Genomic DNA, 115,972 nt, shown 5'->3' with positions numbered 1-115,972 from the left:
GTAACATTGAAACCTGAGTCAGTTTTTCTCCTTTTAAAAAGGCCAAAGAGGGATGTAATCTGTTTACCATCAGTGTGTCCCGGGATTCCCCAAGTCTGCGCAAACTGGACAGACAGCCAGGTTTGTGGCTACAACCAAAACAAGCATGGCGTCAATAGAAGAGATCAGTAACTGATTAATTCTGAGATCACACAGAAAAAAAGACAGTAGCAGTACCATAGACAGTGGCGGATTTAGCAATTTGGGGTCCCAAGGGGAACACAGACAAGGGGCCCCTTACACTAAATTTTTGACAATCTTACCTTTAACTGGATTTACAAAACTCTCCCCTCTTCTGACATGAGTTATTTTCCCTTTGTATTAGTTCTCCTCTTTTTTCCTGTATTTCCCTCCCTTTGAGCTCTTTCAATATTTGCTCTGCTTTCTTTTTTCTGTCAGTGCTCCTGTGCTTTTGCCTTTGTTTTTTTTTCATTTTGGTCCACGTTTTCCTCCCTTTAAACATTTTCCATTGTCTTTCCTTTCTGCTTCCTTTTGATGTTTACATCGAAAAACAACTTCACTTTCAGAAGTGAAAATAAAAGCTTTTATGAAGCAAGCTGCTTCTTTCTCTTATTGGAGCCACTAGGATAACTCTATTTCATGCTTAATGTTTTGACTATCGCTTTGAGTTTGTTACGAACGCTCCCGCCTCTCTTCTTATTTTTCTGCATTCTCTTCTTTTTATTTGTGGTCTTACTTGGCAAACAACAATTTGGTGCATTACTGCCACCAACTGGATTGGAGTGAAATGGCTTCCTGTTTGTGCATCGCCATCTTAATAACCCTTTTATGACCATAATTATAACAGGGCCGCCTGGTATTTTTTTTTATCTCATGGCTGTAAAATTGTAATAAAAAGTGCAAAGTGTGTGTAACTCTTCTCCTTTTTTTCAGAACAACCTCAACTTTCAGTGCATGGTTTGCATTTAGGATTTATTTCTATTAAAGCCTTTAACAATCAGCTTAAAAGTGAAAACAGCAAAAAAACAGATTTGAATTTTTTTACATTTATTACTGAACAGGAACTTCAAAATTACTGGGCAAACAATTTGGAATGAACAATTTAAACTTTGAACTGAAATGCATCTATTCTTAAAACAGTTTGAACCTTGGTATCTTTTTTATAGCAGTTTTAAGACCATTTATTTTTGTAAACTTTCAGATGTTTTTATTTGATGTGGTAGACCTTGAAGCAGTTTCTCTCCAGCTGCAGGCAGAGTGCTGCACACCTCACGCTGCCATGGGGTGCTTCTCTTGCACACCGTGCACTGCTATACCCAGGGCCAGATTAAGACTTTGTTGTACCCTGGGCAACAATATTCAAGGGCCCCATCATCACGACTCAAGGATCACCATAATATGGTCACATACAGAATATTTTACTGTAATATGCAGTAAATTTACTCAATACTTGAATGCCTGACATCACGTAACCCACTCAGGGTAACCTTTGACACACCTCGTGTGGACTGACCAATGAGGAGAGGGTCTTAACTTGAGGCCCTCTCTTCATTGGTCAGTCTGCATGAGACTGACTCTGAACTGACGTTCAGTCGTAGGCAGCGAAGCGTCTCTGTGCAGCGCAAAAGCTCGGGTGGACAGTTTTTGTAGTATAGGGTGACCATATTTCCATTTCCAAAAAAGAGGACAGGGTATCTGTGCCTATGACATCACACTATGGCAACGCCACACAAACCATGTTGGGACCCATTTTTTTTGTAAGAACTAAATTAATATCAGATTCTGCCAATAAAAGGTCTCCAAAACAATTCATATGTAAATGTTTAGCATATGCACTGCAAAATCTAATTGTTCTGCTTTAATGCTGCAACAAGGTTTTATTAATAATAAATTATTATACCTTTTGTTTTACGACAGCATCGGTAAGCCTCCTGTGCTCAGATTATTAAGGATGCTTATTTCAGCTGTGAGATTAGACGATAGGATCAATGAAAAAATAAGTTGTCACACACTCCATGGAAACTTTCGGAGAATCCACAAATAGTGGCTTTCAAATGGTTTTGTTACTTTTTGCAAGTTTAGAAAAGCAGCAGATGAGACAGCATGTCTGATCATTTAGTTTTTCATCTGATAACATGTCAGCGATGTCTGAGGAGCTTTTATAAACACTGTATAACTAATACTCCTGGAGAGGGTATGAATTACACAAAGGCTTCGGGGAGCCCAGTTATGGGGGGTGGGGGGTATGGGAGGGGGTAATTTAGCCTTGGACCCCAGAATGTCTTGAAACGGCCCTGGGTGTGTGACTGAGCTTTGAAGGTGATCTGAACTGCATCAGATGTATAATTATTACATGTGTATAACTTATTGTTTTGTACAGACAAAAACGTGTAGTGGAGATAAATCTACCTACATTTTACTTTTCAACACTTAGTTTTGTTTTCTTGTTTTTATTTAACTATTTTCCTGTCCTGTCGGTCTCTCATCTTCCTGCATCTCCTCTAAACTCTCCAGAAAAACTGCTTCCTGGATTCTTACTTTTTCACCTCATCAGTTACTTTGAGCAGATCAAAGGGATCTCCTGACCGCAAAGCGGAGTGCGCGTTTCGATGCTGCGTCAGTGAGGTGAAATCACTGCAGCACAGGTGATGAGCTCCGCAGTAGCAGAGCGCTTCAGGCACAAATAAGACAGAAAGTAGAGAACATGTGCGGACATGAACGATCGTGTGTTAATTATAGTTTATTTGGCTGCGCCACTTTGAGAATGGACCGTGTGCTGGAAGCAGCTGCCTGCGCTGCGCAACAACGCAGCGCTGTGCCGCTCTCTGTGCTCTCTGCTCAAAAGAGTCCATAAATGAAGTAATATAGGTAGAAAACTTTTTTCCGGCTCCCCTGGATGTGTAGGATATCCAGCTCCCCCATAATTCGATCCCTGCTCCTGGATGAAAAGCCGAACATTTTCATCATTACAAGAACCCGAAGCCCGGACGCCCGGACAGAGAGTGAAAAGTGGACATGTCCGGGGGAAACAGGACGGTCACACTAGTTTACTATAAAGCGGGAGATTACAGTTACAGTACTTTGCTCGTGCCCTTGCTGCCCTGGGCCCTTTAGAGTTCGTGGGCCCTGAGCAATTGCCCAGTTGCCCATATGGTTAATCCGGCCTTGGCTATACCAAAAACTTTTGTTTTAGCAAAAGTTATTTATTGTAAATACTGGAATGAAGCTGAATATTACAGTTAGCAAATAGTTTAGGGTTGTTCAAATAAAAAAAATAAATAAAGACTGAACAAACATTCATACCCTGGTTCACTGGAGATCTGTCCTTCTTTCTGGTCACTGTCTTCCGATATACAGTGGGGCAAAAAAGTATTTAGTCAGCCACCTATTGTGCAAGTTCTCCCACTTAAAATGATGACAGAGGTCAGTAACTGTGAGAGACAGAATGTGAAAAATAATCCATGAATTCACATGGCAGGATTTTTAAAAAAATTATTTGTATATCAGGGTGGAAAATAAGTATTTGGTCAATAACAAAAATTCAACTCAATACTTTGTAACATAACCTTTGTTGGCAATTACAGAGGTCAAACGATTACTATAGGTCTTTACCAGGTTTGCACACACAGTAGCTGGTATTTTGGCCCATTCCTCCATGCAGATCTTCTCGAGAGCAGTGATGTTTTGGGGCTGTCGCCGAGCAACACGGACTTTCAACTCCCTCCACAGATTTTCTATGGGGTTGAGGGCTGGAGACTGGCTAGGCCACTCCAGGACTTTCAAATGCTTCTTACGGAGTCACTCCTTTGTTGCCCGGGCGGTGTGTTTGGGGTCATTGTCGTGTTGGAAGACCCAGCCACGTTTCATCTTCAAAGCTCTCACTGATGGAAGGAGGTTTTGGCTCAGAATCTCACGATACATGGCCCCATTCATTCTGTCCCTAACATGGATCAGTCGTCCTGTCCCCTTAGCAGAAAAACAGCCCCAAAGCATGATGTTCCCACCCCCCATGCTTCACAGTAGGTATGGTGCTCTTGGGATGCAACTCAGTATTCTTCTTCCTCCAAACACGACAAGTTGAGTTTATACCAAAAAGTTCTACTTTGGTTTCATCTGACCACATGACATTCTCCCAATCCTCTGCTGTATCATCCATGTGCTCTCTGGCAAACTTCAGAAGGGCCTGGACATGCACTGGCTTCAGCAGCGGAACACGTCTGGCACTGCAGGATTTGAGTCCCTGCCGTTGTAGTGTGATACTGATGGTGACCTTTGTTACTGTGGTCCCAGCTCTCTGCAGGTCATTCACCAGGTCCCCCCGTGTGGTTCTGGGATTCTTGCTCACCGTTCTCATGATCATTTTGACCCCACGGGATGAGATCTTGCGTGGAGCCCCAGATCGAGGGAGATTATCAGTGGTCCTGTATGTCTTCCATTTTCTGATAATTGCTCCCACAGTTGATTTTTTCACACCAAGCTGCTTGCCTATTGTAGATGCACTCTTCCCAGTCTGGTGCAGGTCTACAATTCTTTTCCTGGTGTCCTTCGAAAGCTCTTTGGTCTTGGCCATAGTGGAGTTTGGAGTCTGACTGTTTGAGGCTGTGGACAGGTGTCTTTTACACAGATAATGAGTTCAAACAGGTGCCATTAATACAGGTAACGAGTGGAGGACAGAAAAGCTTCTTAAAGAAGACGTTACAGGTCTGTGAGAGCCAGAGATTTTCCTTGTTTGAAGTGACCAAATACTTATTTTCCACCCTGATTTACAAATAAATTCTTTAAAAATCCTGCCATGTGAATTCATGGACTATTTTTCACATTCTGTCTCTCACAGTTGAAGTGTACCCATGATGTAAATTACTGACCTCTGTCATCATTTTAAGTGGGAGAACTTGCACAATCGGTGGCTGCCTAAATACTTTTTTGCCCCACTGTAAGCCTTCTGGGACACCTAATAGATCGTGTTGATTTTCTTTGAGGCATTTCCATAATTTCATGCCGGTTTTTTATGCTAATTAGCTTCCCCATTCCGTTATCCGCTTTCACCGTGGCGCTGCGCTCCACTGTGCTCCGTTTCAATCAGGCTGTACAGCCGGTGTCGTTGTCGGTGTATTTCCCTCGTAACAATATTTTCCATAACTCTGATTGCTTCATGCTATGGATCTTTGGAAAGCTGTTTTTATGTACATTTAGGAACCGTTGCAATTTTTTTATCTGGTCAGCCATTCAAAAGTTATAAAACGGAGCAGTTTGGATGACAAACTCAGCACGTCTCTGAATCTGTGTTGTGATTTGTTGTGCTCAAGACAGGGAATCCCGGTGGCTAGTAATGTATTGTATATGCACGAAAAGTCCCATTTCTAATCTTTTCAGCACTTTTGGAATTTTAATGATATCTTGAACGGTTCAGGAATTATGGTAATGAGAAGTGTGCATGTCCAATCCCGTCTAGAGTGACAGGTTGGTAATAAGAATATTGTGGCATTAACAGAGGGGTGCCGGCGGTCAGGGGGCCCCCCAACACAAGGGGGCCCCAGGCAGCCGCTGACCTATGCCTAATGGTAAAACCGCCACTGACCGTCGATAGTATGAAAGACCTCTAAACCAGAGAAGGAGTCACCGTGGTGAGTGTGCCTCGCTCGTTTAACTTCACCTATTAGCTACTCGTACACGTTTGGACGCATCACATTAACTTCAGGGGACGCGCACAAACAACATTTCAAATCAGCAAAAAGTTATGCATTATGCATGGCAGCCATTTTAAACATGCATATGTGTTCGTGGCAAGTGAGAGTTAGTAATATAAATAAACTAAGGATAAATTGCAACAACGCCACCCGGCCCTCATTTCCCCACCTTGCCACATCAACTTGAATCTTCTGGTGCAGACCCGTAACTGGCAACAGCCATGAAACCCATGACCAGGAGGTGGGTGACTTTCTTGTTTTGAAACATGGACTGTAGTATGTAAATTTGACCACAGGGTGTCGTTCATACTTCGTGCACATTTTATTCAACTAATTCTTTGATTAATCCTGTAGTTGATTTCATTTGAAGTTGTTTTAATTCAAAATGGCCACCACAGCTATTCAACATTCAAAAGGATAGGCCTGAATTCAAATTTGATGTCTAGACTCATCCCCAAAATACGAGGGCTTTGATGTATGCAGATTTTTAACAGCTTGTTAGCTTGTTTTACTGTTTTCAAAATATCCTGAGCCCACGGACGGAATTCTGTTAAACTCACTAATTCAAGATGTCTACTGCAGCTAAGCAACATTAGCAATGGCAAAAATGGCCGCTCAATAATTCAATAATCCCTACATAGTATGGCCACTAAATCAACAATGGCTAACAAAAAATTGCTACAACTTTAGCAAGTTAGCTTAGGAAACAGTGTATCATCCTTTATTGATCCTAAAATTGTTTACAACTGATGTTCATAAATATTGAAAAGAAGGATAAAACTGGATGTTAATCCCATTCTTCCTTTTCAAATTAAACATCCTTTTATGCAATAAGTGATATGATAAGGATGCATTAGTGAAGGCATGTTCTTTCCGTTTAAAATGTTTTAATCAACATAGTTTCAGATTTAAACCACAAAAGAAGTGTTAGAGTAGGCCAACTTGGTTTGAAGTTTCTGCATTTTTCACTAACCTTCCCTTAATGAGGTAACGTAAAAATAAGTTCTTTAATATTCTGACCTTAGTGCCAGTTACACGTATAGTTTATGCAAGCCTGCAGTGCAGCCCTAAGGCCATTATGACAAAGATTATGTTAATCAAGTCAATAAAGCTGGTTTTATTTTCCACTGAAAGCTTCATACCAAAGATGAGACAGGCTAATTTTTGCTTCACATAGATAGTGACTTTCTCCTGGGGCAGTTTTCCATTGCAACTATTAGGCAAGGCATTGCTTTGTGGTCAAACAACTGGTAAATCAGCAAAGTATTGTAAATCATCCAGACGATGGGATGAAACCACTTAAAAGTAAAAAAAAAAAAAAAAAAAGGTTGAGATTTTTTGAAAACAAAGGCTGCAAACCACAATGTCTTACTGTTATAGAGTTGTTTGAAATACCTTAATTTGTAGGAATACAGATTTATGAGCTAATGGCTAACTGGCTAAGGCCAAGATGAACTGCTCACAAATTAAAGTAACACCAAGCAGTTTCCTACTCCTCTACCCTACTGGTTGAAAGCGGATTTAGAACTGGCGTAAACAACCCTTGCTGCCGCCTGCTGTTGCTAGTGCTAACAAAGAACTAAAACTAACATGAGCCAACTAATAATAAAAAAAAGCACAAAGTAAAAAGATCAACAATGTTGGACAAAAATACTTACATGTCCAGTAGCAACAAAGCCAGGTCACCATCAGTTTGTGATTTTAGCTTCCTTTAGCTCCCTCAAACTAGTGTAGGCCGTTTCATTGTTAACTCCGGTTTTAGCTCTTTGCTTTGCCTCCAAAGACATTACTCTCTTACTTTTACTTTCAGGCTCCACAATGATGCCAACAGAAAATTCTTACTTCTTCTTGTTCTTGTGTCTTTTGATTGATGATCATTGAACTAAAAATGCTAACTGGGGCGACGGTGGCACAGGAGTTATGTGCTCGCCCCGTAATCGGAAGGTTGCATGTTCGAGCCCCACTCAGTCTGTCGCTGTCGTTGTGTCCTTGGGCAAGACACTTAACTCATGTTGCCTGCTGGTGGTGGTCGGAGGGACTGGTGGTGCCAGTGCTCGGCAGCCTCGCCTCTGTCAGTGCACCCCAGGGCAGCTGTGGCCACATTGTAACTCATCACCACCAGTGTGTGAATGTGTGTGTGAATGTGTGTGTGAATGGGTGAATGACTGGTTGTGTTGTAAAGCGCCTTGGGGGGTTCCAGGACTCTAGAAGGCGCTATATCAAATATAGGCCATTTATAACTGCTAGCAGAACAGCTAACAGCTGTAATTCAGTTAGCGTGTTGTCCCTAGGACACCTACCCGCTTCACAAAACTATCAAGTGTGGTTTTTACTCAGCAGGGGTCTGCAGAGTGGTGTCAAATGTGAAACTGGTCAAGTTTCTGACCCAAAAATCACTGAGATCAATGTTAAAGCTCTAGCAAAGTTTTAAAAAACTATTTGTTGTTACTTTAAAACTACTCATATATCAAGACTGCAAATGTTGTGTTATAAATAAACCTTTACATAGCTGTCAAATTTTAGATTTCACTATTATTTACATAAAAGTATTTTCAAATGCATAAGCAGCTGCAGCTCTTTCAGTGCAGGCTGGGAAGGGTTCCAGCAGGAATATCATATTTCTACAAAAATAACTTTTAATGCAAAATTGTAGGTGAAGTAAAGATGTAAAAGATGGCATTTGCATGAACTGCCATGACATTTTCTAACCTAACTTTTTTTCTTAAGTGACAGTAATTCATGCTCAGACTAGACCAACTTGTCAAACTGGTCAAAACTAACCTAAATACTCTGCTAACTGAGGTCATTGAAAGCACTTACAACAGGTAACATGCTAATTGTTTCCAGCCTTAACATAAAACCCCACCTTTAAAGATCTGAAGTCTCCAATGAACATTTTTCACCTGAATGTCTTTACATCAGAACTGAGCCTGTTTTATTAAACTTCAAAGCATCACATCACAAATTAGCACCTAATTTTCAACTGACTCCCTGCTGCTTGAATGTTATCTGCTGTGTGAATGCTACTAGCGACAAAGCAAACAAAGATAATGTGTCAGAGGAGGAAAAGTGATGCAACCATGTGGTGGCTCGTACATTTGTTGGCTGAACTAATTGTCACAATCTGTTGCAAAACACAGATGCAGAACTAATACAATGCTGGCCATGTATTCTCCACCTTCTATCATTTAATTAATCCATCATGCAACCTTCTCCTACAAGTAATTGAAAAACAAAAATAAGTTGAAAGTAATGCAGACATTAAAGTTGCATACACACAAAGTTCCCACAACTACGAGTTCACGTTTGCAAGACTTTACCCATTTACAACCGCAAAAAAATTCTATTCGATCGCAATCAAAATTCAGGCAGTGAAATCCGCAGTGTGGGGCAAAAATGAATGCAAATTTACATTCAAGAAACGTGTCGGCATGCCGTCCTTTCAACTGTGAAGTGAACTGCTTTTTAAGCTGCACAGAAGGAGCTAAACAGAATATCTCAATGGCAGAGGAAAGAATCAAACGTAGCAATGTGGGCCATTAGACGATAAGTATAAAATGTTCAATATATCTGAACACTTGAATGGCAGTGAGGTATAAACATGTAAATCTCTTGGTAAAAGATAACACTTTTTATATTGCCTCCCAACGGAAACCCTTGTTTAAAAAAACTTCATTAAAGGCGTAGAGCACTGAAAACTCTTTTTTCAATGATTGTTTCTGATTATAATCGGTCACTCTGAGTTTTTCCACACAGGCTGAACATGTAAATAGTCTCCTACACCTATCTCCTGCATTAGCTTCTGATAGAAAATACAGTAGACAGTGTCACTTAACATTCTTAGACTCACCTGTTGGGTATTTTTATTTATTCAATCCAGACGTACCTCAAAGAAAGTCCAACACACGCAAAGGGGTTAGAAATATTAGGTTATCAATACCATTTATCAATAAACAACCAATAATCAACAACCAGATTTTGCAAAACCGGAGAGAAAATAAAGACACGCACCAATGGGAGGTCTGTTTAGTCTCTCTCATAGAGCCGAAGCTCTCAGAAGGTTTTATTCACAAGTAACATAGCACACACATTAAAGATCAGCTCACCCACTTTTTGTGATAACAGAACTGTAGACTTACACGGCTGAACTTCCCTGCCGGAGCCAAAGGAGAATAACAAAATATAAACAAGGATGGAACCTTCGTTTGACTTCAAGAACACCAGATGGTACCCAGACAAAATCATTTTCCATGCATCTAATACTGTATTTACCACTTTAAATGTGAATAAGGCTAATGAACTCTGTTTGAAAGAACAACATTATTAACAAGAGAAGGTGAAAATCAGTTTTTATCTAACAACCCATCTTGACTTGCAAAGGGAAAAACTTGTTTTAGAGTCCAGGAAACCGCAGAGAATGCTTTGGCCGAGTAGAAGCTAACTGTTAGCATTAGCAACACCACCACATGGCAGAAGCTCCTCCAGGATTGTGTTATTTGTTGAGATAAAACATCAGTGTTGCAAGTCAGAGGTAGTCGTGTTGCTGTTAGCCAATCCGGGGCGGGATATCTAAATATCAGTAAAAAAGACTTCAGAACCTACCATCTGAAGCTCAGCTGTGATGTGGCTCACTTCTAGTTCCTAGAAAAGGTGTACCGGTATTACACCCCCTACCCCCAGCCCCAAGAACAACTTAGAAGGCATTCATTCCTTCTAGAAACCATTGCAAATGTTTTAAATAAACACGTGAACCACTACTTTAATATTTTACACCCTCTCTCCAAGCCTTACCTTACTAGGAAATTTGCAACTTTATCAAAGTCTAAGAATCCATCTTACCAACATTTAAACACATTTTAGGACCAGAAAACTAAACAAATTCTGACTAATTAGCATCTTTCTCTGAGGCACAAGTAGAGGCAAGATGGTGTGATGACCAACAGCATGCAAAAGTTCGACTTCCCCTCCAACTGCTTTCATCATAAACATGGCGACCCATTTATACTACATCATAATTTTTGGCGATTATGCCATCCACACAGGTCGGTGATTAAAAAAAATGGCTTTTTATGGAGCACAACAAAAAACAATTGATGACATGGTTCTCCATGCTGTGAGCTTCACACACTTGGACGTTGCTAAACATCTTCATTGCTGACTCTAACAACCTTTCAGGCAATGTGCTCTGGTGCATTGCAGAAGGAAGAAGCCCAAGGCCTCGCTACAAGTGCACAAATATACAGTACTACTTTGCATATCATTTACTGAGACACTGTTGAGGTTTGAGCTTCCTGGGAAAAAAAATGCAGTTTCTTTAAAACTCTCGAGGTTGGATGTGAAAGACACCTGTCTCACCCTGAACCAGTGATGCTTTCTAAAGATAAAGTGTCTCCAATGCTTAACATCTGAGCATAAGACTTCTGCAGAAATACATCAGCTGGGGAATTCAGCAGATTCATTTTGGACTGAGTGAAGAGTCGTTCTGCTGCTCTAGATTTTCCTTCCCTTACTGCAGCACAGTCTCCCCTTCGTATGCAGACTTTAAATTGGGTCTACCGTTGAAGCTCTTAGTGTTGGACCCAAGGAACAGCATGCTCCAGATCTGCCCCTGTTCACAGCTGGCCTCTTCTCTTGCAGCAGGTAAAAAAGAGTTTAATACTTTAATCTGATGCTTCTAGAAGATCTACAGGCTCTTGTGTGCTAAATGGCTATAAGTGCCCCATCACTTCAGCGGTTCTGCACTGACACTCAACAGCAGACGTCATACCAGCTAACCATAGACTTCTCACGGATAATTTAGCCCATTTTCCACTAATGTTGCATGATGTCTTCTCACATGCGTGGTCTGTGAAATGATGGTTAGCAGTGATGCTTTGGGTGTGAGGTGCTTTTTAAGCTTTAGTGTGTGAGCTGAATTTTTTGCATCAGACATAACAATGACATAAATGTCAAGAGAACCCCTCCAACTTATAAAAAGGAACCCACACAGACACACCCGCCACCCCCTTCTTTGGCTCTTGGCTCTCTCCCACCATCCTGTCAGTGGTACACACTGGGGGGACTGTGCTGGTCTCAGCACCAGTCACACAACATTTTCCACACCGCCGATAGCATTTGCCTTCCTCTTTTGCTTGCAGCACTCATTTGCATGAGGAAAATGAGCCGTTGCCTCTCAAAGACCTTGTCTCAACGTATGTCATGTTTCACAAACACACCCATCCGCTGTCTCGGCCTGGTTTTTTTTGTTTTTGTTTTTTTGGTTTTTTTGCTGTGAGATATGAAAAGAGGAATGATTCGAATTTAGCTCTAAATGAAAAAAGCAGACATCTTTCCAGCAGATCTCTGCTGCAGACAGGAAGACAAAACAGCAGCTGCTGCCGTTGACTTTGACTCAAGGAGAGGTTGGTGTCGCCCAAGTCTGGAGCAGCTGTACCTGACAAGCAGCTCAAATGGAGAGTCATCCCCACTGAGCCGCCTCGCCATTACCACACGTCTCCCCTCTCCTCTCGTCTTTGCCTTCATCTCCTCCCCCATTTGGGAGGTGCTCCGCACAGCTGTGAGGAAGTCATCATTTCACAGTCTGGCCCAGCAGGGTGCCATGCTGCTCGTAGGAGAAGGGAAACTTTTTCTGTCAGGGGAAATCTGAGTTGATGTAGTCATCATATCTGCTCGGCGTATTTAATCATAATTCTCAAATGGTGTTTTATTATCTGTCAGAAAAGGACTAAAGAGACACTTTTGGATCATCAGAAAGAATTAGCAGCGTGCGTCTGAGTAATTGGTATGAAGCTTTTATTGCATTACTTCCCTTTTCAGGAGCGTGAATGACTCCAGTTTTGGTTTCAGGTCAAAACAAAGGTTTTCAGCGGAAACTTCAGTGTTTTTTATGTGATTATTATAAAAGTGGAGCTGAGCTGTAGAGAGGTTGTGTAGGAGAAACCACTAGCAGATGCAGCTCAGTCATGTTCATACATCAACACAGCAGTACTGTTACTTTCCTGATATGGTGTCTGTTTTGCACGATTACAAATGCTAGTCATTGAGCATGTAGTTATGCTGACTTCCTTGTTTTCTTTCCTACATTGTTCAGATCTAATAATAAATGCTTCTGCACATATCTATCTGTGTGTGTGCACGTGTGTGTTTTACAAAGCATCCATCCATCCAAGTCCTGAAAGCTGAGATGCGTAGTTTAAAATATTTAAACTAACATTTAAAATACTTGAAGTATAGCAAAGGATCTTTTTCTTCCGGGTGGATCATCTGAACCATTGGTCCACTTAACTGTCAATCATTCTGGTGAACCATTCACACAAGGCCGTCGTCGTAGGTCGACGTACGTTGCTGGGCAGATTTCACTCCCTGCGCATGTGCAAAGCGAAGGTTGGGCTCCCCATAAACGCCTCTGTCGCCAGATTTCTGCTAGACAGGTAAGCTAAAGTTCGGCGTACTATTTGGAGAAATTCATTTCATATTACTGCTTGAAGAAGAAGTTGGCTGCAAGGCCGGCAGCTACTTGAAACGAGGACAACTGGGAGTTCTTTCTCATGCACATTTTGTTTAATTTCAAAACGAGGATTCAGAAACATCCTCCGCTCTACCCTTAACGTTGACTATCTGATCCCGTTCAGTGACATAAAGTAGGTACCGTATTTTCCGGACTATAAGTCGCTCCGGAGTATAAGTTGCACCAGCCATAAAATGTATAATGAAGAAGAAAAAAAAAACATATATAAGTCGCACTGGACTATAAGTTGCATTTTGGGGTAAAATTTTATTATTTTTCTTATAATGTCTGAGACCAAGCATTTCACATTGCAAGACAAGTACCAGTAACAATAACAGAATAAACAACCAGCTGTTGAATCGCGGTATGCAGCAGAGCACCACGTTCTCCAGCAGAGGATGGCGGTGTTTCAAACCCTCCCAGCGGGCGGGGAGAGCTCATTCCTGGGCCGGAGCCGGCCCGCAGCAGCGCGGTATATACATCACTTGGTATATAAGTCACTTTGGTATATAAGTCGCAGGACCAGCCAGATTATGAAAAAAGTGCGACTTATAGTTCGGAAAATACGGTAATCGTTCATAATTTTTCTTTCCCCTAAGTCTGTCCCCTGGCCTCTACAGCAAAAAAGGTCATTTCGGTGAGTCTAGAGGGTGTGACAGAGACACCTCAGTCAGCTTAGCACACCAACCTAGCTTGAACGCTAACTCTACCTGGCCTGCATTGATTTAAAACCATATCATGCAACTTTTTCATATTTGTAAATCATTTTCTTGAGCCAGTATGTGCTAAAATTACCCTTTACAGGGTAAATGAAATGTCACACAGACGACCCCCCACCCGGCCTCTGTGGCCAGAATAACACCTGATTAAGGTGTTCAAAAGACAAACTCACAGTAAGGAGATAAGTTTCGTTTTCAGTTTGACTGCAAATAATTAATAAAAAGCATTAGAGGGTGCTAAAAGCAAGCTAAACTGCCAATGAGCCCTTAGTGTGAGTCTGTAAACTTCAAGCTTACTGTGGAACAGGAGGGAGGGGAAGGAAAAGAGATTTCTCTTGTGTGTATTGACGCTAAGTGATTAGCATAGCATTCAACCTTGCACTACACATCAAACAAATGTTTTAGCTTGTTGTAGCATTAGCAGGTCTGCTTTTAGATGTTTCCCTGCTTGAACACTGCAAATTTGATTCAAACAAGTAGCTCCTGCAGAGCCCGATGAAGGCTGCAATTCAGCAGTTAGAATCAGGTGTCTGAGCAGACATGTATCAAAAACCTGTTGCCCTCCATTAGCACTACACGGCTATTTGTGTCACGTGTGGTATGAGGCGTGGCCTTCAGCTCCTTACGAACCCTAGATTTAATCAGCGGGTCGTTATCAGGCTTCAGCTGAATGTGATGACCTGCTGAACAGGTGATCACCTATTGGATGAGATGTGTCTGAGCAGGAGAACAGCAAACTCATTTGCATATTTAAATTAACTGTAATTTAGTTTGAATCTAAGAGGTTCAAGGTGGGTGATAATGTTTTTGCCTATATGTGTTTTTTAGGATGTCCCATAGAAAGCTATTTAATGAACCACTGAAATTATTTCAGTGAAACCCTTGGAAAGGTTTCTTTGGAAAAACATCTGCAGTCAGTTAACTTTTAGAGTCACTCTAATTCAAGATGGCTGCCACAGCTAACTCTGTCCATTTCTTTTAGATACTGAGCTAAGATTGAGAGTGGTTGGTGTGGTGGGGAGCAAGGTTCACCAACACATCCTCTAACCACTGACTGATCTGCATGATTTCCTTAAACGCCTCTAATTCTACCATTTTTCTACAGAAGAAGTTGTGAGTTGAGAACTGGCATGAACGAAAGAGAGCAATATCCATACTTCCAATGAAGGCCAGCTTATCTAAACATTTGGATCTAATTAAAGCATTATTCAGACCATGATTAATGACGATACATATGTGTGATGACACTGAGTCGCACAGTATTTGACAGCCCCCTTTTTACACTTGTCACCACTCATTTCTCATTTTCTCCCAAAGCCAGTATTTGGTTTTGGAACGCACACACATCCCAATCATCATCACCAGGCATGGTATTTGCCACTCAGTCATTTTGGACAGGATGAGTCACCAAGCGATGACGTGGCTCATCCAATCAGTCAGTAGGTCCATCTGTGGTGGAATCAAACGTGACATGTGAGGCGAGAAGCCAAGTCACTGATGTTTGTTTATCACACAGATCTCTGCAGGATTTTGTGCTACTTTATTATTTTTTTTTTTGCCTCTTTAAAAAAACTAAGCAGAAGTATGAAGAATGGCAAAGGATGAAAACTCTTTCACAGCTTATCACCAGGATTAGATCACTCAATGGGCTTGTGTTAGATCCTTATCTTCTTAATCTTTATCCTCTATAGTGAAAACATACTGTATATTATTGTGTAATTAATTAGCATTCTAATAGTACAGCTATACATTTTTGTGGAGATAAAAAAACTAAAAAAAAAATACAAAAAACAACTGAAGTGTTTCTTTTCGCATTTGTTTAAAAACCTCCACCAATAACACGTTTAGACCAAAATCAACAATTGGACCATCTGGTTGTCGGTCTTGCTGAACCGTCTCACTTCCCTGGGTCCTCCATTCATTACTCACTCACGTCTTTAGCAACAGAACTCCACTGGGGTGAAAAGTTCTCCGCTCAACAATATCAGAGAAGGAGAAGCAGCCGGCTGCTACCACTTCAACTTTACAAACTACAGACTCCCAAAAAGAAAAACACCATTTGAAATCAACAAAAGATGTTTGAACCTAGAAAACGGTGACTGGTGTTCAGCACTTTCTCATTTCCTCTGGAAATGGGGGTTCCCGGTTCCTGTGGTTGTAATTCCAGGGAAGATACCTGAGGTGAGGGGTGACTGTTCCATGACAGTGTTTGTTTTCAAGACCTAGCATGTTCTGTAGATTATGGCAGCTTTAAATATTATGGGAAATGATCATTTTGTCCCTTTAGACAATAAAAATACTCATCCTATTGAACTTGCTCATAAATTACTTGGTTCCCTGTCATTTTAAATGTTTTAAAAATGTATTATTATTATTTAATTATTTAACCAGGAAGGCCCCATTGAGATTAAAAATCTCATTTTCAAGGGAGTCCTGGCCAAGAGGCAGTAAAAGGTACAGTTACAAATTTTTCTGTACACAGAAATGTTATGCACAAAATTACAGAAGGCACTTACAACACAGGGAATCTATCTCAAGGGGTCTCACTGGTTTTAAATGTAGTCAAGGAGATAAACTCGGTTAATTTCCAGTTTCCCTGCAGCCTGTTTTATGCAGAGTGAGCAAACGGACCGGGCAGAGGCTGTTTTTTTGAAACTCAAAATAAGACATTGCCAATTTCATAACAATAAACTATAGCAGATCAAAACAAATTTGACTATTTAACATCTGTATTTTATATATTTTTTATAAACTTGACTTTAGAGTGATCTTGGTAAAAACAAATAGAAGGAATTGTTGTCTTTAAAAAGTGTTTTTAAAAACCAAATGTTTCCACCTATGTCCCCTAAATCCTCCTCTATATGCTGCATTGAGACATCCATGTTGTATATCAACTATAACTCTGACCAGCAAACAGCCAGGAAAGGTGATGGAAGCCTCTAAATTCGCTCTCTGGCGCCTTTTCAATTCCTCTAATGCTATTAAAAGCAGCAATGACCTAACTCAGATGGCTCCTCCTCTTCAGCTCATTGGCATGGATTTGTGAACCGACATGTCCTCTACTTCAGTCAACTTCCAGTTTCTGCAGAGATTTTAGAAGTTTGGCTGATTGAATCCACATCAGAGCTGCTGGTGTTCGTGTCTTCAGATTCTGTCCTCCAAAAATTGATTGGTGCTTGCGAGGAATAATGTTATGTATAAATGAAAGCAGCCTCTGACTATGAGAAAATTACACAAGCTCATCTGCAGTAAGATGTTGTGAATATTAGTCAACAAATAATTTGTAAGCTTTTACTTACTTTTTGGATTCTTCAATAAAATTCGTAAATATGGAAATAATTACCGATTTTATTACGTAATTAGGATATCCGGAGATATGCCTCGGGGCACCACCCTTTTTAACAAGGGAAAATGAATCCAAACCTCTTATCAGTCTGTCTTAAAGTTAGTAAAATTTGTTTACGAGCAGCAGTCATAAATTCATATCACACAAACAAATTCACTTGAGACAAATGCTTACTTGGCAATAACATTTATTAACTAATATACCCACTTCAGCTCCTTCCAAAGTGTTAGCTAATTAATATCCACCAACTTATTTTATCAAATGAATAACAAGTAATTAAACAATGGAATGATAACGTGAAATGACAATCTGAGGTGATGTAACTCAAGATGGAGGTAGTTTTGAAACAAAATGGCTGGTCCCTTTTTCTGAGGGAGCAAGGACCCGACCGTGTATGTGGGATGTGTGTGTCCTCCCAAACACTGAAAACCAGAATGTGTGTGTGTGTGTGTGTGTGTGTGTGTGTGTGTGTGCGTGCGTGTGTGTGTGTGTGTGTGTGTGTGTGTGTGTGCGTGCGTGTGTGTGTGTGCGTGTGTGTGTGTGCGTGGGAAACTTTCACTTTAAACTTCCAAAGCAGTTCAATCACAGTAAAACTTAACTTTCAACAGTGATGTGGCAAGTTTCCATGCACAGTAACTTAAACAACTTCAAAACCGCTTCACAAAGATCAATAAACAAAACAAAAGATCAATCATAAATGAAATATCTAATAGTTTGTCAGCCTGGCCACAGCATAAAACGTCAGATATTAGACAATGACAAAAACAAAACAGCTTACTCTTAAGATGATCCGATGGCGTATTTTGGTACGGGAAATAGAAAGACCGTTTTTCTATTTTGAAGCGATCACGCGGTCGACAGCTCCTTCTGAACTATAGGAGAACGGGAGAGGAAGATAGATAAAGGAGGAAACAAGTGACGGGAATGCTGGGAAATGGAGTGCTGCGCCAACCCGGAGTGCAGAGGAGGTCAGGAGGAGGAAGAGTTTGTGACAGTTTTCCGCTGCTTTTCAGCGGCTCTCCTCCGCACGCTGTCCGGTGCGGTAGCAAACGAGTGCGTTCACGCCAGTTGAACTGGAACAAAAGACGAGTTAAGTTTCGTTCTGCTGGCTTTTTCATAGCTTTCCAGCGGGCGGACCGTGGATCTGGGGTTCGACGTTGCTTTGGTGACGTCATCACGTTGCTTCCGGGCAGAGAATCATAGGAAAAGGAGTCTGCTGGAGCTGGAATTTATTATCTGCTTTTTCAGAGCGCAGATGACACAGTCTTTTGGAGAAATTACCGCATAGTAATTTTCTCATGAGGGCAGACCCTCAACAAAGAGTTCTAGAGATGTGAATTTTGACCTTTGCTAATGTAGCTTTTTTTCCATACTGTAAATGTTTGTTTACTTACAAAAAAATTGGATTCTGTCATTCCACTAAGGGAAGGATTTTCAAATCCTTGTTGTTGACTAACATTGCACATTTGCATCAAACCATTTCTGACTAAAGTTTTCTCCTCTTCCACCCTACTGGTTGAAAGAGGCATTACAACTAGCATAAACAACTCTGCTGCACCCTGCTGTAGCTAACACTAACAATGAGCTAACACTAGCATGAGCCAACTAATACTAAAATAAACCATGATATAAAAAGATCCACACAGATGGGAAAAAATTATATATATTTACAAGTCCAGTAGCAACAAAGCCAGGTCACCATCTGTGATTTTGTAGCTTCATGTAGCTCCCTCAAACTAGTGTAGGCCACGCCAATATTCCCTTTGGGTTTAGCTCTTTGTGTCATCTCCAAAGACATTACTCTCTTATTTTTACTTCCAGGCTCTGCCATGACCCAACCAGTAAGAGACAACTTTAACACATGAAATAGTTTATTTGCTAAAGAAAAGAACATGAAAGTGAGAAAGGCAAACCTTACTTTGAGTCCATAGGGAGCCTAAGACTCCTCCCTCTCTGGCCGGCTCATGGGTCCCTGGAAGAATGAAAAAATGAATGCAAGTCAATGAGGCTAAAAGAGATATTCTCTAATCGGCTTTGCCTTACGCCTTGGATCGCACATATGTTGTACTGCAATTTAAATGAAAACTAATGATGGGTGTTTCGACCATGACTGCAACGTTCTTTGAGATTTATCAGCTTGTAAAAGTTCATAATTAGCATGACTACAAATTAGATATCAGCACGTCGCATAGCATAGCTGCTACTTAACAAGTGGCCAGATTTATGGTGGTTCTTTCCTGCTGAAGGAAGGATTTTAAGCTCGCTGAACTTACAGCCATCTTACCTTTGTTTTTCTCCCTGTCTGGTTCGATGGCGTCACTTTTGTGATGCACATTTGTAGTCCTGGACTTATTTTCACACAAAACCTAAAATAGCGTTTCCCCCCCGTTTGAAAATAAGCAAATTCTTGGTATCAAAATGTGTCTTTAAAATTCACGGACATCATATGTGAAATCCATGGCACATAACAAGCAGAATTAGAAAACTGCATTTTTAGACCATTGACTTGCATTAATTTTTTCGTTCTTCCGGGGACCCATGGTCCATAAGTAGACTTATGGACTCGACACACGGGAGGCGACATCGCCTCTCCTCCATTCATTTTCAATGAGACATGCGCGACAAAGTGATAATCGCGGGTCTCCCTCCTACTAAGCAAAACGCGAAAAATGTGCGTGTGAAATTTTGCGCTGGTTCACGTGTCGTGCACAAGCGACCCAGTGTCGCAATCCCAGAAAGTTGAAATATTTTCAACTTTTCATCGCTGTCGCTCGGACGAGGACCAATCAACGGAGGTTTCATTCACTGACCAATGAGCGGGCAGGATGCTCCGTACACCTCCGAGCAAACATGAAGGAGAAGTTGATTGTTATTATGTTTTATATAGTAAAATCAGAAGTAAGATTTCACATAACTCTAGCAGCACCTTGTGAAACATCAGATCTACCACTTTTTTAACTCTGAACCACTTAAATAACCTTAATTCCCTCCAACCTGACACAGCCAAACAAAACAATGGAAGTTTCGATTTCGCCATGGAACAGAACGCGCAGACGGCTTTGCCGCTGGCCGCTGCCGCGGATCGCCTCCCGTGTGTCAGGTAATGAAAGCGACAGCGGCGAATTTCGCTGATCGCGGTCGTTTGTCTCCCGTGTGTCGAGCCCCTATTCCCTATTGTTTGCCTGAAAATATTTTTGTGAAACAGCAGCTTCTACTTCCTTTTGCTCCCCTCTGTTGTATTTATGGATTACAACAAATGACTTGAAGTGTCTTAAATGTCATAAAATGTGGATAAATGTACTACAGATTAAAAAAAAAAAGAAAAATTAAACCCTGGCTAATAAATCCTGATCTACTCTCACGTCCACACTCTGACTCTTCTAATTATTTCTCCACGCTGATCACCGTCAACAACGGGCTAGCTCATGAGGGGAATTCAAGTGCCAGGTCGCCCGTTTTCCCCCAAAGGCCTTTTATGTAAATAGATATTGAAAACTCTTCTTCACATCAAATTCACATCATAACACATGGAGTAGCACAACAGAGGTTGTCACTTCCTGTCAGACTGCTCCAATTACCAATCAGTGACCTGGGAAATTGAAGGCACGGTGAAGGGAAAAAAGAGGAGCCGGGGAGGGGGAGCTGGTGAAGCTGTAGAATACAATAAGGTGAAATTCAAGAGAAGGAGTGCACAGACAATACACCGACATCCGATACTTTTCAGGTATTTAGGCAAAGGTTTACAAAACTTGTAGCAAAGTAAAGCAGCTTTTGTGCATATGCATGTGTTTTGTGTTACTAGTGACTCAACACCAATGCACACAGCTACATGCACACTTCTCTTTTCACCCTTAGTGGGGGGTGGGGGTGTTATTCATCTTAGTTTGCTGGGTGTTGATAATGGCTGTTGTCATTCTCAATACAGAGTTATATTTATAGCCAGATGCTCCAGCAGCTGTGTGCCAGTTAGCATTACGGCAATGTTGTTCAGGGATTCCAGTAAGCGGAGGGCTTGCAGTGTTGGATTTCAGATGGTAAAACCCTGTTAAACAGCATGCTCAACAAGTATAAAGAGGATACAGTGCTGCACATTAATAATTCAATGTACAGAAGAGGTGCAACATGTTAAAATCACACTGAAAGGCCCCGGCTGAAGGCCAGGCCAGGGAAACTCTTAATTCTCAACCTGTTTTGGACATATAAACATATTTTTTAAGTACCAGAATCACAGTGTTGGTGTCAGCTGCATCTCTTTGTTATTTTCAAAATAGGTAATTTTTGTATGCTTATGTTTATTTATTTGGCAGATGCTTTTGTCCAAAGGGATGTACAATTTTTAACCTAGGGCATGTTGTGATCTGTGGGGGAAACCGGAGTACCTGGAGGAAACGTGCATGGGTGGAACATGCAACTCCACACAGAAAGGTTGCAGCCGAGTTTTGAATCTGCAATCTTCTTGCTGTGCTAACAACTGCGCCACCATGCAGCCCATTTATAATTGACAAAATATATTAAGAAAGACGCCATGAACATTTTGGCACATGAGGCCTGTTTCCACTACCAGAACTGTCTCGTTATTTTTACTGGATGTTCACAGTTTACTCGTCTCTCCATTTCACTGTTCTGGTCCAAAAGGACAATTTTCTGAGCTATTTCAGAAACCAAACGAGTTCCTACCTCAAGGTATACTTGGAAAAGGCCAGTTTGAGTTGCTGAGCGAAACTTGTGGATGACTCATATTCCAGGATATGATATCGGCAAACATTGCCTAGCATTTGTAACATTGGAAGAGTTGATGGTGAAGCAGGATGGAAGAAGATGATAAAAAGCAGCATTGGTGCTGCTTTAGAATTGCTATTTCGAAACACCCAATGCGCAAAAATTGGGGTGTAAATCCCTCCTAGGTTCTGTGCTGGGGCCTCTATTCTTCCTCCTCTATCTGCTCCCTCTTCAGCACATACTGAGCTCCTTCAAAGGAATCTCCTACCATCTTTATGCAGATGACATCCAACTGTACATCTCCTTTAAGCCCCATGAGATGTCTAAGCTGCAGCTGTTACACACCTGCTTAGACTCTATCAACACCTGGATGGCTGGGAGCTTTCTACAGCTGAATGAAGATAAGACTGAGATCCTCATCTGTGCCCCAGACAAGCTGGTTCCCAAAGTCAGAGACTCTCTTGGTCAGCTTGCTTCTCACACCAAACCTTCTGTCAGGAATCTTAGCGTGACCTTTGACCCAGCTCTCACCCTGGATTCTCATGTCAGTTCTCTTGTTCGCTCTTCCTTATTCCATCTCAGGAACGTTGCTAAGCTGAGTCCCATTCTGTCCCACTCTGAACTTGAGACAGTTATCCACACCTTCATCTCCTCACGCTTAGACTACTGTAACTCTCTTTTCACGTGTCTGAGCAGAACCTCCCTGAACCGTCTACAGGTGATTCAGAATGCCTGTGCTCGGCTTCTGACCAAGTCCTCCAAACACACCCACATCACCCCGTTTCTCCTCCAGCTTCACTGGCTGCCAGTCAACTCTAGGGTTCATTTCAAGATCCTGGTTCTGGTCTATAGGGCCTTACATGGATAAGCACCATCTTACATTGGTGATCTTCTTAGTCCCTACACCCCCAGCAGGTCCCTGAGGTCCAGTGATCAAAGCCTACTGGTTGTGCAGCACCAGGCTAAAGACCAGAGGTGACAGATCATTTGTTGCTGTGGCCCCCAGACTCTGGAAATCTCTCCCCCTCAGCCTGAGATCAGTGGACTCAGTGAACTCCTTTAAAAAACAGCTGAAGACTCATTTGTTCAAAGTGGCTTTTGTATGACCTTCTTCACCACTCTCTCTTTATTCTGCTCACCCCACCTAATCTAGAGCCCTGCACTGAAGCCCTAGGCCCACGGGTCGGCCCGGGTCGGCCCGGGTCGGCCCAGCCCGACGACCCTCGGGCCGGGCTTCGGGCCAACGACTGTGAAATTACCTCGGACACGGGCCGGGCGCCTTTATTTTTAATCGAATTCATTAAAAAAATTTAAACACTTAAACCAGGGGTCGGCAACCTGTTCCCATCAAAGAGCCATTATTACCCGTTTCCCACAGTAAAGAAAACACTGGGAGCCGCATTGTGGGGGCTTGCTTCACACATGCGTTTCAGGCAGAGACTGTAGAAGAAGCCAGCTGCTGAAGGGCTTCTTCAGTGGTGGAGGCTCAGGCAGGCTGTATGCAAACTACTGCCAGCTGCTCCCTCTCTGTTGGACTTTGGTACTGCATGTACTTCCGCGTTTTAGATCTGGGCCTTTTCATAAAACATTCGGGGCTTGAGCCCAAGTAGCCGGGCCTAACGCCACCCCTGGGTGTAGGGACTAAGAAGATCGCAAATGTAAGATGGTGCGTGTCCATGTAAGGCCCTATAGACCAGAACCAGGATCTTGAAATGAACCCTGAAGTTGACTGGCAGCCAGTGAAGCTGGAGGAGAAGCGGGGTGATGTGGGTGTGTTTGGAGGACTTGGTCTGAAGCTGAGCACAGGCATTCTGAACCACCTGTAGACGTTCAGGGAGGTTCTGCTCAGACACGTGAAAAGAGAGTTACAGTAGTCTAAGCGTGAGGAGATGAAGGTGTGGAGAACTGTCTCAAGTTCAGAGCGGGACAGAATGGGACTCAGCTTAGCAACGTTCCTGAGATGGAAGAAGGAAGAGCGAACAAGAGAACTGACATGAGAATCCAGGGTGAGAACTGGGTCACAGGTCACGCCAAGATTCCTGACGGAAGGTTTGGTGTGAGAAGCAAGCTGATGTGCATACAGGAGCCTTCCTGCCTGGATTTGTTGATGTGCTGATGTGCAAGCTGATGGCTGTGAATACACAGAGACTTGCACTGATCATTTCCTGACATGCCTGCCCTCTTTTTGATGAGGCAGCAGTTCGGTGGGTGGCTATTTTCTCTCATTTCTTCCCCAGAGATAAAAATACCAACATTTCCCAGCTCTTTGAGAATTAGACCTTCTGTGCAATAGCAGTAATTTATGAAAGAAAACATTTTTCCCCCTAAATGCACGCATAACACTTCATTTTAATGTGGGGAATTTGTACCAGTGCATACCATATATTCTCAAAAGACGTCTATTAAACCTAGGTCGCAGGTCGATGATAGACTTTGTATTCGTATCATCTGACCTGCGGCCGTATGTTTTGGACACCCGAGTGAAGAGAGGAGCGGAGCTGTCAACTGATCACCACCTGGTGGTGAGTTGGATCAGATGGCAGGGGAAGATGCCGCATAGACCTGGCAGACCCAGACGCATAGTGAGGGTCTGCTGGGAACGCCTGGCAGAAGAACCTGTCAAGACGGTCTTCAAATCCCACCTCCGGCAGAGCTTTTACCGTGTCCCGAGAGCAGTGGGGGACATCGACTCCGAGTGGGCCTTGTTCCACTCTGATTGCTGAGGCAGCTGTTGCTAGCTGTGGTCGTAAGGTGGCCGGTGCCAGTCGTGGTGGCAACCCCCGTACCCGCTGGTGGACACCAGAGGTTCGGGGAGCCGTCAAGCTGAAGAAGGAGGCCTACAGGGCGTGGCTGGTCTGTGGGTCTCCGGAGGCAGCAGACGGGTACCGGATAGCCAAGCGGTGTGCAGCAGTGGCAGTTGCCGAGGCAAAATCTCGGGCGTGGGAGGAGTTTGGTGAGGCCATGGAGAGAGACTATCGATCTGTGCCAAAGAGATTCTGGCAAACTGTCCGGCGCCTCAGGAGAGGAAGGCAGCAACTCGCTCACACTGTTTACAGTGGGGATGGGGAGCTGCTGACGTCCACTGGGGCTATAGTCGGGCGGTGGAAGGAATACTTTGAGGAGCTCCTCAATCCCACCTACGTGCATTCCGAGGAGGAGCCAGAGCCAGGAGATCTGGGGATGGACTGTTCAATCTCTGGGGGAAAAGTTGCTGAGGTAGTCAAAAAACTACGCAGCAGCGGAGCCCCGGGGGCGGATGAGATTCATCCTGGGTATCTCAAGGCTATGGATGTTGTAGGGCTGTAATGGTTGACATGTCTCTGCAACACTGCGTGGTCATCGAGGGCAGTTCCTGTGGAGTGGCAGATGGGGGTGGCGGTCCCCATCTTTAAGAAGGGTGACCTGAGGGTGTGTTCCAACTATAGGGGGATCACACTCCTCAGCCTCCCTGGAAAGGTCTACTCCAAGGTACTGGAGAGGAGGGTCCGATCGATAGTTGAATCTCAGATAGAGGAGGAGCAATGTGGTTTTCGTCCTGGCCGTGGAACTGTGGACCAGCTCTATACCCTTGCAAGGGTGATGGAGGGGGCATGGGAGTCTGCCCAACCAATCCACATGTGTTTTGTGGATTTGGAGAAGGCTTATGACCGTGTCCCCAGGGGCGATCTGTGGGGGACGCTCCAGGAGTATGGGGTGGGGGGCTTTCTTTTAAGGGCCATTCAGTCCCTTTACCAGAGGAGCGTGAGTTTGGCCCGCATAGCCGGTAGTAAGTCGGACCTGTTCCCGATGAAGGTTGGACTCCACCAGGGCTGCCCTTTGTCACCGGTTCTGTTCATAAATTTTATGGACAGAATTTCTAGGCGCAGCCGTGGTGTGGAGTGTGTCGAGTTTGGTGGCAGGAAAATCTCGTCTCTGCTTTTTGCGGATGATGTGGTCCTCCTAGCTTCATCCAGCTCTGACCTTCAGCTCTTGCTGGGTAGGTTCACGGCCGAGTGGGAAGCGGCTGGGATGAGGATCAGCACCTTCAAATCTGAGACCATGGTTCTCGACTGGGAAAGAGTGGCTTGCCAACTACGGGTCGGGGGAGAGGTCCTACCTCAAGTGGAGGAGTTTAAGTATCTCGGGGTCTTGTTCACGAGTGAGGGTAGGAGGGATCGGGAGATCGACAGGCGGATTGGTTCAGCGTCTGCAGTGATGCGGACGCTGAGCCCATCTGTCGTGGTGAAGAGGGAGCTGAGCCAGAAAGCCAGGCTCTCGATTTACCGGTCGATCTACGTCCCAATCCTCACCTATGGTCATGAGCTTTGGGTAATGACCGAAAGAACGAGATCGTGAATACAAGCGGCCGAAATGAGTTTCCTCCGTAGGGTGGCCGGGCTCAGCCTTAGAGATAGGGTGAGGAGCTCGGACATTCGGGAGGGACTCGGAGTAGAACCGCTGCTCCTCCGGATCGAAATGATTCAGTTGAGGTGGTTTGGGCATCTGGTCAGGATGCCTCCTGGAAAACACCCTGGGGAGGTGTTTCGGGCATGTCCTGCCAGCAGGAGGCCCCCGGGTCGACGCAGGACACGTTGGAGAGGTCAGTTTGTAGAAACAGACTTTTCATGACCAGATTGACATGCTAATGGTTAGGCACAAAGTAAGCTGTAAAAACTAATTTTCAAGAAAGTAAAAAAAAAGGCTTGCTTAAAGACATTTTATCTTATTCTTTTGTCTAAAAAGAAAATAATATCTTATTAAATATAAACTATGGTAAATGTTCTTAAATAAATATAAAATTATCTTGTTTTGAGTAAAAAGTAGCCAATGGGGTGAGAAAAACTAGCAAATCTAATAGATTAATTTCCAAGTAAATTTTTTTTGTTTACCAAAAAGAAGAAATTTGTTCAAATTTCTGGATATTTACCATATTTCAAGTAATGCTGTTTTGTTAATATGTTTTTTCCCTTTTAGACTAAAAGATAATATCTTAAAACAAGGCTTATCACATTCTTGAAAATCAGTTTTTGCAGTGTCAGCATCAGCTCTGAGGAAGTTTTGCAGTCGGCAAACGAAACTATTAGCAAGGTAAAAAAAAACACTTTTCTGTGTTTTAAAAAATAACTAAAATGGAATTAGAAACACAGTAAGAACATACCAAAGATGTTTTGCAGTGTATTTTGTAGCTGATTTCGAACTTTTAATCTAGATGTTTTCATATATGTTTTACACAGCTGGAAGAGTTTTACCATACAACCAAACAGATGTTTACAATTCCAACTGGAACACTGATCTGGAATTGCTACAGCTAGCTGCTAACAGCTAGTTTGCTCTGTAAATCCCCATAGATTTATTTTTCATTGTTTAAAAACGTTGTGAATGTTGAAATAATGAAATGAAACATTGAAATACATGTAATAATCAATCAATAATGAAAAACAATTAAATGATTTCAAAATCTTAGTAGATCAGATTTCAAAGTAGCAGAAATATAATTTGGTCTTGGCTTCAGCATGACTAGTAGGGCTGGGGGTAAACGATTATTTTTAAAACAATTGTTCTGACGATTATTTTATCGAATAGTCGACTATTCTAATGACTATTTAGACGGTTAATCTAGTGATTATTTTTTTATTGCACAATTAATAAAAGCAGGAAAATCTCAAATAATTTCTTCCAAAAAATTGATAAATTGTTACTGTAAGAGAATAAACACTACAGGCCTTCCATTTTATATAACACTGCTTGTGTTGCCGTTGGTTATGTTCTGGTGACGTGTAGAAATTGGGAGTGCTGGCTGCTGCCTGAGAGGTGGTTGGAGACGGAGTGTCTCCCTGCTGCTTTGTTTTGGTCACTTCTGTGCGTGAGGCGAGTGGTGTAACGACTCTTCCTGGGGATTTTGGCTCGTGTGCAAAAAGGAAGGGGCAATAACATGGGTTTTCAAAGTTAAAATGATGATCAGGTTTATTTACAACTACAAAAAAACAAATTTTTCCATCCACAGGTTGGGAATAATAAAACTAATTCTGCCTGTGGGGAATTACAACAAATGTACAAATAACTAGGGATGTCTCACCGGGCAAAGATTACAGGGTTCTGGAAAAAAATAAGGATCTCCAAAGGTCCAAACTCTAAACTGGGCAGTTAAACCAAACTCAAGGTGATATTTTAAACTACCGTAAATCCTCTAATACAGGCCCGGGCCTGTATTTGACTCAAGCTCATCAAGCTCCAGGCCTTTATTGGAAGGAGGGCCAGTATTAGAGTCAGGCCTCTATTTGAGCAAAATGAACCAATGGTTCGCTGGAGTTTTTGACAATTAAAATTGCGCCCACATTTTCAAAGTTAAACACATTTCTTTTAACAATGGTAGTTTCTGCTTCAGCCCTCTCCCCCCTCCCCCTGCGCAGCAGCCGCAAACTCACTGATGCGCCTGCAGCCTCTCGGAGTTCCTGCTGCTCTAAACATTAAAATAATTATTTCATTTTCTGTTCCTCACTTCTGATTACCTTCAATGGTGTCTGTTTGTTGCAACACCAGGTACAAAAACTAACTTGTTTTATTTGACTATTTTTCTGTCCTGTCTGTTTATTATCTTCCTGCATCTCCTCTCAATCCTAAAGAAAAACTGCTACCTGGGTTCATATCTATTCACCTCATGAGTTACCTTTGAACTGCAGTTCTAAAAGATCTACCGACCGCAAAAACAGCGGAGCGCTCGCTGTTTGGCGGCCGTATCAGTGATCAGTGCGTCGGAGGACAAGGTGATGCGCGCAGCGCCCCGCTCCACAGCATGCAGCGAAACGCATCAGGCGCAAATAAAAGACAGAAAACATTAAAGGAAATGAACTGACATGAACGATCGCGTGTTAAATTAGTTTTTGAGGTGGCGACACCTGATTGTTACTCTGGCCGTGCTCAGGAGGCAGATCTACCGACCGCGAAAACAGCGGAGCGCTCCCTGCTTGGAGGCCGCATCAGTGATCTGTGCGTCAGGACAAGTTGATGCGCCCCGCTCCACAGCAGCGATACACATCAGGCGCAAATAAAAGACAGAAAACATTAAAGGAAATGAACCGACATGAACGATCGCGTGTCAGTACCTAAGGTCTGGCACAGCACGTTGCCCAACCCCACCCCCACCCCCACCCCCCACCCCACCCACCCCACCCCACCCCCCGAGCGCAGGAGCTTGTCACCTGCTGATAGCAGGCTGCTGTCTTTTCCGAGGGCTGCATCTTGCCGGTCATTATCACATGACAGCGACTAGTCGACGACAGGCATAAAAAGTCACTATAGTGAAGTCGACTAGTTCATACACCCCCTACTGCTGCTCTCCAGAGTGTTCTGCAGCATAATCAGCACGTTCTCTTTGAACTTGATAGTGTAATGACCTGGCTGGGGTTGTAAGCCAGGTGCATTCTGGGTATTGTGTTATATGTGTTTCCTATCGTTCTGCTAGTTCCTATGTGCTGATTTGCGTGTTGTGTGAGTGTTATGTAAGCCACAGGGAAGGTGATGTGTGTTCTGTGGAGCGGGTTGAATTAGCATGGTTAACTGACACCGTGACTCTGTGTGGTAGGAGCGTGATAGAGGATCATGTCTGTAGCTACAAAGCGTTGAAGAAAAAGCCTAATAAAGGTCTGAGTGAACCTCTACTGTCTCCTGCTGGTTGATTTGGGGGCTATAACCCCGCCGCTGGGACGCTCATACTTGCTTGTTACCACATTCAGCCCGGCCACAATAAGAGACCCGACACCGGCCAGAATTGGAGACCCGGCCTTTACTTGAATACTGGCCTGTATTAGAGGATTTACGGTAAACTGAAAACCCACAACACTCTAAATGTAATAAAAGGGAGATCTACGCCACAAAAAAGGTGAACTCTAAACCAAAACCTAACAGCTTATCCAAACGCAAGAAGCTGTTAGCGAAAATGCTAACAGTAGCTTTACCAACGTTAAAGGGGCATTATGGAAGTTTGACAGCCAAAACATGTATAAAAATAATAATTTTCTTCTTCATACATTCTCCTGCAATGCTCTTGTCCTGTAGAATGAGCCCTGGCATTTTGTGATTGCCTGTTTTTCTGTAAAATCACAGAAAAAGAGAGCTGCTCGGGTCGAGCAGGCTGCTTCATGCGCATTCACGCTCAGGCATCGCCCTCCGAACTGTTCTTTGAACGTTGTTTCAGCTATCATCAAGGATATAAATGTTACAGATACACATAACATCACTGGTGCTTTAGCTCACATAGTAAAATGTCGGACTTACATGCAGAAGACCAGGGTTTGATTCTGGATGTGAACATAGTTTATTTAGTTTCTTTTTAGGTGATGGTGGACAAGATGGCCGTTGGACAGGTGTGCCTGTGAGAGATTCTCCAAACAATTAAAGAAGATTCTAATTAAAAGTGCTTGGAATGGTGAAAATGTGTGTGGAAATCCTCTGAAAACAAGATCTTTAACTGCAAGTTGATAAATTTATGGCTGGAGCTGTGGAATATGCCAAAACAAAGACAAAAGCAATCCTCTAAACAAATGGAAGAAGGTGCTCACAAACAAATGGAGAACAATCAACAGGAATCAGCTGATGACCTGACACGACAAAATCTTCAGTTATGGCTGAAATAGTCAAAGAATTGAGAGAATTTCGAACTGAAACATCAGCCAGCTTTGGAGCATTAAAAACAGAATTGAATGAGCTTCGAGCAGAGTTCACAAACATCAAAAAAAGAATGGAGGAAGCTGAACAGAGAATTGTTGAGAGTGAAGACTATGCAATGAAACCCTCCAATGTGTTAATACAAGTGGTTCAGATGCAAAAACAGCTAGAAATGAAATGTGAGGCACTTGAGAGCCAAGCTCGCAAAAAATATATAAGAATCTTAAGGAGTGTGCACGTACAGCATGCACGCCTCGTGCACGAACCTACTATTGAAGCTGCCGTTACGCTTTTGGCCTGAGGGGGCAATCGCAAGCATTAAAATTCAAAACTCCGTAAAGTCCCTTTAAGTTCAAGTTACAAAGTTTAAATAAACCAAAATACCCAGCAAACAGACCAGCATGGAGGGGAGACTGCTACCACAAAAACAGCTCTAATGTCTGAAAGAAGCTCCTTTATGAAGGGAGAAACGCTCCCGGTGATTTTCTACATCTGCGGTAGAGACGAAGCAGCGCATCTGACCCCGGAAGTTGTTGTCCGTTGCCGGGAGACGAAGGCGGGAAAAACAAGAAAGGAATCTAGTAGCGGACTGGCATTGTTCCGGTTCTTCTGTATTTGGCGGGGATGTTAGTGAAGGCGGAGAAGAGGGCGAACTAGAGGAAAAACAGACAGATTCCTCCTCCATTTACAAACTCCTGGGGATGCAACAAGTGGGCGTGGTGCGTCAACTACCGGATCTGACGTCGACGAATTTTTAGAATCGAGCCATCGACGCTTCGCTACAGCTCTAGTGACTAGCCATTAGCATGTCATTCAGGGCATTTAAAAATCGAAGTTGGTCAAACGGCCATTTTAAATGAGGTCAGTTCTTCATTACCTTTCTTTTGTGATACACCTTCCTAGACCTTCACTTACAAGTTGCTTTCTACTGCAGTTTTTGGTTATTTACATATTTTGATCTTCTCAGCCCCTTTCTGTCTGCTGGCTGTTTACATGTTGTGTGGGGGGTGCCCATTTAATAAAGTATGTTTTCGAGTTCAGCGCAGCACAACGTGAAAATGGGAAAAGACTAGACACAACTGTTGGAAAATAGAAATAAACACTAAAACAATTTATTTTTCATGCCTTGAGGACGGTTTATTATTCCCCGTCTACGCAGCGTCCTTCAGCAATGATGATGTTCAACAACAATGATGGAGATTCCACTCTAGCAAGTTCACAAGCCTTGGTGGAGGCCTTCCATCCTGTCTTTAAGATCAGAAGAGTCTCCATGCATCATATCCAGTGGGTCACTAACCCTCTGACTAAATGATGGTCCAACCCCATCTGGATCATCTCTCAGTTGGAATCATCTACACATACTCAGCTGGGCTGGTCAGACAGGTGGAGCTCTTCGTGTCCTGGATTGTGAAGACCACAGCATGGTACTGTGTGTTTGACAGAACCACCACTGGGGCCCCTCTGGGGCCTCCAAAAGTTTTCTGGTGGTAGTTTTAAGATGGGGTGGAGAACAGGACAACGATGGAGGACGTTGTCTGGTAGTGTGAGCTAAATGTGACTGATGGAGGTTTGAGAGGACTCCACAAAGTTTTATATAACTTTGTTTAAACTGTGGTTTGAAGCAGGAAGCTTTTAGAGCCTTCTTACTAAACACAGATGCATTTAACTCCTGAGACTGTTCTCCAGTCAAAACAGGCCCAGCAATGAGAATATTTCAAAAGCTACGTCTCAGGTAAAAGTACAACACAGCAGAGTTTTTATTTATTTATTTATTTATTTATGCTTTGACCCCACTCTTGGCCAGTGACTTTTACAGTAAAGGAAAGAAAAACAGGAAAGGGATGGTCCAAGGTGACCGGTTGGTCTTTGACTCACACAGCGTGGATGGAAATGTGCTCAGGATGCAAATTATGATTGAGAATCTCCTTTAATGCATGCATGAAAACCAAAGCATGGATTTGGATCCAACAGGCGTTAGTTCATCATGTTGTAAAGGATTGTTTTTCTTCAAATCAAGTCCGGTGAGACAAGAAGCAGCCTCGTGACTCTTAACCCTCTGGAGGCAGGTGTTGCAGATTGGCAACAGTTAAAACCTACCTACCTGGTTACTCCACATACGTGTTTCACGAGCATTTTTTAACTCAGAAGAACCCCCGAAGGACTTAGTTGTTTGTCCTTTTATCAAAACTTATCTTGAGCCTGAGAGGGTTAATGAAGGAAAAACAAAGCAAAGTGAGGTCACTGCAGTTAGAAAAAACAAAACCCCCGCTGATGTGAAGATACTATTCCTCTCATAAAAGTCGAGTTTTCCATTAACTGGGAACGCATCCATCTGCTTGTCGCAGCCGTAACAACTTGAAATGGCTCAGAGCAAAAGAAAGTGTTTTGCTTTGGTGGATGGTGAATATGCACACACAGGTTTTATTGTGGGCATGAATTATGACTCTTTCTTCCACACAAGTTTCTCACCTCAGTCTATTATATTGTCAAGTCCAGGTCACTCAAGTCACAAATGATATAAACAGAATTAGTAAACAGCAGGAATGTCAGCAGAAGACGAGTTGAACCTAAACCAGAGTCTCCAGGATGCTTCCTGCATGATCATGATCATTTTTATTCAAATTTTGTGCCAAAAAAAAAACATGTCCACAAGCTTGGGTTTATTTTTTTTATTTTTTTCTGCTCTACCTATCCAGTCATGCAGGGTGGATCAATGGAGTCGTCGTGTCCACCTTCTGATCTCTGGTTCACCAGACGTGCTTCAGAGAGAAAAGTGAGATTTCTTTGTTAAAAAATAAATAAATAAAAATACACCTTCAAAATTGGAGATTTTCTGAAAATCTGTTGTGGTTCCAAGATTTTAAAAAAATGCAAACATTTTGGTGATCTGGTGGAGATATTCAGATATTTTTGACTGAATAATGCAGATGATGAAAGTGTTAAAGTATTATAAAAGGGGAAAAGGTATCGTGCAGACAGGACGGAGGACTTGCAAGCCTGAGTCTTTGTGCACCTTTATCACATTTCAGACTCAAATCCTCATCTGATTTCTTCTCATCCCTTTAATGTTGCTGCACGTTAACCACTTTTGTGACCTCTCTGGTGTTTAAATTTGAAATAAAACAGTAATTATTTTTTTCCCACAGTGATCTGATTCTTTTCAACCTGATAGAAGGGCTCTTTACATCTTGTTTATTTCTCCACCACAGAGAGGAGCCTTCCTGCCTGGATTTGTTGAGTATCGAGACACCGGCGCAAGCCCAGTCACGAAAGCCGGTTTCTACCTGCATAGCTTCATGACTGGACCTGTCTAGTCCTGCTCAGCTCATCTTCTCAGGGACGTGTCCTCCTTAACAGAGGCCCTGCTGCAGCAGCTGAATTTTAACGGGGGTGGGGGGGTTATACAACCTTGTGATGCCTTAATGAGCTGCCATGCCGTCAGACTCAGACAGATAATTAACCTTGATCATTTGTCATAACAACACTAGAAGGAACTTCTGTGTGGCTCTGTGGACTCAGAACAGCTCTCCAGCTGACATCTAACTGGCTGCAGGTATGAAGGGGAAACAGTAGAAGTGGGGTGCTGGTGATGGAGGTCAGATGTTGCTACATCAGGGAGAGCAGGTCCTCCGGGAACTTTTATCGTTTTTTTTTTAAATAGCCTCAGCGGTTAGGCCTCTGACATTCCATCTAGCCACACTGACACCTTATTCCTTTTAATATTCTTCCTCTGTTTTTTCTCTCTCCCTCTCAAGAAAAGCTAAAAGCTAATATTTGTATTCAACGTGCTGAACTCCTCCCTCGACTTCCCCTGCAGCCGCTGGGAAGAACGTTCGAACAAACACCGTGCACATTCCCTGGAGGAGGAGGGAGACGGGGAGAGTCGCTGCTTTAAAAAAAAAAAAAAAAAAAAGCTATTCTTATCCGACATCGAAGGCATTTGTGACGCAACTACGGGGAATTATGCAGCAAAGGGGGAGGAGAGGGATGTGCTGACACGGGATGTGTTGGGAAATTTGCTAATGATTGAAAAAAGAAGTAAACATCTGCAAAGTCATCCCCAGAGGCACCTATGTGAGTAGTGTGAGAAAACAACACACAGATGGAGAACTCGAGTCATGTATGAGGGACTTGTGACTTGATACGAGGAGAGCGCCAATTACTTACAGTTGGAGCCAGACTTGCAAAGTCAGGCCTTACTACTTGGACTCAGACTCCGATGTGTACATGTGGCATGCCATCGTTTGACATATGACAGATTTTTTCCCTCAAAGTCAGGAAAAGGCACCACCAGATGTATGATATGCAGGAGGACAGCATGCTCCCACACTATCACCAAGCTAACACATTAGCATGCAGAACGATAATAAAACGTGCTTAGGATAAACTTGAAAAACAGTTAATTATCAACATGGAACCAGAAGTCCTTCACAGGCAAATGAGGAAGTTTTGTATTTTCCATTTTTCCAGTAATCTGGCCAAATATAACAAGCTAACATTAGCATTGGCTAGACACTAATTCAGAAATTAGCAATACTACTTAATTTTCTGGGAGCAAAATCAATGAGTGGTTATAAAATGAACATTGGACTGGAAGATTCTTTGTGGAACTTGGACTCAGACTCGGCTTGCAGCACCCAGGGACACGACTTGGGCTAATTCTGAGTGACTTGGACTTGACCTTGGGCTCAAACACTAAGGATTTGTGCGACTTAGACTCAAGAGATGAACTTGACGATAACACACACACACACACACACACACACACACACACACACACACACACAGTGTGGAACAGATGCAGCCAGTCTGGAATCCATGCCACTTCAGGATGGACTGCCATATTCGCCAGCTGACTGATGGTGTGTGGTTGCTCAAGAGTTCACATGATAACAGCTACGTGTGTAGAGAGGAGCTTGTAAACAAAAGCCACACTCGTCCCCTTCTACTATCACTGTGAACCGATATCCTTGTCATTAATAACAGAAGAAGCCACCGGAATGACGCAACACAGGTTTTATTTTGAAAGAAACCAGATGCACCTCACTTAAACATATCACTTCCTGTCTGGCTCGTGCTATTTCTTCAACTGCAGGACTTTCCACCTCTGTTGTTTGCACTTTTGGGTTCACTAACATTCACCTTGTGACAAGATCATGGTTAAAGAAGCAAAGAAGAGATCTGCTGCTGTTAATAATTTCCCTGGTGGTTAATATGATATGCTGATGACATCAGAAGGCACTAGAGCGAATCAAAGCGCAGACGTTTTTAAATGATCTGATTCTCAGCCCCTATGCAAATATCACTCCCCAATGTTGAGACATCAAAGGTTTCAGGTTTCCACGCGAGTTTTTAGTTCCATAACGGATCCAATCTGGTTGTAGAACTGGTTATGGTGTCGCAGATCATTCCTGTGTATGCATGCATGAGTTACACGTGCAAGAGACACTCCTTCAGTGCTTTGTGTTGTGTGCGTGAGCGCGCACGGGACAGCCTCAACATCCAGCTGCAGACACAATAGGCTCAGCACAAACAGGAGAGAGGAGAAACTTTATCTAGGGCAGAACTTCACTTCTGAGGGTATGATGCTGAGAAAAGGCCAGCAGAAAGTCAACACGTGTGCATACACACGCACACACACACACCTAAATAGACCAACGTATTAAAAATAAGGCCTAAAATCATGCTTTCATAGTTTTAGATATCAAACAAGCACCATATAGTTTTGGTTTGGGGTTTTTCTGGTGGTCCTCCATGTCCTGTCGGACTAACGGGTGGAAATCACGTCGTCCAAAAACCTAGCCTGGCCTGCCAGACTCCTCCTCTGTTTAATCCTGCACAGGGAGAGGGTCTGGTAACTCTTCTATTCAAATAACCCCACCCTGTGAGGGTTCTGACCGAGCCAATCAGCGCTGAGCAACATACGTCACTCACCACAACGCCGAGTTTGTCATAAACATGGCGACTGAAGCAGAGTTCGCTGCGGCTCTCTCCTCTGTTCCAAATGACTTGGACACGTGTTTAAAACCACAACAAGTAGAAGCGCTAAAAGCCTTTCTTCTAAAGACAGATGTTTGCGCTGTCGCCAGACGCCATTTTTGACACCTACAGCGTTGCGTACGTCACACACAGCGACGCTCAGTTTCTCATAAATAACAATGACAGCTACGGAGTTTGCTGCGGCTCTTTCTTCTGTTCTAAATGACTTGAATGTCTTTAAAACCACAAGTAGCGCTGAAAGCCTTTCTTCTAAAAAAAATAAAAGATGTTTGCACCGTTGCCAGACGCCTTTTTTTTTCCTACTATAGCTAAAAAACGACAGCGTCGCACGGTACAGTCTGCATTTCCGTCTTTTTTCTGATTGGTTATTTTTGAGCTGCCTAGTCCCGCCCCTCTAGTGCCTCTCTGCCTGTGAGTTGCCAGACTCTTTGTGCAGAATTAAACAGAGGACGAGTCTGGCAGGCCAGGCTACCGAAAACCAGATTCAAAGCAGAAAAATGAATAAAATCCAGAAATCTGGATGTTAGGTAGGAAAACTCCAACAAAACTAAAGAAATGTTCCAGTGTTTTGTTTGCTTATTTGTTTCATATGTTCTGCAGCATGGTTCGCCCGCATGGCGCATCGGCATGTCACTGAATTCAAACAGAAACGTTGTGCAGCAAAAACACGGCTGCAGAGACGTTTCCTGACCAACAGTCTCATTCTGCTGCTCTTTCTGTTCATTATTGTCAGAATAAATCTTTATTGCTCCAAACTGAGGCTGTTTCTATAAGTTCATGTGCTACTATTAAAACTTTAGTTTGATTAGGACCTTCTGACTCAGCAACAACTTTGCTTTTGTTTAATCTAATTGCTTATTTTAAAAATAAAAATTCCTCCTTTTGGCCGTTTAGTTTGACGTTTGAGTCCCCTTCCTCCATTGACTGCAGAACGTGACATTCTCAACAGATTATTTCAAATCTCTCATGTTTCCATCACTCTCCTCATTATTTTGTGTCTGTCTGCTTAACACCTATTTGAATGTGTGATGCTGGAAACTGGAAGCATTAAAATGCCTTCATGTACTCCCCGGCCACTCCCGTTCCACCACATCCCACAGGTTCTGGACTGAGATCTGGTGACTATGGAGATCGTTGGAGTCCAGTGAACCTCGTGGTCGTGTTCTAGAAACCAGTTAGAGATGATACAGCTGGAAGTGGGTCCATGTGGTCATAAAAGATGGACATGGTCATTACATCAACAGCATCCTGAAGCGTTGATACAAGGGTGGATCCATGCTTTCATGTTTTTAACCAACTAAATCAGCGGAGTCGTGTTTTCATCTCCTGATGATATAATCGGCTGTTTTGGTTCATCTTTTGTGTTGTTTTGATGTTGATATTTTAATTGCCGGGCCTTTTTCACCCACTAAAAGCATTGAAAACAAACGGCTCCCACCATTAACTCACCTGCTTTTACAGGTGCATCAGCAAATGTCCACCTCTGTGTTTGCAGCTCCGATTAATTTCATATAAACAAAACCTTCATCTGATTTAGTCCTTGTGTTGTTTTGTGTTTTGTGTTCAGCCTCCAATCAGACCGCCATTCCTTCCGCTCTCATTTTTCTCACCAATGTGAAGTTTGGGTGAGAAAAGGGCTGAGGTGGTAAAAGTTAGAACGAGGTCTGATCACCTCGGCGAGAGCTGGGCTGTGAAGTATCAAACCCCCTGAGGAACGCTGCTGCCCACGTTTCTGCCTTTAAATAAAACACTGGCCTGATTAAACTGCAGTCTTCAGGCACAGAGCTCAGTTTCAGACACATGCGGCAGAAGGCAGAGTGCCCACATGGCCTAGATGCAGATCGCCCTGCGCAGAGCGGTAAACGGCGTGTGCATCAACACTAATGGTCGCTGGGATCGTTTCTCTGGCTCTTTCAGTTAAAGCGAATTAGACCTTCAGTTAGGTCACAGCTGGGTAAAACGAAAAATAACTTCAAGTAGTTTTCTGACTCTTGCTTTCAGAAAAGGAATGAGGTCATTTATGATTTGGTGGCAGTCTGTAGGGAGGGTTAGCTGGTAGCTGGTCAGCCTGAAGCTTGTGCAGAATTTGCCTAACAAATATTGACGAGCAGTGGCGGACACCGGATGCAAACAAGGCCAAGATAATGGAGGCCGGGGCTGACGTCGTTGTAGCACACACCCAGTTAGTGTGCATGTCGCAGCTGTTAGCTACAACAGAGCCAACTACGTCACACAAAGTCTAATGGATCCAATGCAGCTTACGTTCAAAAATACAAAAAATAATCTTCAATATGACCTAGATAAAAAAAATGAAATGTTAAAGCTGCTGCCAGTGGGTTATTAGGGTCTCTATGGTAACAGCCCACCTGTGTCTCATAAATAGAAACTCAGAATAGAAATTTAACCTCAACTAAACAATCATTGTTAGAAAACTACGAGTTACACTAAATCAAACTCTAAATGACAGTCGAGTCTAGTTGTCAGAAATCAGGTGTGTGTGTGTGTGTGTGTGTGTGTGTGTGTGTGTGTGTGTGCGTGTGTGTGTGTGTGTGTGTGTGTGTGTGTGTGTGTGTGCGTGTGTGTGCGTGTGTGTGTGTGTGTGTGTGTGTGTGTGTGTGTGTGTGTGTGTGTGTGTAAAGTGTTTTATGTTGGAGATGTGAAAAGATCCTTCACTTGAATGAGGGCTTTGAAAGATCTTCTGACCGACTGAGGAATGTTTTTAGCAGCAGTAGCCGTGTTGCCAGGATTTGTGGGAAATTTTCGGAAGAGGGAATGTTACAGAGCTCTGTCCTCTCAGCTGTTGTCTCTCCGTCAAAAATCAGCCCTTTAAGACGTCAGCACACCGCAATCATTCCAGCAGTGAGTGATGTCACTGATCAGCTCCAAAAAACTTCCACGAGCATTAATACCAATAAAACTTTTATTCTGTTGAATTAAGTTGTAATTTAATTATTGGGGGGGGGGGGGGGGAGTGCGGTTCGATGACCACAAGAAACAATTTTTTACAAAGCTCTGTAGGAGGCCACAAAATACCACGAATCACAGCATTGTGGGGCAGATTTCCGACGCTATTTTGGCATTGGGAGTTTAGAAACAGCGATGTTAAAGCAGCGACTCTACCAATCTTACAAATGCCCGTTGTTTGCTGGGATTCAAACCTGCAACCTTCTCACTGTGAGGCAGTGTTACCAACTGCTCCAGAATGCAATCCTGGAGGCCAAACAGGAGGCAAAACTGAAGAAGGGCAGTCTCAGAGATGGGTCTTGAAGCGTTTGCTGTGAGAAGGGAACCAAACCCACCGCTCAAGTGGAACCAGGTTGAAGATATTCTAGAGCTGCATTTTTTCCAGTATCAGTCACAAATCTGATTCCCTGGTGGATTGGTGCTGCATCTCCAGTGATGTGGGCATTGTACCGGTCTGTCGTGAGAGATGCTTGGTCATCCGGGAGGGGCTCAGAGTAGATCTGCTGCTCCACATCAAGAGGAGTCAGTTGAGGCGGCTCAAGCATCTGGTTTGGACGCCTCTCTGGTGAGGTTTTCCGGGCATGTCCAACCAGGAGAAGACCCAGGACACGCTGGAGGGACTAAGTCTCTCTGCTGGCCAGGGAACATCCTGGGATTCTCCCGGAGGACATGGCCCAAATGGCTACGGAGAGGGAAGTCTGGGACTCTCTGCTTAGGCTGCAGCCCCTGCAACCCAACACCAAAAAAGCAGACGGTAATGGACGGATGCAAAGATGGATAAAGCTGGAAAATTCAGGATATGTTTGGATCATCTGAATCAAAAAGGAAGAGGATGTTCATAAGATAAAAATGTTTTTGAGCTAGCTGGTGTTAAAGACCTTTTTGCAACATTTTCGTGGACTCCGCTTTGCTCTCACACAGGTGTCTGAGACACCTGGCTCTTAAAGGAGGTGACAAACCATCTGCTGCTGTCAGCGAGTCACAAAGCCTGCCTCCTGCGACGCGAGTCATCGCCATCTCTGCGGCAACAAGGAGGAGGATTCACAAGAAGGAAATCCCAAAGAAAAAAATTACCCAGTTTTCCTTTATTTTTGAGGATTTTCCAGTTATTCCTGCAGGATATTGTCATTCTCACCAAAATGAAAAGTTCTCCTCCAAATGTGTTTATTTTCTTCCACAAACAGGTTGAAGTAACAACAGAAACGGCCATTAACTATTAACCAGCTCTTGTTCATTCAAGCAGAGGCTTCATTGTCTGTTGGGGTCATCTGGTGAGTGAGGATACTGAGCTAGGGCGGGCGAGCGCGCGCGGGGGTGGGGGGGTGGTGGGGGGGTGGGGGGCAGTAAAATGAGAGGGAATTAAAATATCATCTTTCATGGCCGTGACTCCACTGAACCGTCTAGTCGGGCTAAATGAGTTCTAGTGCAGAACGTTGTGCTGCGAGTTAATGACACCGCTACGAGCGGACCTCTGCAGCTCGAGCATTTAAGTGTGACCCGAATGTGGGGCCAATCGGACCAATTAGGTTCTGAAATCTTTAGCGAAATTAAAGAAATATATTTAAATAAATGCAAGACTGATTCTTATGACTGCAGCAGTCAGAAACAGTGATTGTCTGCACCTCTTACCTACACAGCCACCTTAACTCACCCCTTCCTCCTGATTTGTCCTATCGGACTGAAACAAACTGCAGTGTGTGGATTTGTCAAGCAGGGAGAATCCTGCCAATCCCTTTGGGCTCTGCTGAATAAGCTTTGTCCCTGTAGGAAGTAAATCTCTAGCAGAACATTTACCCAAAGGTTTTGGTTCCCCTGCAAGAACAACCATGTTCAGGTGTGCCAGCTGCAAAAGTTGCTGCACACGTAAACGCAAGAGCAGGTTATTTTGATGCCATCAGGAGAGGGAAATAAACAGAAAAAATGTTGATAATGGGTCATTAGAGCTGAAGCTTGTTTGTAATTAGTTAGATAATAAACACTTGGTTCGATTACAGTTGGGTGAAATAACTGCAGTGAATCCCTTTTATTTGCTAGAGCTGTATGTTATTTATATTTCTCAAGCATCCTCTTGGATTTCCTAGAATTATGCGGTCAGGTTCTGCAGCAAAACACCCTCAAACCATGGCCTTTCCACCTCCATGCTTCACACTTGAGCGTCTTTCCCTAAAGTGCTTTTCTTTACGCCAAACACGCCCTCTGCTGTGGAGTCAAAGCAAGTCAATCTGGCCCGGGCCTTCCACTGAATGCCTCCCTTACCAGCGGGAGCATTTCAGATGCAAATCTGCAGCAAATGAATCTCATGTAGCTGGTCTTGCGAGGTCACAAAATCACTGCAAAATCACGTGTGACCTCTGCAGTTCAAGTGACAACAAGCAAGGAGAAAGATGGCAGCACGTCCTACGATGCGCCCGTTTCAGCACTGAGAATTGGAGGAGAAAGTAGCATCTGATGACATGATTTAGAGTCTTATTTCCTTACATTTGGACGTCTTGCGTCTGATTTGATAACAGCAACACGTCTCTACCGCTGACTCTGTTTTCTCTGCAGCATTGATGTTTTTGTCTCCACAAATAACACGAGCCTGAAGGAGTTCTGCCATGTTGTGGAGTTGATAATGCTAACAGACAGCTCTACCATCTGAGATGTTGTCTGCGGCTTCCTGGATGCAAAAACAACCAGTCACGAGTTAAGGTGGGTGAGTGCATGAACATTATTAAGACAGTGGGACGTAGATCTGTCAGGTCTTTAAAATCCTAGAGTTTCACCGTCTATTTTCTATCAGGAGCTAATGCAGGAGATGTAGGAGACTATTTTCATGTTCAGCCTGCATGAAACACTCAGAGTGACCGATCATTAGAAAAAAGGGTTTCTCAGCAAATGACCTCTTTAGAGTCATGCAGTCTGACCTCAGAGGCATGGATGTTCCCCTCAACAGTAGCACGAGCACGCCGTAGGCCCTGTGATGATGTTTTAGGGGTTTTGTAAACTTCTTTTAGCATCTTGGAACTTCTAAGCGCAAACTAGGACTAATAGACAAGATCAGACTAAAAAGCACGTGAGAAAAATGGACAAGTAGAAAACAAAATAAAACTTTATTACGAAGGCGTGTGTGTGTGTCTCAGGGAGACGAACGCAGGTTTTGTGCAGCATTCAGCCATCTCTCAGTGCCTGAAAAACCTCCGACAGGAAACGCCGTGACAACAAGCAGGCCTCCTGTGTCACAGACGAGCGCCGGAGGAGACGTACAGCTGAACGCAACACGAACATTGAGACATTTTCCACGAGAAAAGGAGGAAGCATAAATACACAAACTACCTCTCTGACTGACGTGTTTGGAAAACAAAAGGCGAAGCCAGTGATGGCCTACTTGAACTTCAAGTAACTGATTCCTTCTGAATGAGTGTTTATCCTTCAGCTGGACTCAAACTCAACACAGCAGGAACTTGTGGGTTGTCTTCATCAGTTAAAACACTCACGAAAGTTTCTCTTTTTACTTTTGGACTAAAATAAAGTTGTTTTTTTCCCCACTGCGGCTGTTTTTTTACGTCTACTTTTTGCTCTCTATGTCTGACGATTGATTGGAATCCTGCCAAGGACAAAAATACGCAAGTGTGTGGTTACCACGGTGATCCTAATGGGCCACTGGCAGCAGTGCTAACATTTGTTTTGATCTTGATTCTTTTTACTCTTCTTCTGCATATGCACCCTTGAATTTTATTTTATTTTTTTTTGTAACTAGCTCTACATAAATTTATGAGGTCAGCCATTCCAGATCTTGTTTCTCATACTTGCCATAAAATCATAACTATTATTTGCAGGAAGTTCCTTAAATTTTAAAGTTTAAAACCGTTGTTTCTAAATTTATCACATTGCTTCACACAGATGCTGGTTTGAAATGCTTCCGACTGAACTAAACATAAAGAGTTGAATCTGAAGTGGACTGCCAGCCTAAAACCTTCAGACCAGATCCGACCCAAAATCAGTGAGTCCGTTCATCATCTGATGTCCTCCAGCTAATTTGCCAGTTAGCGGCCAGCTGGGAGCCGGGTTCAGGGATAAACATATACGACCTTCCATTTGACACAGGCTCGACACAGCGGGGAAATCCATCTCTCCTCATCACATCACAGCTACTGCCTCCTTTTAGTTGTACACAACTCTCACCCTAATGATCCTGATTAGCTGACATGCTTGGCACTGGGGCCGTCATGCTGAAAGCCTCGGCTATCCGTTTTCTCTCCACTTTTCTCCCGGAGCCACAGGTGGCTGCTCCAATAACAGCCCGCCTCTAACCCAGATAGAGGAGAGGCCAGAAATGAGATCAAAACCAGAAAGCTTCTCTCTCCCAGTGCAATCAGACAATAGGACGAGCTAAATCTGGGAGTGGGCCTTTGCCACGTCTTATTCTCACCGGTTTTTCTTTTTATTTTAGTACCCAATTATCCCCACGCCTCGTGAGATGCGATCCATGATGGCCTCATGTCCCAGGAGGGCGGGAAGAAGTAGGTCTCATTATGACGCCGTCAGGAGGCCGGGGGGGGGGGGGGGGCTTTATCATCTGGGTTTTGGGTTTAGATGAAGTCAAAGGTGAATGAGGTGGCCAGTGAAGTCAAACATTCAGATGATGCAGGGCATCAAAGCTGGATAGTTTAAAGCCGGGGTAAAGTTAAAAAACCTTTTAGGTCACTTAAAAATCCCTAAAGCTACACTTTGAAAACAAGCTAGCTTAAAGGGACTATAAGGAAGTTTGACAGCCAAAACATGTATAGAAATAATAAATGTCTTCTTCATACATTCTCCTGCAATGCCCTGGTCATGTACAATGAGCCCTGGCATTTTTACTGTGATTGCCTGTTTTTCTGTAAAATCACAGAAAAAGAGAGCTGCTCGGGTTGAGCAGGCTGCTTCATGCGCGTTCACGCTCAGGCATAGCCCGTAGCATTTGCTCTCAGTAGCTTTAGCAGCAGAGAGAGAGGTAGTGCCTTCTCAGCGACTTTATCGCTGTTCCTAACGCCTAGTGATGAACCTAGCTACATTTCTGAGGACCCTTAGCTACTTTCTGTACAACTTTCTTCTAGATATTTCCTGCAAATTAGCAACAAAATAGCCATTTTTGCTTCGAACCGTTCTTTGGTTTGACGTTGTTTCAGCTGTCATCAAGGATATAAAAGTTATAGATACTGTAAATGTTACTAGAGTGTAGCTCACCTTGTAAGATGTCTGACTCTCATGCAGAAGACCTGGGTTTGATTCTCGATGTGAACATAGTCATTTATAGTTTCTTTTGTACATTAATGATATATTTCTTTACAGTAAGATGCCCAAATTTTTATTTGAGACTCGCCGAACAGCATTGAATTCACAGATATAAAAGATGTGGGTTCAACTTTCATTTTGGAACAATTTTTCAAGCAAGAGAAGGGAATGATCTGAGCATGCAAGATTGACCCATCTTAAACCGTTGTCGGCTGTGCTGAAGAGAAAGGTACAGAACCAAATTATTTAATTAATTAGCTGCGTGTTCTCCTTTCCTCTGTCCTCCCACCCACACACACACACAAGGGACTGTCTCAGCTGTTATTTTCCTTAAGGAGTGTGCACGTAAAGCATGCGCGCCTCGTGCACGAGCCTCCTATTGAAGCTGCCATTACGCTTTTGGCTTGAGGGGGCAATCGCGAGTATAAAAATTAAAAAGTCCGTAAAGTCCCTTTAAAAATGTTTTCCTCTTAACAATGTTCTAACATAATAAATTTAAAAAGAAAGTAAAAAATGTAATAAAGTGGTTGTCCCACATTTGTCTGAAAAGTCTCAGCCATGAACACGGCTCGGACCGACAGCAGCGATTGGACCATCCAGTTGTTGGTCTCTATGTACAGTCTATGGTCTCAACAAACTACCACACTTCCCTGGGTCCTCCATTCATCACGCACTGGCGTACTTACGGAACACCACTGGTGCGGAAGTTCTCTGCTCAATAATATCAGAGAAGGAGCAACAGCCACTACTTCTACTTTAGGACAAAGTCCCAAAAGAAAACACCATTTGAAGTCGCAGACAAAAAAAATGTTTGGACCTAGAAGCAGCGACTGGTGGTGTGTAAATTAGCGCTATCTTGTTTCCTTTGCCAGTGCAGGTTTCCAGTTGCAGCGGACACGACCCAGATAAAATACCCAATGGAAGGAGAGTTCCAAGACCTTTTTTGCGTTTAAAAGCTAGCTTGTTGTGTAAAATTGACTGTGTGGCTCTGTTCTATAAAATATGTAATATTTCTGAATATAAATTTCCCCAAAGCCCCTTCCCCGGTCTCTGCAGCAGAACAAACCCTTTCATGAGCCATTGACCGATACAACTGCATATCCACGAGAGAATGCGCTCCAGTTCCATGCATGCACTGCAGGGTGATGCAGACACCTGTCAGCTTTGCACAAAAACCTAGCTTGAATGCTAACTCGACATGCATTGAACTAATGTCAGTCAGTAAACATCAAGCTAACTGTGGAAGAGGAGGGAAGGAAAGGAAAAGGGATTTCTCTTTAGTGCATTGGAGTTAAGTGGTTAGCATAGCGCTCAACCTCATGCTACATTAGGGCTGAGCGACATGGCCTAAAATCAACATCACAATGTATTTCACCAATGGAGTTCAACTTGATAAAGATAAATGGGCGATAACTACATGTATGTACACAGACATAGATGGGGCTGTCACATGTATTACTGAGTTAAGATGTCACGTGACTCGAGGTGGAACAGCTTCTTAAAAGCGACATGAAGGTCCTCAACCTACACACATATTTCATGCTTTTTATTATCAAATGTTTTTAACATGGGCAAAATGATATTGGATAAAGTCAGAAATTTCTATTTATTGCCCAGCCCTACGCTACATATTGTTTTAGCCTATAACGTTAGCAGGGGTAGGCCAAAATCTTGTTGGTTTTAGATGTTTCCCTGCTTGACCACTGCAGATTTTATTAAAGGCGTTGAACACTTTTAATCAATATGTTTGCAGTGGTCTCTAGTAGGAATGAATGCCTTGTTGGTTGAGGGGAAAAAAATACACTGGTGCACCATTTCTAGGAACTAGAAAGGATGCACATCACAGATGAGCTTCAGAGGTTTTGGAGTCTTATTTCCTGATATTTGGACATCTTGCCATGGATTGGATAAGAGCAACACAACTCTACCGCTGACTTGCAATGTGGTTGTTTATTCTTTCCACAAATAACACAAGCCTGGAGGAGCCATGCCATGTGGTGACGTTGCTAATGGTTACCTCATCGACATATAGGGTTACCTTCTGCTAGTCGAGATGTTTTCTTTGGTTTCCTGGAGGCTAAAACAACAACAGCATTCCCTGTCGTAAGTCAAGATGGGTGAGTCCATGGATGTTAAGTGACAGTGTGACGTAGATCTGTCAGGACTTTCAAATCCTAGAGTTTCACCGCCTATTTTCTATCAGAAGCTAATGCAGGAAATAGGTGTAGGAGACTATTTTCATGTTCAGCCTGCATGGAAAACTCAGTGACCGAATAATCAATAATCAATCATCAGGAATCATCATTAAAAAGAAGTAAGTTCCCTTTTCAGAAAGGGAGGGGGAGCAGGGGCGGGCAATAATACCATTCTAATTTCAAAATCATCTCCTCCTCCTCTTGATGATGTCACGCAACAGACCCCAGCTTTTAAAAACGATCACTTTTCCACACGTTATACTTAAACTGGATCAAAAATGTTGGAAAGGGGAAAAACAAATCATTCCAGAATTGCAATTGATGGCCGCACAAAATCACTCAGCATTTGGACATGCCTGCTTTAGATTTTAGTTTAACAAAATCTTGTAGTTCGAGAACAGAAGTCTAAACACCAGCGTGTTTATCTTTTAGCGCTGTAAGAAGATATGTTGATTTTCTGTCAGAATCACAGTAAACTGGTGCTGGACTGAATACAGATCTGGTGACTGTGGAGGTTGTTGGGAGTCCTCTGGACATGATGCATTATCCTGTTGGAAGTAACCAACAGAAGGCAAATCCAGATCCATCTTGAGTTGCTGCCGTGTGATTGGCTCATTAGGGTTTAGCACGTACTTGAATGCCTACGCCTAATAAACTGGCTGGGAAAAACCTGAAACACAACATGAAATGAACACATCAGATGCGTGTGGATGCGGGCATCACCTCGGCTAAATCAGACGCCAAGAACGAATTGGAAGAAGCAGGAACCGAGAGGAGGAGTGAGGAAGAGGAGGAGAGCTGAGTCACTGTGATGTGGGGGCTTCAGTGACACAGAGGGCCACTGAATCATCTGGAGCCTTATTGAGCGTTTTCTCCATTTGAGGTCATTATCGCCCCGGCGGATCGTCACTCTCATCATCGGGAGAGTCGGTATTACAGGCAAGGGAGTGATAAGAGGAGCCTGGTGGGGGGAGGGGCTTACATCTGACTGTACCAAAGCATAAAACCTGGGAAAATGTCTTATTGCAGAAGAAACTCCCTGAAATGAAAGAGCACAGTCATCGTCACGCTGAAGTCATTTTAGGTTTTATTAGAAACGCTTCATTTTACAACCCGAGTGTCTAGGTGTTGCCTCTGAGAGCCGTGTATAAAAAAATCAGATTCAAAGTGTCCAACTGATCGTGCTTGATAAAGTTCTTTATTCATTTAAGGGGTTGATATCAAAGTCTTTAACCTGTGCAACTGATATTCACAGATATTTACATTCAAATTAGGCCGCCTTGAATCAAGCATCACTGCAAAATAAGCAAAAGAACCTAAAAAGTTACAAAAGACATTAAACGATATATTTCTCTTTTAAAATAGAACATGAGATAAATCACCATTGCTTCGGTTTAAACTATAGGCACGTCGTAGATATGTGAGGCGTCATGGAAGCCAAGTGGAGGCCATGCATTTCTTCTTCTCTGCAGCCGATGTCTGTAAACAAAAACCACGAGCTGTCCTGCACGGGGGCGGGGGCGCTTTAAAATTGATTTTTTTACCTAAACATGGGAAAGAAACTTTTTCTCATCTGTCGAGATGTTTTATGGCTCACAAAGGTTGGTTTCTTTGGTATAAAACTATCTGGTGACTAAAAAAAACTAAAAACCTTTTTGGGGAGTAAAAGGTGGATGAAAGGTTGTGCGGCGTTCCTCTGGATGCCGTTCACATCCGCGTTCGTTGGGTTCGAGGGAGCAGAATGTTTTGACTCTGACCAGCTGCTATGAAAACAAACCAGGAGATCAATTTTAATATTAAACTAAGAAATGTGCGGATAAGAGAAAGGGACTTTAAGACGTTCAGTATTTGTCTGGAGTTATTTTCTTTTCCGTGACGTGAGGTCATGCTGAGCCTCTTCCTGTTTGTCTGGTAAACAGGGTGGACAGAAGATGGATGAGAAGAGAGGAGGAGTGGAGCGGGTTTTTGGGTTGTATCGTTCACTCGGCGGTGACTAATGACACGCCTACGTCCTGGACAGTATTCTTAGGATGCTCTACGTGTCTGCTGAGACTCGACTGTTGCAAAGGCGACCCGTTTTCACCCAGATGAACCGGGTACTCCAGAGCGACTGCTGTTCAGGAAAAGCACAGGAACATTAAAAACAAAAAAAGGGGGGACAGATTTTCCTTGAAGGTTGCTAGTTTTGGCACGCGTCATGTCCCTTTAGCCTTCAGCCCGGCGTCTTTAAGTAAAAAAAAAAAAAAAAAACTTCAACCCAACAACCGCCCTTATTTCTGTGAAAGCACATGCTGATAAACTGGATTCACCTAAGGCAACGAGGGATGGTGTAGAAGTGTGGAAAGTGCTCCGAGTGTGCTCCCCCACCTCCTCCACAGCGGATGTCCACGGTGCTGAGGAGTTTTGGGGGGGGGGGGGGGGGGTATCGCCGACTAAACCAGGCGGCTGCGTCAGGTCGTCCCCCTCCTCCAGAACGCCTCCCTCTGAGGGGGTGGGCTCTCTCATGAGGACATGTTTAGTGGCTTGGTGGATTTATTTGGATAACTAATAGCCAAGCTGATTGCAGCGATGTTCTTCAGAGCCTGGACAATTAAAGAGAAGAAAAGAACACACAAACGTCTATTAGTGAAAACGGTTCAGGGGCAGCAGAGCAGGAGGGGAGAATTGAGCAGAGTGGAACAGGAAATGAGGCGTGAGGAACCTTGTTGTTCTCCCACACGCTGAATTCAGGGATGATAAACAAGCTCAGAGTGACTAAAGTCTTTAGAAACAGCTGATTTTCTTCTTAGTCATTTATTAACTTTATAGAAGTAAAATAATCCAGATAAAGACATTTTTCAGCCATTTTTAAGTGATTCAGAACAGACTCGGTTTGGGAAAATCAACTTTAAGCCCTACGGGACCGATGAGCTAACGACTAGTCCAGCTGCCTTCTCAATAACCTCATTCGCTCATTTTGTTGAATAAATCTGCTGTGGTCTCTGGCATGAATGACTGCCTTGTGTGTCGTTTTCTGTGGAAAAATCTGGCGCTTCTGTTTCAGGAAGTAGAAGTTAGTCGGAGCGGTGGAGGATGGAAAACGGCAGGATTAGGTGGTTCTTTTAATTTTATGATGTCCAAAATTCTTGCTTCTGATTGGCTAACAGCAACTTGACTCTTACTGGGTGAAAAATTGCAACGTCGATGTTTTATCTGAACAAGTAACACAGCTTGAACTAAGTAATAATCAATTTGATGACATCATCTGAAGCAGAAATCCAACTCACTAGAAATAACTAGGGATGAGCGAGTACACCACTATCTGTATCTGTACTTGGAATGGGCGTGACATAACCCGGAAGTGGGCGTGGTTTAACCGGAAGTGGGTGTGGTTTACATCAATATATTATTTTCAGTCTGAAATTGATATGGATTGATCAGAAGTTGATATGTGTATTGTTTATTTGAAAACTATTTACAGAGCAGCCTTAGAATTTAGATTTAATTTTTTTGATCACAATAGTGAAGAAACTATTTCAGAACAAGTGTTTCAATAAAATCAGAACATTAATATTTAAGTGCATGGATTAATGCATCTGAACTCATGCAGTAGGAACTAGGAAATATGAAATGCTAGAACCAGACACAACTTTATGTATCTTTTTATTTTAATTTGATTAAACTGATTTTTTTCTTAACGTTCTTGGCATTTTGCCCCACACAAAGTTAAACAAAACAATGTTGATTAAGGTGTGTGTGTCTGAGAGAGATAGAGAGGGAGTTAAAAAAAATAAAAAAAAACCCGAACGGAGCGGAGGTAGTGAGTGACTGACGCAGCACGTCAGCTCTGTCTTGTCAAATGCACCATGTCAGTTACGAAAAAAGTTACTTTAAATATTCAACCGAAAAAGAGGCGAGCTGAAGAAAACCTAGGGAAAACTGAAGAAACGTGAGCAACAGTGAAGCAATCACAGCGAGATCCGTTACTGTCTGTGTGTGTGTGTGGATGAGCCGGACGGACTGCGCTCCCGGCCGGCTAGAGAGTTTTGTGCGTAGGGAGGGGCAGGCGCTCTATGTGACTGGCCAATCACAGAGCGTGAAGACAGTCAGTTACCCAATGACGATTTTCCTTCAGCACGATTACAGATATTTACCAGGTTTACTCGTTTCATGCTCGTATTCGTCAAAAATGCTTTATCCATACCGGATACTCGTCTGAAACGAGTATCTGGCTCATCCCTAGAAATAACTGTAATTAAATTGGTGTAAAACTTTATGTTATTGTTGCATAAATATCTGGGATACTGTGTATTTTGGAGCCATTTTAAAACAGCAGCTAAGCACTTTGGCTGACCTAGCCGTTAGCTCATCAGTCTTAGAAGACAAACTTTATTGACGTGTAGGAGTTTTTTTACAGCAGGAAAGACGGGAACTGTTTATAACTTTTACAGATACATTTTTCAAAATGGCTGAAAAACGTGTTTACCTGAAAGCCCCACAGCTAATCCGACCCAATTAGTCATAAACTGAACTTTATATCTTTCTGTTGCTCAATTTTCAATGTTTTTAAAACTTTGAAGCCCCTTGAATGTTTCTCTTTTTAATTCCATGTTGAAATTTTCCAAAACAAGGACACAGCGAGGCCGACAGACGTGGAAGTGCTTCAAGACTTTTGTACCATCACAACAATGTTGTGTACAGCTTGCCAAGTTACCCACGGTTTTGTTTTCAACCTGACAGGTATTAGGTAACAAGCTCAACAGAACCACCCACAACATTGTGTTCACACACCCCCCCCCCCCCCCACCACCACACACATACACCCGAGTGCTCCTCTGAACCACCTTCAGGCTCCGCCGCTGCATTACAAGGCCCTCGGTACGGAGGACGCCGTGGCTCGCTCTGCTGCAAATGCTAATGGACCATAATTATCTAACACATTAGCCATGAGCACGGCCCACACGCTTTAAAAACAAGGGGGGGGGGGGGGGTGCCGAGGGATCCGCTAGGTCTCAGCAGCTCCGCGAGAGATTCCCGCCGCGAGCTGGCTCACAGCCACTCAAGAACGTTCTGTGAGGGGGACTGCGTGGTTAAGAGAGAGTTACATAAGACTTCAGAGAGCACGGGCAGCTGCTTTCAGATTCCTTCATCCACACAAAGCGCCACTCGACAGCTGAAAACATTGCAGACGGTCTTACCATCGCTGTGTGGCCGAGGAGCTGCTCATGGGTGGTCATGGCCAGCAGGTACTCCTGCAGGATTCCCTGTGTCTGTGGAACAAATCAGACGATCAGTAACATCCTCTCAGATTCCTGACTCCCACAGAAGATGGGAAGCATCGTGGTTTGCGATGCAATCGGCTAGAAATGTGCCCCCCGATCCTCCTCCATCTGCATCTCAGCATCAAACTCAACTGTGGAATGTTGGACAAGTTGTTCAGAACCAAAAACAAGCTCAAGAGTTTCCACCAAAAAAGCATTAAAGGGAGAAAAGGCTCCTCGTCTTACGTAAACGCAGATAAGGATCCACGCCGAGGGCGACTTAGACAGAGTCCAGAGTCCTGCTTCACCATTCATCTCACTGCAGTCCCAGATGTTTATACTGGAGGAAACATCTGAGCACTGAGCACGCATCAGCACTGTGTGACATAGTGCGTTTTGATTTCTAAATATAACGTTCACTTCCTAGAGGGTTAGAAGTTCGCTCAGTCTCAGCAGGGGGTCTTGGATCGATGAAAGAGAGACGTCCAAAACGATTCCCGTTCTAAGAAACAGGATTTCTGCAGGATCAGTCCTGATATGGTCTCAAGACACTGTACAGTTCACACAAGATGCTAACAGATGCTACACGCGTTGAACTCTGGTAATTGCCGAACGAACGGCGTTTTAAAAATTTGGCTTTTTGGAGGGAAGTAACTATTTGTGTGTGTTTATCAGTTAAATATCTCGTGATCCACTAGACTGCATGGACGATGGTGGTAAAGTCCTTAAAAGTCAGGGTTAAATACGTTAAATGACCTCATGTCCTGCACAAGCCTGATAATCGCCCATAGTTTTAAATCAGGCGCGTTGGAGAAACATCTGAGGATCGCGGCGCAGCGCTGAGGGCTAGGTTACGACATGAGGAGTGATAAACCTTCAGTTGACAAGATTATAAAACTGTGTTCCCTCCTCACACACACACACACACACACACACACACACACACACACACACACACACACACACACACACACACACACACACACACGGTGTAGCGACATCTCTGCACATCTTTGAGTCTTCAGGATGAAACAGAGATTCTGCAGATACCGGACTGCATGACTCAATGACGGGCATCCCGTGTGATGCAGCAGAGTACTGCTACTGCCCCCTGCTGTCCACCGACACGTACTGCTCCACATCAGCTTCTCCTCCCAGCTTTCCAACACCCGGCAGCTGCAGCTGATGAGTGCTTTTTTTTGTTCGGTTGGGGAAAGTCCTGGCCGACAAAGCCTCCGATCCCTCAGACGTGGTTTAATAATTCAAGGTGAAAGAACAAAAGAGAATCTAGAGAACGCCTCTTCCTGTCTCAAGCAGCAAGCTGCCTAGCAGATGGTCCAGCCGTGCTCTGGATCTGAGCCAGACCAGAACAGGTGGGCAGAGGGACAAATGCGCTGATTTTACAGATAAAAACAGAAGGGGAAAAGATGGAGGTAGAGACGAATATGCTGTTTTTACAACGATAGAAAACATTCTGTCCCAGAAGAAAATAAAAATGGGACTTTCCTGGACAAATAAACCTTTTTCTAGGCTACATTGAGTTGACTCTTCTCTAAATTTAACCTGTGATGTAAATAAAGCTCCTAGACACACCTCCAATCTGGTGCACACTCAGAGATAATACACAAACTGCAACTTCTGTCATCAGGAATAAAATCCCAATCAGATGATTTCATTCTTACACATTTACACTCACAATGGCACGAGCCTCGGCAGTGAAGAAGAGCTCAGTGAGAGCTCTGTGCAGAGGCAGCAGCACAGTGACGCTGGTGGGATCCTGACTCAGGTTGTTTTCCATCGACATAAAAAGCTGCCACAGAGGTCGCAGCAGCAGCAGCTCACAGGCTCTGAAAACGCAGACAAACAGAACAGTCAGATAAATAAACACAAACGGTGATCTTTCAACATTTCTAGACGTTATGGATGAATATAACGGCCTTAAAGGGGAACTAGGCCGTTTTTGCTTGCTTTTAGCACCCCCTAGTGCTCGTTTTGTAGAACCAAAAGCAAAACCTTTATCCTCGCTGAGCGTTTTGTCTTTTTAACACCTTAATCTAACAGCTGAAATGTCTCCCCAGCCTTCATTAGCATCTACAGGAGTGATTCATCACTAAATCAAACAAACTGGCTGTGTTCATGATCTAAAAAATGCAGGAACCATGCTAGAAGCAGACTGCAGCGCCACGTATGTCAGCTCCATTTTTGTTTCTAAGTCAAACAGACCGGACCAGCACTCTGAAGTTGCAAATGCAGTATTCTGGCCACAGAGGGCGGTAGGGGGTCTGAGTGACTTTTTTTTTATTTAATAATACATTTTATAAAAATAATAAAATACTTCATTTATAAAGCACTTTATATTTCACAATCTCAAAGTTTAACCCTGTAAAGGGTCATTTTAGCACATACTAGCTCAAGAAATTAAAATATGAATAAGTTGCCTAGTATCCCTTAAACAGCTTAATACAACAAAAAAATCCAACTTCCACGGCAACACTTTAAATAAGAAAGAGACTTACACACATTTTTGATTCAAAAGAAACATTAATTTCTGTCCCGATGACTGGATGGGGGCCGGGGTCGGTCTGCACCGATGCAAATTCCTAAACACACACTTTACCTAATCTCCGAGGTGTCAGCCATGACATTTACGAAGAGTTTTAAGCAAAACCTGCATGCAGATGCAATGCAGCAACCTCAGGATTAAAATTACACACCGAAGGTTTTTATCAAACTTTTTCCCGATGGATGAGACACAGAAATGATTTATAAATGACTTTGGGTTTACGTTTTTGGATCTTTTGATTTAAAGAGCGATGCTCTAGAATAGAAGAGTTTTAAAAAACAAGTTAAAAGTCCTCGACTTAAAAAAAAATGCTAAACTTGATATAGGAGGATTCTTTTCATCCGTATTCCTCAAAATAGGCAAATATATAAAAATCTTAACATAAAAATGTTAGAAAGTGTAGATGAGCTGGAGGGATGCACATGGAGGGCCACAAATGGGCCCCGGGCCGTTATTTAGACAAGCCTGCTCTACGCGAGTCTGGACTTACGTCTGGGACGGACACTGCAGCAGACGCAGCAGCAGGTGAATGGCTTTAAGTCGCTGGTTTCCAGTCTGACGACAGGCCACGCCCACTTGCCACTCCCAGATATCAGCCAGTGGCAGATGACCGAGCACATGATCGTCAGCTAACATTTGTTTGAGGATCTCAAAACCTGATGAGAAACCAGAAAAGAGCTCAGATGAATTCGTTAGAGGTAAGACGACGTGTTTGTGTTCCTCACCGGTCTGAAAACGGCCCCGATGGCCTCCCGTAATGGTGAACTTGTAGCCCCACTCCGTGTTGCTCATATCAGACATGAACCTGTAGTAGAGAGTGTCACCTGGGAGAAACCAAGACGACATCAGTTAAAATTAAATGTAATAGTAAAAACCGTCCCAAACGCTTAAAAAGAACCACTCGTCTCACCGGGGACTTCGAAGTCGGACCATTTCTGAGGAGATCCGCTGAAGTTGTGAACATCCTGGAGGAAATCGCTGCTGCTGGACACGATGAGCTCATCGCAGCCTTCCTCCGTGTGGCAGCGAGAGTCGAATTTTACAGACAGGTAGATGGCCCCGGGGACGTGCACTTTGTCCTGAGAAGAGACAGAACCCACCAGGAAAAAGATCTCAGAGTCAATCAGAAAGAAAAAGAAAAGTTTCTCGATTTTCCTCAAAAAATCATGAAAAACATTCTGATCCAAGGTGAATATAACTGATATGAGTGTTTTGTTTGATTCTAAATCCTTCATTAGCTGCACTATTTGCAGACGAACCTCAAAGTTGGTGTTGTTGTCATATGGATGCTTGGACTCCCGGACCTGCACGGCCATCCCGGGCTCCTCCATGAACTGACACGCCGTGAGAGACAGACTGCTGAGCATGCTCTGGCTGCAGCCCTTCAGCACCCTCTGGAGAATCTGACCAGGAGCAGAAAATCAGCACATTAACATTTAGAGCGAACATCCTCTCACCCAGAGTGCTTTGAACCTTCCCTTCTCCTCACCTTCTCCCAGAGCGGCCGCTCCTCCAGCTGCATCAGCATATCCAGGATGTAAGCCATGTGCGACGACCCGTTCAGTTCCAGAGCCTCCTCGCTCAGCAGCGCCTCCGCAGGCCAGTCGGCCAGCAGCAGCGCCAGCACGTGGCGGGCGTACAGCGTGGCGATGGCCTGGTTGACCTTGACCAGGTACTGCCGAACTGCCCGGTTGCTGCGGACGTCCAGCTCTTTGTGCAGCAGAGCCGAGCTTTTGGAGCGTCTCTGCTTCGCGTAGCTCAGCTGCAGGTCGCTCTCTGAATTGGTGATGAGCTTCTGAGCCACCACGTTGATTTCCTCTGTAGCCTTTTCACAGTGGCTGGGTTTAGACTGCTTGATGAAGGCAGCGAGGACACACACAAACGGTCAAACATCAACACTGTGTCGCCTAACGATGTGGAGGTCAGCAGGTAAACCGTCTCACCATGCAGGTCACCACGATCATGTCGGTGTCCACGGCTTTGCAGTTCCTCTCCTCAGAACGAGGCCGCCTGGAGGGCTGCCACTTCTGAGCCAGCGTTCGGATCGTCTCATCCGTTTTTATTTCCTCTCCATCGAATCTGAAAACAAAAGGAGGCAGTTTACGAAGGACGGTGAAATGTGACCTTTTACTTCAGAGAACCTCATGAAGACAGTAAATGTTCTAGATGCTGACCTCTTCTGCACCTCGAGGAAGAAGGAGTCCGTCCTCTTCATCTGCAGCTCGTACATGGCTCGCAGGATCGGCAGCGGAGCGTTTAAGGCATCATGGGTGATCTGAATCATAATAAAAAAAATAATAATATCGTGTTCCATTTCATTTTGCTGCCTTTATTCTGACAGGTTCCTCTCGCCACCTGGAAGCAAATCTTTGTCTCCTCGTCGAGACCTTCTAGTGGGTCGGGTCTGTTGACGTCGGCGTCGTCGGCTCCAGAGCTGGAGTGGTCCGAGTCGTGCTCCTTCTCCTGCTCCCTCTGGTCCCGCTCGGAATCCTGAGCCATGGAATGAATCTCCCTCTTGGAGGAGTAGAGCATGATGGAGAGGATCTCCAGGTCTCGCAGCAGCCACAGCTTGCTGAAGCCAGTTCCTTTGCTGCACTTCCTCACCAGCAGCTGGGTCAGCCCCGACTGCCGAATGGCCTCCTGGGAGCTCTCCACGCCGTGCTTCTACCAAACAGAACACGCAGTGAGATGGGAAAACCGAGGCAACCTTGTTTTCTTTTTTTTAGTTAGAGCAGAGACCTTGAGTGTATTGTAGAGGCCTTTAAGAGCCAAAGACAGGACCCAGGAAGCCTCCACGGCATCAGAAGACCCATTCTCCTGGCTGGTTTGTAGGAGGTGGCTGATCACGGAGGTGAAGTTGCTCAGGTAGCGACTCAGAAGTGTGTTTTGGAGGCCTTGGTTCTCTGATTGTGCAGAAGAAGCAGCTGTGGAGGAATCCTGAGACTGGATGAGCTGGTAGTCCTTCACTGTGAAGGAAAACACGATGGGATTACAGCTGTTTTGGTCAAAAACTTTAATTCTGTTTGACCTCAGCGTTTACGTCGTGAACGGTCTCACAACACCTGTAAATCTGAGTTGTAGCTGTTTTACCGTCCGATATTACGCGGGTCGTTCCTGCAGCGCTAACCTGTTTTCCTTTTGCGCGTCTTGACGTCCACCACCGCCGCGTGATTCTTCTCTGTGAAGTGCTTGAGCAGGATCATGTTGTGCTGCTCGTTGGCGTTGTCGATAAACACCGTGTGAGTGCCCACGCACAGCACCTGAAACACACGGAGGAGTCACGACAAGAGTCATGAGCTTGTTGAGACTCGCGGTGGTGGTGGGGGGGGGGAGGGATGCTGCGTACCTCGGGGAAGCCCACCAGCACCAGCAGAGTGAAGAGGTTAATCCGTTTCAGACTGTGTGGAAGCTGCTGGGCGCAGTGGTCAGTGAAGGCAGCGATGACCGTGCTCCACTCAGGACAAGCGTTCAGGCTGTGAAGGATGTCCGCCACCGTGCACGCCCAGTCCAGACCAATACGACTACAGAACGAGACAAATAAACTGTATTTTAACAATAAAAAAATAATATTCAAGCGACTGTTTCTAGTTTCGTGTACCTGTCTAAACAGGCAGCCCCGAGGCAGAAGAGCAGCTGGGTGGTCTTCCAGCCCTGCGTGTCTGAACACGCCACCTCCCCTTGAGTCAGCAGGTCGTACTTGTCAGCCAGAGCCTCGGTGACGGCGGCGTCCGCTTCCGTCGGAGTGATCCGCAGCAGCAGCTGACCAAGGAGTCCCAGCGTGAGGTGGAAGGTCTTGTTCAGAGAGCCGGCGTTGGAAATAACTGCCCTGAAAAGGTGTGGCAGGATGGAGCTCAGACTGGGTAGAGACATGGTTCTGCACTGAGGAAAGGAGAGAGGAGACGTCAGTGATTAGGAACCTGTGGATGTAGGGACAGGAGCGGTGGACAACAGCTTTCTGCTCCACTTACTGGTTTAGCTGGTGGGAGCATTGCTGCTAGAAGTCCCAGGATCCTCTCCCTGGAACACTCGGAAAACACGTAGTCCTGGAGGGGAACCTGGGGCAGTCTCTCATCCGTCTCCTTAGAAACGTCAGATGCTGAAGAATTCAGTGCTTCTGGTCCAGACTCTGAGGCTAAAATAAATATAATATAATATAATATAATATAATGTAATATAATATAATAACATAATATAATAATATAATATAATATAATGTAATATAATATAATATAATAACATAATATAATATAATGTAATATAATATAATAACATAATATAATAATATAATATAATGTAATATAATATAATAACATAATATAATATAATATAATGTAATATAATATAATATAATAACATAATATAATATAATATAATATAATATAATATAATATAATATAATAACATAATATAATATAATATAATATAATGTAATATAATATAATGTAATATAATATAATATAATATAATAACATAATATAATAACATAATATAATATAATATAATATAATACAATAACATAATATAATATAATAATATCATGAAATAAGAGAAATAAACAAAGCAAAAAGGAAACAAACAAAAAACAAAACAAATGAAAAAATTGCAAAACTAAGAAAAACAAATAAGGAAATAATGAGAAGGAAAGAAGAGAGAAAGGAGCACCTACTTCTCACCACAGGAGACAGCGGGTCTTCGCTGGACACAGAGGGCGTCTGGCTCAGACTAGCGGAGTCCAGAGTGTCTTGAGCAACCAGCTTCTCCTTGTCTCCGTCCCCAGAGCTTGGTGGAAAGGACAACTCTGCCCTTTTGTCCTTTCCTGCTGGTTTACTCTGTGGAGGACGTTACCAGCAGTTAAAATCCTTCAGACTGCATTCTGACTTCTCATGACATCATCACGGTTGCTGACCTTGTCCCTGGGGGACGACGGTGAGCAGATCGCTGCGGTGCTGCCAGGCAGCGAGGACGTGTCGGTGGCTGTGCTCAGCTCCTGGGACGTCTCCGGAGACGCTGGACACATTTCACTCTCAGACACCGACTCGTTGGAGGACAGTAGCGCGATCAAGGTGGAAGAGCGGAGACCTACAGACAGGACAAGGTGTTTGTTTAAAGCATGGTAGCTTCCAACGCTCATCCAAATGACTGCTCACCTGCCTCAGGCACAACCCATAATGTCTCCTTTCACCCCAGTTGGGACTCACCTTTGCCAGTTTGTTTCTTGAGCAGACAGTCAGTGATGAGACGGGAGCAGCGCGTCTGCAGAGCCGAGGCCTGCTCCAGAGTTCTGCTGTCCAGGTCGTCTCTGTCCGTCTGCTTCTCGCTGCACAGCTCAGACGTGTACAGCGCCAGAGCGGCAAACAGCAGCCAGGAGTAGTTGTGGATGTAGGGCTGGATCAGGCGGTGGCGGTCGCTGATTCGGATGGTCACCATGGGAAACACTGTGATCCGGTGGGTGGGCAAGTGACTAAAGAGGGGAAAAAGTACTAAAGCATCAATGAACCCCACGTTTAACCAGGAATGATGCTCGTCTCTAAACGCTCACCTGTCGGGATATTTCTTTGCGTCATAGCAACCGTAGCACAGGTCAAAATCCTCACACACGTTACAGTTAATCCTGCTGCCTACGATCAGTCCCTGGCAGTGATCGCAGGCGTACTCCATGTTCACCATCTCATGATCATCCTCGTGGCCCTCGGGCTTAGCGCCACCTGGTACCAAAACACAAATACGCAGTTAGTCTGACCGCCTCTCCGGCGCAGCGGCTTACGTCCCGGCGTGTCGGAGCTCACTGAGGAAGCAGGTCTTGCAGAGGTCCATATCCAAGCACTGCAGACACCTGTAGCGATGCCACGGTGCCATCCTCTCACACCCGTCGCAGGAGATCACCACATTGAGCAGGTCGCAGTAGCGGGCAATGAACATGTGCATCTGTGGCGAGGATAGACTGCAGTTACAACTCTTCAAATAGAAAATTGGGTCAAAAAAAACAATATGCGTGTGAAAATGTACTGAAGCGATTACTAGCATTTAGTTTTCCTTTTGTTCAGCTGAGGAGTAATCTGGTCTGTCTGCAGGCGGCAGAGCAGCACTTAAGCCTGTCGGATTGATCTATAAGTACCATTTGTTTTCTTCAGACAGGAAATGGACCCTGAAATACCTTTCTCCTGTCATCCACGCACTCGTCCTCATCGATTTTGTCGTACCACTTCTCAAACATGCCGTCCATACACTCATCCATCCACTCCTGGTTCTTCTTGTAGTCTGCAATCTCATCCTCCTCCGTCCACTGACTGAAGAAGAGTTTGAACCACAGAAATAATCAATCATCTCACATTACTCCTCCTCTGATGAATGAAAATGGGACTCGTGACGCTGAAAGCAAAGACAAAAGCTTTTCTAACTGGCACCAAGATTGGAAACTGAACCTGATGGTACCTGATGGCGATGTCGTGAATGCTGATGTTCTCCTGGGACATGCCGAGCAGGAGCTCTGGAAGCTTGATGTTCAGGAAGAGAAGGAGGTCTTGAGCCTCCCAGTTGATGTCAAGGAGGTGCAGGAGGCAGGTCTGCACACAGGAGAGGGCTGGGAGGAGAGCTCTGGAGGGCAGAGATCAGCTTACTGCACACACCTCTCATAACAAAAACCACTTAAGAGGAAACACGAGGAGGTAAAAGGAAATCTGCTCACTCTTCGTTTAAGCTACTGAAGCTCTGGACAGCCTCCACGAGCATGAGCAGCAGCTGATGATAGGAGCGCCTCACCTCCTCTCCCAGTTTATGCCCGCTGTCGGACAGCTGAGTAAAATAGCTGACAAAGAAAAACTCATCATTCTTCAGCTACAGTCAAATATAAAGACACATTTACATAATAATAATAATAATAATAATGATAATATGATAATAATAATAATAATAATAATAATAATATGATAATAATAATAATAATAATATTAATAATAAAAATGATGATAATGATGATAATAATAAAAATAATAATGATGATAATATGATAATAATAATAATAATAATAATAATAATATGATAATAATATTAATAATGATAATGATGACAATAATAATAATAATAATAATAATAATAATGATAATAATAATAATAATGATGATGATAATATGATAATAATAATAATAATAATAATAATAATAATAATAATAATAATAATGATAATAATAATAATAAAAATAATGATGATAATGATGATAATAATAATAATAATAATAATAATAATAATGATAGTAATATGCTCCAAACATTCACATTTCTAAATTAATCTGATCTTAAGTTGTTTGTTTTCTACCTGGTGAAGTCTTTCTGACACGCCAGCAGCTCCTGCAGGAACAGGATGCAGGGGGGCTGGAAGAGGTGCGGCTGTCCCAGGGAATGCAAACACTGCTGAATCATCTCCAGCACCTTACACACGCTCCGGGCCTGGGCTGTGCTGAGGGCCAGGGTGTGCAGAACGCTGCAGAAGCAAGAGTTGGATGGCTGAAGGCTCCGAGTTACCTAAATAATGCGTCCGAGGCTGATATGTGTTACCTCGCTGTCGTGAAAGCCTGATCCTTCATGAAGTTCAGGATGTGTTTGAGGATCGGATAGCGATCTTTGACCGATGGCGTCATGCGGGGCTCCTCAACAGAGCGGCAGGACAGGAGGCGAAGGCGTGAGCGACTCAACGGAGCCTTGTGGGAGAGGATGGAGGGTGAGGCTGGTTCTGCCGGCTGGGATGAGGCGCTCTCCTGCCGGCTGTACTCAGCTGAAGAGGGGTTTGGAACCGGAGCGTTGGGCGGCTGACTCGGTTCTGATCTGGCATCACCAGCCTCCTTGGGACATCCGGTCTGAGGAGAGGAGGAACTGGGCTGGAAGTCTCCTTCTGAGATTGAATCGGGGCGAAGGAGAGGAGCAAAGCTGCTCTCTGTCACTTTTAAGGAGTCGCTGCCATGACATGATTTTCCACAAGGAGCGAATCGAAACAGCAAGAGGCTCTTCTCAATCAACATTTCAGCTAAAAAAAAACAACAAATCTAATTAGTAGAAATAAGCTAAATAAAACAAGCATGTTTGGAATTGCATCATATGCAGTCCTCACCTACTGTCTCCATGGTAACCTCTTCTTGACTCTCTTCATCATCTTCCTGTACGATCATTTTTCCAACGAGATATCGCTGCTTCATCTCCAACTGATGGGGAGTAAAAACCCAGAAGATGGATCAGAAATCAGGAGAGATTAGACAGAAACACAAATCATGTCCGCGACACTAGGGCTGCAACAAACGATTATTTGGATAATCGATGAATCGGATGGGGTCTCGACACGATTAATCGATTAATCGGATTACATGGGGAAATTTTTAAAAACTGCTAGGGAAACGTTATTTCTCTCCTTCCTTCACTTTATTTAACACAACATTATTAGAAAACAGTTCAATAGCAGAAAAACAACATGCCATCACCTAAATTGTCTTATAAGGTGTATAGACAGAGACCCTAAGCTACATCTATCTGTGACCTAAAATGCTTGGTCCAAGTTAAACAGCTTAAGGGCAATTCTCATCTGTTTTGTTTGATCTCATCTGTTGACATTTATTTTAAATGTAATTAAACATAGGCTGTGAATTAATCAAAATTGATCACTATTTCCAAAAATGACTGAAAAAATACCAAATAAAACAAAAGTAAATGGATGCCATCCTCCTTGTGATGATGCCCTGGGCAACTGCCATAAAGTCACATCAAGAAATGCTGCTGATCATTCCAATGATCCCAAATAGACTCACATTAGGCCACATGAAAGCAACTGAACCCAAAAATATATTAACCAGTATATAACTGCACTCTCACACAACACGCCTGCAGCAACAGTTAGGACTCCTCCCTCCCTTTTAAAGGCGTTTTTGCTTCTGAGGACATTGTGGTTGTAAAACCACATGCTAGTAGTCTGGCCCCGGTGTGATCAACCAGTTTCTGCGGGAATGTGACGGCGGAACCAGGGCCAGATTAACACTTTGTTGTACCGTGGGCAACAATATTCAAGGGCTCCATCATCACAACCTGAGGATCACCATAATGTGGTCACATACATAATATTTTACTGTAATATGCAGTAAATATACTCAATACTTGAATGCCTGACAACACGTAACCCGCCCAGAGTAACCTTTGACCCACCTCGTGTGGACTGACCAATGAGGAGAGGGTCTTAACTTGAGGCCCTCTCTTCATTGGTCAGTCTGCATGAGACTGACTCTCAACTGACGTTCAGTCGTAGGCAGCAAAGCGTCTCTGTGCAGCGCAAAAGCCCGGGTGGACAGTTTGTTTAATGTAGGGTGATCATATTTCCATTTCCAAACAAGAGGACAGGGGATCTGTGCCTATGACGTCACACTATGGCAACGCCACACAAACCACGTTGGGACCCATTTTTGTAAGAACTAAATTAATATCAGATTCTGCCAATTAAAGGGTTCTAAAACAATTCATATGTAAATATTTTGCATATTTAATGCAAAATCTAATTTTTTATGCTTTAGTGCTGCAACAAGGTTTTATTAATAATAAATTATTATACCTTTTGTTTTACTACAGCATCGGTAAGCTTCCTGTGCACAGATGATTAAGGATGCTTGTTTCAGCTGTGAGATTAGATGGTAGGATCAATGATAAAATAAGTTGTCACACACTCCATGGAAACTTTCAGAGAATCCACAAATAGTGGCTTTCAAATGGTTTTGTTACTTTTTGCAAGTTTATAAAAGAAGCAGATGAGACAGCATGTCTGATAATTTAGTTTTTCATCTGATAATATTAGAACATGTCAGTAATGTCTGAGGGGCTTTTATAAACACCATATAACTAACACTACTGGAGAGGGCATGAATTACACAGAGGCTTCTGGGGAGCCCAGTTATTGGGGGAGGGGGGGCATTTTGCCTTGGCCCCCAAAATGTCTTGAAACGGCCCTGGGTGTGTGACTGAGTTTTGAAGGTGATCTGAATTGTATCAGATGTATAATTATTACATGTGTATAACTTATTGTTTTTTACTGGTAAAAACGTGTAGTGGAGATAAATCTGCCTACATTTTACTTTTCAACACTTTGTTTTGTTTTCTTGTTTTTATTGAACTATTTCCTGTCCTGTCTGTCTCTCATCTTCCTGCATCTCCTCATAATTCTCCAGAAAATCTGTTGCCTGGATTCTTACCTTTTCACCTCATCAGTTACTTTTGAGCAGATCAAAGGGATCTCCTGACCGAAAAGCGCAGAGCGCGTTTTCGATGCTGCGTGAGGTGACATCACCACAGCAGAGGTGATGAGCTCCGCAGTACAGCGCTTCAGGCACAAATAAGACAGAAAATAGAGAACATGTGCAGACATGAACGATCGTGTGCTAATTATAGTTTTTTGGTTGCGCCACTCTGAGAATGGACCGTGCGCTGGAAGCAGCTGCCTGGATCGCTGTGCAACAGTGCGGAACCGGTTCGCAGCAGCGCAAGTCTGCCGGCTCTCCCTCACGCTGATCTGCGGCTCTCCCTCGCGCTAATCTGACTTGCTCTGGTCTGCGCGCAACGGCGGGCGGGAAGGGGGGGCGCTTTTGGAAGAGTTGTGCGACACAACGAATCGATGACGCAATTCGTTGCCAACGCTTTTAGTAATCGATTTTCATCGAATTTATCGATTCGTTGTTGCAGCCCTACACGACACTCACCATCCACGTTCGGATGCTGTCTGCCAGAGCATAAACCTGCACAAACTCCTCGCTCAGGCACACACTGCCGTCAGGATTAACTAAAACACAGGAGAGGAGATAAATCAGCAGGATGAAACATCCAGAACCATCAAAGAAATCCCTTCAGCTGTGTGATGAACGCAGAGGATTACCGCCGGTCTTCAGGGCCCGGTTCAGAGCGGGTGTGTGGTACACCATGGCGGCCCAAATGGCGTTCACAGCTTGGTCTGTCTTTGGCCCGGCTGCTATCTCATTTCTCATTGGCTGTTTTCTGCAGGTCTGCATGAGGTTCCTCATTAGTTCTGTCCGACTGTTCTTCACATCTTGGGAAGGGTTCCAACGTGCAAAATCCTCCAGGAAGACCAGAAAGTCATCTGGAGTCCACGTGTTCGTCTACAGAAAAAAAAAGATTTAAAAATCGTAAAAGTCAGGTTGTAGAACAGCAAACTGCTCAGAGTCTACGAAGGTTTGGGCTTACCTGGTCTGGAACTGTTTTAGTCGGATTCGTTTCCCGTTTTTCGTACAGTCCATGTCGGAGGATGGGTTTCCACAGAGGGGAAGACTGAACGTGGCAGACTTTTCCAGGCGGGATCTTCTTTACGGTGCGAATCTCTGGAGAAGGCCGTAAAAGATTAAGGGATGCGTTACAATACAAATAAATGAAAAAGGTATCATATTTGATCCCAGTTTTCCAGATCGCTCGCTCCGGATGGAAGGTGGTCTCACCATATGGGGATTTCAAAGCCAGGGTTCTGGAGGCGAGGCGACCCATGAGGCGAGCCACGAGCAGCTGCAGGTCAGACATCCAGGAAATGGTGATATCTGGGAGTCCCAGAGCTGTGACCGAAAACTTGTAACCCCACTCGTTGTTGCTGCTGTCCGAGTGGAAAAGGAACTGCAGCTGAGGGCCGGCATCGAACGTCACCTTCTGCAGGAGCAAAGGAACAAACGAGTGAAAGATGAAAGCAACTCCGAGCCCAACAGAGACTACGGGGTGTTTTTTATTAGCCCACCTTTGGCCATTTCTCAGTCCCAACCTTCATGTCGTAGCGCACCTTCCCACCTCTGGAATCAGTGAATTCTAGATAGTCGTATCTGGGAACATTAAAGGGAATGTTGGTGAAAACCTTCATTAGGAAGCATGGACGTAATTTTCACTTTAGAAGTGGGGGGGGGGGGCACGGGGGGGACGGGGGGGGGGATCTTTACAGTATGTTCTCATGGGAAACAGGCTTCAACACAAATGGTTGTTTTCTGCTTGGTCCTAGAGCTCACCCAGTGTCAATTTAATATAGTGTAATATTGATTTTGGATGGCAAAAAGTGCAGGGGTCAAAACTTGACTTTGGAAAAATTGGGGGGGGGGGACATGTCCCCCCTGTCCCCCCCCAAAATTACGTCCATGTTAGAAAGTATAAAAATGTGTTGCACGGCATCACTCACCTCTTCTCAGTCTCACAGCGCTCATCAAACTCCACCTCGAACGAGGTCGCACCGGGACAGGCGAAGATGGTCGTCTCGTGACGGCTGTTCTCGTAGTTGTGAGGAGATTCCAGGCTCCAGGTCCTCAGGATGACTGGCTTCTGAGGCTGGTGCCAGCTCTCCTGATCCACCTTAAAATTCATGGTGAAAACAATCATTCAAACATTGCATCTATCAGAAGGCGTGTGGCTTTAAGAGCTTATGCATTAAGTCTTCGACAAAGCTATTTGAATTTTAAACACCTGCAGTAGCCGCTTAGCTTCCTTTACTTTGGTGATAATTGCTAATCTTAATAACAGCAGTTGTTTATTTAATAAAGCATGTGCACAAAGGGGCCTGACCTTAGAGAAGATGTCTCCAGTGTTGCTCGACAGGCTCTTAATCAGCTCCACCAGAGAGGAGAAGCTCTTCAGCAGCACGCTGTGAGGAATGTCCAGGGGGCACAACTCCAGCAGGAAAATCATCTGCAGGAGCAGGAAAACCATATTTTTAAATGTTTCAGTAGAATTAGCTCCATACCCCTGCGATCTGCAGGACAAGTCTGCATTACCAGCTGTCTGAAGACTTTGGCCAGGATGGAGCTGCCCAGTTTGTCTGTGATTTCAGAGCTGGTGAACATCTCCAGCAGGGACTCGAGTACTGCTTTGACGCTTCCCAAGAACTGATCCACATCTGACGAATCAAACATTTAATGAACTTTTTAAGCATTCATCTGATGTGGGCATAAAAACAAAGAGAACAACTGTTGACGTCTCACATTTTAGGAGGATGTCTCTGGACAGCTCCAGTGCCACCGGCGTGGATGCTCCGCCTTTCAGCTGCAGGTAACACCAGGAAAGCAGACTTCCCTGCAGAGCCCAGAACAAGGACAGCAGGACCGCCCTGCTGCTCCCGCTGCTTTCATCCACCATCAGACCCTCACACTGAATAAAGACAGAATCAGTTTAAACGACACAAAAAAAAAAATTTCAACGAATGATTAAAAAGTCCAGAAGTTAGCCGACCTCTCTAGTTGCTACCAACAGCAGCATCTTCGTGACCGACAGCATTGGGCTGATGTCAAAGTCTGACGGAGCTCCTTTAGGGGGCAGCAGCAGAAGGCCGCTGGGGTCCTGTTCGCTGCACAGAACAAACAAGCAAAACCAGTCTGGTGCCGATCCGCTCTGATGTCTCAGGATGAGAGAAAAGGAGCTTTCTCATTCTCACCTGAAGTAGTTACAAAGAGACTCGAACGTCACCTTCATCGACTCTGGCTGGTCCTCCTCTACGATATTCTTCTGTAAAATCCCAGATTGTTATTTGTGCTGAAACTGAATCGGAGGGTTAAAAACGGAGGAAAATAACTAAATCAACCCCGCCTACAAAGTCCATGAGAATAAATGTCCTCTATAAAATTATTTAAAAATTAGGTAAGAAACAATCATGAAAAAGAAGGTCATTATAAAAACTTGTTCATTCACCATCATGTTGAACAGTTTGTTCCGCCTGTCGAGTTTATCAGGGAAGAACACTGCTGCTCCGCTGAGAAGGGCCTTCACTGCCTCTTTGTGCAAAGCTGCTTCCATTAAAGTCTTGCCCTCTGGACCGTCCACAACTAAAACACAGAAGAAATCAAATATGTGGGAGACCTCAGGAGCTCCAGCAGGATGAAGATGTTGCCCTGGTTCAATAACAGCCGGAATGCAGCAGAATTTAAGTCTCAATATTCACGATATTCAGACGTCTGACGGCGATGTGACTCTTTTGCTATCGTTTGCTCTTCAGCGTTGATGTTTCATCACCACAAAGAACATGAGCCTTAAAGAGACCGTGTGTATTCTCCCTGACAATAGGGGGCAGTAGATGCCTAAATGGTTGCAAGCAAGCAGCGTTTTGTGTTGGAGTAAGACCTTACCAACAGACCCCATTAGGTTCAAAAAGCCCTGGGGAGTGCAAACTTCAGCAAAACAATGAGCACATCAGACTCCCAATTCCATTTTTGGTTCTTTTTAAAACACAGAAAAGGCTTTTCTTTACCTTGCTGACAGTTTCGTTTGCGGCTGCAAACTTCCTCAGAGCTGACGCTGATGGTGGCGTCACTTCCTACTTCGTTTATCCGCGGGCAGCAGAGGACGTTGTCGCCCTCTGCTGCCCGCTCTCCCCTCTCCGATGATGCAGTCCCATGCACGATCCAATGTGTAGACCCCATCGTCTCTGTTCATGGTCCCACATCCACGTCTCCTTATCTCTATAGCTTCTTTTATCCATCTTTTGTATTTCTGTTGTTCGGTGTTTATGATCCTTGAGTTGTCCCAGTCCATTATATGGTTTTCTCTTGTGCAGTGATCTGTTACGGCTGACTTCTTTATTGTGCTTTCTGCTTTTTGTTTTGCTGCTCTTGTGTGTCTTTGACTTGTTTCTCTCTCGCACTCCTTTCTATGTTCTATTGTTCGTGTGTTGAGTTGGCGTCCGGTTTCTCCTATGTGTGTTTTATTGCATCACGTGACCGCCGCGGAAGCCGCGGTCACGTGATGCAAGTCTGTTCCATTTAACCTTTTTCTTTGACCAAGGACGGACAGCGTCCTCGTAAGAAAGGCGCCTGACCTCGCAAGACATCGCCTTGCGAGGTCAGGCGCCTTGACATTGAGAAACACCCTGAGACCCGCTCCCATGTATTTTAGACCTGATTTTTATGGCTATATGTTACGAAGCTGCCAATATTTTTTAACAACTGAGCATCATTTCATTCATTTTCAACAACATTTTGATGGATATTTCCAGAAATTAATGGTGAAAACTACACATTGTCTCTTTAAGGACTTCTGCCATGTTGTGGAATTGCTAATGCTAACAGTTAGCTTCTACTAGCAGAGGCATGCGCTACTCTTCTGGAAACTAAATCAACAGCCTACCCCGTCACAAGCCAAGATGGGCGAGTCCATACAGGGCTAACTTTCAGTGTGACGTAGATCTGAGTGGCTTTTCTAATTTGCGCGTTTCCCCATCAATTTCCTTTTGACGGCTAATGCAGGAAATAGGGGTAGAAGACGATTTTCACGTTCTGCATGACCGATCGTAATTCAAAACTAACACGTAAACACGGTTTCTCAGTTAACTTTCTCTTTAAACTCAGATAACTTTCCATGCGTCACCAAAACATACTTTTCATTTTCATACAAGAAAAAAACGTATTAAACTCAATTTTGAGCTAAAAAAAATCTTAAATGAGTCAAAAGAAATTAAATTAATCATAAAAAAACTGTCTACCTTCAGTGAGCATCCTAAACCTTGGCTTAGACCCCGCTTCCATCAGACCTTCATAATAAAATGTGACCTTTATGGATTCTTACTTTCACACAAGTGAGTGTAGAGTTCCGACACAGCCGTTGTAGAGGGACGTTGAGGTTCTCCAGTGCTGGAGGGACCTGCTGCTGCTGAGGAGCCTCCCTCTGACCCTCCGCTCTCCTCTGTGTTCGGAGGCTCCAGCGGGTTGGGCAGCATGGGAAAACAATTCTGCATCAGCTGTAGGAGCAGAACCCTGCTCTTCATCTCCTCCTCGCCATCACTGTAACGAAGACGTGCGGAGGTCTGAGTAAGTGGCTTACTAGGAGTAAAACTGTTAAACAGGAAGGGAACATAATAAATCAAAAACACTCACAGCTCCCTGAGTTTAGTGTACAAGTTCCAGAAGAGGCTCAGACTGAGACCGTTGAAGTCCAGAAGGTATTTCTGCTTGAGGTAAGAGGCGTCCTGCAGAAAGAGACGAGAGTCAAGGCACTCATTCAACAGTAGAGCGTCTGCATGGATTCCTGCAATAACTCACCGAGGCCACAAGAGGGCAGACTGGTCTACAAAGAGCAAGGAATTATGGAAAGTAAAAGTGCAAAGAAAGAAGCTCTTTCGGCTCTCACAGCATGTGGGTCATTTTGGTTCAAGAAAAGTGTCACATTGCTTCAGAAATGTGACACTTTCCAGTCTAACCGGTCGTCCAAGTCTTTGGATTTAGTTCAGCAAAATTATGAATTACTCAAAAATCGACTTGAGAAGAAACCGGCGCTTTATCCTCAGATCACCTTAGCAAAAACATTTCCACTTCCTGCGTCACTAGTTCAATCTACAAAATAGAAATGGTAGGTTTCTTTCGTTAAAACAGGAACGAGGTCATTCCTGAATAATAATTAGGTGGTTTAATAATTTACTCTGAAAAAGTATAAACTAAACGGCATTTTTTAATGTTAATCCTACCAGGTTCAGTGCTACGTTACCATGTCTCGTGTAAGCTGCTGGACGAAGAACAAGGTCTTGTTTAGCAGGCAGAGGCCAGTGACAGAATCGGGAGTAAAGTTGTCTCCCTGTCCACTGAGGTCATCCAGGTCCACAAGCCTCTCGGATCCTGGGCAAAGGTAGCCACTGAAGCTAAGAGTCTGCACGCCGAGGCGCTCAGCGGAGTCCTGCCTGGTGCTGAGGAATTTCACCATCAGGAACTTAGAACACGGGAAACGAGACAAGCACAGCTGACGGGTTATGACCTGTTCTGTTTCAGGCTGTAAAAAGTGCCCAAATGTTAAACAAGACGATTTAAAAGGTGTTAGGAAACATGGCAGCCGTTACCTTGGCAACGCGACACTGCTGCAGCTTGATCTCCACATCATTCCAGTCATCCTCCAGTTCAAACCAGCCAATGGGCTCATCCACATTCTGGGCTGAAATCCTCACACTGCAGGTCACATGACAGCGAGGTTTGTAATCCACGTGCAAAAACACTACATGTGTTTATTTTATAACCAAAAGCACAAACAACTAAACCTTTACAACAGATAAAAAGCTACAGAAGATTCCTTACTTGTCTTGTACGAACTCTTTGTACTCCTTGTAGCTCCAGGAGTCAAACTTTTTAAACCTTTTAAAATGTTTCTCTGCATCAAAAGGATCTTCCTCCATGTACGCAAAAACCAGACCACATTTTGCTCCGATGGCTCCTTTTCGCACCTGAACCAGAATTGATGCAAATTAATCCTCCACTGCGGTCCGATTATTCCTCTAGACTGTGATAACTTACTTTGATCTTCATCTGAGTAACCTGGAAGTTGCTCTGGTCCTCCGTGGACAGGATCACGCTGGCTTTCCTCCTGCCGCTCTCAGTGAGAAAACCTGGAAAGCAGCCAACATGGATGACAATTCATTCAGTGAATGAACTAAAGATCAGCTGCAGCTGCTCTGAGCCGTACCGTCTCCTGTGGACGACTCTACCAGCATGTTCTCTGGTCCCGATTTCTCCTCCTTACTCTTCACATCACAGGCCTGCAGGTGAAGCTGGAGGGGCTTTCCTAAAACAAAACAACACTTTACGTTATAAAAGACTCAAAAACTTGATCATTTCACTGAGACAGAAGCCATTATTGTTGTTTAGATACTTGAAGAGGGGATTTATAATAATCAGATCAGTGTAGAATAGGAGTTTCTTTGGGTCTTAAGTAAAACAAAAGAGGATATGGTTCAGTCACCGTTACGATAGAGTAATCGTAGCCTCACTGAAGCCATGGACACGATGAGCGAGGAGGCCTTGTACTTGGTCTGTAGATGATCACTGATGCAGGTCAGGGTCTGGAGGACTTTGGCCACGCTGCCTCTGGCCAGAGCGAAGGCCAGAAGGGTCATTTCAGCGTCGGGACTCAAACAGCAGCTGCACAGAAAGAAAGAAACAAACAAACAACGGCATTAATGGATATTTGTGTCAAACATCCTTTAGCTAGGAGTTAGGGCTGGGCAATAAATAGAAAATTTATCATTATCAAAATTTCTGATGTTGATCGAGATAATTTTTCCCACGTCAATAAATGTGATTATAAAAAATTTAAAAGATGTGTGTAGGTTGGCAACATTCGTGTCCCTTTAAGAAGCTGCACCACCTTGAGTCACGTAAAAATGTGACAGCCCCATCTAGTGGACAACTTTTGTTTCTGCGCATACCTGTAGTTATTGTCCATTTATCGTTATCGAGGTGAAATCTTCAATATATTGTGATATTGATTTTAAGCCGTATCGCCCAGCCCTACTAGGAGTGTATGTGTCATAAGGTCATAACATCTGTCAGTCTGTTTTATTCCTCAGGCTGATAAAGCTTTTCTCTTTCAGGTGTTTGACCCTTTCCACCTCACTCCCTCACTATTTCCACTTTACTCTGCTTTCACTAAGATGCTATGAATCATAAATTACAGGCCCATGGGGGTTAAATGGGTTAATTCATAACAAGTTCAGTGATTAGATGAAAACAAATCAAACGCGGAGTCCCTCAAGGTTCAGAGTTCGGTCCCAGCAAAATCAATTAAATGAATAACTGTAAACAAAATGAATATTGGAGAACATAAATAGAATAGTATGGACTTTAGTAATCCCACAGTGGGGATATCAGTCTGTTTATCAAGTCAAATACATGCAATTACTTGATGAAATACTTTATTATGTAGACGAGCAGAAAAAAAGTGCAACAAGAGACTGGATTCTAACTATTCCCTTTGCACAAACTGCAGTAAATTATTTTAAATGATTGGACTAACTGCTCATCTTAGTACAACAGACTGAAACAAATGAAATTGTGTCAGATCAAAGCAGTGATGGTAGCTTACTCTGCTATCCTGAGGAGAAACCCATCCACTTCCTCCAAGATGTTCAGAGAGAAAAACTTGGGGAACTCTGTGGATGATGGCGTCAGAGACAACGGAGGCATGTGTTGTAAGGCTTTCCTAAGAGGAAACAGCACAAATAAATCTCAGAACTTCAACACGGGTGGTCCATGGACATAAATCCACCAGGCCTGGATCTTACTGTGTGCTCTGAAGGACAGTCTGAGCCAGAACAGAGTTGGTCTCCATGGATGCTGTGACCAAAGAGGTGAGGAGAGACAAGTACCAGATGGCTGAAGCATCCGAAACAGACACCTCTTTACTCTTGGTAATCTGATAGCCCAGTGTCTTCAAGCCGTGAATCCGTGTATCACATCCGTCACTCAGGCACCGCTTAATGTTGATTTGAATGTCTGGGATTGGTTAAGAGAACAAAATTAGCCCAGTGGTGGAATGTACTGAAGACAGGCCATAAAAATGTCTGAAGGAACATGAAAGAAAACCCTTCCAGTCAATATAGACTACCACAGAAAATTCACAGACCTGTTAAGGATAAGAGATATATCGAAAATATTTTTGGAGCATTCAACAGTTGTTCCACACACTTCAAAACCCCTGCAGACGCTAAAATATTTTTACATTTATTTTAAATAGGCCAATAATTTTTATACTGATGTACTTCCATTCAAGTATGATGACAGTCTAGTACGTCTTCTAGATTTATACTTTAAGGAGTTAAAATCACCAATAAACACAACAACTATGTCACCAGCTGAAGTAAATCTGTGTCTATAGTCTCCTTAAAATGTGAACTCTTTTATGCTTTACATGATATTAAACTTACACCTTAAAGTAGAATCCATCTGAATTTCCGAGTACAACCATACAACAGTAAGAAACGTTTGAAACGAGTGTAGACGTTTGGTTTGCGGAGTGAAACTTCCTGTATTTTTGAGTCGCCACATCATGCTCTTGTTTTGACGAGTCACCCTGTAGTGTGCATTTGCCAACTCAGTGAGTAATTGTGGTAAAAATTTTGATTGAAAAAATTGTGATTATGATTTTATTAATTAAGAATCTGCAAAAATTGTGAATGTGAAGAGAGGTTTTACCCCAAAACAGGTTATTAGTTCATGATAAATTATCATTTAATTGTGATCACCGTCGATGCATTCTCTTACACTTGCGCGGCTTATCGTAGGTTTATTATTGAATGACCAGTTTTACCAAACAGGTTCCAGCACCTATAGTTTTCACTAATATGAAAATTTGGGCCAATATCATTACTGCTGTTATAGCCCATACTCCTATTTACCACACACACACACACACACACACACCACTCAGAAGAGCTGAGAAAGACCAGCATGCTGGAGTTTTCTCTCTATCTCAATCACTAGAAGAAAGGGAGGAGGATGCAAGAGGCGAGCAGCTCAGAGCCGTCTCTTTCCGAATCAACTCGTGAGTGGATGAGCCAGCTGGAGGTGGGGCTGAGATGTCATCATTTAGGACAGGCAACGCCACTGGGTACCTCTCACACAATTCTGTTTGCAACAAGAGGTTTGTCTAGGTTGGCCAAAACTCACACAGTGTGGTCCGGGCATTAGCCATAAGCAAAGGCTGATTCAATTGCAGAGTTTTGACCTTACGAGGGCGCGATAATGACAGTTTTAGGCTGACGTTTCTGTATTTTATATAAGATGCAAAAAAAATGCAAAAAATAATGACTACACATGTGTACAACACTATTAGACAGTTTATCAGCCCAAAACAAGTTGATTTGGGGTGACTTGCTCTTTAAAGTGGCAGTGTGTAGTTTCCTGCCACTAGGGGGCAGAACATACATCTCAGGTTAGTTTTACACCACATTACCGTGACTGTCGCTAGTTTAAGGTAATTGTTGTTACCTGTGGAGCAGAAAGCATGCGACTCCTCAGACTTTGATGGTCCTTCGGTTAAATCCATCAAGAGAATGCAATACTGGTTGTAGTTTTCTGGCGCTGTAGTTCCCAGATCTGCACCGTCACCACACTACGGCAAAACCGCTTGGCCAAAATATACTGCATCTCTTTTTTGATTCTGTTCTTTCACATAAGTTTTGGAAACAGTTTAGCAGTTTTGTTATTAAACTCATGTTTATTTTTGAACACGGTAACGTAACTTCCGTAAGTCGTACATCCAGCCAATCACAGGAGAGGAGCAGAACCCCAAGCTGGCCAGAAGGAAACGTCGCGTCTGATACGGCGTCCCCCAAAGGTGCCAGTCCCGCGCCCTATGTACTTTAGACCACATTTTTATGGTTATATGGTACGAAGCTGCCAGTATTTTTCAAGAGCTGGACATCATTTTATTAATTTTTAACAATGTTTCAATGGATATTTTCAGGGATTAACAGTAAAAATACACACAGTCTCTTAAGTTAAAAGTTCTTTAGAATGACTGCCCTAAGAACCCGTCTCCAACCCTTCTCTGTTTAGTTTGAGTCAGAAAGAGCAAACTTTTGAGGAAAATGTGAGATGTTTGAAATGAGAATTCATTCAAAAGCTAAGTGAGAGTGTATTATTCCTATTTTCATTTTAAAAATTAAACAATGAGACGTCATATTTATGAAAAATGTTGCAGACGGGGACTCACAGGGATGTGTGATGTTGGCGTTCTCCAGTAGAGCTATGTAGCCCGTCACGTTGCTGGGGATGCGGATGTCTCTGATCTCCTGCAGCGAACGCCGGTTTTTCCCGACAGACACAGAGACTAGCTGGGGCATGTAGCTGTGGTCATTGGACGCCACGGCAATGGCCAGACGCCTCAAGACCACATCTGGTTTCATTTTCAGTCTGGAAACAGAGAAAAGAAGATGGACATAGGTCGTTTAAAACACACAAACGTGTCAGCGAGCGAGGTATGCAGTCAGGTTTTTACCTTGTGTTTATGTATTCAGCGACTTACAGGTGATAATCAAGCCAACAGGTTGCCCTTGAGGCTAACAACAAACACTATTCAATCAGTCCCAGGTGGCAGTGAGGCAGCATAATCGATCGTAGAGGGAGGCTAAAATGGAGTGTGCAGTAGAGTGGGGGACGGGTGCTAGTTTAGAAGATGCTCACTGAAGAGCAGAGCCTTCAGGAGTTTCTTAAGTCGAAAAGGAAGTCCCTGTTCTAGTAGTGCTTTTTAGGTGATTCCACGTCTGTGGAACGACACATGAGAAGAGTCTGGATTGTCCTGAGCGTGGTGTAGGCACTGCTAGCCGACGATCCTTCGATGACCGGAGCAGCCGGGTCGTGACGTACGCCGTTGCAAGAGGATTCAGGTAGATGGGACCCGTACCATCCAGAACTTTGTATGCTAGTGTTAGCGATTTGAATTTGATGTGTGCTGCTAGCGGTAGCCAATGGAGCTCAATGAACAGAGGGCTAACAAGTGCTCTTTTAGGCTCGTTGAAGACCAGACGTGCCGCTGCGTTCTGGACCATTTGAAGAGGTCTCACAGTACAGGCTGGGAGACCAGCTAGACGGGCATTGCAGTAGTCGAGGCGGGAGATGACTGTAGATTGCACCAGGAGCTGGGTGGCATGTTGTGTTAGGTATGGTCTGATCTTCCGTGCGTTATACAGCACGAAGCGGCACGAACGAGCGACAGGCAACGTGATCTTTAAAGGTCAGCTGGTCATCAATCACAACACTCAAATTTTGAACTGCCTTTGAAGGAGCCAGAGATAGGGAATCCTTTTATATTGAGATAGTGTGCCGTACCTTATCCAGTGTGAGCGGGCACTCCCGTCAGACTGCCAGAAGGACATCGTATCCCCGTTGGACATCTTGTAGACATCAGCGACGTTGGAAGAAGCCTCTATTGAGCTGTAGCACTGTGTAACCACTTTGACCTTATCTACATCTGGATCACGATCTAGTTCTGCTCTGTACTGGATGTCTAGATCTGAAAACGAACATCTCAGATTAGGACAATCGTTCAGTCGTGAAGCAGAAGACAGCTTTAATCTATGTCTGAATCAATAATTAGATGATAGGGCCTAAATAGTACGCTGCCAACTTTCTTCAGGAACTTACTGACTCAGCACTTAAACACTCACTCACCTTTCTCCTTCTGCAGCAGGAACTCCAGGAAGTCCTGGACCACGCTGGCCCTCATGGTGCAGATGCTGTTGTAGCCCTCTAAAATGGGGAAAGGAATGGAACTGCTGGGAATACGATTTCTCTGCAAGAACTTCAAGATCTTAGAGGCGTGTGCTCCCAGTCGGTCTTTGCTCTTGGAAAAAATGTCAACAAAACCTGAGGGTGGAAAAAAAGATGAAATATTACAAAATAATTAGATGATAAATGTCAAACAAGCGATTATCTTAAAGATCTCAGTCTGATACTGGTAAACAAATCTTACCTGGCGTTAGGGAGCACGCCTGCAGCTGTCTTATCACATGACTCAGCTCTCCCTGTAGATTAGCTCCGTTGGAGTTCTTAAGGGCAACCAGCATGCTCTCTATGTCCACCACGCCGTCCCCCTCTGCGTCAAACTGTCCGAAGGCCTGAGACGGGGAGGATACACTCTTTTATATCCTGACGGACACAATAAATCCATCCTGGATCTTTTACTATAACGTAGACCTGTGGTTTGATAGGATTTAGTTAAGAGTAGCTGAAGTGTAAAACGTCTGTACAGCTGAGGACAACACCTGTACACCTGGAAACAAACCTGTGGATGATTCTGTCTGAATCACACGTGTGCCTATACAAAACCTCTGGATAAACAACTCGTGTCAAACAAAGCAGGAACAAGCTGACAGCGACAGTAACCTTGGTGACTGCACACCCTCAACATGACCCGACATTAATCCTATCAGCTGATTACTCGATTTGGGTGTGACATTTAACAGCAGTTCAACTTTGATACCTGAGATATAAAATAAACTACAGATTTGATTTATAGCATCACACACAACAGGCCTGCTTCTGCTTGCTGCTTACATACCTCCTCACATTCGTCCCTCGGGGCATCTCTGCTCTCCAACATCTCCCGAAACTGTTCCACATTGACCGTCTCCTCTCCTCGGTTTAACCGGTCCTCCAGCCACCGCATCAGGACACCCTCGTTCCCGGACAGGACGGACTTATGAATGGTAACCCCCGAGTCGCTGACACGAGCTGCCGCCTCTCTCAGTTTCACTTGCTCCAAGAGAACCCCGGGCCCGGGTGGTCCGCCGGTGTGCGCGGGCAGGTTATTCGATCCCCTTCCGCTTCTTCCAGAACCGGTGCCTCCTCCACCTCCGGCGAGACCGCCGCCAGTGGCCGCAGAGGCCGGGCTGTCTTCCGCCAAACCGGGGCTCTCCGTCTCTATGTCTTCCTCGTCGCCGCTGCCTCCACCGCAGCCGCTCTCCGCGTTCCCCATGTTTGTTTCGTCTTCCTGGGGCTGCCCTGGAAATACCAGCGGCCCTGTTGGTGTCCGTCCCGGTCTGTACACAGACCTCTACCGTTCACCTACGGCCAGAACGCTAATGCGTTCAACTGCCGCATTCACGTAATGTGCGTCAGCGTGCCTGTGACGTCTCTTGCGTGCGCATGCGTTGTAGGGACATGATGGGAATTTCGACTCATTTCCGGGATCAGATTCTATTTGTGCAAAATGAAAGGTTTAAACAAACAAATTCATACATTTTTTTTATTATTAAAAGACACCTATTGAAAAATAAAAGTTTCAATCCCTCAACATTTTCAATTTTACTTCAATTGTTTCCTGTTTTCTATATATTATTATTACTATTTGAAATAGTAATAGTAAAACAAATTGTAAATTAAAACGAAATATCCACAATAAGCATTTCAAATAGTATTTTTGGACAGCATTTTATATGAATTATAAAAAAAATTTAACCTGCAATTTGCTCTTTAAGTGTGCTACTGGACTATAACATGGGAATAAAGAATTTGACTTGACTTAAAGTGGTAGTGTGTATTTTTTTTACCAATAATCTCTGGAAATATTTTTCAAAATTTTGTTGAAAATTAATAAAATTATGTCCAGTTGTTGAAAAATATTGCTGCTTCATAACATATAAAAATCAGGTCTAATGGAGCAGATGTCTCTGGGTGACACCATTTTAGAGGCAATAATTCCTTCTACGCAAGTCTGCGAAGACAAAACGTATTTACTAATTTGTAATAGTGGTTACAAAACTTTTGCCATTCATAAACATTGTTGTTTTACACATTTATCTCCTTGTTCGTCTTGTTATTTTGCTGGATGATTTCACAAAGAACTCATTCGAAAATTGCGCTCCCAGGGATTTTTGACCCTGATGGACATCTGTTGGTAAGATCTTACTTGAACACTAAAATATTGCTTGTCTGCAATGATTTAGGTATGTACTGGTCCCTATCAACAAGAAAAAATACACTCCTTCACTTTAATTGAAAGGCACCTAGATATCCTTTTTTGGGCATTGCCATGTTGCTTTTGCAAACAGAGAGGCGGAAAATTCCATCTAACGCTCAACAGTCAAGGAAAAAAAACATTCAGAAAGAAATTAAGTAACACAAAACACAAAAACTATCTCAGTATTTTTTTTTTCTCGTCCAGAAGTTCCATGAGAGTAAAAAATTTGATTGGGCTTAAACCCAGCCAGCCACTGGACTACGGGGTGCTGTTCGTAAATTTCAATATTGCTGTAAAATTTAGGCCATGTAATTTCACAAACAGCGGTCCATACAGGGGAACGGTTTCAGTTTCTTCGTGTTCATGTTAAAGTCCATCTTTTAAGTTGTTTTAAAATCATAAACAACTTTTTATTCGGTGAAAAAATAAAGTTGATCACACTTTTCAGTGTTTGAATGACTCTGAGATGTTATAATTTATTTCTAGTTATTACATTATGTTTATAACCATTTAAAAAAAAGGAAGACTTCAGTTGCAACTACGTTGCTTGTAGAAGGGAGCTGACTAGTTCATTTAGATGAGCTGACACATTGGTCCGGCTCGGTTGTGACGACACATCCCAAATACCCTGGCGTTGGTTATTGCTGGAAGTGCCATTTGGAATCCTAGGATGTCCAAGGAAGGTCCCGCCTTCTCGCCTCTGATTGGCTGGAAGGGCTCCCCTACGATTGGTTATTTTATGTGAGAGGAAGATGTATTCCCTCGCTGCAGGTTTTTATGTGTACAGCCAGATCTTGGAGAGTTTTGAAGAAAATGTGAACTCATCGCTATAATAAATATCCTTTCCTGTTTAGCAACAAACCAGTTTCAGTTTCTTTCATTAAAGAACCTGAAAAACACCAAATGTGAACTTATAAATCTTGTTGCAGATTATAAATTCACATTTTACGTTTTTCAGTTTTCATGAAACAAAACAGGACAGAATGTTCATTATAATGCTAAGTTCACATTTTCTTTACTAAACTCCCCAAAACAGCTTTCTGCTGGTAGCAGGACAGCCGACACCACAAGCCTTTCTAGCCAATCAGAGGCGAGAAAGGCGGGATCTTCCTTGAACATCCTAGGATTCCAAATGACGCTTCCCGGAAGCACCTACTTTGTCATTGTTTATTCAAACTTAAAGCAATGCGAGTGTTTTATTTATGACAAATAAAACATTAAAACATGCCGTGCTATGTGTTGGGCGCGTTTTTAGCGGTTTTGTTCGCGCTGTGGTTCGTTCCGCGGAACTGGTCCCGGAAATCAGGGACCGATTCGTCTGTGGACCCTCCTGTGCGGCTCCTCAGCAGGCATGAGTTGTCTCTGTATGACGGAGAGGAAGGAAGCAGGGGCCTCTACCTGGCCATTCTAGGCCAGGTGTTTGATGTCCACAAGGGGCACAAGCATTATGGACCCGGTGGTGCTTATCACGTCATGGCAGGTGATGATCTAACTCCTAAAAAACACAGCTCTACTTTCTGAGCATAGCAAGTATTAAAAAAAACTGTGTTTTTATTTTCAGGCAAAGATGTCTCCTTGGCCTTCATCACTGGAGACTTCACAGAGAGTGGTCTAACAGATGATGTGTCCAGCCTGTCTCCTCTGCAGGTGGTGGCACTGTTTCAGTGGCTGGCCTTCTATCAGAGGGAATATTTATCTGTTGGTAAATGTCTTTTTATCTTATGCCATACACAGAGAAGTATTTTTTGTTTATTTCTACACACAGAGAAGTCACTTGGAAATGTTTTTGAAATTAGTCAATATTTAAAAAAAAAACTAAGTAATTTTGATGAGATTTCACTTTCCTGGAGCATCTTCTGCTGCTCTCACAGTCAATTCTGGTTGACTTGATGCACTGTTCAAACACTGCTGAGTTTATAGCAGCTGTTTGTTCACAGACTCCCCTCAGTCTGGTGTACTTTGTAAGAAAGGCTTTTTCAGTGCCAGTGTCATATGACCGCTACACCGATCAGGACTAAAAGTATAACGACCCTAACACACTTTCAAAACACACATCGGCAGAACTCTGTAAATGCTGCCAAATGTGCTTTCTTGAAATGAAAGCAAAGTTTGAACAAAACATTTTCCTGCAGTTTTCTGTTCGTACTAAAGTCATTTAGATAAATCTCTATTTTAGGGACGGCAGAAAAATGATTAAATGAATAAAACATTTGATTGAATTTCAGGGGTGTTAATCGGCCAATTCTATAATGAAAGTGGACAGCCCACAGAGGCGCTCCTGGAAGCTGAAGCATTATTGGCTGAAGGCCAGCAACTGAAGGCCTTATCTGAAAGCGAGAAGGTCCGCTTTCCCTCCTGCAACTCTGAATGGAGTGCTGACAGGGGTGCAAGAGTCTGGTGCTCCACTAAGAGGTAAAAGTTAGATTTCAATTTTTTTTGTAGAAATTCATTTAAGGGAACATAAAGAATAATACTTTTCCAAAATCCTTGAACTAAACTAGCTACAAAGTGATTCCATGACTGCAATCCAGCATCTTTTAGTTTTGATGCAACACTTTTGTGTTGTCCTGCAGCGGCGGGGTGATCAGAGACTGGTCCGGTGTGCCACGAAAACTCTTCTCTCCATCTTCCGGTGGTATTCGATGTGTGTGCGTTAAAGATCTGCCTACAGCAGAGGAGGATCCAAACCTGCAGAAATATGATGGCTGCCCTGCAGACGCGGACTCGTGCTCTCTAGCAGAGCTCTAAACTGGACCGGTCCAAATCATTGACTGTTTACTTCTTTTTGCAGCAGAAGCTTGAAACAAACAAAACTTTTTATAATGAAGAATTAAATCCTTGGTTTTCGATGAGCTTTTAAGTAAAGTTGTCCCCCTTTCTCTAAAATACACCAGGAAGAGACACACTAGATATTTGAGCATACAGATACAATACAATGTGCATAAAAGATTAACAGAGGCAAGATTTAGGTTTGTCACAATGACAAGCACAAACTGCATTTGAGTACAAAACAGTTGTAGTGGTCAAAAATATCACATTTATCTGTACAATTTAACACTAGAGACCCCCACCGCACGGCCTTCCCTCCACTATGTCCACTGATCCAAAATGCCGGATGACCTCCATAAAGTCCACCTGTTTGGCTTAGAAATATAAGTGTTAGTGAGAAAACGTGAGGCGTCGCCGTAGAAACGGATCTCACCTGCAAAGCAGGTTTAAAAAAAGAAAAGAAAGAAAACAAATGCAGATTTGATCATAAAAGGCTACAAAGGTAATGGCATAAGGAGTTTCTGTAACCGAGGAGCACTGTTGGCAACATTTATGGTCATAATTTAACTTTGATCTGTCTGAAGTGTTCCCATCTGCCACGAAGATAATCAGGTGGTCAGCTGCGCCAAAAGTTCAGCTGTTATATATATATATAAACGATGTCACAGATCTTATTTGGAAAATACTCAAAACAGAATCCTCATTGAGGAAGCTTTCTGATCCCATTTTCCTTTGATAAGTGCCTGGTTTACAGCAACTTTTACTCAAACATAACAAATCAGTTTGTGTAGCTCGGATTTCTGTTTCCCTTTTGGAAGTTAGTGTGAATCACATGAATCATGAAGACAGAAAAGATGAACCCATCTACAGGTGATACCAGTGGAGCTTCCTGTATGTAATAATAACAATAACAGGAGCCAATCAGCACAAGCTTCATTGATCTGAAGACGCAAGGACAGTCAGGCGTCCAGAGCTGCTTACATCCGGAACACAAAACTTTGATCCCAACCGACAAACAGTTTCACTTTCTATCTGAAATGTCTCGAGAAGATTAATAGTTATTCATGGACTGGAATAGTATGAAGATGATGGTCCGTAGTATTTCCCTGCTTCTTGCATCCTTTCTCCACGGATTCCAAGTTGGACCGAGCCGGGCGGAAACAGGAGGGTGGGAAGAATGCCGGCCACAGCACTAGGACACTCCGCCCAGAGTTAGAACGTCGTAGCAGATTTCACACACTCTCACCGGTTTGTTCAAGTCAAACTTGATGATGGGCATCTCCTTTATGGAGCACTTGTGGCACAACAGGCGCCCACAGTGGCGGCTGCAGGTCAGTGCAGGAGGAGGGGGAGGAGGGTGAGGAAGGAGATCGTAGAGTTAGACACAATTTATGTAAGCTCCAGATTGACGAGGGGTAAATGAAAAGCTCACCAGTGATGTTTTCTTGTTGTAACACCAAACTTTGCAGCACATTCATAACAGTTGGACCCATCGCACCAGGGGGGCTCTTTGGACAGCATATCTGAATTATTGAGAAAATAGGTTTAAAAACTTACCCGAGGTCACACACACACACTACAGAGTCAGTCACCATGACAACGGACTGAACTAAACCCGCTCACTGGCAGGATTTCTGTAAAGAAACCAAGTTTCTACTGATTATTGAACATGTGTACGTATGAATTAGAATTATGTTTAATGAAAGTGTGAACCAGCCACAGATTTACAATTTACTGTAACAGCTTGTAAGATGTAAAGAAAACCAGGGTCTTCAATTTCTTTATTAGGCTTTTAAAACACATTTTTGACTGTGTAGAAATTTATCTGAGAAAAAATCTGAATATGATAATAGAAGTGGTCAATTCCAACTAACATCCCAACTCACACAGCCTCTCATGCTAGGTGCAAGAGGTGAGAATGCCATCCTGTGGATAAATGTGGGTACTGCGATCTATGTTTCAAAACAAAGTCTAGATGATCAGCAAAGACGAGTCATGTGCAGTAAGTTGATATTATAAATACATTTTACTGCGATCTCAAAAGCTGTTGGTAAATAAAAAAGCCGCTTGACAACATTTTAGAGCTGACAATTGGTGAGAGTTCAAGATGGCGCTCACGCGGGTGCGAGCTGCTCATCTTCACGCAATGGAACCTTGCATTTTATTGGCTTTTATGCACTTGTTGTTTCTGATGCTTTTTATGAATGGTGTGGCTTCTCTGGTAACTTATGATCGAGCTGCGCTGCTGAGGCTTCATCCTGGTGATGTAGCGGGCGCTGCGCACTGGGAACCTCACGGATGTGTTGTTTGGACTGCCCGTGTGCTCTCTCCCCCCCGGCCGTGATGTGTCGGCCTTCTGTCCGCCCCAGCTCGAGAAGGAAACATCGCAGAAGATGGGGAAAGCGAGGTAGCCGGCGCGTGAGACGTCGGGCTGGACTTCCTGGATCCCTGAAGAAGCGGCTGGTCCGATTCGGCCCAGCTTGTGACCCGGTGGCTCAGAGACGTCTGATGGATTACTCTGCGCCCTGCCTTGTGAACTTGGCCGGCTCTGAGGGTGAGCTGGCACTGCGCCACGGCCATTCGGCTTGAGGACCTCGCCAGAAAGGGGTTTGCTGGGAGAATCTGCGCTCGGTTACGGGCTCTAAGCTGGAGGAGGTGGTGCCTGTGCGCGATCCCGGTACTGCGGCCCCGCTACAGACCCGGTTTGGTCTGGTCAATGCCAGGTCTGTGCAGAACAAAACTTTTATTCTTCAGGATTTTTTTTAATTCAACATGACTTGAGTTTTCTGTGCATCTGTGAGTCATGGATCCCGTTTGGTGACTCAAGCGCCCTGCTGGAGCTGGTACCACGTGGCTGCTCCTGTTTTAATATCCCCAGATCACAGGGCAGAGGTGGTGGGCTGGTTGTTGTTTTTAAATCCAGCTTTCCTTGTAAACAGCTTACACCCACCATGTCATTTTCTTCCTTTGAACTGTGCTTATTTGAACTGTGCATCTCCCCCCGCCTGCTCGTCGTGCTGATTTATCGCCCTCCAAAGACTGACTCTAACTTCCTAAATGATTTCTGCGCTCTTGTGGCAGACTGTATCCTAAAATATGACTATGTCCTATTTCTTGGTGATTTTAACATCCATATCTGCGGTCCTGACAACGTGCTTGCTGAAGGCTTTTTGAATTTGCTAGATTCAATTTAACTCAATGGGTATCGTCCCCAACTCATGCCAGGGGTCACACCCTGGACCTGGTTCTCTCTTCTGGTCTACCCGTCACGAACCTTGTGACTTTGCCTCCTGTGTTCTCTGACCACTCTCCTATACTCTGTGATGTTACGTTGCCATGTCCTGTCCCTGTGTGTGAAGCTCCAGCTACTAGGTTCAGAGCCCTGGATGCAGAAACCGTTGCAAAGTTTGTGGACTGTATAGCCCCATTCCCATCTGTACCGGGTCGGCCCGGGCCGGGCAGCGTAGGTTGTTTACATATCTGGGTGGCCTGGTATTTTTCCGGGCCAACCAAGGCTCATTCTCAGCCCTCTTGAGGGGGTCTGCTTCAGGCCGACCAGGGCCAACACACCCACTGCTGACAGCAAATTCACACCTTCCATTAGAGCAAGCCTCTGATTGGTGGGTAGAATCAGCCCACATGGGCTTAAGGCGTGCTCAATTCATTATCATTCATTATCATGCTGATTACCCAGAAGCTGAAAGTGTCTCTGACTGCATTCCTTGCATACCTAAGCAAGGATGTGTGGAAACAACCGGGCCAGGCTGGGGCCGACTGGGCCAACCCGGTGCAGATGGGAATGGCCCTTATGTCTGTAAGGTTAGAGACCTTTAACCCAGATCCATCTAACATTGATCACTATTCACAACACTTTGATGTACTTTGTAATCAGGTCCTGGACGTGGTTGCCACTCTCAAGCTTTGCAAGTCTCGGCCTAGGAGGGAGCCTTGGCTCTCTGATGTCACACGGGCTTGCAGGCGAGCATGTAGAGCCTCTGAGAGAAAGTGGAAAAAGGATGGCCTACAGGTCTCGCGTGAGTTGTTCAGAGCATCTCTGGTTGCTTATCAGGATGCTGTGAGGGCTGCCAGAACGGCATATTTTGCAGACATCATCAAAACAAACTCCAAGAATCCCAAGATTCTCTACAAAACACTGAACTCTGTTCTGGTGTATCAGGAGCCTAGCTCCATGTCTCCTACAGCTGCTGGAAACTCTGAAGATTTTCACAGATACTTTGTTTATAAAGTATCGGGCATTAGAGCAGCTATTTCTGGTAACTCTGTTGACCCGGTTCCAGTTCCTCCATCACCACCCACCCTGAGCTCCCTCAATACTGTTTCATACTCCGAGCTGAATAAGCTTGTTGCGAGGCAGAAGCCATCTGGCTCTTCACTTGACGTTCTGCCGCCTCGCCTCTGGAAGGCTGCCTTTCCGTGCCTTGGCCCTTCACTTGGTCGGATTATCAATGGGAGCCTCAGCAAAGGTGTTGTCCCAGCTGCTTTGAAAGCAGCAGTTATTTGGCCGACCCTGAAGAAACCTGGTGCTGATGTCACTGTGATCGCAAATTACAGGCCTATCTCTACCCTGCCTTTTACATCAAAACTGCTTGAGAAAGTCGTTTATCAGCAGCTGGTCTCACATTTAGCGGACTCTGATCTGTTTGAGGTTTTCCAATCAGGGTTCAGGTCTGGCGATAGCACAGAGTCTGCTCTACTGAGGGTCTTAAATGATATCCATCTATCACTAGATCAGGGAACATCTGTGGTGCTTCTGTTGTTAGACCTGACAGCAGCTTTTAACACAGTTGACCACGCGATTCTGCTTGATGCTTGGAACGATGGGTTAGGATCAAAGGGTCTGCTCTGGATTGGTTTAGATCCTATCTCCACAACAGGACATTCTGAGTTAAACTGGGTGATGTTTTTTCTTCTTGGGAGGGGCTCTGCTGGGGGGTCCCGCAGGGGTCGATCCTTGCTTGGTCCTCTTTTGTTTGCCATTTATCTGCTTCCTCTGGGGTCAATCTTTCGTAAACATGGCCTATCATTCCATCTCTATGCTGACGATTGCCAGATTTACTCTCCATTGTGTCAGGAGAAAGAACACTCTATCCAGTCCTTTGTGTCCTGTATTAATGAGGTTAAGTCTTGGCTAATAGCCAACTATCTGCATCTGAATGAGGGAAAGACAGAGCTCTTTGTTTTTCACCCCAATAGCAGGGCTGTGGGTCATTATCAATCAATCAATCAAAGCTTTATTTATATAGCGCCTTCCGCAACCCTGTCAGGAAGCCCAAAGCGCTGATTATATTATGATGATCTTGGTCCCCTTTCTCCCTACTCAAAACCAGTTGTCACCAGTTTGGGAGTGAAAATTGACGCTGGATTTAAATTTGATGCTCACATCAACTCTGTGATCCGATCCAGTTTCTTTCACCCGAGACGCCTTGCAAAAATCAAGCCTATGCTGTCGACAGCCCACCTGGAGCGGGTACTCCATGCTTTTGTAATTTAAAAGTTAAAGTCCCAAGTTAAAGTCCCATTAGTTGTCACACACACTGATGTGTGTGCGAAATTTGTTCTCCGCATTTGACCCATCCCCTGGGGGAGCGGTGAGCTGCAGACACAGCCGCGCTCGGGAACCATTTGGTGGTTTAACCCCCCAATCCAACCCCCTTAATGCTGAGTGTCAAGCAGGGAGGCATTGGGTCCCATTTTTTCAAAGTCTTTGGTATGACCCGACCAGGAATCGAACCCTGATCTCCCAGTCTCAGGGCGGACACTCTACCACTAGGTCACTGAGCTGGTATGTTAATTTTTAGGCTTGATTACTGCAACTCTCTATATGCAGGCCTGGGTCAATCATCACTGCGTCGCCTACAGGTTGTGCAGAACAGCGCAGCCAGGTTTCTGACTGGGACCAGGAAACGGGACCACATCAGTCCGGTTCTGGCCTCCCTGCACTGGCTTCCGGTTTGTTATCGTTCACACTTTAAACTCCTCGTCTTTAGGGTTGTCACGATACTAAAATTTCAAACTCGATTCGATACTGGGGAAAAACTCGATGCTCGATTTCGATACTATTTAAAAATACCCATTTATTGAACAAGTTTATTCAAAAAACAACATTCCTCAATTTATATTGCAAAAATTAAATGTTAAGAATTAAGTGTATTAAGTGCTTAAACCTTTCAAGTATCAGCATTTTTTAAAACGTGCATACAAAAACTGGTGAAAGTTAACACTTTAATCATGAATTGTCTCACTGTATATACACTATTTACAGAGTGATGTTTTGCTGCTTAAACTCTGTTTAAGGTGCATTTTTGTCATAAGATGTAATGTCATATGTTTTGTTCTGAACTTTTGAACAACTCTGTTGGTCAATAAAGGGAGAAAATGAATTTCTCCACAGTAGGACAAAGGTACATCTACCGGTAATCTTAATAAAAACAGATTGGCGCACGGCAGTGACGTCATCAAAAGCGCCGGTTAGATTAGCCGCGGCTAGTCTGTTCACGCCTAGAAATCCCAGACCCGCTCCAAACGAACAGGGGAATCACGTTAATGATTCCTAACAAGACCTTTCGACATTGAGATGTTTTGGTGCAGATAATGTCTTATTTCGAGGCTGCACCATGGGTGCCCGTCCGCACCCGTTATATGGATATACACTGATGGCAATTCGCCGATGGATCTAAATACCCCGGGGAATCCAAGTAGCACCAAAGTTGTCAGCGTGAGTAAACAAACGTACTGCATGCTAGAAATTAAGTCCGGGTTGCAATAAACGGGAGTTTTCCTTTAAGCATATAAGCGTGAATATACAACTACGTGTCAGACTTGGTATGCTAATTCAGTTGGGCTGTGAAGCGCCTCCCAAATTCGCTGTTTATGTTTTTGTTTATTTATTTGGCAGACAAAACTTGGATCGGAGACAACTCGCGTGGGAAATTGTAATGTAGCCATGCGGCGTCTTCTTCTTCTGTTTGTCTGGGAGGCGGAGGCTGCTTTACGGCATCTGGCTGTCGTGCGTGTCGGTGTACTTGAAGAAGGCTGTGTATAATAGTCCATAATATCGATACCACAGGGATGGAATATCTCATTTAGATACCACTTTTAGCATCGATTTACATCTAGGTATCGATTTTTTTGACAACACTACTCGTCTTTCTTTACAATTTCTTCCAGGGTAGTGCTCCCCCCTATCTGGCCACGCTCCTGAACAGACATTCCCCATCACGCGCTCTGCGCTCCTCTGACCAAGGCCTGCTCGCCATCCCTCGTTCTAGGTGTCGTACTCGCGGGGACCGGGCTTTCTCAGTCCTAGCCCAGTCACTCTGGAACCAGTTGCCACCCTCAGTCAGGCTATCCCCATCTCTGCCAGTCTTTAAGAATCGCCTAAAAACCCACCTCCTCCGCTTGGCGTTCCCTGAATGTGTTTGAATTTGGCCTTTATTTATGTTGATTTAAATTCCCTGCTTTCATCGGTCTCTATCTCTTGTTTTACCCATTTGTTTCCTACTTTAATGTTTTCACCTGTTTCTCTCATGTACCGTGTTCAACGCCTTGATTGACAATTTTTTTTTCTAATTCACTGTTAGCATTTTTAGTTTAATGTTAGCCATTAGCTTTCAAAAAGACGCAGTGGCCGATTGGGGGTAACAGAAATAACTTCTGGGTCGCTTCCGCTTAGTGGCTGAAATTCTTCCCACAATGCTCCTACTTTTGTCCGGCTGGTGACAAACTACAAATGCCAGCATAGACTTGGCAACCTTGCAGGCTCACATATAACTGGCTCTAGAGCCAGGAAGTAAGGAGGCAGGAAAGATTGTAAACACTACGTACAAGTAGAATTCTTACTTATTGCACTTTTAACACACAACCATAATCTGATGGTTAACCTACCTAGAAGGCGGAAGAGCAGCTGTTTGGTTGCTACTTGATAGTTGAAGATGTTGACGCCCTGATTATTAGTGGTGCCCAGTGGAGCCCCGGCTCTCACGATGGCGCGGCACAGGTTTGCGTTTCCTTTCATATAAGCCAGGAGCAACACTGCAGCAACACAGAGACCACAGCCAGGCCTTTATCTCATCATCATCAACACACCACGAGCACCAAAACAAATAAAGGTACCAGAGTTCCCGTCGTTGTCTGGTTTGTCCAGTGGGTACTCAGGCATGCACTCCAGGAACAACTCAAAGATGGCGGCTGCGTTCTCTTTGCCATACTGGCCTAGTATGTGCATTGGTGACTGACCCCTGATGAATGAAACAAACTGACATTTAACTTTTCGGGTGTTTATATGGCACGGTACAGTTCCTTCACCTGAACAAACCTGAGATTGAAGGCTTCGGCATCAATGTTGGACTCTGTGAGAAGAGTTCTGACATTGTTAAGGCGGCCCTGCATCACAGCCAGATGCAGAGCTAAGGAGACGAGAGGAGAAAAGAGCGATAAAAGGATGAATATATGATGCTCATCTGATAAACTCATTTAGAACCAATTTCATTTCTTAAGCTGTCCCGTTTGTCCCTTATTGTCATTTTCAAACTGAATTACAAGTTAAACATGTTAAAAAATGGAAAACCACTAGCAGGAGTCAAGGAATCGGACGTTTTCTGCAATATTTTATAGGAATAAATGCTGCAGTGTCATTTACCAACATCGATAATAACCAAGCTCCATTTGGTGACATGCCCCTCAGTCATTAGATCATCATAAATCCACTCAAACAGCAGAAACAAAGTTATGGAAGGTGCTTAAAACCTTTGTTACAGAGCGAGAAAATAAAAGGACAAATACATAAATTAGAGTAAAAACTGTAAACGAGTTGAAGTCTGCACAACGTTTACCGCTTCATTACAAGACCTGAGGGTGGGAGCGAAGAGTAGCAAATCTTTAATGGTGGATTTATTATTTATTACATTTATTTTTCTTTCCAGAACAAAAGTCCTCTCAAGTCAAAGTGGTTTGGTTGTAACTCAACACTTGCCTCATTGATCATGCAGAGATGCATGAGTATGCAAAACAGCTCTCCCTCTCCTGGTGCAGCTGCTCTTTTTCCCTCTTTACTCTCCATTAGACAGAAGGCAGTTTTATTAAAGAAACGCTCTAAACAGATCATTTTTAGTCTACAGAACTGATCTTTAGATTTGTGGGAGTTGTGATAAAACAGAAGATTTAAACCAGTGACTGTTTTTCCAGTGTGCAGCAGCAAGAGCTAAGGGCTAACAGGCTAACTGATGATGAAAGAAGCTTCTAACTTTACTTCAGTTCCTTCAGAAAACAAACATTTTAGTGACGTACCATTATTTCCATTCTCATCCTCAGCAGCAAAATCGATCCCATTCTCCAACAACACAGAACAAATGGTGGCCAGATCCTGCTGGGCAGCCAGATGCAGCGCCGTCTGCCTGTGTTTGGTTACCTCGTTCACCTTGGCTCCGGCGAGCAGCTGGATTAGGAAAATGCAGAAATAAAAAACCTAAATGACGAAGCATCCCATGAGACAATCCTCTGGAAACATCCGGGGTTCCTACCAGGTTGCGGACGATGATTTCAGAGCCGGCCTGCACGGCCAGGTGGAGGGGGCTGAGTTTGGCTGAATCCTGAACCCTGGAGTTGACATTAGCCTGGACACTGATGAGGAACAAAACGCTTTCGATGTCTGAGTTTTGAACAGCCACGTGGAGGAAATTCCGTCCTTTGTTGTCCACCTGAAGAGAAACAAAAGTTTGAGGCTATTGCCGTCACCTCTCTAGCCTCTGGTCGATGCTGTAAAGCCTGTGCATCGTTTCTGTGTCACCTGTTCTGCAGCACCTGGCTCCCTCTTGAGGATAGCTTCTGCAGCTTTATTGTTTTTGTGCGTCATGGCACAGGCAAACGGTGTCATTCCTTGGCGATCGCGGATGTTGAGCCGAATGTCCGGATGTGAAATGAGGAGCTGTATGATTACGTTGTGCTGGTTGCTAATGGCAGCATGGATAGGAGCTCTGCCCTCTGCATCCTGACAACAAAACAAAACAAAAAAAGAAGTGAAACTGTAGAAAAACACAGCAGGGCTTTTGCTCATCCACAGGATGATTCACTACAGAAAACACCAACCTGGGCATTAACGTTGGCTGCAAACTCTAGAAGGCACTGCACCACCTCCTCCAGCCCCCAGCTGCTCGCCAGGTGGAGGGGGGTCTGACCATCTCGGGCTTCTTCATCTCCTTCCCCATTAGGACCCGGCCGTCTGGTGCTGTTCACCTCACAACCGCTGCACACACGATACCAGCTTGTTATTAGAAGCTCTAAGATGAGGATAGACCAGCTGACATCAAACAAACAGACTTTAGTTTGTCTAAAACCATAATACTACACATTTAGCGACTCACATGGATTTAAACAACCAGCAACAGGTTTGTTTTTATACAAACAAGCTCAGACCTGCGAATGAGGAAGCAAGCAGAAACCTCGTTATTCTCATCAATAGCTCGATGCAGGAGGGTCTGTATGCAGCCAGACGGCCCCGCGCTCCAACAGGTGGCATCGCATCCATGTCGGACCTGGTGGGAACAGAACAGAACGCAGTCAAAACAAACTTTACTGGCTTCAAATCTAAAGAAGCAAAAACATATTAAATTAGGTCTCAGAGAGGGAAAAAAAAAAACCACCGAAGGACAAATGCATGTAAAAAGTTCCCAAGTAAAACTTATTTCTCTCACCAGTGTGGATGCAATATCTTCCAGGCCGCTCTCGAGGGCCAGCCACAATGGAGGGTCTCCTTTGTCGTCCATCACAGACATATCAGCCCCTCTTGTGCAAATGGCGTCCACAACCAGAGGCAACTGGTTACTGATGGCCAACTGTAGTGGAGTTTGTCCCTCCTGGGTTCTGATACCATGAAAAAAAAAAAACACATCTAAGCTTCTGAGGTCTATTGAAGATGGCCAAACTACAAACAGCTCTGTGAGAAGCCGACAGGAACAAACATCTACCTGATTATTAGAATCTTCTGACATATTTAAGATCTTTCCCTGTTTGGATTTGGATCAAACATCAGGAAGGGAAGATGGGTGATTGAGTTCTTACCTGACATTGATGTCCGCCTGATGTTCCAGAAGGAAAAGGGCACTCTTGCTATCCTGTCTCTGGATGGCCATGTGAAGAAGGGTTTGTCCGTTGGACATGGTGTCGTTGATGGAAGCCCCGGAGCCTAGCAGCTGAGCTGCTATGGTGTGCATTCCTGCCAGGGACAGATTAGCCTTCATGATAAAAGACAAAAAAAAACACATCTACTCATGATGGTACTGAAGTGTACCTGTCCACAGCGCCAAGCCCAGGACCGTCTGGTCCACGGAGTCTTTCAGACTGAAGTCTGGGATGATCTGCAGGTTGTTGGTGGCGTGAAGTGCGTTGGCTGAAAGAAAAAAGTGGCTCATTTTCAGAATCTTCTGGTACATTTAGAATGAAACGCGTCATTACAAATGACTCAGCACAGACGTGAAGTTTTCTAAAGCCGCCAAAACATTAGCCGACCTTTTTGCTCCAGGATGACAGAGACGACATCTGGGTGGTTGTGAGCGATGGCCATGTGTAGGGGAGTCTGCAGAGCCACACCGTGGGAGTTTTCAGGCCCGGCCTTCTGGGTCTGCAGGTTGGGATTGGCCCCTTGCTGGAGCAGCTCGGCTGTCAGGCAGGCGAGGCCACATCGACAGGCCGTGTGAAGCGGACTCTCACCCTGCAGGGCCGCAGAACTTTCTTAAAGCAACAGTTCAGACTTTTTCTTAAGCTGCAGCTCTTTTGAGGTTCGTACATACCCATTTGTTCACATGGTTGACCTTTGCCCTGTGAGTTGCTAAGAAAAGAGCAGCTGCCTCGTTGCCAGCCAGAGCTGCTCTTTGCATGAGGCAGTTTCCTGTCATGGTGAAAGGAGATGAAGATGTAAATGTGTTTAGGGTGAGGGGCAAGTGCGGGGGGGGGGGTCAAGTCAACAGCACCTGTGGCATGGTCAGGGGAGTCCGGATTACTTCCCCTCTTAATAAGCTGTGCAGCTAAGCCGTTCTCATCAAACGAGGTGCCGTTCACCACCGGTGTGTCGTCTTCGAACGGGTTTACCGAGGCGTCCGACGACATGGTGATGTGCTGCAGAGCCAGCCACAGAGCGGTGCTGCCCTCGTGGTCTTTCAGTTCCAGATCAATCCTGCCAGGATGGATGGGTAAAGCTATGACTCAGCAGAACAGCATTAATGAGTCAAACTAAGTGATTTGTTTTAGAAGACAACCAGAACTCACTGTTTGCATTGCAGAAGCTGGTTAAACACCGCCTCGTTCCCCGACGCCACGGCTTCATGCAGCGGGGTTCTAAAAGTAACAGAAGACACAACTGAAGCACCCTCACGTGCTGCACAGTCGTCAACCCCAGGTCATGTGACTTACCTGCCCCTGCTGTTCTGCATGTTAGGGTTGGCTCCAGCTTTGAGCAGCGCCTCGGCGATTCGCGCCATGCTGCTCATCACCTCTACAGAGTGTTTTTTGGGGCTGAAGGAGCAGACCAGGTGAAGCGGGGTTTCCACCACCCCCACAGTGGCGGCATTCACCTGAGCGGAATGGCGGATGAGGAAGATGGAGGCAAATTCATCACCTGGGGGAGATAACAGAGACTGCGTAATTTCCCTGCTAAATTTCATCATCTTGATACAGAATCAGGTGTCCTCACCTCTTTGGATGGCCTTGTGTAGGAGGCTCCAGCCGCTCTGGTCCACCATGTCTACATCAGCCTTGTTGTTGACCAGAGTGGTGGCGATGCCCTCCAGTTTGCGGCAGAGAGCCAGGTCCAGTGCGAGATCACCGTTGTTGTCCAGTTCGTTTAGCTTGCCTGGTAGCTAGAAAGGCAACACACACAGGATGTAAATCTTTGTAAATGACAAACCTTTTTTCTACAGTTCTGTTCCAAGCAGCAGAGGGACGGGAAAGAACCTGCCTGAGAATCCATTTCAATGAGGTACAAGAAGACCACATCTTCACGCTCGACTTTGATGGCTTTGTGGAGAGGAAACTCCGTTTTAGATTTTATCATCTTGTACAGAAGCTGGGCACTCATGGTACTAAAATCTTCTTTCCGTAGATCATCCTAATGAAAGGCGGATATTAGAGAGCAAGACTGATGTCAGAGACAAACGTGTGGAGAGAAATTAAAATTGAAAATAAAACATGAGGGGAATAAAAGCACATATTTGGCAAAAATATCAGATTCTATAACTCTGAGGATCAAATTCTGTATGAAGGTGTGGATCTACAGCGGTCTCTAGTAGAAATGAATGCCTTGTAAGTCGTACTCGGAAACGCATGAATCAGCATGGAGGAGTCAGCTGGAGCAGAAAGTGGACGAAAATGGCAGATTTGGAGACTCGTTTCCTGATATTTGGACATCTCACCTCTGATTGGATAACAGCAACATAACTCTACCACTGACTGTTTGCTCTGCAACGTTGATGTTTTATCTCCATGAATAACTCAAGCCTGGAAGAGTTCTGTTGAGCGGTAGGGTTGCTAATGCTAACGGTTAGCTTCTACTAGTCGAGACGTTCTCTGCCGTTCCCTGGATGCTAAACCAACAACAACCTTCCCCGGTGCGAGTCAAGATGGGTGAGTCCATGGATGTGACATAGGTCTGTCAGGATTTTCTAATCCTAGAGTTTCACCGTTTATTTTTTTATCAGAAGCTAATGCAGGAAATAGGTGCAGGAGACCATTTTCATGTTCAGCCTGCATGAAAAACTCAGAGTGACTGATTGTAATCAGAAGTAATAATTAAATAATGCTTTTTCAGTGTTCCACACCTTTAAAGGAGATTTGGGTTTCCCTTAGGCATTCTTAAAGAGCAAGTCAACCCCTACCAGAGTATTACTCCACTCCCACTTCCTGTTTGAAAAATGCAACAAATGCTGTTGCCTAGCAGACCGAGAGGGCGGAGCCGCTAACAAATACAAACACACTGGGCTTGTTCGAGATGAGCCAGTTCTGCGCAGATTCGATCACCGGTGATCGGCGCACAGTGCATGCCGGTTAGAGTCCGACTTGAAGCCGGCTTGCTCCGACATCATGCATACGTAGCAGGGTTTCCCCCAGCGCTTCATAAGCCTGGCGGGCCGCCAGGCTTTGCTTGCCCACCCGCCAGACTAAGCGTCATGCCCCGCCTCGCCCCCCTCCCCGACCCTACCGCGTCCGATGACAAACTGTGCAGCGAAACTAGAGCCCTCCATCAGCTGATACTGGTGAGAAACAGCAAAGGAACGAGTGCAACCCCCACCCCCATCCCCGCTTTCACAGAGGAGCGCTGAAATGTGATTTGTGTTCTTTTGTCACGCTTCCTGCACACTAAACCTACAGCTGATAACCTTTACTTATTATTACAGTCATATCTTCATATACAATATATGATATCCACAAGCAGGTGAGGATGTTTCGGTTGCTAACAGGCACCAGAATTAAAATAAATAAACAAGTATGAACGCTAACGCGATATCTTCATCCATCGTCACTCGCGAGCTACACATGTAGGGAAATCTGTCCGAATTAAACGCCAGCTTTCAGCCACTCCCCCTGCTGCGTCCGTCTGCTCTGCCACAGGCTCACAACGACATTGTGACATCATATGGTACCAGCTAACCTCTTAGATACCTCTTAGCCAATAGCGATGGCAGATTTTAATTCAAATGTAGTGCAGAGTTTTTACCTGACAACGGCACAACAGTAACAGTTTTAGGCAGAAAATTAAAATTTTAACTAAAATGCACTAAAGTGCTAAACTATCGACTACACATGTGTAACGTGATGAAGGAGATGTTCCACCGAAGGTCATTTACCCTCTCTCTCTCCTCAGGAAGAACTAATCTGCATGAGACTGCCTCAAGGTCATGCATTTGCTTCTGAACTGTTTCTTCCTTTCCAGCTCAAGAGAAGAATGAAGACAAAGGACTCTTATTTAATAAATCAGAAGAACTCTATTTTTAATAAGCTAATCAAACAAAGCGTTAGTCCAGTAATAAAATGTGAACCAATCTGTGAAATGACAATGTTATGATCTAGCTTTACTAGACATTCTCATCCATGTAATGCTTAAAGTCACATGACACATTTCCTTTTTCTGATCCAATCAGAACCTTCCAGATCTGATGCGAGGCGTGGTTTTGTTGGTGCTTGGTAAATCTGTCCTTTTCTGATTCGACAGTAAATCAAAACATCCAAATTATAAAACTATGCCCACGTCATCTTAACTGGAGTTCAAAGCGTTCTAGAGAAGTTATCGGAGTGGCCAATCCGTAACTTTCCTCTTCAGCCGAAAGAACCTAACGACAAGCTGGATTAAATCTGTTGCATGTTCCACCTGCTGCAACGGTTCCTTTCAGAATAAAAGCTGAACCGTCACGACCCCTTTTTGGGTCTCGCTAGATGCCAATAAAACTGTCGTGACCCGGAAGTATCTCAAGACTGGTCTGGTCGGCAGCCGCTGCTTTTCCTACCGGCTTCGGTTCCAGAGAAGGTCAAGCTGGACCTCGACATTCCTGATCTAGCGGCGACTTCCGCAAAGGGTACGTAGGCCGGCAGAATGGCATCTCAAGGTGTTATAAATCTCCAAACCAAAGCTTAGTGCAAAACATCATCTCCACTCCCATCAGAACTAATCGTTTCTCCGGATTTGCTGGTTCTGAACATATTTCACGCTACGCCATCCTCAGTCTTACTTCACCTTAGTTACATCATACATTTAGTGTTTAAAGTTAGTCTAGTTTTAATTTGTTTAGTAATAAATCTTTAAACTTTTAAAACCTGACTCTCTTTTTGAGTTAATACGAAGTTGTTACATAATCCCTGCAATAAAAGTTCCAATCTTCTGGTTTAAATTATCCACAGATCCTTAAGATTGATTTCATATTTCCTATGGAATCTCACATCTTATGGTTCATTAAATAATATGTAAATTTAATCGTTACACATGTCTGCAGCACGATTAGACACACATTTATATAGTTTATCAGAAAATAAAATGTTGATTTGGGGTGACTTGCTCTTTAATGTGTGTAATGTATGAAAGTGAGCTCATCGTGGCTTTCAGCTGTCATCAATAAACTTTATTCAGTCTACTCTAGACAGGATTTGAGACGGCTGAAAAAACAAAACTGCAAAGTTTCTACAACTAATAGCAGAAACTAAACTGTTCGGTCTCTCTTTCCCTTTCTTCACACTTTTAAATCACAATTTTTTTACTTCTCTCAATTTTATAATAATTTTTCATCTTTTTATTTTTAATTCTTGTGAAGCACCTTGTGATTTTTAACTCGAGAGGCACGCTATAAAAGATTGTGTCTTCATCTTAAGGTAAGGTGTTGTGTCCTCCTCACCCAGTGGCTGGCTATGATCTCCCCACAGTAATTCATCAGGGTGGTGGCGTTCAGCTCCTCGGCTGTTTGGTAGAAACAAATGCAGTTCCTAACATTCACCGATGACATCACTCCCTTTTCACACCTGTTTCAGCACAAGAAGCGAGGCATTTGCAGGGATTCAAGCCACACTGGATGAGTGCTCAATTAATGAGGGTGGCCGTGACTTTTTCTGACCTCTCTCTGAGCAGCTGAAGCTGGAAGCGGTTGGCCAGCTTCATCAAGTCAATAAGAAAGGCGTCATCTTCGCTGAGCTCCAAGTCATCCGTGTACGCCCAGCGCAGCATGGCCATGGCAACCTCAGGTTTGCAATCTGACAACCAATAAATGATAGATAATTACAAGCCTGATGGTAACGTGTAATTATCAGGGTATCTGCAGGTTTAAGTGAGCCGAATTTAAGACTTTTTAAGACCTTTTTAAGGCCACTTTGACCAAATTTAAACTATTTTTTTAAATTAAATTTAAGCTATAATTTCCAGCTATCGCCTGGAACCGGTGCCAACCACACCGCAAACGTGGGATTACCCACCCAATTACCATTAAACTTGCACTTCCCCATGGCACAAGCTACCACTAGCTTAACCAGCTAATGTGCTCATCTAAAAATAGCCCTCTTTCACAACCAACTGAATGTGTACGGTTCCGCTTACGCCAACATCATACAAAAAAATGCTGAAGACTAACTAGAAATTCTTGTTCATTGGGTCTTTGGTAATTTAAGACCTTTGGAAACTGTATTTAAGGATTATTTGTCATTTTTAAGGATTTTTAATGCCCTAAATTTAGAAAAGCAAATTTAAAACTTTTTAAGACTTTTTAAGGACCCGCGGATACCCTGAATTATTGTAACCAGATACGAATGAGAACAAGGGAAAATCATCCTAAAGCAAATCGGACTCAGATTTAGAACCTTGACAGACCCCAAAATAAATATTCTGACATTTATTAACCAAGAGGAGCGTTGGCGAGGGAGGACCAACAGAACAATCATGGCTGAACTTAAGTAGCTGTTTAGCAGCATTTTAAAGCTGCAACAAATGCATGTTTTATTTACACGTCTACAAAAGTCTGACAAAATTTCAAATACAGAATAAACCTAAAAGGAGGCAAATACTTTTTACAACATGATCCTTAAAAACAAAAAAAAAAAAAAACAAGTTACTCACCTGTTAGGTCCAGTTCAGAGGTTGAGACCATGTTTGCTAGACTCCAGACATCACTACGTGCAGCCAGCACAAACTTATGGGCACAATACTGCACCCCTGCAACTTTCACTTTCAGATCACTGGAAAAACAACATTTATTTGCTATTTATGTTATTTATAGATAAAAACACACCAATCGCTCACCTCCTTTAAGCTCTTCTATCAACGGCAGATTGTAAAAGCTATCACCAACTACTTCAACCATGACCTCACCTGTAGTGCTCTTGCTGGTATAAGTTGGCCACAAAGTCCAGCAGACGGCTAATGAAGCTTTCAGGAGCTGCAGAGCTGGAACAGCCCTGGGTGGACGTCTGAGCAGCGAGCACGGCACAGCGCCTCTCAGTCTCGACCAGCTTCTGCTGCATCTTCACATACTCCTGCCTCAGCAGAGCCAGGTGCTTCTGCAGCTTGGCCACCTCCTCTGTCCCCATCCAAGGTAAACGAACCAAACACAAAACAAGAGACAGAAAGTAGGTTAGAATACCTGGCTTCTCGTGACTCGAAGGTCCCAATAAGTACATAGTCTGATGAAGAGTGGGCCAAACATACAGTTATGAAACGTTTTAAATATGCGGCTTTGGTAACTTTAACCAGTTGACTTCACAAATATGATACAGGTGACAGCTGTGACATTATGAGAAAGAAATTAGAATAAATTGAAAAGACAGGATTTGTAAACTGGACAAAATCTGAAGTTTTCAAGAATCCAAATGCAAACGGTAAAATCTGACTCACTCTGGTGAGCATATTATTTCTCTGCTGTTACAAAACTCATTTCCTTCTTGAACAAGAGTCTGCAGATCCTCCCCGAGGCCCACTTCCTTCCTTTAAGCCAGTAAAAGTTTTAGTGAGGCAAGAGTGCTGAGGTAGCATGTTAGTGTGCTCCATCATAAACCGTCACTGGCAGAGCTTCTGGTCATGAGGAAAAGAAAAGGGTGCTTCTGAAAACCACCTGACTAACAGCTCTTTCAGCAGCAGTGTTCTTCTAAAGGAAGAAATGTAAAATATACTAAAAATAAGGGGGGGAAAGGAAAAGAAATAACAATGCAATCTACAATCAAATCTGAACCAAACCGCCTAAATTCACTTTTTAACACAAGTTTGGTCTTTACCATGTATTATTTAGTCATAGATGGTGCATCATTTAAAAAGCGGTGTGCAGATTTAACATCACAGACTGGATCTCCAGACTTAAGACGCTGCCCACAAACATGACACTCCAGCCAAAAGGTGCATTTGATGCCAGATGATTATAACCTCTAACAAATATCTAAACAGGTTTATTTTTTTTACAGCGTTCCAAAATAAACCCGTTAACGCCACCTGAATCCATCCATCATTACTGATGCCAGGCATGACGTTGGCTTTTAGCTACTAACAGCAACATTACATGTCCATTTCACACAAAAGCGTGAGGTTTCTACCGAGTATCAGGGCACCAGGCTCACTGGTGATATGTCATATATTTTTTAAACTAAGTGACATTTTCAGCCCAGTTCTACCAACTCTTATCAGCTGAATTCGACTGGCAACATCAACGAGAGCTAACGAACGGAAGCTTGTGACAAGAATAATATCGCGATGCTTCGTAATATTAACCCCCCAGTGGCTACACACACATCACTGAACTGATAAGGCGTTGGCTGCTCGCAGTCAACATTCGAAGAAATCCCGCAGAAATAAAAGGACGCATAAAAAAACAGTGAAAGACACACAAAATCTCTTACCTTCCGCCATGTTTGCTCAACGATCGCTCCGTGGCCCTGGTGGTGATTATCGCGATATGATGAAGCGGCTCGTGGGTGGGCGGTGAAGGTGCGTTCAAGGGCCTCACAGAAAAGTTGGCTAAAGAAGATGATCACGCGACGTTGTGCTTCTGAACGCTTTTCAAACATTTTTACATCATTAGAACACATACTCATTTAGAAAGCAATTTAGGTTGTAGGAACTCTGAATAAAAATGATCTCAAGGTTAAAAAGGGGAGTTTATGCTACCACCTGCAAACCTTTGACTGGAGCACTTTACAAAACACCCATAAACTTTTCAAAACATCCTCTAACTTTAAACAACATACATTTTACAACCCCCCCCCCCCCCCAAACTTAAACAAAACATTTATACGGTTTACAAAACACCCAACATCACAAAACAAGCTTAAACTTTACAAAACATTAACTTTACAAAGCATCCATAAACTTTATAAAACACCCCAATAAGCACTGCAAAACAGGCTTAAACTTTACAAAACATTAACTTTACAAAGCATCCATAAACTTTATAAAACCTTTACATTTACAACCTTGACATCTATTAGAGCCTTTAAATCTAATCTTTGCGCCTAGATCACACTTATTTACACAATTTCATAGATATCCGTTTTTTAAATTATTTTTCTATATTCTTGCAAACATTTTTCAATTGCTGACGATTCAACATTTGCTAATGTCTTTTTTATTTTGCACTACCTCAGAGACATTGCAACCATGTCATTTTTGTAAATGAGAACATTTGTTCAAACATTTTATCTGGTAAATTCAAGATAGGGGTAAAAAGTCATTTTCTAACATTGAACAATCTAGGGGGACAGAATAGCATTGATATAAAATGATCTGTGATATATATATATATATAGTATCAGACATGTCCAAATACTAAATACACTCAACAAAAATTTAAACGCAACACCTTTGTTTCTGCTCCGATTTTTCATGAGATGGACTTAAAGTTCTAAAATTCATTCCAGATACACAATATTACCATTCCTCTCAAACATTGCTCACAAATCAGTCTAAATGTGTGATAGTGAGCACTTCTACTTTGCTGAGATAATCCCACCTCACAGGTGTGCCACATCAAGATGCTGATCTGACATCGTGAGTAGTGGACAGGTGTACCTTATACTGCCCACAATAAAAGGCCACCCTGGAATGTGCAGTTTTTTTACTTTATTGGGATCTGGGGACTCAGAACCGGTCAGTATCTGGTGTGACCACCATTTGCCTCATGCAATGCAACACATCTTCTTTGCGTAGAGTATATCAGATTGTCAATTGTGGCCTGTGGAATGTTGGTCCACTCCTCTTCAATGGCTGTGTGAAGTTGTTGGATATTAGTGGGAACTGGTACACGCTGTCATACACGCGGGTCAAGCACATCCCAAACATGCTCAACGGGTGACATGTCCGGTGAGTACGCTGGCCATGCAAGAACTGGGACATTTTCAGCTTCCAAGAATTGTGTACAGATCCTTGCAACATGGGGCCATGCATTATCTTACTGAAACATGAGGTGATGTTCATGGATGTACGGCACAATAATGGGCCTCAGGATCTCATCACGGTATCTCTGTGCATTCAAAATGCCATCAATAAAATGCACCTGTGTTCTTCGTCCATAACAGATGCCTGCCCATACCATAACCCCATCACCACCATGGGCCACTTGATCCACAACATTGACATCAGCAAAGCGCTCACCCACACAACGCCACACATGCTGTCTGCCATCTGCCCTGAACGATGTAAACCGAGTCATCTGTGAAGAGAACACCTCTCCAACGTGCCAGACGCCATCGAATGTGAGCATTTGCCCACTCAAGTCTGTTACGGAGACGAGCTGGAGTCAGGTCAAGTCCCCAATGAGGACGACGAGCGTGCAATTGAGCTTCCCTGAGTCGGTTTCTGACAGTTTGTGTAGAAATTGTTTGGTAATGCAAACCAATTGTTTCAGCAGCTGTCTGAGTGGCTGGTCTCAGACGATCCCTAATCGTCGACTTGACGATCTTGGTTAACCTGCTGGATGTGGAGGTCCTGGGCTGGTGTGGTTACACGTTGTCAGCGGTTGTGAGGCTGGTTGGATGTACTGCCATATTCTCTGAAATGCCTTTGGAGACGGCTTATGGTGGAGAAATGAACATTCAATGCACGAGCAACAGATCTGGTCGACATTCCTGCTGTCAGCATGCCAATTGCATGCTCACTGTGGCATTTTGCTGAGACAAACCTGCACATTCCAGGGTGACCTTTTATTGTGGGCTGTATATTGGTACACCTGTGCACTACTCATGTCGGCTCAGCATCTTGATGTGGCACACCTGTGAGGTGGAATGGATTACCTCAACAAAGCAGAAGTGCTCACTATCACACATTTAGACTGATTTGTGAACAATGTTTGAGAGAAATGGTAAGATTGTGTATCTGGAATGAATTTTAGATGTTTAGTCCATCTCATGAAAAATCGGAGCAGAAACAAAGGTGTTGCATTTATATTTTTGTTGAGTGTAAAAACCCACAACTTGGTGCACAAGTTTAATTTTATTTGGGGTTTTCTGAAATCAATGCAAGGACAAAATACACACAAACACAACAGGAGAGTGGGGCACATATGCAATATTTGTTCTCACCATTGTCAAGATCTGTTACCTTCTTTACATAATAGTGATCATAACTGCAGCTGTAGTGACACATTTGAGTGTGTTGGAAAAATGTCACCCCCTAGTGGCAGAAAACTGATGCAGATGTGACATTTTGAAATTTCAATTTAAAAATATACTCCAAATGAACACCAAGTTTACAGCTGAGCACATGAATGAAGTAAAGACAAAGATAAAACAGTGAGATTAGTTGAGATCAGAGGTGTGTTTGGAGCAGTAAATGAAAGGCGTTTCACTCCAGTCATGGTTGCATCATCCTGTGGAGCTGCTTAGCTGCCAGGTGAATTGCATAAAATAATAAACAATGAAAGAGGACAACAACCTTTAAACATAATCCAAATTCAGCTAGACATCTGCAACCCAGACCTGAAACATTAAACATCAAAGCTGTTGTGAAATGTAGAATAAATTATTTAGAAAATGGTTCAAAATTCTCAAATTTAGGCTTAGCTAGAAAGAAAATAAGTTGTTTAAAATGATCTCCTTTTGCAGAAAAGAAAATCCACAAATGTAACCAAAAAATTCAACTCTACCAACAAGAAAACTATCAAGTGTTGTTTATTCCTATGGAGAGCCTCAGTTTAGCTGAAAATTGAGGTTTGCTGCACAAACTCTTTCTAAAATCTGGATTTGAGTTATTGCAGGAAAATAAATCCCTGAATAAATTCAAACAAATGCACCAAATTCTAGAGCAATCATTCAGCTCCCCAAAAACAACAACTCAAGACATAATTCACCAATGAGGTAAAAACTGCATTGACAAAAATACAACTATCAGAAATAACCAGAAAAATCTAAATTATTTTTGAGTAAAATCCAATTTTATTTTTTTTGTCTGCAGCATCGAATTGAACCAAAGCGTACTGCTCACGTATGTTTAATACAGGCAACACTGACAACGCCTTTCCGAACACCTGCAGTAAAAGAACATTTAAGTCTTAAATTATTTAGCTGCAAAGGTTTCGTTTTACATTTTTAAAAAGTTAACAGGGTTTTATGATTTAAGTTGTACCTAAACAAATAAGTACACATAAATACTAAAAGAAAATAACTCATGTTTTAGATGAACAGACCCCAGGTGACGGGTTTCACATGAATTCATGTCAGTATTTTGTTTTTACGTCAGGCAGAACTGGGTGGAAACATCAGGGAGTCGTGAAGAACGGATAAAGAACATCAGACAGAAAATGGACACACACACAGTGCATATAAACACTCAAATGTTTGCAAACTAAATTCCCCCACACCAAAAAAAAAAAAAAAAATTAAATAAAAATCTGGGAAAAAAAGCATGCATAAATCTTCCTACAGTGAATGCATAAGGGAAAGAACTTCAGCTACAATTAAACGGAAAACCCCAAAATGTATCAGGATATCTAAAATGAGCATGTCTGTAATACTGGGGGCCTTATTGCTACAGCAAACGCTCTAATAACAGCAGGGAGTGGCTCTTTTATAAACCCATGGTAAGAACGGTGGCTTCGCCATAGCATTTGAACACTTGGTTAATGCAGGATGGAGCGGCCAAGCATTTTATTAGGAGGCACTTTCGAAACAAATAATTAACTTTGCATGCACAATTACTTAAGTTCTGTTCTTTTTTTTAAATCATGATTCCTCTGAGCAGAATGGTAAGACTTCAAACTGAAAAAAACAAAATCATTCACATGTGAAGCTGAACTCTGGGAGGGTCTGGTGGGAGTCCGCCTCGATACAGTTAAACTCTTCACAGGTGACGTTCCTCCAACAGCACCGCTTTGTCGTCTTTAAGACCTCCTGTGGAAAAAACCTAACCATAACCAACGCATGCCGTGGAAAAAAGAAAAAAGACAAAAATAACTATCCGAACCAGCGCTATATATTTGGTCTAAATGTCTCGATGAATGAAGAGAGCGTATATATTATCCGGTTTAGTCTGTGCTATTTACATGTCTTTACAATAGCCTCCTGAATGTTGAAGCAGTTCAGAAAAAAGGTTTGAACATCTTCTGGGGTTTTGTCTGTGTGAGTTGGCACTTGCTTGGAGATTTTCTGTCAGCCTCGGTAGTCGCTGTAATGTTAGATTGCGTCCTACAGCGGCCAGTCGGCTCCCGCCAGAAGGAAGGAGGACGAGCCTGGCAGCGGGGTGGAAGAGTGCAGGAAACAGTGCCATTTTCATTTTCTAATCGGAGACCTGTAGGGTCAAATGCCACAGAGAGAGAGGGGGGGGGAGAGAGAGAGAGCTGAGAGTCTTCATCATTAAAACGATCAAATAAAGACCATCTTTAGAGTGAGTTAAAATATATTGTTGTTATGCTTGCTGCCATTTTACTTTAAAGGGACTATAAGGAAGTTTGACAGCCAAAACATGTATAGAAATAATAAATGTCTTCTTCATACATTCTCCTGCAATGCCCTGGTCCTGTACAATGAGCCCATAGCTTTAGCAGCAGAGCGAGGTAATGCCAACTCAGTGACTTTGTCGCTGTTCCTAACGCCTAGTGATGAACCTAGCTACATTTCTGAGGACCCTTAGCTACTTTCTTCTAGATGTTTCCTGCAAATTAGCAACAAAATAGCCATTTTCACTCTGAACAGTTCTTTGGATTGACGTTGTTTCAGCTGTCATCAAGGATATAAACGTTATAGATAGATTGAACATCACTGGTGCTTTAGCTCACCTTGTAAGATGTCTGACTCTCATGCAGAAGACCTGGGTTCAACTCCAGTTGTGAACATAATTTGTTATTTAGTGTTTCTTTTTTACATTAATGATATATTTTTTTACAGTAAGATGCCCAAATATTTATTTGAGACTCGCCGAACGACATTGAATTCACAGATAAAAAAAAAAAGATGTGGGTTCAACTTTCATTTTGGAACAATTTTTCAAGCAAGGGAAGGGAATGATCTGAGCATGCAGGAGGACTGACCCATCTTAAACCTTTGTCGGCTGTGCTGAAGAGAAAGGTACAGAACCAAATTATTTAATTAATTAGCTGCGCGTTCTCCTGGCCTCTGGGCCACACACACACACACACACACACACACACACACACACACACACACACACACACACACACACACACACACACACACAAACACACACGACACTCTCAGAGCTCTGTGCTCTGTCTCAGCTGTTATTTTCGTTAAGGAGTGTGCACGTACAGCATGCGCGCCTCGTGCACGAGCCTACTATTGAAGCTGCCGTTACGCTTTTGGCCTGAGGGGGCAATCGCGAGCATAAAAATTCAAAACTCTGTAAAGTCCCTTTAAGATCCGTTTTGTACATTTAAAAATACAAATGACACTTTCTATAATCTTTATATTGCCATAAACTAAAAATGTCACCATTATTCCTGCAGAATCCATCTGGATCTCTACAGTAGCAGATAATTCTGCTGCAAATAACCAAAAAGGGCAGGTATAAACAGCTGTTACAGTATGTAAATGTGTGGTTGTGTAAAAGTTTAAAAAATAATCTTTACTGCTAAACGTTTGAGATTGGAGCCGTTTGAAGACGGTAGAAACAAATTTAAATAGCCGTTAGCTCATCTGTCCGGTCAGAATCCGAATCAGAAGTTTTATGTAACACCTTTAAAAGATGGAAACACAAGCACAAGAAAACAGTGTTTTAGGTAATAATTAATTAAATTAAACAATGAAACAAACCAAGTGTCCAGTTAAAGAGTTCAGATAAAAATACTTGCCCTGAAAACTTAAATGAAGCTAGATCCTTGATTAAATATCACTCGAACGCCGTTTCTTGGCTTTTTCGTACACAACGAGCAACTTTCCTTTTGAACGCACCGTGTCTGTCTTCCCTCCACTCTTTCTGCAGAGAAGAAAGCAAACAAAGATTAGATGCCATCTAAAGTATTACCCATCTTTATTCTAACATGAAATAAATCTGAATTTTTGTAACATTTTAGCAAAAATGTTTAAAATTCGAGGTCCAGAGAGACCAAACGCCTCGTGACTTTTATCTTGAGAGGCGCTATAGAAATTACATTTTCTTCTTCTTCAAACCGCTGAATACAAGAACCCAAACAATCTTTCCTTCAACCATCGACATACACTGATCACCAGGGAAACTCTTGGTATTTTGTGGTTTGAAAATAAAAAAAAACAACAACAATTACAATGCAAATGTAAATAAAAATGCACATTAACAGACTTACTGCAGCGTCCACGTTGGCTGGTGAGTCACCGTTTGGGTCTGCCAGCATAGAGATAACACTAATCATGATGGTTTCCACCGTGTGGATCGGCAGCCAGCGCTCTTCCGGTTTCTCGTAGCCGTACTTGTCCTCGCCGGGTTCGTGCAAAATAGAAATGCAAACGTCTCCATTCTTGTCAACTGAAAAGATGCACATGTGTGTTATTAGTGTAAAGAAGTGGTGATCGGTGCTGACCAACTACAACAAGGCCACCTGTGATGGTTATTTCCTTTTGTTCTCCATCACCAGCAGGTCACGGGTCCTACAGGTCAGCTTTGACCTCATCCTTTTATCCTTTCTTGATGTTGTATCTGATTTACACGACTACACATTGTTTCCATCATTACACGGCACCTTTACAACGCTCCTCAACGGGAACCTGTCTCTATGTGCATGCGCGCAAGAAACACAGCTGACACACACTCCCACCAGCGCACAAGGAGCACGTTTGACATTATTCTGCAACGACCAACTAAAAAAGCAAAAAATCTGCAGTTTTCAAAACATTCTCAGGTTTGTGATGATGGAAACTGGCTTAGTGTTTGTAGACCTGAGTACTTCTTAGATGTAAACCCCGAGGAAACACTGAAATGTGTCTTCTGACTTCATCATGGATTCATTAACAGAAGCTTTTATTTACAATTGGAAACGGACTTCTGCAGACCACGATTTGCAACAGCTTTCTGCAGAAACAACTCAGGGAGCTCTTTGCAGAAAAACCCTACCTGGGGCTTCTCATCTCTTTCAATTCAAAATGCCTGCTGTAGGAAAAACCAGTGAACAGGTGAACATATTTAAAAACTGCAAGTGCAGCTGTTTTCTCTGCTGCATCTGCAGCGAGTGCTTGTTATGGTTTAAGAAGAATCTGAAAGCCCATCACAAACACACTCACTAGACTTCTGGAATTTCAAGTTAGCCTGTTCTCAACATGCATGCTAAAACACGAGTGTTCAGGTTAACTCGAGACTTTATAACAGGGGTGTCCACACTTGTCAAGACGAAGATCAAAACAGTTGAGTTAAAAGTTCTCACACGCCGCAAAATAGGTCTTTTTGTTTTATTTAAAAATGCAAACGTCATGCATACTCCTCAAACCAGGTCCCAGACAGACATATTAGTAAAAATCTGAACATAAAAAATATACATCAACAGTCTTCTGCTGAAATGCAATTTGGATATGGCGGCTCTAAAACGCCCCGAGGTGTGATTGAGTGGATGACTGGTTGCATGTCTCGTTTGTCTCTATGTGGCCTTGTGATGGACTGGCGATCTGTCCAGGGTAGGGTTGGGCGATTTGTATAATTTTTCCCACCGCCAATCATCAGTCACAAAAAAAGACGATCATTGATTTTTTTTCATACAAGCGCAGCACATATGTTAGCTGGAAGACAAATTTAGATTTTTCTTTTAGTTTAATTTTGCATTTGTAGTTTTGGTAGATAAACGTATAAACATGGTTAAAGTGGTAAAAAGATGCCTCGTCTTTGTTTCCCTGTGGCATTTTATTTAAGTAAAATGGGTTTTTTTCTGAACAAAGGCTACTGGGTTTCTTTCTTTTATGAGTAGTAAATGGAATGAATCGCTGCTGCGTTTGGACGCTCTCCAAGGTGGCAGCATTTGCTCGCTGCCAGAGGCCGCGCGATCCATTTATCTACGTCCTTTTCATTTAAAAAAATTTAATAGTCATTTGTTAAGTTTCCATTCATTTTAATTAATATTTAGCCCAAACAAGCTGATCAGAGTGCTCCAGTAACATAAACAATGTAATTAAAGAATTTCACTTAGAGTAGGAACATTTCACCTGCTGTGGCCTGAACGCACTTTCCTGCTGCTCCACGTAGCCCTGAACTGGTCACCTGCAGCTTGTGCTGAATCAGGTGTCTCCAGGAAGCTAGCTGAAGAGATTATGAGGTTCTGGGCTTTTGCCTCAGGCAGACTCGTGGCTGTTTAAATGCTGCTCTGGATGAATACATGCTCCGCTGACGCACTCGAAGCAGGAGCTGAATGCCGAGCACGATTTAAGTCAAAGTTTTAAATCAGGAAACGTTTCTCCATATGAAATAACCAGAAGTCTTCCAGACTCTCTGAAAGATTGAAGGGTTTCCACTTTCCAACCAACACTGCGCTGCTGTGCACAATGTCGATTGTGTCAGACGCTCTCCGAGCTCCTCCTCAGCGTGCTGCTTGCACGCACACGGTCAGCAACGAGAGGAGGAGGAGGTGAGAAAAGGCTCAGACGCGCTGATGGAAATCTTTTCTTGTTACCTCCACGATGTTCTCTATGCGTAACGTGTAAAATATTTGTCAATAACAAACTAACTCACTGGCAAACTAATAAATAAATAAACAAATCGCCTCCTGCAAAAAAACCAACCCTAACAGCTTGGCCCATCGCCCAACCCTAGTCCAAGGTGTCCCCCGCCTGGGCAGAGTAAAGCCCAGCTCCCCGTGACCCTACGGACACCCTGAAACCATTTTAACAGTAGAAAACACAAACACTTACAGATTCATGCACCTTCACTTACCATTAGGATGCCAAATATCTGTGATAAATTTCATTTTAGGTGGCCTGAGGGGGTAATCTTTGGGAAATGTCAGATGAGCTTTAAACACACCACCTTCACTGTGAAAACAAGCAAAAAATGTTTGAATAAAGTTTATTACACAAACATCACCTGCACCGGTTTCAAAACATGCAAATAAATAAATAAATGCTGCATGAGGGTTGTTCACATCTCTCCCAGCATACTCAGTCGATGACCCAGTCAGACTTACTATAGTGTGTCTGGAGGACCGATGATAAGGACTTCCCATCTGTAGAGATCACTGTCCTCAATGAGGCCTGCTGAGAATCCCTCTACTGGGTTTTTGTTCAGCTCTAAATAATGAAAATAAAATCATCAGTGACTCATATCATCTAATAAGATTACAAAGCTGCTGCTGTACTTTTCCTAGAACCGCAGGCCCGTGGATAGCTGAACAGTAAAGATGACTAGAACACGTTCCTTTTTCATTTCTGAGATAGTTTTGAAGTGACTTTGAAACATCTTGTCACTTCTAAACAAATGTAAATAGATGACTTCATAGCATGGACAGATTGCAGTCATAATTAGGTGACACAGTGTCTAAAGTGGCTGTACAATTTCTCAGCTTCATACTCAAACTTCGGCAGCATTTGTACAGTATAAAATGGATAAGAAGAAAACAAGTAGAACAGTCTTAAATGTTGGCAACAACCAGCAAAAAACACACAAACAATCATTTCAGATTCAACAGTTGGTCAAATTCACAGTGTTCAAAAACTCATTTAGGCTCAGATTTTATGAAACAATTGTTATTGGTGCCATTTTAGCTTGGAAATAAGGCAGAAAACACAATGACCTCTCCATATCGATGTCAGCATTAGAAAAACCCACATTAGTCGATCTTCACTCAAAACTCAGTCACAGCGGTGTTGCTGAGGGCAAATCTGATTATTGTTTTGAAACTTGAAGCAAAAAAGGGGGGACCCATTTTAGTGCATAAATTAAAACAGAACAGACACTACACGTCTGAACAGAAGGAGCCACTGTTCAGTTTTAAAGCTGCTGAAGAGCATCTATTTATGAAAAATGCTGTTTGAAACTTTATCCTTTAGCTTTCTGAAATCAGAACCTATTTCTAACATTAATGCAAAACAAATTCTAAACTATGGCGACTAAGATATCTGGAAATTCTTGTAAAAAAGGACACCCTGTCCCTGCTAGTTTGCCAGCCTGATAATTTACCAATCTATGTAGCCTTAAGCTTAGTTGAAGTAAACACTGCAGCTGCCAACTACACCTAAAGTTATAATGAGGGTCTAACTTTGCTCCTTTCGAAAGGTAGCTATTATTAGAGTAGCTATATTTAATTCGCAGCTGACCCTGCTAAAACGCCGAATTGAGGTAATGCGAGATTAACATGAGCTTGTTAGCTTAGCATCTCGAAGCTAACAAGAGTTACAGCGACTAATGCTACACGACAGTTATCGTAAAGTGGTTTGGGAGGAAATGTTGGTCATTTTAAGATAAACTGCTTCCTTCCTTGTATGGATATACCAAGTAACAGCATGTTAGGAAGGTGTCTGGTAAACGTCATGTTTGAAAAGGCAAAACGCCATCTGCTATTTCAGTTGAAACACATGTAAACACATCCGAGTCGAACAAGCTAAGGCTAACATTGCGCTCACTTTGGGACTTGTGACAGCGGTTTGCCACCAATCTCGTATCCTAAACACACAACTTGTGCTTATTTACTCCACTTGGACGCAGCTTGACGATGATCACCGCGGTATTCACCATGCGGATTACATGTCACAACACAACAACGGAATATGGGGAAATACAGAGTTTGCGCCAACCCGATCGTTTCAATCACAGCTAGTAGGTTGTGTCGAGCAGATACCCAGCATCGGTTTGAGTTTTAATTACCTGCAAGCTGTCTCCTGAGTAACAGCGCTGACTGGGGCTCTGTCATAGTTTAGCTAATACAACGCAGCTGTTTTCGAGGGTGATTTTTGGAGGTAAAGCTGTTGATTTATGAGTTTACTGAACAGAATGCGTTCCTGCTATTTTCCGTTTAGCATTCTCCTCACTCTTCTTCGTCGCATTCCCTTGCCACCGCTTCTGTTTCTTCTTCGTTGAATTAATGCAGCAGGCGGCTCCGCGTTCTGTGTATTACTGCCATCTTCCGAGGGGGGCTTATTATTAGTCTCACTCATGCTGATTAAAACCTGTAAGTACAAGTTTCACAACAGTTTCACGTGTTGGGTGATTGTTGCACTTCTGGGAAGAAAAACTATGTAAATTTTTAATTAATTAATTAATTAATTACATTTAATAAAAAAAATACATATAATGATCAGCATACAGAAAAAAGAAATATATTCGTATCAGATAAAGATTACTCAAGTAAATTCAAAATCTACTTTTCAAATTATTATTATTTCATCTATAATTAAGAGACAGAACGTTTGTTAGATGAGCATTAGTGATAGTCAACGTCATGCACAACATTTTGAAGACCAGGCTTTAAACAAGCTATCCCAAACCTTCTTAAAGTTAATTAATTAATTAATTAAAAATTTACTTCAATATTTATTTACCTTCTTCTTCTTCTTCTTCTTCTTCTTCTTCTTCTTCTTCTTCTTCTTCTTCTTCTTCTTCTTCTTCTTCTTCTTCTTCTTATTATTATTATTATTATTATTATTATTATTATTATTATTATTATTATTATTGTTGTTGTTATTTATTAATTTTTTTCTATTAATTTTATTTTATTTATAAAACCCCTTCCCACCCCCAGTCAAGGGGCCCAAGGTGCTGAACATAGTGCAAAGAAGCAGCACAATAAAACAGCTCTATAATAAAATACAGAGATAAAAACATGAAAAATTAGCTAAAAACAACATAAGAATTGTGATCAAAAACATTTAAATGCAAATAGAAACAACTAAGAAACAGATCTAAAATACAGCTTAAGCCTTGCTTTAAAGTGGGCAGCGATGTGGACTGTTTGATTTCTTGTGGGAATGATAATAATAATAATAATAATAATAATAATAATAATAATATTAATCATTATTATTATTATTATTATTATTATTATAGCTATTACTAGATACATAGCAAAAGGTAAAATGAGTGTACCTATTAAAAACAAAACCAAACAAAAAGGGTAAAATGACTAAGAATCACTAAATCACAAAAGAATGATTCCACAGAGAAAAGCAGAGCCACAGGTTCTTACAAAGTGACAACTAATCTAGGCTGGATGCTAGGTGGGTCTACAGTTTAGCTTTGAAAACGCAACAGAGAAGGCCTGTCTAACATCCAAATTGTGTCTATTAATTTGACATTCAGTGGTAATCTTGCTTAAAAGTATACTATAAAACTTGGCACATGTTAAAGCATTTTTCTGAGCCAGTGTGGGCTAACTTGACCCTTTACAGGGTTAATGAAAATGTCAGTCAGACCCCTACCGCCCACTGTGGCCAGAACTCTGCATTTGCAACTTCAGAGTGCTGGGCCGGCACCTGTTACACAATAAATTGAGCTTGCATACTTGGGACAGCAGTCTGCTTCCAGCATGTTTTCTGAATGTTTTAGATCATGAACACAGCTGATTTGTTTGATTAAGTGATGAATCACTCCTGTAGACACAAACGAACGCCGAGGAAACATTTCAGCAGTTATGGGCCATTCCCATCTGTACCGGGTTGGCCCAGGCCGGGTAGCCCCAGTCGGCCCCAGGCTGGCCCGGTTGTTTCCACACATCCTTGCTTAGGTATGCAAGGAATGTAGTCAGAGACACTTTCAGCTTCTGGGTAATCAGCATGATAATGAATGATAATGAATTGAGCATGCCTTAAGCCCATGTGGGCTGATTTTACCCACCAATCAGAGGCTTGCTCTAATGGAAGGTGTGAATTTGCTGTCAGCAGTGGGTGTGTTGGCCCTGGTCGGCCTGAAGCAGACCCCCTCGAGAAGAGGGCTGAGAATGAGCCTTGGTTGGCCCGGGAAAATTCCAGGCCACCCAGATATGTAAACAACCTACACTGCCCGGCCCGGGTTGACCCGGTACCGATGGGAATGGGGCTAAAGGTGTTAAAAAGACAAATGCACTGCGAGTATATAAGTTGCAATTTTGCTTTGACCACAGATAATTATTAATGGACTCTAGGGGGTGCTAAAATCAAGCAAAACTGCCAAGTGTGTCTTTAACCCGTGTGTTCATCGGCTGAAGGTGAATAGGTGACAACCAGATGTTCTCTTACATAATTTTCTGATTGAGAGCAGAATTCATGTTTCCATCAATTAAAGCAGGTAGTCCAATCCCTGAAGCAGCAAAGCAGCCTCACACCATCACACT

General features: G+C 43.4%; 4 protein-coding genes across 6 annotated transcripts; 1 reads left to right on the top strand and 3 right to left on the bottom strand.

The window, feature by feature from the left end:
• Window positions 1–49,424: 49,424 nt before the first annotated feature.
• On the bottom strand, window positions 49,425–79,203 carry zzef1 (zinc finger, ZZ-type with EF hand domain 1). 3 transcript variants are annotated; one of them, XM_015961759.3, is made up of 54 exons: window positions 78,642–79,203; window positions 78,054–78,198; window positions 77,753–77,947; window positions 77,411–77,594; window positions 76,296–76,495; window positions 73,864–74,074; window positions 73,665–73,781; window positions 72,543–72,721; window positions 72,267–72,365; window positions 72,098–72,189; window positions 71,882–72,027; window positions 71,650–71,755; window positions 71,304–71,522; window positions 70,697–70,788; window positions 70,389–70,603; window positions 68,520–68,653; window positions 68,266–68,336; window positions 68,064–68,178; window positions 67,817–67,982; window positions 67,610–67,731; window positions 67,401–67,523; window positions 67,021–67,190; window positions 66,592–66,673; window positions 66,305–66,506; window positions 66,057–66,190; window positions 65,731–65,971; window positions 65,558–65,637; window positions 62,941–63,031; window positions 62,391–62,856; window positions 62,152–62,316; window positions 61,525–61,644; window positions 61,272–61,433; window positions 60,994–61,126; window positions 60,626–60,764; window positions 60,379–60,544; window positions 60,038–60,300; window positions 59,746–59,918; window positions 59,506–59,668; window positions 58,808–58,971; window positions 58,438–58,718; window positions 58,186–58,360; window positions 57,967–58,099; window positions 57,579–57,805; window positions 57,195–57,503; window positions 57,014–57,114; window positions 56,783–56,918; window positions 56,329–56,691; window positions 56,099–56,242; window positions 55,750–55,918; window positions 55,565–55,663; window positions 55,330–55,495; window positions 53,973–54,123; window positions 52,214–52,285; window positions 49,425–49,618 (listed from the first exon to the last, which is right to left on the bottom strand). In XM_015961759.3, the coding sequence occupies exons 1-54, from the start codon at window positions 79,056–79,058 to the stop codon at window positions 49,538–49,540; spliced, it is 9,069 nt and encodes a 3,022-aa protein (XP_015817245.3). In that variant the 5' UTR covers window positions 79,059–79,203; the 3' UTR covers window positions 49,425–49,537. The 3 variants fall into 3 exon arrangements, with proteins under 3 accessions (XP_015817245.3, XP_015817247.3, XP_015817246.3); XM_015961761.3 differs by having other exon boundaries at window positions 57,195–57,500; XM_015961760.3 differs by having other exon boundaries at window positions 56,329–56,688; window positions 78,642–79,202.
• A 1,965-nt stretch (window positions 79,204–81,168) lies between these two features.
• Window positions 81,169–82,902, top strand: cyb5d2 (cytochrome b5 domain containing 2). Its single transcript, XM_015961758.3, has 4 exons — window positions 81,169–81,522; window positions 81,604–81,744; window positions 82,268–82,454; window positions 82,616–82,902. Exons 1-4 carry the CDS (start codon window positions 81,267–81,269, stop codon window positions 82,788–82,790), a joined length of 759 nt encoding a protein of 252 aa, XP_015817244.1. The 5' UTR covers window positions 81,169–81,266; the 3' UTR covers window positions 82,791–82,902.
• Window positions 82,903–83,413: 511 nt separating this feature from the next.
• ankfy1 (ankyrin repeat and FYVE domain containing 1) lies at window positions 83,414–100,892 on the bottom strand. Its single transcript, XM_015961757.3, has 24 exons — window positions 100,660–100,892; window positions 100,408–100,526; window positions 99,416–99,551; window positions 99,200–99,323; window positions 95,779–95,928; window positions 95,515–95,680; window positions 95,235–95,439; window positions 95,091–95,159; window positions 94,796–94,998; window positions 94,616–94,713; window positions 94,335–94,536; window positions 94,117–94,215; window positions 93,888–94,041; window positions 93,521–93,689; window positions 93,243–93,361; window positions 92,916–93,072; window positions 92,617–92,817; window positions 92,351–92,527; window positions 92,118–92,265; window positions 91,147–91,237; window positions 90,945–91,069; window positions 90,717–90,863; window positions 84,244–84,334; window positions 83,414–84,136 (listed from the first exon to the last, which is right to left on the bottom strand). Exons 1-24 carry the CDS (start codon window positions 100,875–100,877, stop codon window positions 84,004–84,006), a joined length of 3,501 nt encoding a protein of 1,166 aa, XP_015817243.3. The 5' UTR covers window positions 100,878–100,892; the 3' UTR covers window positions 83,414–84,003.
• Window positions 100,893–104,745: 3,853 nt separating this feature from the next.
• ube2g1a (ubiquitin-conjugating enzyme E2G 1a (UBC7 homolog, yeast)) lies at window positions 104,746–113,748 on the bottom strand. The gene is made up of 6 exons (XM_015961756.3): window positions 113,533–113,748; window positions 111,857–111,959; window positions 111,607–111,704; window positions 109,043–109,221; window positions 108,572–108,696; window positions 104,746–107,052 (listed from the first exon to the last, which is right to left on the bottom strand). The coding sequence occupies exons 1-5, from the start codon at window positions 113,576–113,578 to the stop codon at window positions 108,610–108,612; spliced, it is 513 nt and encodes a 170-aa protein (XP_015817242.1). The 5' UTR covers window positions 113,579–113,748; the 3' UTR covers window positions 104,746–107,052; window positions 108,572–108,609.
• Window positions 113,749–115,972: the final 2,224 nt, after the last annotated feature.

Source organism: Nothobranchius furzeri, chromosome 10, assembly GCF_043380555.1.
Source record: "Nothobranchius furzeri strain GRZ-AD chromosome 10, NfurGRZ-RIMD1, whole genome shotgun sequence".
Classification (NCBI taxonomy): Eukaryota; Metazoa; Chordata; class Actinopteri; order Cyprinodontiformes; family Nothobranchiidae; genus Nothobranchius; species Nothobranchius furzeri.
The sequence above is the reverse complement of the archived record's forward strand: the minus strand, read 5'-3'. Positions and strand labels throughout refer to the sequence as shown.

Excerpts from the sequence above, each read along its gene's own strand:
- zzef1 (XM_015961759.3), bottom strand. The coding sequence starts at position 79,058 with ATGGGGAACGCGGAGAGCGGCTGCGGTGGAGGCAGCGGCGACGAGGAA. Across the intron at positions 60,545-60,625 it reads CTGCAAGACCTGCTTCCTCA|GTGGCGCTAAGCCCGAGGGC; the intron begins GTGAGCTCCGAC and ends TTTTGGTACCAG. Across the intron at positions 59,669-59,745 it reads CGTCGTCCCCCAGGGACAAG|AGTAAACCAGCAGGAAAGGA; the intron begins GTCAGCAACCGT and ends CGTCCTCCACAG.
- cyb5d2 (XM_015961758.3), top strand. The coding sequence starts at position 81,267 with ATGCCGTGCTATGTGTTGGGCGCGTTTTTAGCGGTTTTGTTCGCGCTG. Across the intron at positions 81,523-81,603 it reads TGCTTATCACGTCATGGCAG|GCAAAGATGTCTCCTTGGCC; the intron begins GTGATGATCTAA and ends TTTTATTTTCAG. Across the intron at positions 82,455-82,615 it reads GTCTGGTGCTCCACTAAGAG|CGGCGGGGTGATCAGAGACT; the intron begins GTAAAAGTTAGA and ends GTTGTCCTGCAG.
- ankfy1 (XM_015961757.3), bottom strand. The coding sequence starts at position 100,877 with ATGGGGACAGAGGAGGTGGCCAAGCTGCAGAAGCACCTGGCTCTGCTG. Across the intron at positions 94,999-95,090 it reads CAGCTTCTGCAATGCAAACA|GATTGATCTGGAACTGAAAG; the intron begins GTGAGTTCTGGT and ends CCATCCTGGCAG. Across the intron at positions 92,266-92,350 it reads AAATCATCGTCCGCAACCTG|CTGCTCGCCGGAGCCAAGGT; the intron begins GTAGGAACCCCG and ends TTCCTAATCCAG.
- ube2g1a (XM_015961756.3), bottom strand. The coding sequence starts at position 113,578 with ATGACAGAGCCCCAGTCAGCGCTGTTACTCAGGAGACAGCTTGCAG. Across the intron at positions 111,960-113,532 it reads ACTCAGGAGACAGCTTGCAG|AGCTGAACAAAAACCCAGTA; the intron begins GTAATTAAAACT and ends TTCATTATTTAG. Across the intron at positions 111,705-111,856 it reads GGTCCTCCAGACACACTATA|TGAAGGTGGTGTGTTTAAAG; the intron begins GTAAGTCTGACT and ends TTGTTTTCACAG.